At 38.6% G+C, this 144,179-nt stretch overlaps 5 protein-coding genes and 1 long non-coding RNA gene across 14 annotated transcripts in view; 2 read left to right on the top strand and 4 right to left on the bottom strand.

The window, feature by feature from the left end:
- Nucleotides 1–28,691: 28,691 nt before the first annotated feature.
- Nucleotides 28,692–71,767, top strand: sema3c (sema domain, immunoglobulin domain (Ig), short basic domain, secreted, (semaphorin) 3C). The gene is made up of 18 exons (XM_043236998.1): nucleotides 28,692–28,866; nucleotides 33,846–34,009; nucleotides 48,180–48,340; nucleotides 48,918–48,980; nucleotides 51,539–51,658; nucleotides 54,348–54,438; nucleotides 56,283–56,402; nucleotides 56,940–57,082; nucleotides 57,452–57,566; nucleotides 58,798–58,867; nucleotides 60,531–60,675; nucleotides 61,676–61,898; nucleotides 63,682–63,770; nucleotides 64,722–64,763; nucleotides 64,938–65,095; nucleotides 65,970–66,037; nucleotides 67,464–67,594; nucleotides 68,919–71,767. The coding sequence occupies exons 2-18, from the start codon at nucleotides 33,877–33,879 to the stop codon at nucleotides 69,315–69,317; spliced, it is 2,271 nt and encodes a 756-aa protein (XP_043092933.1). The 5' UTR covers nucleotides 28,692–28,866; nucleotides 33,846–33,876; the 3' UTR covers nucleotides 69,318–71,767.
- A 1,538-nt stretch (nucleotides 71,768–73,305) lies between these two features.
- On the bottom strand, nucleotides 73,306–80,880 carry cd36 (CD36 molecule (thrombospondin receptor)). Its single transcript, XM_043236999.1, has 12 exons — nucleotides 80,525–80,880; nucleotides 79,720–79,880; nucleotides 78,988–79,132; nucleotides 78,223–78,369; nucleotides 77,244–77,335; nucleotides 76,998–77,047; nucleotides 76,731–76,800; nucleotides 75,362–75,546; nucleotides 75,161–75,279; nucleotides 74,997–75,070; nucleotides 74,854–74,908; nucleotides 73,306–73,804 (listed from the first exon to the last, which is right to left on the bottom strand). Exons 1-12 carry the CDS (start codon nucleotides 80,645–80,647, stop codon nucleotides 73,616–73,618), a joined length of 1,410 nt encoding a protein of 469 aa, XP_043092934.1. The 5' UTR covers nucleotides 80,648–80,880; the 3' UTR covers nucleotides 73,306–73,615.
- Nucleotides 80,881–82,242: 1,362 nt separating this feature from the next.
- LOC122342677 lies at nucleotides 82,243–108,257 on the bottom strand. Its single transcript, XR_006250628.1, has 3 exons — nucleotides 108,130–108,257; nucleotides 105,318–105,447; nucleotides 82,243–83,112 (listed from the first exon to the last, which is right to left on the bottom strand). It is a non-coding gene; the product is annotated as an uncharacterized LOC122342677 (long non-coding RNA).
- Nucleotides 84,942–103,265, top strand: gnai1 (guanine nucleotide binding protein (G protein), alpha inhibiting activity polypeptide 1). The gene is made up of 9 exons (XM_043236689.1): nucleotides 84,942–85,368; nucleotides 94,814–94,856; nucleotides 94,941–95,082; nucleotides 95,721–95,878; nucleotides 99,095–99,223; nucleotides 100,264–100,393; nucleotides 100,805–100,958; nucleotides 101,719–101,926; nucleotides 102,127–103,265. Exons 1-8 carry the CDS (start codon nucleotides 85,251–85,253, stop codon nucleotides 101,907–101,909), a joined length of 1,065 nt encoding a protein of 354 aa, XP_043092624.1. The 5' UTR covers nucleotides 84,942–85,250; the 3' UTR covers nucleotides 101,910–101,926; nucleotides 102,127–103,265.
- A 10,459-nt stretch (nucleotides 108,258–118,716) lies between the features above and the next one.
- nup107 (nucleoporin 107) lies at nucleotides 118,717–128,012 on the bottom strand. Its single transcript, XM_043237927.1, has 26 exons — nucleotides 127,896–128,012; nucleotides 127,311–127,396; nucleotides 126,941–127,033; nucleotides 126,588–126,697; nucleotides 126,362–126,491; nucleotides 126,168–126,271; nucleotides 125,920–126,047; nucleotides 125,644–125,692; nucleotides 124,527–124,598; nucleotides 124,349–124,437; nucleotides 124,065–124,257; nucleotides 123,701–123,791; nucleotides 122,329–122,408; nucleotides 121,977–122,036; nucleotides 121,748–121,893; nucleotides 121,612–121,660; nucleotides 121,466–121,535; nucleotides 121,262–121,377; nucleotides 120,979–121,168; nucleotides 120,763–120,875; nucleotides 120,581–120,683; nucleotides 120,109–120,269; nucleotides 119,895–120,020; nucleotides 119,685–119,798; nucleotides 119,390–119,557; nucleotides 118,717–118,907 (listed from the first exon to the last, which is right to left on the bottom strand). Exons 1-26 carry the CDS (start codon nucleotides 127,901–127,903, stop codon nucleotides 118,800–118,802), a joined length of 2,757 nt encoding a protein of 918 aa, XP_043093862.1. The 5' UTR covers nucleotides 127,904–128,012; the 3' UTR covers nucleotides 118,717–118,799.
- Nucleotides 128,013–129,924: 1,912 nt separating this feature from the next.
- The window catches only part of magi2a (membrane associated guanylate kinase, WW and PDZ domain containing 2a), a 154,675-nt gene continuing 140,420 nt past the window's right edge, over nucleotides 129,925–144,179 (bottom strand). For 6 of the 9 annotated variants that reach the window (XM_043236844.1, XM_043236845.1, XM_043236846.1 and 3 more), the window contains 5 exons: nucleotides 143,316–143,601; nucleotides 142,289–142,505; nucleotides 141,984–142,127; nucleotides 139,173–139,311; nucleotides 129,925–134,694 (listed from right to left, as the gene is read on the bottom strand). In XM_043236844.1, coding sequence (XP_043092779.1) covers nucleotides 133,994–134,694; nucleotides 139,173–139,311; nucleotides 141,984–142,127; nucleotides 142,289–142,505; nucleotides 143,316–143,601 — 1,487 coding nt within the window. In that variant the 3' untranslated portion in view covers nucleotides 129,925–133,993. Of the gene's footprint in view, nucleotides 134,695–137,335; nucleotides 137,447–139,172; nucleotides 139,312–141,983; nucleotides 142,128–142,288; nucleotides 142,506–143,315; nucleotides 143,602–144,179 lie in introns of all 9 variants that reach the window. The other 3 variants (XM_043236849.1, XM_043236850.1, XM_043236853.1) reach the window with 2 other exon arrangements.

The raw sequence follows: 144,179 nt of genomic DNA on the forward strand, positions 1-144,179 counted from the left end.
AAGAACTGCTTGATTAGCAAAATAACACCCGGTTTATATATCGTAAGTCATATATATATATATATATATATATATATATATATATATATATATATATATAAAAAAAAAAAGGGTTAAGAAAATCACTCTGGACCCTCACATCCCGCACACTCCATATTCGAACTGTTGCCGTCTGGTCGCCGCTACAGAGCACTGAGTACCAGGACAGCCAGACACAGGAACAGTTTCTTCCCCGATGCAGTCCATGTCCTGAACACTTGAGGACACTTATTTATTTAACATACAGATTTGCACACAACACTGCACAAAAATAATTCCTGTTACACTTGAATGTTTATAGTATATATTTTTATTTTCTTCTATATTTTTTATATTTGCTGTGTTGCACATTTTATTTTATTTTTTTGTATGTTGTACATAATTCTCTTTATATCTGTCTTGTCTTGTTATCGTGTTGCACTGTAGAGTTTTTGTCACTAAAACAAATTCCTCGTATGTGCAAACATACCTGGCAATAAAGTGATTCTGATTCTGATTCTGATATATCATATTAATACGCAACAGGTTCAGGGGACGAGGAGGGTCGAGGTGACACAGATCCTGTGGAGAGACACTGAGGACCTGCATGCAGTCTATAATGCAGCAGTTACAATCCTAAAACTGTGCATGTGCTCACTTAGGTCCTTGTGATTTACTAATATCTGCATTTAGCGGCACTGAAAGCGCTGTTCTCTCGGTGACCACTAGATGTCGCTAGGACCGTGTTCTGGTTTTGTGTCGTTTGTAATTGGGAATTGTTTTTTCGCTCGTTTTACATTCTTGCCCAGATTGTCCACACTGTCCCGTGTCTCTTTGTCCAGTTTAGCTTGTGGACGTGCCTTTTATTCATTTATCAGGTTTTAAAGTAAACTGCTGGATGCATTTGAACGTTGATTTGTTCTGGTCTCTGGCGTCTGTTTACCCTTCAGTTTTACTTCATGCATTTGTAACAGAAATAGATCGCACATTCAGCATGCCGTTTTATATTTTTTGAATTCATTATATCCTTTCCATAGAGTAAATGTATATTCACACAAGGACACCCTGCTAAAAAAAACAGCATATGCTAGTTATGTTTTGAGGCTAGGATGCTGGTTTATGCTAGTCCTTTGCAAACGCATTTTTGCCCCCCTGAACTGTCTGCCATTTCTATTTTCAATCCAAACACATTCTTTTCGCCGCAGATGATTCACATATTCACCAGAGTGAGGCTGAGAAACACACAAAACATTAGTTTGGAGTGCTACGGACGCTGCTAAAGAAATGAGCACACTTCCACACCTGACACTGACTGAAAGATTATTAGCCAGAAAAAAATCGATACTTAACGGCTAAAATAATGCATTACATGACATTTTGCAATTATTTGATTATAATTAATTTTAATAAGAGGGGAAAACATGCCTATGAGACATACATTTGGACCTCCATACCCATTTAGTGGCCTCTTTAATATCACAATCTGCACTGAAACCAATGCTGCAAGCTTTTCTTGAAATTGCAATAAAATGGCGGTGAAAAAATAAATAAATAAAAGGTCCGGTTTGTGCATTTAGACACTAATTTGTGCACCTCATGCTTCTCACAGTGCTCGTATCCTGAACCTTTCCTGGACGAGTGCAAACACAAGACACGTTGCTAGATTTAAGTAGAAAAGCATGCCTCTAATACGTTAGCGTGTTGCAATGACAAATGCTTGATTTGCTTCGTGGTTGCTAGGTGGCCCAGGAACAAATATCCCACCGCCACCGAGTCAAGATAAATATGGCTCAGGACCCTCGCTCAAATGTATATCCAAGATTTTTATTTTCTTTTGTACGTGTGAGCAACAGTAGCTAACACCACTGACTGCATACAATAAATCATTTTACTCAGACGTATAGGCTACTGTAATTTACCAATCATTTTCAAATAGGCTACATCTTAAACACTCTGAAGGCAAGTTAAACACTCTTCCATTACATCACAGATAGGTCTATCTATAGACGTGCTGACAGGCCATATCCCATGACTCCACCTTGAAGTGTTTCTGTTCACTAGATACGGTCCTTCAGCACTCATTAAAGACTCACATATCCATAATTAGCAAATATGCGTAGATTAGCTTCTCATACATCTTGTATCTTCTTTCATAGCCTCACATATAAAACACTTAATAAAACATATTTGACCCCATTTCCTCTTCTGATGTATATAAGAACACGAGTCCTATATCCCTGCAGGTAAGCGGTGTGTATCAACACATTACTTGCAGATAAGAGCTGTATTTCTCCTCTCTGATGGCTCGCTATCTCTATCTATATGGGTCTCTGTGGACAAGTGCACATATTTATCTCACCAAAAGTGGCGTGTTCCTGTGAGAGTTTCCCTGACCCCAATATTACTTCTTCACTCATTATATTTTAGGTATGATGTTTCCTCATATGCCACATTTATATGATTATACAAACATAAATCTAATGTACGCATATTGTAAGAGAAGAGCTTTTGCCCTACTCTAAAAGTAGCGTAATGGCATAAGATTGTTAAAATAGTAGTATATATATATATATATATATATATATAAATATACACACAAAATGATATCTTTTTGGGGACATGATATTTGTAATAAAATATATAACAAACCTTTTTTGAAATTATTAATGTAAACTCACTTGTATTCAATGTGCAAAAAATGTATAAAATGTATTTTTTTTTACTAGTGTGCATTTCTAAGAAAAAAATGTGTTTTAATATATAGCTTGTGATATAATTTTTTCACTCTCATTGCGGATGCTCTTTTTTTTGTCACTGATCATCTAAAAAGGCCATTTTAAGTCCAGACGAAGCTGTAAAGTAAAGCAGACTTTGCCGACAGTCAAACGTCTGGCTCTGAAATACTAAAGTTCGTCTGGCTAATAGTTTACAGACCGGAGCGTTAACTTTTCTGACAGACAGGGGGAGGTGTGTGGCTATGGCGGAGGTCCAGACGCGCGGCGATGCATGCTGCTCTCTCGGTAATAACTCCTCTGCTGACACTACTGTTATCAGTGCTAATGTTGCGGTGTGATTGTTTTCTCCATCTTGAGCTCAGTGAGCGGTGTATCACTTATACAATGACAACAGGAGCATGGGGCCGGGAAGCACAAGAAAAAATATGTCAAGAATGAAGTAATTGCAATGCGTTCCAGATGACTACGAAGTACTGTGTGTGTGTGTGTGCCGCGCCTGAGGCCTCTAAAGTGAGGTCTTGAGCGAGTCTTGGTTGACTCATTGAAATAGCTGTTGTTGTAAACCCTTGGCCTGTTGATTAAATAAGTTACGCAGCAGACAAAAGGTCCTCAGACCCACAATCACTAAGGTCTAGGGTTGAACCGACGTCACCGACAATTAACAGAGCGGGAAAAATGACCACCGAGCCACATCCTCGTCTGCTACACATATTCAGGATACAGTATGCTTTGTAGACGTGTTAAATTATTGAAAATGTTAGATCAACGCGTGACGTGTCAACATGCTCTTGCACATAGATATATAGTAGATCCAGTCACTAATGAGGCATCTATGTATATAATCTTTGTTTGAGTTCTACTGAAGTCACCTATATCTCGGAAGCCCTGGGGGTAAGCAGATAAACAACAGATTTTCACTTTTGGGTGAACTATCCCTTTAAGTATTATTCATTTTCGTTTTAAATGAAAATTTTGTATGCAAAACTGCACAACTGCAGGCAAGCTGTGGTCTTTATACCCACACGAAGCACGCATACAGCTTCGTAAGACTTCAAATACAAGTTATGTAGACTAGTTTTACAGTGTTGTTCGGAGCTGGACAGTCCCTTGCTGAGGATTTAGCTAAATATACCCAGTTTTCCACAGAAGGAAGCAACGGTTTGGAACAAGGCAACAAGAGTAAATGGTGATTTTTGGGTGAACCGTTCTTTAAGGCTGTGAAGAGGGAAACCTACTTTGTGAATCCACACTGGCGATGGACTTCCAGTGCAGGTTTGGTAATTGTGGCTTTCCATTAAAATGTAAGCGGCTCTCTGGAGTCCAAGGGGTTTGGAGTCAACGCTGTGGGCTAGTCTTCGGTGATTCACGCACAGAGGGTGGCACGTGGCCACTCGGTTATGAATGAATACCCTCTGTGTCGAAAGGTTGGCTGATCTCCATTACAATCTTTGCTTTGTTTACATTATAATTAATCATTAACAAACTCACCGGCCAACAGTCAACGGGCTCAGTTTTTTTTCTTGTTTCTCTGACCGCTACGTCTCATGTTAAACGCGCTTTGTGTGCCCATATAAACACGCACAGCGAAGCGAGAACATCGTAGAGGAAGTATCGGGGGACGGTGTTAGAGAAGAGAGTTTGTTTTAGGAAAAGTGTTAGAATCAGCGTCCGAGACTGTGTGTATGCAGAGTGAGGAAAAAATGAAAGGAAACCGGAAGATTGTTCAGGGGTGTGAAAAAGCGATCCTAACAGACATACATCTGTGTGAATAAAAATAAGTGGCTAATTATGAAACACTACATAAACAGCGGCTGTGTATGGAAGTACGCTTCCGCCTCAGATTAAAAAAGGATAACTGTGAGACAAAGTATAAAAGTCAGGGTCTGAAGTGTTTATGACCCAAAATGATAAATGCTTCAGCATCCCTGCTATCAGCTTTGATTGAATTTGATTGACAGGCCATCTGACCAATCATAACGGTTGAGCAATATACAAGAGCAATAAACACGTTTTTTTTCTCTATTCTGTGTGACGGATGGGGTTTTGGTTCCTTGCTGCTCTGGCCTCTGGCTTACTTAGTTTAGGACGCTGAATTTCTAGCGATTATCATCGATTTGATTACACAGACCCGAGTTTAATCTCGTCGTCATACATTACTATCACTCTGTTCTACTTGATACTGTTCAGTGCTTTGACACAAAACGTACTGGTAAAAAGCTATATAAGTAAAAATTGCTCTCCACCTGATCATGACATGTCAGAATATACATATATTTCTTATATACACACACACACACACACACACATTTCCTTGTTTTAGTTAAACTGTCTCTATGTTACACCAAATAGTGTATTTAGTAAGATACGTTATTCATTCTCTTGTTTTATTTAAATAGTGTCCACGATTGAACTGAAGCTCTGATTGAACCCTATCACCATGAATACATACATAGATATATAGACCTCTAGCCCTCTATCTTGACTGAATGAACTGAAGCACTACAGAAACTTAAGGTCTTACTAGGTTTACTTGAATCTTCTAGTCAGGTGTGTTGAGGAAAGTTGGAGCTAAACTCTTCAGGACACCGGCCCTCCAGGAACAAGTCTGACGACACCCGTCATAAAAAAAACGGTTTAAATGAAAACAGACAAGGATTTTCTATGAATACTTCATTAATTTGGATAAATGACTGGCTATTGTTATCCATGAAATGATGTTATCAAAACCTGTATACATTTAAACTATATATAATTGAATAATCGTTACAAGATTCTTATAAAATTTATGTTATGTTCCAAAGTGGTGGAAAAAAAGGAAATACTTTTAGATGGGAAAGATAAAACCGTCAACTGGTGTTCATGAACGAGTTCTTCAAGTGATTCTTTCAAAATGGCTGAATCCTTCAAGAGAGAATCAAATGGCTGTTTTTACGGATGACTTGGACGTTTATTTGACACCTTTTTTTACACTTTGTTTATATGAATGAGCCAAAACATGTACACACACACACACACACACACACATATATATATATATATATATATATATATATATATATATATTAGATATAGATATAGATATCCTCAGAGACAGTTTCTATGGGCCATATTGTAGAGGTCTGATTTGACGTCACTATAGTAACCAATAAATATTCAAAAGATGCCACATCTGTTTGTCTATGTGCCAAAGCACCTCTAAAACCAAACGAAACCAGTCTAACTGTAAAATTGAGTATGAAGCATAACATAATAAACAAATATATGAATATAATGATAAATGTTTAATTAATATCCAAACTGCCATGTGACTACCCTTATAATTTAGAATTCTTTATTAAAAGTGATAAGGGTGTTTTTTTTGTTCTATTATCTGTTAATTTTCAGGCACAGGAGGAGAGTCAGTGTCTAATATGGTGCTTAACACTTCATAGTATTTACTGCTTCTCTGCTGAGTTCAGAGTTCTCAGAGTTCCGTCACTGTTGTGACATCATAATGGAAGCAGCACTAAACTGCTGTCCTGACTGATTGTCTTCTGTTGGTGTGTTAGGAGTGAAAGGATCAAAAGCTGCTTTTGTGACTTTCTGCAAAAACTTACAAATTACAAATTACAAATACTAAATTCACTTGCACCGTTCAGTGTCCACAATGGCGCTGTTCAGCAGTGTTTTTAGTCAACTTTTTGAGCGTTTTGCTCACATCTTGCGCAGAAGGGAAGCCCCTTTGAGAGCACAGCAGTGTGCAGCGCAAGAACGAGCGGCGATAGAGAAAATTCCTGAGGCTTCGTTGACGAAGGCGGGCGAGAATGAGGCCTTCGACTTGACTGCCAAAAACAAGAAGCGCAGGAGGAGACGCCGCCAGGTAACTTACCTGAAAAAATGCTGTAGAATCATTTCACTCGGACACTTCTAGTAAATTTCACAATCAATTACAAAAAAACATCAACACACTGAAATGGTATCGTCTTATATAATGTACTCTTTATTCACATACTTTTGAAGGTGAAGAGAAAGAAGGAGAGAGAGAGCAAGGCTGACAAAGAAGGAGAGCTTTGCAAGGAAAAGATAGCGGATGGAGGACATGGGCACCAGAAAAAAGGAGAGTCTGCCGCTGAGCCACTTCATGCGGAGGTCAAACCTCTGCAGATTCTGGTTAGGCCTCCAGAGAGATCTTCCTTCCTTCTGAAGACCCTAGAAGGAGATCTTCTGGAATTTCCTACCATCTGTGAAAAACGTCCTCCACCTCGCTTCAGGCCCCTGCCGCTGGTGACTGAACCACCCATGGATCCTCGAAAGCCAGGTCCTGCACCAGAGGAGGTGTCTCTGCCACGTTCTCCTCCTGACGTGAGTCCTCCCAAACAGCTGGCGGTCGCTCCGGCGTCTAATGAAGACTCAACTCAAGTGAGTCCTCCCAGCCCCGTGGACTCTCTCACTCTCGTCGACATCGAAGATGAGGAGACCGAGTACGTGGAGTACACAGGAAAGACCTATCAGGCCTGTGACTTCCCCAACTCTGAAAGCCCCCGACTGCTTCAGGCTGACATGAAACCAAGACGGATGAATGCTTGGTTGGAGAGTGACAGCGAGGAGCTGGATCTAGTGTGGTCATGTGAAGTGGTGGAGATCATGGGGTGTAAGGAAGTGGATGATAACCGTGATGAAATGGGAGACGCCAAGGCAATGGAAGGGCATCTGGATGATGCCTCTCACAAAAAGGAGGAGCCAAAAAGCAAAGGAAAAGTGGCATCTTTTCTGTTCAGCTGGGCAGAATGGAAGGCCAAGAGAAAGGAGAAGAAAATCCAGAAGGAGAAGGAGAGACGAGAAAAAGAGTTGCTGCTTGTGGATCAACAAGCACAGCCGCCACAACTGCTCCTCTGAATAAAGATCATTGTCCCTTCCCCAAACATCCTCTTCCCCTTTACCCTGCCGTACAATCCGGTGTACAAATAAAACTGAGCAAACTAAAAGTTGAAAGATCTGTGCATATTTCCTGACATTTAAAACATAAAAACACGAGTAAAAAAGGATAACTGTGAGACAAAGTTTAAAAGTCAGGGTCTGAAGTGTTTATGACCCAAAATGATAAATGCTTCAGCATCCCTGCTATCAGCTTTGATTGAATTTGATTGACAGGCCATCTGACCAATCATAACGGTTGAGCAATATACAAGAGCAATATACACGTTTTTTTTCTCTCTATTCTGTGTGACGGATGGGGTTTTGGTTCCTTGCTGCTCTGGCCTCTGGCTTACTTAGTTTAGGACGCTGAATTTCTAGCGATTATCATCGATTTGATTACACAGACCCGAGTTTAATCTCGTCGTCATACATTACTATCACTCTGTTCTACTTGATACTGTTCAGTGCTTTGACACAAAACGTACTGGTAAAAAGCTATACAAGTAAAAATTTCTCTCCACCTGATCATGACATGTCAGAATATACATATATTTCTTATATACACACACACACACACACACATTTCCTTGTTTTAGTTAAACTGTCTCTATGTTACACCAAATAGTGTATTTAGTAAGATACGTTATTCATTCTCTTGTTTTATTTAAATAGTGTCCACGATTGAACTGAAGCTCTGATTGAACCCTATCACCATGAATACATACATAGATATATAGACCTCTAGCCCCTCTATCTTGACTGAATGAACTGAAGCACTACAGAAACTTAAGGTCTTACTAGGTTTACTTGAATCTTCTAGTCAGGTGTGTTGAGGAAAGTTGGAGCTAAACTCTTCAGGACACCGGCCCTCCAGGAACAAGTCTGACAACGCCCGTCATAAAAAAAACGGTTTAAATGAAAACAGACAAGGATTTTCTATGAATACTTCATTAATTTGGATAAATGACTGGCTATTGTTATCCATGAAATGATGTTATCAAAACCTGTATACATTTAAACTATATATAATTGAATAATCGTTACAAGATTGTTATAAAACTTATGTTATGTTCCAAAGTGGTGGAAAAAAAGGAAATCCTTTTAGATGGGAAAGATAAAACCGTCAACTGGTGTTCATGAACGAGTTCTTCAAGTGATTCTTTCAAAATGGCTGAATCCTTCAAGAGAGAATCAAATGGCTGTTTTTACGGATGACTTGGACGTTTATTTGACACTTTTTTTACACTTTGTTTGTATGAATGAGCCAAAACATGTATACACACACACACACACACACACACACACACACATATATATATATATATATATATATATATATATATATTAGATATAGATATAGATATCCTCAGAGACAGGTTCTATGGGCCATATTGTAGAGGTCTGATTTGACGTCACTATAGTAACCAATAAATATTCAAAAGATGCCACATCTGTTTGTCTATGTGACAAAGCACCTCTAAAACCAACCGAAACCAGTCTAACTGTAAAATTGAGTATGAAGCATAACATAATAAACAAATATATGAATATAATGATAAATGTTTAATTAATATCCAAACTGCCATGTGACTACCCTTATAATTTAGAATTCTTTATTAAAAGTGATAAGGGTGTTTTTTTTGTTCTATTATCTGTTCATTTTCAGGCACAGGAGGAGAGTCAGTGTCTAATATGGTGCTTAACACTTCATAGTATTTACTGCTTCTCTGCTGAGTTCAGAGTTCTCAGAGTTCCGTCACTGTTGTGACATCATAATGGAAGCAGCACTAAACTGCTGTCCTGACTGATTGTCTTCTGTTGGTGTGTTAGGAGTGAAAGGATCAAAAGCTGCTTTTGTGACTTTCTGCAAAAACTTACAAATTACAAAATTACAAATACTAAATTCACTTGCACCGTTCAGTGTCCACAATGGCGCTGTTCAGCAGTGTTTTTAGACAACTTTTTGAGCGTTTTGCTCACATCTTGCGCAGAAGGGAAGCCCCTTTGAGAGCACAGCAGTGTGCAGCGCAAGAACGGGCGGCGATGGAGAAAATTCCTGAGGCTTCGTTGACGAAGGCGGGCGAGAATGAGGCGTCCGACTTCACTGCCAAAAACAAGAAGCGCAGGAGGAGACGCCGCCAGGTAACTTACCTGAAAAAATGCTGTAGAATCATTTTCACTCGGACACTTCTAGTAAATTTCACAATCAATTACAAAAAACATCAACACACTGAAATGGTATTGTCTTATATAATGTACTCTTTATTCACATACTTTTGAAGGTGAAGAGAAAGAAGGAGAGAGAGAGCAAGGCTGACAAAGAAAGAGAGCTTTGCAAGGAAAAGATAGCGAATGGAGGACATGGGCACCAGAAAAAGGAGAGTCTGCCGCTGAGCCACTTCATGCGGAGGTCAAACCTCTGCAGATTCTGGTTAGGCCTCCAGAGAGATCTTCCTTCCTTCTGAAGACCCTAGAAGGAGATCTTCTGGAGTTTCCCACCATCTGTGAAAAACGTCCTCCACCTCGCTTCAGGCCCCTGCCGCTGGTGACCAAACCACCCATGGATCCTCGAAAGCCAGGTCCTGCACCAGAGGAGGTGTCTCTGCCACGTTCTCCTCCTTACGTGAGTCCTCCCAAACAGCTGGCGGTCGCTCCGAGCCCCGCTCCGGCGTCTAATGAAGACTCAACTCAAGTGAGTCCTCCCAGCCCCGTGGACTCTCTCACTCTCGTCGACATCGAAGATGAGGAGACCGAGTACGTGGAGTACACAGGGAAGACCTATCAGGCCTGTGACTTCCCCAACTCTGAAAGCCCCCGACTGCTTCAGGCTGACATGAAACCAAGACGGATGAATGCTTGGTTGGAGAGTGACAGCGAGGAGCTGGAACTAGTGTGGTCATGTGAAGTGGTGGAGATCATGGGGTGTAATGAAGGGGATGATAACCGTGATGAAATGGGAGAGGCCAAGGCAATGGAAGAGCATCTGAATGACGCCTCTCACAAAAAGGAGGAGCCAAAAAGCAAAGGAAAAGTGGCATCTTTTCTGTTCAGCTGGGCAGAATGGAAGGCCAAGAGAAAGGAGAAGAAAATCCAGAAGGAGAAGGAGAGACGAGAAAAGAGTTGCTGCTTGTGGCTCAACAAGCACAGCCGCCACAACTGCTCCTCTGAATAAAGATCATTGTCCCTTCCCCGACAATCCTCTTCCTCTTTACCCTGCTGTACTATCCAGTGTACAAATAAAACTGAGCAAACTAAAAGTTGAAAGATCTGTGCACATTTCCTGACATTTAAAACATAAAAACATGAGTAAAAAAGGATAACTGTGAGACAAAGTTTAAAAGTCAGGGTCTGAAGTGTTTATGACCCAAAATGATAAATGCTTCAGCATCCCTGCTATCAGCTTTGATTGAATTTGATTGACAGGCCATCTGACCAATCATAACGGTTGAGCAATATACAAGAGCAATATACACGTTTTTTTTCTCTCTATTCTGTGTGACGGATGGGGTTTTGGTTTCTTGCTGCTCTGGCCTCTGGCTTACTTAGTTTGGGACGCTTAATTTCTAGCGATTATCATCGATTTGATTACACAGACCCGAGTTTAATCTCGTCGTCATACATTACTATCACTCTGTTCTACTTGATACTGTTCAGTGCTTTGACACAAAACGTACTGGTAAAAAGCTATATAAGTAAAAATTGCTCTCCACCTGATCATGACATGTCAGAATATACATATATTTCTTATACACACACACACATTTCCTTGTTTTAGTTAAACTGTCTCTATGTTACACCAAATAGTGTATTTAGTAAGATACGTTATTCATTCTCTTGTTTCATTTAAATAGTGTCCACGATTGAACTGAAGCTCTGATTGAACCCTATCACCATGAATACATACATAGATATATAGACCTCTAGCCCCTCTATCTTGACTGAATGAACTGAAGCACTACAGAAACTTAAGGTCTTACTAGGTTTACTTGAATCTTCTAGTCAGGTGTGTTGAGGAAAGTTGGAGCTAAACTCTTCAGGACACCGGCCCTCCAGGAACAAGTCTGACGACGCCTGTCATAAAAAAAAACGGTTTAAATGAAAACAGACAAGGATTTTCTATGAATACTTCATTAATTTGGATAAATGACTGGCTATTGTTATCCATGAAATGATGTTATCAAAACCTGTATACATTTAAACTATATATAATTGAATAATCGTTACAAGATTGTTATAAAACTTATGTTATGTTCCAAAGTGGTGGAAAAAAAGGAAATCCTTTTAGATGGGAAAGATAAAACCGTCAACTGGTGTTCATGAACGAGTTCTTCAAGTGATTCTTTCAAAATGGCTGAATCCTTCAAGAGAGAATCAAATGGCTGTTTTTACGGATGACTTGAACGTTTATTTGACACTTTTTTACACTTTGTTTGTATGAATGTGCAAAACATGTATACACACACACACACACACACACACACATATATATATATATATATATATATATATATATATATATATATATATATATATATCCTCAGGGACAGTTTCTATGGGCCATATTGTAGAGGTCTGATTTGACGTCACTATAGTAACCAATAAATATTCAAAAGATGCCACATCTGTTTGTCTATGTGACAAAGCACCTCTAAAACCAACCGAAACCAGTCTAACTGTAAAATTGAGTATGAAGCATAACATAATAAACAAATATATGAATATAATGATAAATGTTTAATTAATATCCAAACTGCCATGTGACTACCCTTATAATTTAGAATTCTTTATTAAAAGTGATAAGGGTGTTTTTTTGTTCTATTATCTGTTCATTTTCAGGCACAGGAGGAGAGTCAGTGTCTAATATGGTGCTTAACACTTCATAGTATTTACTGCTTCTCTGCTGAGTTCAGAGTTCTCAGAGTTCCGTCACTGTTGTGACATCATAATGGAAGCAGCACTAAACTGCTGTCCTGACTGATTGTCTTCTGTTGGTGTGTTAGGAGTGAAAGGATCAAAAGCTGCTTTTGTGACTTTCTGCAAAAACTTACAAATTACAAAATTACAAATACTAAATTCACTTGCACCGTTCAGTGTCCACAATGGCGCTGTTCAGCAGTGTTTTTAGACAACTTTTGAGCGTTTTGCTCACATCTTGCATGCAGAAGGAAGCCCCTTTGAGAGCACAGCAGTGTGCAGCGCAAGAACGGGCGGCGATGGAGAAAATTCCTGAGGCTTCGTTGACGAAGGCGGGCGAGAATGAGGCTTTCGACTTGACTGCCAAAAACAAGAAGCGCAGGAGGAGACGCCGCCAGGTAACTTACCTGAAAAAATGCTGTAGAATCATTTTTCACTCGGACACTTCTAGTAAATTTCACAATCAATTACAAAAAACATCAACACACTGAAATGGTATTGTGTTATATAATGTACTCTTTATTCACATACTTTTGAAGGTGAAGAGAAAGAAGGAGAGAGAGAGCAAGGCTGACAAAGAAAGAGAGCTTTGCAAGGAAAAGATAACGGATGGAGGACATGGGCACCAGGAAAAAGGAGAGTCTGCCGCTGAGCCACTTCATGCGGAGGTCAAACCTCTGCAGATTCTGGTTAGGCCTCCAGAGAGATCTTCCTTCCTTCTGAAGACCCTAGAAGGAGATCTTCTGGAATTTCCTACCATCTGTGAAAAACGTCCTCCACCTCGCTTCAGGCCCCTGCCGCTGGTGACCAAACCACCCATGGATCCTCGAAAGCCAGGTCCTGCACCAGAGGAGGTGTCTCTGCCACGTTCTCCTCCTTACGTGAGTCCTCCCAAACAGCTGGCGGTCGCTCCGAGCCCCGCTCCGGCGTCTAATGAAGACTCAACTCAAGTGAGTCCTCCCAGCCCCGTGGACTCTCTCACTCTCGTCGACATCGAAGATGAGGAGACCGAGTACGTGGAGTACACAGGGAAGACCTATCAGGCCTGTGACTTCCCCAACTCTGAAAGCCCCCGACTGCTTCAGGCTGACATGAAACCAAGACGGATGAATGCTTGGTTGGAGAGTGACAGCGAGGAGCTGGATCTAGTGTGGTCATGTGAAGTGGTGGAGATCATGGGGTGTAAGGAAGAGGATGATAACCGTGACGAAATGGGAGACGCCAAGGCAATGGAAGGGCATCTGGATGATGCCTCTCACAAAAAGGAGGAGCCAAAAAGCAAAGGAAAAGTGGCATCTTTTCTGTTCAGCTGCTGGGCAGAATGGAAGGCCAAGAGAAAGGAGAAGAAAATCCAGAAGGAGAAGGAGAGAAGAGAAGAGAAAAAGAGTTGCTGCTTGTGGATCAACAAGCACAGCCGCCACAACTGCTCCTCTGAATAAAGATCATTGTCCCTTCCCCGACAATCCTCTTCCCCTTTACCCTGCTGTACTATCCAGTGTACAAATAAAACTGAGCAAACTAAAAGTTGAAAGATCTGTGCACATTTCCTGACATTTAAAACATAAAAACATGTTTTTACCTCAGGCAAGTCATTAGTGTCCACACATAAAATGCGATTGGACTATTTTTGAATAGCGTTTTCTTTACGCAAGAAACACAATGTCTGTAAAGGCTCATATTTTATGCAGCTGATGTCTGAGACAGGTGGGACCCAAAAGAGAGGACTAGCATTTGCCATCCAATATTCATAGTCAGCCTAGCGTTACACTCAAGTGATCCTTATCACCTATTATTTAGGTAAAATATATTTCTGATAAATGTCGTCTTTGATTTAAGATTGCTGATACATTAGAACCTATTTTACCACAAGAATCTTTGGTAAAACAGAAAGGTTCTTGAGATGTTAAAGGGTATTCATGCCACAATTTAAACAAAAAAATGTCAGTGTGAAGCCCCTATATCCTTAAGAGTGTATATGTTTAATTAATATCATCATGCCATTTCTGATTATTGCAATGGATTCTGGAATTTATCCACTGCATACAAGTTGTCATTTGGGCCAAAAGAAGCTATTTTAGCATAATGACAGAGTCACATACAATATTAGTTTTGGAACAGTGCTATTGTCTGTGATTTCTATTCACTGCAAGGGCAGGCAATACTCAAACCTGCCATACAAACAGCCTTAGAGTGGCAGGTCACCACAGGCCGTGCCATTATGTATTTAGTGCTAAACTGGCTGTGAAAGGTTGGATTGGGCCCCAGGGAGCCCTGCTGGCTCTACAGGCTGCAGAGCACAACCGTGCTTACCCAGCATGCCACTGAACACCCACATCAAGTGCCTCCAATGATTTACCATATGATCAATGGATATGCATACAACGATCTCATCTCTAATTGACATCCCATCGCCAATCTTCTCTCTGCCACAGTGATGCTGACATCAAAATGAATATAAATTAGAGTTTGAATTCTTGTGGATGCCAAAAACAGACTTTAATGCGTCATATATCTCTCATGTGCACTATAACCAGCCAGTACTACATACTAACAAGCATCTTTTTTTCTACTGATATGATTTATACAGCCAGGAAAGTGCATCTGTATAGTAAATATCCATTAACATGCTGCTATGCGCATTAAGGGTCGTAAGTCAGCAAAATGCTGATGCTGTAAAAGACTCATTTTATGATCTGCTGTGCATGTGTTGATGGGTCAATCTGCATATAGAGAACACAAGCTGATGCCTTTTTGTATGATATATGCTGGTAGCCCAAGTGTGTGTGGTTCAGTCAAGCGGAGCAGCAAATCACAGTCTTAATGAATTCAGTCATGGTTAAATGAGAGAGATCATACTGTAGACAACAGCTGTCAAACGCACCAGACGCTAAAACAGCATTATGTTAACATGGTCTGTTGGTTAATGAGCCATTCAGTGGTAATCCTGTCAAGAAAATTACTGATGAAAATGTTTGCTGATGAGGGATTTTGTGATTTCATCGACGATAATGAAGACAAAATATATGCATTACGGTGATAATTAAATTATTTTAATTAAATATATACTGCAGGATTAATAATGCGTTAACAACGAAGGAAACTGCAGGGGGGAAACTGAAGACAGAGTGGAAATAACCCAAGTAAAATATGTTGATCTGCAAACAAAGAACTAGTAGACTGAACTAATTTGCACACTCAAATGTTTCCTAGCAGACATTAATCAGCTATGTTTACAAAATAAGCATAATATTACATTTGCGCAGACAATACATGAACTTAAAGGCACATAGTAATAAGAAAATTACTGATATTACTAATTAATATTATTAACAGATGTTCTCTTAACAAAAACATGTTTCATGTAATGCTATATCGAAAATATTATAAATCAGTGGTCTTTTGTTGTCAAAAGTGTTCGATTTCAAGCAAATAAGATTTTTTTGAATGCAAGCTATCAATTCATCATTTGGTTTCAAACAATTTATGTGTTAAAAATGACAAGTTAATCTTAAGCAAACAACTAAATTCTCCTTCTCACAAAAAGTGTATTAAATATTACGCACAAGTGTGTACAAGTTTGTCAACTAAGCATTTAAACAAATTATGGTATAGTCATGTCAGTTTTACGAACAACACAACAATTTGCAAGAGAAGAAAGACTAAGAGAAAGAGTGAGAGTCTTCTTTTGTCCTGACGAATGATGTAATTTCCTCTTTTAATGAGAAACTCAATAACAGTGACAGTTATATAGCTCAGATCCTTTTAAGTGATTAAAACTGGTAAATGTCATGAAGACTTAATTATGTGCCTTTAACAAATTAGCTCGAAATTATCCGAGACTGAACATATTTGAAGCAGGATAGTTGACCAAAAATTCACGTTTTGCTTATGCATTCAAATGTAAAGACGTGCAATAATGGGAAGCATAATCCTGTATCGGAACATCTGAATACGCAAAAAAGGCACGGTTGTGAGTTTTGCTTTATATTTGGGAGGGGTTAATCCAATAAGATTAAACATGGACTGGGATTATGGAAATTCCATATTCGTGCCCATAGATAATACCCCTTTTTCAGCTCAGGTTTGGACCGGTCACATATGTTTGTAATTGTGTGTGGTTGATTGGCCAGCCTGTTTTGCCGTAATGAACCCATTTCCCGGGATTCTCGAAGTGGCCTCGAACACTGTTTGAACCTTTCATCAGCAAATGAGGTAATGGCACAATGAGGTTTTCCAGTAAAGAACCAAACCCCTAATGTAAATGAATGCATGATGCAGTCCATCTGTCTTATCTTACCAGGTCTTACCTGGAACTCTTAAAAGGTGGTATTTCAGTGAATATCTCGGATTACAACTGATATTCCCTTGCATTCAAAGCACAAAATGCAATCATTTCTGAATTAGCATACAGGACGGTTTTAGTTTTAGTAGAGCTGTCAAACATAGCGAAACGGTTCACGTTAAGCATCTCGTGCGTGAAATAACTGTGAAGTGCAAAATATTAATAGTAAAATGTTTCTCCCCCTATGATTTTCATAAATATGAACTCTCTCTTGGCATGCATTAAGTAGGGAAAGTGCGCAGGCATTTTCAACTTTTATGAAGCCTGTTGTATCATATTTGGTAAATAATTTTCTAAGGTCTCTAAATTATCAATATCAAAATGCATGCCTTACATGCTTTCTGTCATCTGATTTAAATATCATCTTAGACATAATTTAAGAGAGTGACAAGTGATATTTATACACATTTCATGTAAGGAGTCAGCTGTACTAAGATATATATTGAATAGCATAAGGTTTATATATATAATTTGAGTTATCATAATTCCTGTCTATATCACAAATTTTACAGAATGATTATTGTGTGAGCTATTCTCCAATGTTTAATATTTAGAGTTAGGGGTTTGTTAATATTACTAATTGTACTTCTAATAATGCATATTTATCTTTGAGTGTTAGTACACAGTGTATGCTACATTTTGCAATTGTGTACATATTGAATCAAGATTCGTTTATAATATATACTTATATACTTAAACAAAGACAAACTTATACTGGCGCTGGAATGTGGCTGCTTATTTAATTTAAACACACATTTAGTTTTTTTCAAATCTGGAGATCGTGTTGTTAACCTTGTCCATAAAAAATGCAATTCGTCAACTGAAGTCAACATGCATCCTTCTTCAGTAAATTAAACGTAATTGAATTGCACTGTGTGGATGACAGGCCCCGCTTAGATCCAGATTTACATGATGATTGGTCATGCCTGTCTGCAGTGACCTCTGGCCCCAGGAAGCATATAAAACAGCAGGATGTTTGGACAGGGCGGATTCATAACAGCTCTCCAAATGTTTAGCCAATGCTCTTTCATTCCAGCCAACCAGACTAATCAGAGAAATGTGACATTGTCCCATGTTAATTTACCCAGTGTGCAAAGGAATAATGCATGCCGCTCTATTCTTGTAAAAACATAGTCACGATTTGAGTGCATTGTTATTGATTGTGCAGCCTTAGCGGGTCTAGGATGGAAGAAATTTATAGCTGCAATACAATTCAATTTTCAGATGAAGCTATCATATGATTAGTTAAACGTTAGAGCACTTTCAGTAGGAGTCACTTCCTGAAGCGTCGACTTACAGTCAGATGTTCTTCGGGGAGTGTTTATTGAATAATGATAGAGGAAACTGAAACCATAATGACTCAGAGAGTGGAAAATAAGTCTAAAATATTTGTAAGCAGAGCATCTGGCAACATTGTCCAGAGGCAGAATTTGCTCTGCTCAGCCGCTACTTGTAAAATTAGCATCATAGAGCCTTGCATGACAATCTGAAATAATAAAATGTCTTGCTTTCTGTGAAATACATAATCCGAAAGAACATGCTACTTATTATACAGCAAAAATAGTAGAAAACTAAAGTTTTGCGAGGTCTGAGAATATTTGTATGCATTCTATTGCTTTGCATTAACGGAATAGTTCATGAACTTGTTGAGCACTAAAGAAGATATTTTGAAGAATTTGAAAAACCAAATAGTTTTTGGTCCCCACTGGCTTCCATAGTAGGAAAATAAATTCTTCTAAGAAAAGAATTCTTCAAAATAATACTTTTTTCCCATCTTTTAACAGTATTACAGTATAACTAAATATTTGTAAAATTTTATCTAACAGTTTAAACATTTAATTTATTGCTAGAAAATAACCATAATTGTGATTTAACATTGAAAACCAAGAAATACAATTTTTCAATTTGGTTAAAAAAAAAAAATGATGAGTAATAATTTATTAAAAATTTCCTAAAAAACCTTAAAATTAATTCCTTATTTGTAAATACATTTATATGCTAATTAAGTATTAACATAAGGAAGGAAGGGAAAAACATTTAATAATATGAAAAATAACATGGACGCATTTTAGGTGATATTTAAACAAATTATTAAAACAGTTCCTTAATTGCAGAGAACTAATAGCAGAAATTAATCCTATCTTGATCAACATCTTGGCTAATGAAGTATAAATTAAATGATCTACATCTAAGTGCTTTTACATTTGAGTTGTGACAAATAAATGGATCTAATTCCATAATCTCAAGGCGATTTGTACATATTTTACAAAGTAGCAAATTTTTTACAACTTCACATGATATTAGGTTGTACAATTAGCCACCTCTTAAAAATGTCCATTCATTCATTTTGTGAATGTTGTGATGATTTCAAATGTGCTATCGATCCAACATCACATATGTTGATTATTTTATTCTGAATGAATGAATAAAAAAATTTACAAAATTAAACACTTAAAAAATTATACATTGATCTATTTTGTGAGAGATGAGTCGATTATACAATTTAGTATCGTCATTCAAAAAACATTTGTCCATAGGATGTAACAGTTGAATCAGATCACAACGACAATATGGCTAGATCAGAATCAAGCATTCCATATGGTATCTAACAATGCATCTGCTTTTCATCTGTACATCCGTCTGTGCATTTCCCAGTGAAACGAATACACAGCTGGACTAGGTGAACTTCAGGCCACCGTACAATGCTGCCTTGACCTGGTCGTCCCTCAGGAGAACCTGAAACAGCCGACATCCTGCACTGGATTCTTAACCACAGGTGAGTGAACTTGGTAGGTGTCAAGGGGATGTTGGGACAGGTTTTAGTGGCTATCTGGGTATAGAAAGTTTCATTAAGGTCAAAAAGGGTAGCTGCACGAATACAGAATGTGGGTTCTGAGGTATATCGATTATTCCACAAGGGACGGTTCTCCCTCCTTCAGAGCCACGCAAGGTCCCAAGGACTGAATAATGTCACATCATGCATCTGCATTCAATGGCTGGAGAGGTAACTGATATGCCTTGTCCTTTGACCTCAACAGAAAGGCCAACATTCGTCATGCGGGAATGGACTCCTGAAACATCTGTCAGAAGTCAGGTAGTCACTAGGGCAAACTGGGTCGGCTCTCCCGCCCATGATGAATGGATGCTAATGGAAACTGACTCAAGAGCCATGAGACGGCTTGACCCGTGGTTAGCCTACATCTCTGAATTTACTATGAATGTCAAAAGCCTCTCACATGTTCTGAATTCTTGGTTAAATAGAATCTCAACTGTGTTTTGAAACATGATTTTGACTTTCAGTCAGCTTTGGAGACCATGTAGTGGTATCTATGTCTTAACTGATTTTCTTTTACAATCTGCTGATTCATGCACAGTTGATTTCAGACTTTCAAACTTTAAAATTATGGCAATGACGCTCATTTGGGTGGTGAGAGTTTGAATCAATATTTTTTTATGGAGCTAACGTCCCAAAAAGCACTCAAAAGTAACATTTAAACCAGCACTATATAGCTTTATTTCAAAGAAATAAGAAACAATTAATCTGGTTCACTATACTTGTTTTGTTTGCTTAAGCTAAACTGAAATATCTATTACAAATGAAAGTTGGATCAGATGTTTGAAGATCAATTTGCTGATAGCTGCCAACTGAGTCACAGCTACCAAATTTTTTGGAAGTGATGATTTGGAGCTTTGCAGCTTTGGTTGCTACCCATTTTTATTGTGTAAACTGTATCTAAATGAAGTTCTTCAAAATAATTTTGGTTCTCAAACAAAAGTGTGAGAGCGGCATTGTTTGTCAGTCATGGCAACAGTAATCAAGAAGGTGGGGACTTTGAGAAGGGTCAGTTGGGTAGTTTTGACCCAGCAGTTCGGTTAAATATTTAAACCAACCTTCTGGATAGTAACCAAATGCTGGGCTAAAACAACCCAATCACTGGTTCTGTCCATATTCTACCCAGCGCTGTGTTGTATTCAACCTAGCATTTTTAGAGCACATTCATTTAACACAAAGCATTTCCAGGTTTAAAGATTTTTGTAAGGGACACAACTGGTTGCGTTTCAAGTTTTGCTTGATTAGTATTATTCGACCTCTGTTCTGACATCACCAATTTAAATCTATTTGTTACTGTGAATGAGTAGGCTACTCAGTTACCTTATTTCCCTTGAGATCGAGAAGGTCACCCTTGAGATTATCACTCCAGTTGAGATGGACAGCTGACCTATGACCTTTCTAAAGACTCAATAGGAGAATCATGACCATTCACAACGGTAAACTCTGATGTGATTTTCTAAAAGAGAAAGACTACAAGATCTATAGACACCAGCTGCATAACTGACTATTGACCCTCTCTCATTTAAAAAGCTGGCCACAATAGCATTCAATAGGTTTTCAATTAACAGCAGCAAATTAAAATACCTCTAGTGTGTCCTTTTGAGCTTTTCAAGATGCTATATTCCTGCAATGGCAATTAAATGAAAACACTGTACTTATAAAAAGGACACTGTTTAAAGAGATTACATTACATTTCCATGTCATTTATCATGGATAGTATTATATGTCATTGACCTGAGAATGTAGCTGAAGCCTCAACATTCAAATCTGACTGTTTGACAGGAATGCTGTTCAACAATGTGAATCCAAAACATGTCCTGCTTGGCAAAACCACGATAGGCCTGTCCAACTGAATAGAAAAAGAGGAGTAGATTTGATGGATGAATCTTTGAAGGGAATGTTGAACCTGGTGCACAGTGTTACTAACAGGTCTAATTTATCAAGCTTGTTTCAGAGCTATCTTGACTGAAGGAGGTCCGTCATCAGAATGTATAGAGACTAAGCCGTGACCCCTTCAAAAAAGGTCAAGCAAGTTGGTGAAAACCTGATTTTGAGGGTATCCCTCAACAGCATTGTTTTTCATTTTTACTGTCCAACAATATTTACTTTGCCTGTCCACATACACACATTCTTTCAAAGGTGTTTGCATGGTATGTTCATCTGTTTTCACTTGCTTTTGGTTCCACCTGTCTACCAGCGAGTCAAACAATATCGTGTCGATAGACCGACCCCTCTTTTTTCTGTCCAGTCTGATTTCCTTTCAGGTGAGGTTGTTGGATCTGGTCCAAGAGATACTCAGAGAGCAGACAGACCATGAAGAAGGTGATTGTTTACAGGCGTTCTGGAGGCACCAGGGCAAAGAGCATGCTCTGCAGTATTTCACATTGATTAGCACACGGTGCTGCGCCTTGTAAAGTTATATACCCCCAATTCATCCTCAAGCACCAGTTCAGATACAGTGGGTGTAAGTTAGGGACTAATGAAAATTGGTAATTGGTCAAGTTCACCATTCTCTGTATAATCATTTGCTCACCCTCATGTCGTTCTAAATCAGCACATACTTCTTAAGGACATGAAAGAAGACTATGATGGAATTATTTTCCATATAATGCAAATGCTCAAATAGCAAAAAAAAAAAAATAATAATAATAATAATATATATATAGAATTAATTATACTTAGAATATAGTGCAGTTGTTTAGGATTTCGCTGAAGAAAATCAATCACATGGCTGACGGTGAGCAAATAATGACAAAATTTTAATTTGTAGGCGAACTCCTCTTTTAGCGACAAAATGCAAATGTGAATCTGTATACATGAAATATCTCTTTTGTATATGAATTGCATAATGATCCATGTCCAATAAAGATTCAAAACTCGTTAATTTGTTGACAGAAAGAGAGAGATATGCTCTTCCTTCTCTGTCACTCACTCCAGTGGATCTTCCTGTTCCTAATTTGCATAAGTCTTTTAATAGATAATTATATCTAGCGATTTCCCACAGATGTGTCTGCTGTGAATGGGGCTTCTTTAGAGCGAGAGGAAGAGGAAAAGTGCCAATGACTATTAAAAAAAATCTGAAGGGAGACTATTGTCCCCTACATGTTCACATGTTGAGTTGTGTTATGTAGGTCTTCAGTTGGCATTGGCTTTGAGCAGTCCAACAAATGCTAAACTATTAATTTAGCATTTTTTGTTTGATGTTTATAGTGCTTACAGGATTGCAATCGAAACAAGTGTTATATAAATGTAAATCTTGGCAACTAATTCAGTGATATCAGTGATATACAGACATTTTATGACTGAAATTCCAAAACAAAAAGGAAAAAAAAATGCATTTGAAGGCATTAAATTAACACATTATAGTAAAAATCCTAGTAGAAACCCTAGTAAAACTAAAATATTTAGATGTTTATATAAATTGAATTCATGCCAAAGAACAAAAGACATACAGAAAAACTTCTCCAAGACTTACACCCACGCTGTCTTGCAGCCCAAATCAAGCCATGAATCAAAATAGCGGGGCTCTTTAAAGTGCAGGAAATGTGATCTGTCCAGGGGATCTTTTCCATGAGCGTATTCTTTATTAGGGTAAAGTACCGAAATGCAAGGGATATTAACTTTAATGCAAGTCTGAATTGATTTAAAATCCAGTGATTATTTAATCATGAGAGCAAGTCTTTAGCTGTCAGCTTTATGAAATATGTCAGTATTAAAATTAGCTGTAGGGGCCAAAATTAATTTATCCATATTCATACCACATTTTTTCCCCCAAATATCCGCTCACACTGAGCACTAGGGGAATGGAAGTAGGGGAATATATATATATATATATATATATATATATATATATATATATATATATATATATATATATATATATATATATATATATATACACACAGTATTTTACTGAAATAGGTGGGATTTGTGTTTTATTGGTAAAATGATCCAAGAAGGATTCACTTCAGAATGCTTCGGTTCTGCTACAATCAGACTGGATTACTGTGTAGAGAGAAAACAAGATATAACGGCTTAGCCGATGTACATGTTTGACAGATTTGGTTAATGTTAGATGTGCTCTGCTCTTGAAACCTCATAACAAGCTGTTTTAAGTTAGTAGTAAAATGATTGCATCAGTAAAACAGTTGTATGTTTAGTCAAGCGTGAATTGTTTGGTTTACTGTTTTGTTTTTGTTTTTTTTACATTTAAACATATTTTAAATGTCAAATTTATTATAAGTTTAAATTGTTTTAATAATCTTTTTTCATGCTTTAAAGCAAACGTTTGTATGCTGACAAGCACTAAAGCACATGTAAAGTACTTGATTATAATTTTAAGCATAGTGTGTTTTTCAATACTGCATGTAGAATTTGTGACCCTGGTATATGTGCAGCAATAGCATAAATATATTGTATGAACCAAAATAATTTTACTTTTTTGCCAAAAACCATTAGGATATCAAGTAAAGATCATGCTCCATGAAGATATTTAGTAAATTGTTTAATAATATGCATTGCTATGAAAGTAATTTGGACAACTTTAAAGGTGATTTTTTTTAAAACTGTTCCCAATATATGATTTTTTTTCAAATAGTTTTATCTCAGCCAAATACTGTCCTATCCTAAACAACCAAAAACCAACGGAAAGCTTATTTATTCAGCTTTAAGATAATGTATAATCCTTAATTTAAAAAAAAAAAAAAATGACCCTTAGGTTTTGTGTCCAGGGTCATATTTAAGTTACTATATTTTAAACATAATACAATAGAATGATTGCTACAGGAAACTAAATTTGAAATTTAAACATAGTAACATAAACGGGTTCAATTCTCATTTGTGCAAAGTTAATGATTTCTCCACAATCTGATGCTCTCACCACTTGCTCCACTTCTATTTTGAGGTACCGTATGGGAAAGAAACCGACCGATTTTGACACAACGACATGCACTCAGAGAGACATGGTTGCTGAGTGAGTCAGGATGAGCTAATCTTGTTAGATCAAGATCACGCAGCTCTGGTATAAAGCTGACTTTTGTCCGTTTTCCTCATCGTCGCTCACTTACAAACTTTCCCCGTCCCTTTGGTTCAATCCCGAAATCATGCGCTGTCGATATCGCTTATATACGAAAGTACTCTCAGTCTCTCTCCTGAAAGCAAAGTCAGTTTCCATCAAACAACACACAAGCCTGAACGTCCAGCATCATTCTTCGAGAAACTAATGTCGGTGGAAATCTCACTCAAGCTCAATGCAGCTAGACCTACAGGTCTGTGTGTTCTCCAGGGTATTCGAAACTTGATTTAGCATGACTTCCAGAGAACAGGAACTCTCAGTGCTTGAAGCATGTCTAGCATCCCTCACAGCCATGAATACCACTGTTGTCTCCTTGGTGGCCAACCGAAGTCCAGTTCTGTCATTTCTTTGACAGTGATCCAAATTTTAAGCCCACTGACAAAATCTTTCAGTAGCTTAACACTTTATACTCTGCCCTGCTGCTTATTAGCGCTCTCATTATTCACCTTTTCTCCTTTGTTTATCCAAGCTTTGCTTCCCAGGTTCCAGTCCCGGCCGCAGCTACGTTAGATATGCTAAAGCTAGGTCCCTTGGCCTTTTAGGGAACAATGTGTTTCTATTCAGAGTCATCGCCTAACACGCAAAGGCTATCAATCAGTAGATCTGGCGCTCAGAAGTGACTTGATCATCAAAGAACCTCATTAGAACCGAAGGACTTGTAGCGAGGAGAGCTACAAAGGGCCGTGCTGGGTGACTGGAGGTGAAGCTGGTGGATTTCCCTGGAGCATGCTGGGTGAAAAGGCAATATCTAATGCGTTTCAGCTAAAGCTTTGAATATAAGAGTAATAAAGTGCAGATTAACCTAAATAGTGATATATTTAAGGGCTATTCAATGCTGGATTCAAGCTTTTTTGAAAAGTGCCTGCGGGATTTTGAAAATTTTAATTTTGGCTTAACCAAAGCACAGTCAAGGTCGCAACGTAAAGCTTGTATTTTAGTTAATTCACCCATTTATAAATGTCTCCACAAAATGTTTTATTTGAGCAGTAAAGTTGTTTGAGTCATCTCTTTAGTGGTGAAACCACAGTTGTAGGTGGATGGACTGTATGCGTGACCAATGTAATTTTAACCAGTGGATTTTTAATCAGGATTTTTTTCATTTGAATCATTTTAATAACTTGACAGCACATTCACATTTCTAAGATCCCTGTAAATGGTCACATGCTCTGCAGGTAAACAAATAAAAAGCTTAATTTTTAGGAAGTACGTTTTTAATTTTTATGACTCATCAACTCACAAATACATGTGCAAACCTCTCAGTGTCTTTATATGCCTCTCAAATATAGTTTTAGTAAACGCCGTGGTCTGTGTGTCTTCACTGAGTGTCTGTTTGTGATGACCATTCCTAATGCAGAGTTTAAGCCACCTCTGACCCCAGATTATGTATGAGCCACTTAACATCAGTGTGACAAATGCTAAACATCTGCAAAGACCTCAAGAAGCACACGCACATCAGTAAAAGTGGACTGCAGCGAATGCAGCACTTCTCTGCTGTGTGACTCAGATTTTATCTCCATTTACTGTGTATTATTTTCCTTTCATTAAAATAATCGCCTTAATATTCCAGAAACATTTCCTTCAGGCAAAGTAGAGTTTTGGCAGCCAAACCCAACCAATTTAAGCAAACGTTATATAGTTGTCTGCGAGTAATGCTTCCCAAAGCAGATTGAGTTATCAAACCAAAGTCTTTATAATTACAAGCCAAGAATTTAATATTAAACATTTCAGCAAGTCATATTTGCGTGTTTTTGTTGATTTAGGCTTGAAGACAATATAATTTACGGTTTCTGATGCGTGTTGTTGTTTCTTTACTCAAATAAGTAATGCAACATGGGGTGTGTGTGTGTGTGTGTGTGTGTGCTTTTTACAGCCCACCGAACAACGCTTCGCTCTGACCATTTCACTGGAAAGCTGTAAATCACTTCAAGAGTCAAAGAAGAGCTAATTATTTCCCGCTGTCCCAACACACACACACTCATACACTTACACACAAACGGTTTCGGCTAGCCTTATTGTCCAGGCATTGCAAGCCAGGCAGACTGCTTACGTATTAAAACCGAAGCTATAAAGTGGCAGCAACCTGAGAAATGTTGAGAGTATTTAACTTGAGACTGTAATTACAACAGAGGAATATAGTAACCTCTAATTACAACTCACAACCACAGGAAACCCTTTCACACATCAGTGACCTCACAACAGCTGAACAATGCAGATATTTTACAATCGCGGTTTGCTTTGCAATTTAACCTTTTCCCTACAAAATAAACTAAAAATAAAAATTGGGCTATACTATAAAATATTACTGTGATTTTAACAGTAAAAGACTGTAAAAATGGTACAGTAAAACCCATTATATGGTTAAGTTCCCCTATATGGTAAAAATATAGAAAATAATGTATAATTTACAGAAAACAAGAAAAAAAAAAAGAAAATTGACATTACATTTTACATTTGATGTTTTTTCTTTGAATTAACTGTTTCTTTTTAGTTTCTATTCTTTTGTGTACATTATATTAATAAAATGTGTTTTTTAAATGTAAATATAAGTTTAATCCGTAAAACCTATGGTTGCTACTATGTTTTTTTTTACTGAAAAACCAATGCTGTCAGTTTTTTACAGTCAATTTACCAGAATTTCTTATTGTTTATATGAAATATAGAACAAAAACAAAACAAGAGAAACATTTTTGACAGTAGCTAAATATTTTTAAAATATAACCAAATAATAGAAAATTCTCTATTCAATTGGCACCCAGTGCCGTGTGCTTTATTTTCAGACAAATGCAGCATTGTTTTTTTTTCCAGTGCATGCACCATATTTGCTTTTATATCTACTAAAGTTTGACTGTATGAGTTCTTGAACATTAAGTCGTCCAAAAATGCATGAAGGTCACTGCATTAGACACACAATTAGAAATCAAGTGGCATTTGGAAGCCAAACAAGGCACAATATCAAGAGACCAGATACATTTGGGGCTACTGTAACTGTCATGCGTTTCATTTAGAGTACTGTATATGCACTCTTTGTAATTCTGTTGAACATTTGGCCATCATTCACATGATACAGATCCAGCTTTCACCATCTGTAATTAATAACTTGGCGGTGGGATTGCGGTAGAGAGGACAATTCCGACTTTCCTTGCTGAAGTCTACACAATGTGGTTAGCAAAATTGGCTCCAGAGTGTCCTGCACTCCCTTTGCAACTGGAATCTTGGACAGTTAATCAGGGACGTGGATGTGTGCATGGAGACATTTTACTGTTGATTAATAGTGCTTTATATTAATAGCAGGATGATAGTTTAAGCCGGTGGTTACGAACAAGGGGTGCTGTTCCTCAAATTGTCCGCAGGGTTATTTGCACATAGCAAAGGGATGTTAACTGCAAATAATAAAAATCTACTAACCATATAATTGCGTATCCAGAAAGGATCGCAAAATAATAGGCTTCCTGACCCTGATCGCCCTGCTGGGGTTCATTTTATGATCGCTTGTAAATTGTTTTGAATACTATATTATATACATCCCAAAACAGTAATTACATTTTAAAATATATTTAACTGTTGAAATATACAAAATTAAAGTATTTATTTTTTAATTTCACCTACCGAGATGTCCTTTTATGTAAATAAGGTAAATTGACTGTATCTATATCTAAAGGGGCCTCAGTAAGCTGAATGTGACTCTGGAGCTCTGGCCCCGTCTCTCTGGACTGCCGCTGCTGCTGACAAAGTCAGACTCGGAGGTCTGGAATATCTGTTCACTGACTTGTACAGAGAGAGAGAGAGAGAGAGAGAGAGAGGGAGGAGGGGGAAAGAAAAGAAGAGGGGGGCTCAAGAGGAGAGGAGTGTAATAGGAAACCAGTCCACCCTTCTCTCTCTCTCTCTCGTTTACCTCTCTCAATCTTCTCAAGCTCTCTCTTCCCTGTCCCGCAGTCAGCCGGTTGGAATAACACCTCTTTCAGTCTCACTGGGAAAGTCCACGCAGCCCTGTATTTCTACAGCACTCACCCACTCTCCGCTCAGCGAGGACAGCGCGGCTGGGAAGCCTCAGAAGGTGAGTCCCGTTAGGGGCAGATGGGCTCCCGTGTGGACCGAACGGGACGGATTTAGGGGAGGGGAGGGGGCTCCAGGCTCAGGCTAACAGGTGCAGACGCCCACCAGAGACGGGAAATCATAAGACCTCATGCTTCAGCTACTGAGAGATGAGTCTATATTAAAAAAAAAAAAAAAGTTGTTTCTTGTAGAAAGAGACACTCATATATATTGCTATTTCCGATCCGATACTGTTTGCTGTTAAATGTACTTAATATTTTTTATGAATTGACTTGGCTTGATTTTAGTGAAGTGCTGTATTTAAACGTGTATGTGTACATTTTTGTTTTCTGCCACATTTTATAAATGTGTTTTTGAACAAAATCTGATTTCTATTCCTATGTATTACTTCTTTATTATTAGATACCGTGAAAAAGAGCTATTGTCTAGTTGTCTCAATTTGATCACTGGTATGTATTTTGTCCTGAGAGGTGGTTTTTTTGAGACATTGGGGAATGTGTGCTGTGCGTCTCACAGACAAGACAGCGGTGAGTGTGAATGAGTCTAGGGAGTTTGAGACTTAAGACAGTGATGTTATTATTTTATAAGAGTGCCCTAAAGATAGTATCTGGGATTTGGTCCAATACAAAATGCAATATTGAACGGGGACTTTTACTGCTGTCACATCGCGGTAGTGTGGAATGACAGGGTGTGGTGAAGTCATGGGCATCTCTCTCTCTCTCTCTTTTTTAATTTCAAACATTAAAAGTCGGCACATTGCTTCTCCAGTACTTTGTGACACAGACATAATTTGGCTTTTTTTAGGTGAAGGTTTGCAAAAGGTGCGATCACAATCGTATTTTTCCAAGCAATATTTCTACAGTCGATAGCATAGCTATGTGTGAAGCCGCAGAAGTCATTTTCAAACTAACCAGCTTTCTGTTTGTCAGCGTGGTAAAACTGTATAACAGACTTGAACGAGTTGCTAAATATTTTGGGCTCACTCAAAACTCATGGATTCTTATTGAAATGACTGGAGTTTTCACTGATTGAAGGTCAATGCGAGTTAATTTCACATGATGGATAATAGTTTATATATTGACATACTGTGTTTGTACTGTGTATATTTATTATGTCTACATAAATACACATATATTAAGATAAAATATGGTAGATTTATGTACATGTAAATGTAATATGTATATATATTTATATACAAATACATATAATAGGGCTGCCCTTGACTAAAAACTTCTGGATGACTAGTTAATTTTAAGTATTAGTCAACTAATCGCACATTTAATAATGAACCAAATCATTATAATGAGTCTTTAATTCCCTATAGCCTGATAAGAGCTCACGTACATAGAGAAAGCTCGCCGCAGCGCACCGGCAGATTATGAATATGTCAATGAAAAACGGACTGCATTAACATTTTTATATTTCGCTAAACTAATGCTTTGAAGGCAGCGCTCATTCGTCATCTCGCGAGTAGCGATTCATCTGTATGCATGTTTCATACGGATTACGCAAACGTTTTCCATTTGAATTGGTTTATCTGAAAGTAGGCACTTCACTCTCTATAGATAGTAGTAAAGATACACACAGTGGTCCACGCTCAAGTTCACAGACCAAGATGACAGAAAACACACCCCGTTTGCTTTCATTATTTCACAAAAGTGCAGTTTGTTTCTTATTTTGAGTGCACACAAATAGACGTACAGTCTTTACAGATTAGAAAGACGCGTTACTGCATCACTCTTATCTGTGTGACCAAAATGAGAAGTATTTTAAGAGCAGGTGAGCACTCCAGCGCCTCCATCTGTCCTGCAGTGAGCTACTCTTCATAATGCGTATTTCTAATGATATCTGAGGTTAATGAATGATAGGCGAGAGTTTAGATCTCCTACCCGATGTACTGTATTACCATAGACTATCTACGATCTGCGTGACTTCGTCTGTGGATTTTATTTCTGTGACTAATAAAATTTAGTTTGACCAAGCCAACTATTAGTGGGCAGCCCTGTACAAAAGAAATAATTAAAAAAAAATATATATATATATATATACACAGATGTATATTCAGGAAATATATGCTAAATAAATAATATAAAATTTAATGAATATAAATATATACATGAAAATATTTTTGAAATGTATACTGTAAGTGTGTGTATTTATAGAAGCAATAAAATGTACATACGTTATTTAAACAAACACTTATTTTGTATGCGATTAATCATGATGAATCATTTTACAACACTAGTATATTTATATATACACACTACACGCATAAGTAAACAAACTTTTTTGAATCAATTAACGGCGACTAAGATTTTTACAGCCCTAATAAAATTGACAAACAAAACCTGACACATATACAAAGACCTAGCAAGCACTCTGCAATGCTCTGGCAACCAACAAGAACACCTTCACGGCAAAAATCAACTTACTTTACAACGGAATTTCCACAGAATTGTTTTAGAGCATCACAAAAGACACTTCATTTCCTTCCATCTGTTTAACCTATTTTAGATGAGCCGGTCCTCGGTTGAAGGTGGCTGTAATATTCCTAGTAAGCAATAATCAGTTTTGACTGACACTTTCATAAGGAGAAAGATGGAAAACTCATTACGCAGATAGCCATGACAAACACAAGACGATAAGCTTGAAGATAAACCGCTCGTAATACGTTTCCAGGCTGTTGTGCTCCGAGCTGAAGCGGTATAAACGCGCATTATGACAGCTTTGATAGACGTTTGAGTTTCTCAGATGACACTGAGATCCATGGATTGTGTTGTGGTTAAAAGCCAGTCAGAAATCACCTCGTGACAAAATGCATTAGGAATCAGGAAATGTCAGTGAAAAAGTTTTAAACAATTCAGACAGATGTCCTGGACTTTACATTTCCTCTAGAAAAGTGAGAGGTTTAATAGGACTGCTTGTCCTAACCAGCCTATTTGCAATAAAGCAAAAACTTCCTGTTATTTATTTAAAATGAAGTTCAATAAAGTGTTATTTCATTTAGTTAGTTGGTTAATACTAACCAGCCGCAATGTAACGAGCAATGACTACACCAAAATCTTACCTGTAAGTAAATTATTAACAATAAATAATACCCCATTACAATATACTGTATTACATTATGTATTATTACATAATATTTAAATATTATTTTTATTAATAATCATTTACTAGTAGTAGTAGTACTAGTAGTAGTAATAATAAGAAGAATAATTACTATTATTATTTTATTATCAGTCTTATGATTATATATTATTTTATGTTATTATTATTATTATTATTATTATTATATGCAATAAAGTTAATTTCTCGGTAAACTAGTTATCAACTAAGTATGTGATTTTTGTTTTGCTTTAACCGGAGACTATATTCTACACAGATGAACTAGAAAGATGAATTCTACATCCATCAAATGTTTTATGCTCATCATAGTTTTGGCTCAATTATGTCTCCATGTTGGCCCATGATGACTTTCACAGATGTATATACGTCTGGCAGGCCCTGACCGGCACTAGAAAGCCGTTACTGTCCAGAGAGCAGTAGCCTCCACCCTGCTTAAGAGCTTCTCTCCAAAACATGCTGCCAAAGGCATTTCGGCTCGCCTCAGTTTATCATACGTTCAAACAAACACACACGTACACACATACGCACCCTTGTAAACATGCACTAACTCGTGCAAAACACCAATGAGGCTTATTTATACTCCTCATCACAAACACTGTCACTTATAAACATTCCACATAAGCATAAAAATTGTGGACGATAAAGTTACCGCACGTCCTGATTAACTGGAGTAAATAACGGGGGTCATTTACTCCTTTAAAGGGGTCGTGTGATGCTATTTTGAATGGTGCAAACGGCACCCTAAGTAGCGAGTTCCTGCATGTGAACACACCCTATGCAGTGCGCATCATACCTCAGTGAATCAGACACGGACTGTAGATGTACCTATCAATCTTTCACATGATTCATGTATAAGACATGAGCATCGAGACCGTGCTATTCTTACTCTGTTCTTTGTCCTTCTGCACTCTCTCCGCTACAAAACAAACATATTATTAATATATAATTATGAACAGCACGTATTCTTATTTTCCGAGAGTGTCCTGGTCGGAGAAGGCTGTCTGTTCTCCCTGGAGCAACGGAGCAAGAGCTCTTCCACAGGAAATCAAACTTCTCCCCATGTATTATTGAACTTTTGTTGTCCCGTAACAGAATAGAGAGGAAAGAAACACAGGGGAGTTTCCATTCATTATTTTGCTAGAAGTAAAAGCATCCATTTCTTCGAGCTCCCCCTACACTGACTTTCCTTTCACACTGTACAAGTATTTCTCGTGTAAAGCTAAAATATTGATTCGGGCTGGACAGGAGCCGTCGTTCGTACAGCATTGGCTGATATCATGAGTGAATGCATTAACTAAATGACAATTTCTCAGGGCTAATTAATTAAAAGACCCACAGCGCCGGGGCCTTTAAGGAGAATGCTTTCATGGATATCAAGGCATAACTGTTATGATGTAAGTGCGGAAAGAAGCATTTCAACTGGCTGCTTCTGACGCACTGTTGATTTAGCGCCATATCAAAGCACAGAGAAAGTGACTAATGCCTCAAACGCGAAAATGGTTGAGCTTTTAATGGAATGCTGTGGGTTCGATAAAAGATAAAACCTGCAGCATGGTGCACTGTTTCTTAGTTTGTAAAAACGCATGTGCCATAATGCATTTATAATGAAAGTCTATGGGGCAAGAAATTGAAGCTAAATGAAGCTTGCGTAGTACATAAGTGATTGTTTTTTTTTTCTTTTACAACATATTTACATTTAAATATTTCACTGATAAATCAATCATACTTATTATTGTGATTTTTTTTAGTGTCTTATTGCTTTATGTAATCCACCTCTATGCTCTCCATGTACTTTCAACGTTCTGAAGACCTGTTTTTCTCCTCTCTATTACTCCTGTGTCCTTACCTTTGCAGGTGGGCCGGTCTGAGTGTCTCCTCAGCAGTCATGGGGAGGTCAGGAGCGCTCTGGGTTTGGTGGCTTGGGACGAGCATGCAGTTGTTTCTTTCCCTCGTCCTCTGTGTCACCTGCACCCATGGTCTTTTTCCACCACAGCCACGGGTCTTCCTGTCGTTTCAAGGTAAGAATGGTTAATGTCAGACTCCAATCAAAGCATTTCCTTTTAGATAAGGGTTATGTAATTACAAGACATCATGGCCTCTGAACCAGACTGAGGGGTCTGTTTGTCATGAGCTCTGGGTGTGGAAGTTTTGCCTTTGATAATGTGTTAAAAACTGCTAAGATACTAAGGATTGGTTGTCACTATTGCCGACAGTTTAATGGACTGCAGTGATAAACTCGCTTTAATAGGAAGTGCTAAATATCACACTGACATTGAATACACGTTTTTGTTGTTGTTAATATATCCACAGAATGCCATTAAGCTTATATTATGTGCTTGAACATTATCTCTGGGTGCCAACTCAAGAATAATGTTTCCATGACTTTGATCATTCTAATGGAAATGGCTGAGCTGGTCTCATATCAGATGTCAGATCTTTCCTCTTATCTGATGCAGCAAACATTTAATATAGTTGAGCAAGGGAACAGGCGGTGTGTCGGTGCATACGGCATCTAGATGGTCAGGTGTAGGATACCAGTGGCTCTGCTTTCTGGAAAAACATGGTCACTTTAAGATCATTTTCCATCTTTTATAGCTTACTTCCTATCTTATTTTGATTTTCTTAGTAATTTACTTAGTAATTGATGACAGAATTTTTAGATCAACTTTCCCTTTTAAACATATACTCTATACAAAGTTCTTAAAATCATTATTGTTGGTTATACATTCTGAAAAAAGCTTTGGAACGTTTAACCATTAAGTATTACAATTCCTTTTTGAATACACAATTGTTTTTTTAAAAACTTAAAAATAGATAACCCATTTGACTTGAATATTTTTTAATAAAATACATAATATTTAAAAAAATTAAATATATAAAAATATAATGTAAATATTTTTCTTTTATATAAATAAATAAATATATACACGTTTGAGTAAACTGCATTTTTAGGTGTTACTTATTTAAAAATGAGATAAATCTGGACTAAGTATTAAACAATGTCACTGACTCAAATATAAGAGTCCAATTTATGCTATGTTCTTCGGTATTTGACATTATCTGTATTTATTAGTGGTGGACATTTGTTTCTTGCTCTCACAATGACGCACCGTTTTTACATTCTTCCCAGCCGTCTTATTCCTTTCAATCCATGTTTTGGGCCTAATTTGTCATTCTCTCTCCTTGTCTTTCCAGCACATTCCCTAGTGTAGTCATCCGTCTATGTCTTATGTGCTGAAAAGAAGCAGCGGGAAGCTTTGGTAATAATGTCAGAGCAGATCGTGCCATGGAAAAACTCCGCTCAGGCTCAAAGCATTCTGGAACGTTTTTGCGTCCTTCTGAAGAACGCCACGTAACGCACTCTGTTTGACATTAACAAGAACATCCCAAACAGCTGGCTGTCACTACTCCGCAAACAAATTAAATCCAGATTAGTTAAAGCGAATCAAGCTAGCTTCATCTTAGACATAGCGTCTTCACAGCAGGTGTGGATTTGAGTAATGTCTTTGCGAGGTTGTGACGGGCTTTGGAGAAGTCATTCAGACCCCGAGACCTCTGCAAATTGTTTTTGTTTGAGAAAAGATTTCGCTAGGTAAATGACGAAGGCATCCCGTGCATTGAAAAATCAGATGTGTTTGTAATTTTGTAGAGCGTTTCACAGTAAATGAACAGTGTAATGTATAGTTTGGGAATGTATCAACAGAAACGATTTATGAGGTCCTGGTTTGTCATCTACATGATTTAGACGTCCCTTTAGTCCCTTAGACCTTCTGGATCATTTTCATCTTTCTGAGAGTTTAAGACGAAGACAGATGTACAGGTTAAAAAACGTGAGTATTATAGCGAGCAGGGTCTGAATATGTCAGCTGGATTGGACTAGAGGAACGCTCCAGATGTTCTGGGGTGTTTGAGGAGCTCCAGTAAAGTCACATTTGAAAGCATCTTTATGGAGAGAGCTGGGAGCTTTGGGTGTCTCTTAGCATCCATGACTAGAGAAGAAAGAAGGAAGAAAAAAAGAAGAGTGGAAAAAGAAAAAAACTCAATATTCCAGTTGAAGTTATTCCATAGTGAAGAGCAGAACAAAAGCTAACTGAGCAAATTAAGAAAAGCTAAATATAAAAATGCTCACTGATGTCAATTCATAAACACTTTCTATTAAAAACTGTGTGTAAATCCCCAATTCATTTGTATGGGACGGGCTGTAAAGCGCGTCTTTGCCAACAGTAACAGCAGAACATAGCAAAGGGTCAGTTACTCTATGTGATTTGAACCAAACACCTTGTGAAAAAATAAACCCGGGAGATGAAGTTGGCGTCAGAATGTTTAACTGTTTGCCGGTCAGTCTGCCATGAGCTCTTTTGAAACTCGAGTCTGAGGATGTGTTTGCAAAAGGCAAGAGCTCGTGTCATGTCGCGAGGGGAGCTTTTGTCTCTGAAGCTCTTCCTATCTCTGCCTAATAATCTGTTTATCCAAACTCAATAATAAAGCATGATGAACCTGAACCATGCCCGACGAATAATAATAAACATATTTAACATACTGCAATAAATAAGGGATAATGCGTGATAATAAATATCCCCTAAATAATCAGGAAATTGTTCAACAAACATGTCCCAGTCATATTTAAAAAAAAAAAATTAGATTTGTTTTTTTTACTCCTCCCACACAATGCATTACTGTTTTGGGAGGAGACAACCAGACATTTGCCAATTTCATGAAGTCATCCTGATTAATAATGAATTGACTTCAATTAGGACACAAGCACAAACAGTTGGGTGTTAACTTGGCTCAGCCCCTTTGTAAGGATATGTCTGTTTATCAGTTACTGACCGGAATCCACCCAATCCAAAATACTTGGTTTAAGCCACACGTGTGAACTTGAGCCAGGTAACACAAGGCAACACCCTTTGCAAATAAAAGAGATCATGCATGCTTTAATTGATACCCTTGTTGATTCCTCCATGGGTGGGTTGTTGTGGTTTTCACATTTCTGGAATCCGTTATTCTACAAAGGTATTCGTTCCTATCATGAGACGAATGCAGATGCTCAGAATCAATATTTGCCCTTTAACACAGTTTTTTCACGTGACTCCCAACACGAGTCTGACCTTCACGTTGTTTTACAAGCTATGTCAAGCACTGTTTATATCAGCTGACAGTTCTGTTTTTTGTTATTTATAAACTGATATCAACTGAGGCAAGTAATGCATTTCATAATATAATCCACGCTTTTAAAAAAACAGAAGATGGAGAAAGCAGCTGTTTTGCACGGCATAGCCGGGTTTCCATGTCGGGACGCAAGTCCTCTATGACAAATTCATGCCAGTTTGCGTGCATGCACAAATTTATTCTTTCCACAAAAACATGCGCCACACATTTTTGTCCTTGGATTGTTTTGGTCACATGCAATTATGCAGTATTAAAACATTTTTATCCTCCACGACACAGCATTTAAGAGCGCATGTGTGCCATATGCTAGCACTGATGCCATAATTTGAGACCGTTAAGCCTTCAAACATTTTTGAAAATGCACACAAGAACTTTAAAAAGTTCTGATTTTTATCTTAATTATAGTCCTTTTACAGCAGAAAATCAAGACTAACGTTTGCTCAAACCCAGCCATGGCCTGGGTAAAACATTCTCTGAATTTTCTACCCCAGATATCACTTTGAGGATTAAACAATGTTGACCTCAGCCAATATCACATTCATCGGCTATAAGGTAACGTCTTAGGCATAAATCACTGAAGTAGTGGCTGAAGCCCAGAAGTGTGATGTTGAACAATCTACTCAAAAGACTAAAACTCTGGTTTGACCATAATGATGATGTTCCTGCCCTGATACGTGTGAAATCTCACATGACGTAATTGATGCAAACTCCCACCCTCCTTGTTTTTACGTCCGACAAGCTACGGTGCTCTTATGACACACATTGTGTTCTCAAGAAGTGAAAAATACATAGTGAACCAAAGTGGACACTGACAATACGCTGACAAACAGAACAGAGCAGGTTGCATTTGGTATGAAACAAAGTCTCAGCTTTTGCATTTTGGTCATTTTATAAGAAATTCAAACCATATACTCCATTTTGTGGCTCTTTAGTGTGTTGCGACAGATCGCTTTAATGCCTCAGGTCAAGTGGCATTTGAACCGATCATCTCTTCATCTTTACTACTTATTATAGCACAGAACAAACATCTAGTGAACATCATAATGTGTTTTGCTTCAATGGTGGGACAGAAAAACACCAATACACGCTAGATGAAGTCCACTAACAATAATCTACTCTCCTGTCTGCTTTGATTGTCACTTTTACGATTGGTCAGATCGCCTGTCAATCAAACTACTGGGGAGTAATTGTAATAAAAATTGAACCTTTTTCAGTTGCTTATTTACAAGTTTCACATACATGTGACAGCCTTCCCCATTCACATAGATATGCAAAAATGACTAAAAACTCTGTATTATAAATATAAGGCCAGTAGTTGGTAATGTGGCTTTGTATTCACTTAGATAGAGCATGTTATATGTACCAGCATAGTGTCACCAGTTTCATAAATTCCTTTTTTTATTTTACATAGAGACAATAACTTAAAAAATGTCAAAGTTAGCATTTTGCGGCTCGCAAAACCCGTTTTGTGTTTTCTAACTAGTCAAGGGTTTCTAAGGTGTTACTTTCTGAAAGAAAAGAAAAAACTAAACAAAACAATTTTTTTTTAAATTACGTCCAATCAGCTGAAAAAGCAATCGCTAGGCAAGTTACAAACAGAAGTTGAATACAGTCAATGCTAGGTGAAAGAAATTTAGTTATAACTTGCCTCATGGTTGCGTCTGAGGTTAAGAGGTCATGGTTAGGTCAGGACGGGGTTAGAATGAGGTCAGATCAACTATATATGGAGCATCAGGCTGTTTGAAGTTGAGAGCTACAAACCACATTCTTTGAAGTTGTAAAACTGATTATTTTGGCCAAGGATAATAGCTATGAACATTGAACACATGTAAAATATTAAGCAATGAACACACACAAACAGTGCACAATGGCTGGGGAATTCCATTCTACACAAACCGTGGCTTGTCGAAGCTGTCAGCAGTGGCATACTAAGGCCAACAAATGTGTTTATCTGCAGGCTACGTCTAGGTTAACAGTACAGATCGAGTTAGAGCTTAGACAGCAGTAGTGCTCGAGGCAGACAATATCGTCCTCTTTCTCGCCCCCCATTTCACCTCTGCCTCTTGCCTGAAAGTCTTCTGCTCACCTTTTTAACCTGGGTAAATATCACTGTTTATTCTGTTTGCCTGCAGATCCCATGATCAATCCATGTCTGTCGATACTGAAAGCGGTGGAGCTAACATGTGTTTTCTGCTCTATTGATTCATGCTAATACATTCAAGAATTTTTCCATGTTTGCGACCTTCTAGACTTTCTAAGCCTTTTATGCCATCTCTTTGCTCGAACTGTGCAAGTCTACGGCTTTCGAAAGGAATGTTTAAAGCCAAATATGGTTTTAAAGGTTTTCCAGCTGAGTGGCCAGAACTCTAAATTGTAAAAGGAAAGAGGTTGGTTAAAAAGGGAAAGAAAGGAATCATTGGGGTAATGAAGTAGACCGGTCCTTCCTGTGTTCTTTTATATCCAAAAAATTTGAACGTCATTTTCCAAATGAGACTTACTTTAGTCGACATGTTTGTGTTCACTTGGATGCCTCCAAATGACTTTTTGCTTTGGCCTTTCAACATTATTGTAAGTTTAGGTGAATATCATGAAAAACCCTAAAAATTCAGCCCAGTCTTTTCATTTTCACCGTTTTAGGTAAATCAGCACGCAACACTCTGTGTATGCATGTTTATGTATAAGCGAGTGGTGCCTCGTGTTAAGGTGAAAGGTCACGGGAGGCCCGAGGGGATCGGTGACAGGTGAAGATGTGGCCATGTGCTAATTGGGGCAAAGCAGCCATTAGCGTGATGGGTAGGTTAACGTGTAAAGTTACAGCTCCTGTGGGGAACCCTGTGCGGTGCCAGAGAAATACAGCACTGTAACCCAGCCTGATCTGACGCAGAGAGATAGGGAGGATCTAAGACTGCTGATAAACTTCAGTGCTGCCAAGAGAGCTACCCCATCTGAACTCTGTGCTAATATTATGCTATCTGAAGCAGAAATATGACAGAACTGTAAAACAATCAATAAATGAGAATTAAAGCCCAATCATTTCTAATCATATTTAAACAGGAAGCATTTAGTTTCCTTGTAGACTTTCTAAATGACCTGCCCTGTCCTCTATTGACATCAACGATTTCATTTGTATAGCTGAATTATTCATTTTTTGTGCAGACCAAAAATATTAAGCTATTTTTTTCATTACATGCTTTGTGAATGTTTGTGAGGATTCATACTCAGTTCAAAAGCATTATTATTTGTGACCCTCGACCACAAAACCAGTCAGAAGTAGCACTGGTATATTTCTAGCAATAGGCAACAATACATTGTATGAGTCAAAATTATTGATTTTTCTTCTATGCAAAAGATTATTTTCCATGAAGATATTTTGTAAATTTATTACCATAAACCTACGTTTTGATTAGTAATATGCATTGCTAAGAACTTTATCTGGACAAATTTAAAGGTTTTAAACCCTCAGATTTTTTTTTTTTTTTTTTTTTAATGGTTTCATTTATTTAGTTAGTTAAATCTATATTTTTAACATTTTATTAATTGAGAGTAAAATAATTTATATTAATGCTACACAATTCTTATAAAATAAGACTTCGATAAGTTTTTATATTCCATTTTGTTTTTGAGAATCTTGCTTTAAAAGGTACGTTATTATTATTATTATTATAAGGAAATTAATTTAGTTAGAGTCTAACATTCAAAATATGCCACAAACAAGTGTTGTATGATACATTTTATGACACTTATGCCCACCACAAATATGCAAATTGAGACTACACATGATTTTTTTCTTCCACCGTGTACAAGAGAACCATTGTAACAGCGTTGCAGAAGAAGCTCTTCTCAGACTGGTGACCCCAGAGGACAGATGTGTTGAAGGATTTAAGGGCAAAGTGGCAGCCCAGCTAATGCTAATCGACGCAGTCAGTTGCTAACAGTGCTGTCAGTGTGAAATGCAATGCATGCAGGTCTTCTTCCCCTCTGCCAGTATTTATAAATGCTTACTGAATGAGAGTGCTAGTGTATTTGTGTATGTGTGAGACTGTATGTGTGCATTCTAGAGGCTGGAGGAATGTGGCTAATGTCAAGAGGACAGACTGTCTGACTGCTCTGTCGCATGTTACCCTACAGTCTGGGTGGTCCAGGTTTGTCGAGCGCATCCCAACCTGCCTCCTCCGTTCACCTTATCATCCTCACAAAGAGAAATAAAAGCCATAATGGTCGCCAGGGTGTTTTGGGTGATTTCTGTTATTTTATTTATACTGTTATTATTTAGACAGTATTTAGCTTTTATTTTATATTTTCAGTTTTTATTTTTTAGCATTTTTACGTGATCTTACTCATTTTTATTTTTTATATGATGTCTACAGGCAGATATCCGCAGTTATTGCTGATTATAAAACTAATAAGCTTTCTCAATGTGAAAATTATTTACCTTTTATTATAAAACTTTCAGTTTTTATTTAAAATCTATTTCTTTTAACATTTTATGCGTTTTCGTCAATTTCATTTGCTTTTTTTTGTTTTTCTTCCTGTTTTTATTATTATAAACTGTAGTATTAGACTGCATTTTTATTTTAAATTTATATTAACAAATTCAGTACTTGATAGGTTGTTTTTTTTTTTTTAACAAGTCCAAGTCTCTATGTTATGATATCTCCAGGATTTTTCATCATCAGCGAGTTAAAAATCCATAATACTGCTTATAAAACTAATAAAAGAGCTTTTTAATGTGAATGCATAATCTCACAGGATTGAAAAACTGAAAGTACCGATCATTTCAGATTTCATGACAGATCATGCCACTGAAACAGGGCCAACGATATTGTGGGTTTTAATGGGGATGACGTGTACGGTTGCCCGGACAGAGGCTTTGAATCTACAAGTATGTGTGAAATCACTTACAAATCACATTATGTGAGTTTAACCATGCAGAACCAAACCAAAGAACCACGTTATTGTCCACACAGCGGCAGCTTTTGAAAGGGGTTTAAAGTCATGTCTTGAAGGCCAGAGGCACTCCATCTTCATGAAGAACATGAGTTCTGGGTACTCCAGCAACACTGGCACCAGTAGCGTTCTGAATGAATGGGAGATTGCCTTTATATTTGCATACAGTTAATTTATGCACACCGGCTTTTAGCTTTCAGGCAATGAGGAGAAAGTTAACAAAAGCCGAGGCTGTAATTGGAGCTTAAGCCGGTAAAGCAAAGTCAATGGAGCCTGGAAAACTTTGGCTCCAGTTTTGAACTGCAATTAGTGCATCTCAGCAGGTTCATGCAATCGTTTGTCCACATGGTGCTGGATGTGTTACAGACCTGATGAGAGTATGCTTACATATGCAGATTTACATCAGAGTTGTCCCAAAATGCACTAGGTTTACATAACATAGTATTCTTAATGACAATTTTTATGTGTTTTAATTTTTACCGTCAACATGCAGACAACCACCATAAAAATGGTGTTAAAGAGAAAGTCACATGAAGAATCAGAGCTCACCACAAGTATCTTCAGCACACTCAGAAGTATATACTAATATATAGATGGTGAACAGAGTCATTAAAATAGCATCATGGCAACACACAACACTTTTTTCCATTAAAGACTCGTATTCACTTTCTAACTCAAGGAATAATGTCATGACCCTTTTAATACAGAAACGATGTAATTCAAAATAATTTTAGGCATACAGACCGGTTAAATACGCAAGAGCTGCCAGTTTGACTGCTTTGTTTTACTTTCAAATTACATGGAAAATCTGAAATCAGTTGTAGCGATCGTAATCTGAAAGCAGGCTGATTTTTGCCGGGACAGAGGCGCACGCAGCGCTTCAGAGTGACATTAGTGGGCAACCTAAACCAGACATTTGGCATCATGAATATAAAACCAATCCAGCTTCTCTCGTAAAAGAGCTCAGCTGATAAGTATCTGTTTTTATGATCTCTCCAAGAGCAAACACGTTCCCTGTAAGGCTGACAGACTGATGGTATTCAGTTAGCTGATGATATTCTCACCAGGCCAATTCACATTCCAGTCAATGCATTTGACAGATGAGAGCATCGGATTAAGATTTACTCGCATTCACTGGCGTTTAAGAGTTCGCTTGTTTCGGCTTTTTGTTTTCAACTGAAATAGTATCCAAAATCATGCAACTCGAGAAGAGATGTGCTACTAAAGAGCTCAGATTTTTTAGTGAAACATCATGTTTACAGCTGGTATTTTTACTTATTTACTTAATTTTGTCTCGGTTTAAGCATCCATCAATTTTTGTCATTATAGTATTGTGGATTCATAAACAAAGCGAAGCCAGTATCGACAACAGGTCTGGTAATGGGCTTAGCAAAAAAATATGGATTATTTGATCCGTGTCAAGGTGAATGTGTACTCATTAAACTCTTAAACCTACCGGCGTTTCTCTAATCTTGTAACCTTGTGCCCCGTACATCCAGTATGGATTTCTCTGGAAGCTTCTGTTTTCTGATCATGCGGTCTTGCATGTCTTGATGGTCTCCTCTGAGCAGATCGAGACCTCTCGTGCCGTTTAATAATGGATGGTTAAGAAGTTTCTTAGCACAAAAGGGCTTTGTTCCAGTTCTGCTCCACTGCGCTGTATAAATGAAAACAAAAAGGTTGTGAGTGGAATGAGGAAGAGGAGATTTATCTAGAACCAGCTAGCATGGTCGAGGTTCGTAGTTCATCTCTTGGTTGGCCGCTCAAAGCTTGCTCATTTTAAAGAAAGCCTGAAAAAGATCATCTTGTTCACATTGCTAATGGAGTAACCTTCTTTCTGGGTTACTGTACTGGGTTTATTATAAGTTCTGATGCCAGTGGCTTTTAATTTAAAATAGTTTGTTGTCATATTATAAAATATTATCACATTGTTTTCCATTTGACATATTTTCAAAATGAATTTTTTTTCTGATGGTCATTACTCCAGACTTATGTATTCAAAAATTTCATTCTAAAATGATTGTCAAAAGGAAAACAAAAAAACATGACCCAAATTGTTTAAATAGTAGTGTATTATAAAATAAAGACACAATCTGAAATATTTTAAAAAGTGTTCTTAAACACACAATAAATAAATGTAAAAAAAATGGTGCTGTCAAATGACTAATCACAATTTTGGATTTTTTTTTTAAGGGATCCCACAGAGTCTCTACTATATACATACTATATGTTATACAGTAGATCACGAGGTGTTGTTGCAACTTGCTTTCAGCAATGGAAGAGCCTGCTCCTTTCACAGCTAATGTAAAAGGAAGCAAACTGTAGTATAATGAGAATCAACTTTCCGGTTTTGACTACACAAGCTCATAAACGACTTTTATCCACATATATCAAGTATCAATCCACTGAAGAGCTCAGGAAAAGGCCTAGACATAACACTTCTGCGGAAAACGTTCCCAGCAACCCTTCCAGAAAAGCACACCAACGCCAGTTTAAAGAGCACCCTGCTGGGTAAACAACACTAGCCATGTCGTGGTCAACCGTATCTACAGAGCAACGCCCAGAATGTCTCCTGCAGGACCGATCCTACTAGGACGTGAGGCGAACATCTTCGTGTTGATCTTCCTGATTTAACCACGCAGGAATGTGGTCAAGCCCATGACTAATACAGCATGCATGTTGGGGAATATCACAAACAAAATGTATTTATTATCAAAAGCCCTCTTGACGTGATTTAGCCTGGGGTTTAATGTTACATACTGAACTTTAAATATGGAATATGGTTTTGATTTGCTTGACGGTGATTCATATTCATCATGCGTGCCGCTTTTGACTGTTGACAGTGAGTTTGATTGCTGGAAGCAGTCGAACTCGGAGTTTCTCAGAAGTTTTCGTCTGGGTTGACGTCTGCCAACTTTCAATGATGTAGCATAACTGCACATTCTTCGTCTTTTATCCACACTGAGATCAGGACTCTCGTCGATAGTCCCTTGACACTAGTCATGATTGGACTAAGTTATGTTTTTTAAATTAATATTATGCTTTAAATTGTGGTTTAAAAATTCTTATGTGGTTTGTAATTCCCTTTCACTGATGACTGGGTTCTCCAGACATTTGCTTGAATTGCGTGTAGATGGTCACATTTTTTGCGTCTAGAGTCTGGACCCATTAGTTTAATCACAAAAAAATAACGAACACTCAATTTTATGAGTTTTCAAATCTTTGTCAACAGTAAAGCTTTTTAAAAAGACAGAATTGAAAATTAACAGCAGCATTTAACTATCAAAAAAAAACATAGAATGGTGAAAAATATCCAATGGAATTTCCATCCAAACAAACCACTTTCCAAACACATGAGAGAAAGGACAGTATAGTGAGTAACGTCACTATGTTTAGTCAGTATACAAAATACAGAATCTGTATTTTGTACAGAATTGATGCTAACCTAAATGCTTTTTACAAGAAAACAATGTTGGGACAAGAATGATGGCCATCATTTTCCTTTTTTTTTTTATTATTGCGCACATTCTTATTAGTCACTCACCCAAATACATTATGTAATCGTATTTGTCATACTGCAATATCAAATGGCATATAAAATGGAACATGCCTTTTCAAAAGCATCCAGACCCTAATTAAGTCTCATTCTGATGAAGCTGTCAAGCTTCTTTGAGGTATGATGCAATCAGCGTTGCTCTGCGAGATCGTTGCACCCTTCGGTTCACGATTCCGAACACAAGGCCAAATTAACACTGCAACAAAAAGATGAATGTTCTCCATTGATGCAGTGTCGCAGTCAAAGCCTTGATCCCAGTCCAACGGGCCTGGCACGATTTAAAAACTGCATTGCATAAGCGCCGATGCGCCATCCGAATAACTCACGCTACCTGGAGCGAATCTGCTTAGAAAAATGTGTAATGTAGAAGTAATAAAATGCGACTTCCCCCTATCTGCCTTCACTAAAAAACGCGCTAAGTGACCTTTGAACTTAAGTCAAATATTATTTCACTTTTAGCGTAAATTAGATAATCGTTCTGTTGCATCTCCTCGTGGAAACCCAAATACGAAATAAACCGCATAATGTTTCCTAATCGCATTTTTAGCAGGTGTGATAGCACCTGTCAGTAGGGAATGTTGACTTAGATGTGTGTCTAAGTAACTCTAAGTATGATTCATGTTTTCAGGGCTCAGGGGTCAGGACAGGCCGGACATAAAACACCACAGAATCCTCCTGAGAGCGGGAACGTGCGTCCGTTTATCTGTGGGGTGGGGAAGGTCTTGTGAACGTTTCCCACTGTGCCGTCTCTTACTTTCCCACACACACTGCCTCAAATTCGCATTAGGAATTCTTTTAGAAACACAGAAAATATGACGGAAAATTCAACACAATGGCATGAAAATAAATAGTTTGAGGTTAATCATTGTAACTTGCTCAAACTAAACCTTACTGTTTCAAATCTGGCAAGTAAAAATGCATCATTTTACTCTCTAGTAAGATAGGATGCATAAAAAGTCAATGATCAAAAATGGGAGTAAAGACATGTATAATGTTTGAAAAGATGCCGTTATAAAGAGTTTAACATCTGGGGATATTTTGTGCCACACACACGTCAAGAAAGACAGTTAACCTTAACTAACTTTTGAGCAACGCAGCATTTTTATATTAGACAGAACCTGAAACAGAAGCTGAAATGAAAGGCTCACCTAACAACGCAATTTTCCAAAAAGGAAATCTTATGAAAGCCTTATGCACGAGTCTGCTGAATGGGGTGAAATGGGATTTTGTGATTTCTGTCTGAGGTTACAGAAGCTGCATGTTTCTAATTAGTCTCCTGAAACCTATCCAGAAGTGGGATTTCTGCCTTTTGCTCCCACATTTGAGGTATTTTATTTAATACTGACTTCCTCACATATGCTTCCCCGACCATTTCTTCTGCTACGTTATGCCTTCATTCCCCTTCGTCTACCTCTCATGCACTTACTTCAGTCTTGCCCTGATGAGTTCTTTGAGCAGTAATAATGCCACTCTTATCTTACTGAGATGCTATCGGTGGTACTTTGAAGCCTGGCTGATGTAATCTGTTGCCCTCTGAACATCTCTTTATTAAAGCTTCGGTGAAACTACGAGTTTGACAAGACCCTCTCCACCAATATAATCCCATAATAGTCTGGTGAGACATGCTGTCTAATGTTGTTCAGAGAACCTACGGTGATCTTTAACTTGTCTTCTGAGCTGTAGTCCCCTATAGAAGAATTAGAATGTATCTAAATTCTTGGATTTAAATTAAATTTGAAATGTAAAATTTTAAAATTGAAATATACTGTTTGTTTTTGTATTTATATATACACGTGAAACATACAGTACACAGAGATATATTATGTAAGCAAAAATTTATTTTGGATGTGATTAATCACAATTAATCATTTGACAGCACTAAAATGCACATTATTAGTATTAATTGTATTAAGTATATATGCTAATATATGTTAAACTGTAATGTTTTTAAATGTGTCTTAGAAAGTTTTTATTATTATAATTTCTTGCATATAATTATAAACCCTGCTTTGCATGGGAAGCAAGGGATGGTGTTATTTGTCTTAGGATCTATTAAGAAAGGTTTTTAGTCAGCTTTGTGAATATACAACCTATTTGGCAGGTACTTTATTCAGAAGTCTCTTTATTTGAGGATGAGAAGGAGAACCGTGAAAAGAAAGTGGCTGTAGATAAGAGAAATGTGACTTTCATGGGGACCAAATGGAGTTGAAGAGAAAAATAAGAAGGCATGGTTTTAGAATGAGTGTTAAAGGATAAAGAGAAAGAGGAGGGTATCAGTGTGGCCTCTACTTCTCTATACATTAGTGAATGACTAATGAGAAACAACAATGAATATTCATGAGTTTGGGCTTCATTAGAGATACTTTGATGGTATAGTGAAGGGCCTTACGCCTTTGTATACGTATGAGAGAATGTGTCCGTGTATGTGTGTGTTTTCAAATAAGAGTGGCGATCAGCAAGTAAACACCAAAACCTTATATACAAATGCAAAGAACAAGTTTGTCTTTGCCTTACAGAATTACAGAAAACCCAGTCCTTTGAGCACTACACTTTGTCTGAGAAAGCCATGGACTATAGGATCCTCTTCATGGACGAAGATCAAGACCGTATGTACGTGGGCTGCAAAGACCATGTTCTCTCAATGGACATCAACAACATCAGCGAGACCCTGCTGAAGGTAAGAGGGCAGTTTAAACCTCTGTATATCCAATGGAAGAAACCAATGGTGACCACAATTCTTTCCTTCGAATTTGACAAATGCTTTAGAGTTGAAGTTTGGTTAAACAGTGTTGGCTTTTGAGGAGACAGCTTGAACACAACTGGCAAAAATTATGGAAGTTTATCTTTCCTCTTCCAGCTAAGGCTGGCAAAACTTCAGAGATTCATTGCATTCCAGTGCATTTTGCTGGTCTGTGCTGCCCATATATCCTGGTGGGCTCAACCCCAATCACGAGTTCACCAGTAAAAAAAGACTCACCCAAAACAGCATGATTTGTGTCTATTAGGAGCTTGTGATAGCTAAATAACTACTAGGCTTTAAAGTAGTTATTTATTGTAAAAGGAAGAATTTTATACAATGTTCTTGCATGTGTTGTAATGAAAGGTGATGACAGAAAAAATTACTTTGCTCAATTTATTGCATCCTTGCTGAATAAGTATTACTTTAAAGCCTATATATGTCAAAACATTACAACATTTTGTTCTTTTGTCCACATATTGCAATTTTCTCATTGCTCTCCTTTATGTTTTCTTAGATCTTTTGGCCGGCGTCTACTAGTAAAGTCGAGGAGTGTCAGATGGCTGGCAAAGACCCCACAGTAAGAACATTAACACTTTTAAACTCCTGGCATGTTATGGTTGGCCAGATCTTTTATGCCTTTGTTTCACAGTGAAAGCAGTGGCATTCTTGATTCGACTCCTGGTTGTCTGTTGCTTGGTGAAGTGATCATCCAGTGAGCTGTTTTCACATGCATTATCCTCTCTACAATCGCAGCAATTAATTAAACTTGTCCCAAATCAATCAGAGCGCCAAGCATGAGCTGATTTTAAATCAGTGTTTAGTCCTTAAATTTTAACCGTCATGGCTGGATCAGGAACAGATGCATGAGTTTATTCAAAATAAAGTTTTATTATTATAATTTCTAACAGTCATGGCTGGATCAGAAACAGATGGCTCTTGCCCCAGTGCCCATGAGCAAAAGATGTCTAAAGCGCAGTGGGAGGTCACACCTTCTCTTTGTCATCAACTACATGTGTTAAAACAAAGTAAATGCAGGACGGACCAAAGTTCTCAACCGGCCAAAGAAAAATATTGTACTCCACACCAATACCACAAATAATAATAATATATCAAGGCAAATCTTATGAAAAATCTTTCTAGATAGATTAGATAGATAGATAGATAGATAGATTTTATAAATGCAAATCTATTTAAAAAGCAGACAACACTTTACAATAAGGGATAATTTACATCCAGCAGGTACTGATACCGATATCTTGTGTTCGATATCGTTTCCTAAACGATATCTTTTTCTCTTCTATTCAGAGGAAATAATTTTAATTTTTTTAAGCAATACTATGTGTCCAAAACTGTAAGTTCGCTTTGTGATGAGGCCAAAGTTCGCACCAGTCTCCCAGGCCGGCCTCTTTGGTGTCACTGTTGAGGACACCTAAATCAGTGGGTTTAGGCTTGCAGCAGCATTCCTGAGGGATCCATAAGCCTTCTGCCCTTCTTGTTCTGCCCTTGGGAGTACTGGGTCCTCCATTGCCTCGCAGTTCAGACTAGTCTGAGAGGTTTGAACTGTGCCCGAAGGGGAACTCCACCCTCTATGTCTCTATGTTTCTGCCTAACCATTTTTCCCTTCCTATACTTCATATTCCACATGATTTTATATCATTGTGCTCCACCCCCCAACAATTGCACTGTCACCCCTGGTGAGCCTGCTACTCTGGATTGCAGGGCGTTGGGATGGTTACGTATTGAACTTTCATTTGTCCTGACATGCTTGTCTGTCAGCATTTGTGCCTTCTCAGTGAGAGAGTTCATTTAAATTTGTGCTGTCAAATGATTAATCGTGATAAATTGCATTCAAAATAAATGTTTTTACCTAATATATGTGTGTGACGTGTACTTAAACACAAATATACAGTAAATATGTGAAAAAAATATTTAAATGCATTTACTTAAATACACATGCATATAATATGCTTATTATTATTTTCAATGGGATTAATCATGTTTAATCATTTCTTATTTTAGGGTGAAAATGCTACGGCCCTTGAAAGCTTTCATAAAATTCACCCAAGCCCTAAATTGCAGGACTACAGTGGTTTAATAACTTTACCAGCAGGGGTACAGAGCAACTTGTCAAATAGTGATATATGCAGACTTTGCAGATCAGTCTTCCTGCGCTGCTTCTGACAAATATTTGTGTTTGAGTCCTTCCTACGGTCTGTTTTCCACTGTGTTTAAACTATAGGGTTTGTGCCACAGATTTCTTGACACGTTATTTGTATCTATGGATCTGTAGCGCTGCCCCTTGTCAGGCTGTCAGGTTTCCTCCTCTCACGGGGATACTCCCCATCCCTCTCCCCTGACAGGACCTGTAGTCACAGGGGTACCGGCGCGTGACCTCACATCATCCGAATCCATCTGCATCATTTGGGAAACACTGAGGGGTTTATTTAAGATGTGTTTATGGAGCTCTTTCTTGTTAATTCTGCCTGATCTGTACATGAACCGTAAACTGTCAAGACGTCTTTCTGACTTTGTGGAAGAAAAAGGTTCCATTCCATAAATCTAGTAGTGAATACAAGCCAGAAGAGGATAATGTTGATATGTGCCACAGAACTATTAATGACAAACATGTGAAAGATATCAAGGGGAGGAGTGGACGGTTGGGTGTGTGCTTTTGGAAGCGCTGTTATTTTTCTGGAGTTCCTCTTGAAGGACCTGTGTGTGCGAGCATGCTAACCGAGAGCTCATGCAGCTGCTGTTTTGACACACTTCGCCAAGTTCCTAAATGCTCCCCTGGCGCTTCTTTTCTTTCTCTGCTCATCCCTCTCTCTCTCTTTCTTTGGGCTGGATCATGTGCAGTTGGTTTGGCATCTACTTTAGTTTGGGATTCCTGTATTCTAAGATAAGCCATAAATTCCTGACCTATATACACTTTAATTTCCTCAATTACAGGTTTGGATCTAAATAAATTGTCTTAATTATTACTGGCTTTGCCTTTTTCTGAAATAAAACAACGGAGCGTATCAGCTTGCTAATAGAATTATGTAGCACTAAATGACTTTAAAATTACATTAAAGAGATTTTAGTATAACTTTTAGGAATGAAAATGATTATTGCCGTCTCTTTTGTTCTCCCCAGCATGGATGTGGAAACTTCTTAAGAGTGATTCAGCCTTATAACAGGACTCATCTGTTCATCTGCGGCAGCGGAGCCTACAGCCCAGTTTGTGCATATGTTAACCGTGGCAGGCGTCCTGAGGTCAGTTTACACTCACTAATGAAAAGCAGTCAGACCGTCTGATTTAGTTCAGTTTCACCTTTATTTTACTACATTTTTTTCAGAATTCTAAAATGCTGGATTGTAAAAAAAGGACAGTAGGCCCATATTCCCCAGATTTTCCCGTAAAAAATGTGTTTGACCTACCGTTGAGTAGATACATCCTTTGAAAAGCTCATGACAATTTAAACTAGCATGAGAATGGGCGCAGTGAGAGGTTAAAAGAAAGAGAAAAAAGATCTGAAAAATACATCTAGATAAGCAAGACATGTCAATTGAGAGGTGAGCAAAAAAGTGCAAATTGTACTCAAATTCTGTCAACTGAATAGTACTCATTGTAAGCTTGCTTATTTTATATGTGTAGGTCACACACATGCAATAATCAATTGTTCCACGAGGTGGCAACACCAACCCCAGGCTGTTGTTTCACAGCAGAAAAAAATAACTAAAGAGACGAGACAGAACAACAGACTGCAACAACAAATGCTATATCGTCCCAACTTTAGTTTAAATGAGTGTAAGTTACCATACATATACAAAAATGCATACTTTTTGCAGTCTCCGCATACGAGACAAAACGTGACGCAGATGAGATGAGAGAAGACAAGATGAGACAAGATGTGACACAATGTGAATACACAGTTAAAGGTTAGATAAGATAATAAGAAGGGAAGAGTAAACTGGGACAAAATGAGACATGATGTAACACAAAGACTCAAGGTGAAGACAGGCGAGATCAGATGAGACGAACCAATAATTAAAGCCAGATGAGATGAGATGAGACTAGTCGTGACATGAGATGTGAATAAATATTAAGAAATTAAAGCAGAATTAGATAAATGAGATAAGAGAATTAACAAAACGAGACGACTGCATGAAAGGAGAATGCATGACACAAGAAGAGAAGACATAAGTGAAGAAAATAAATACAGCAAGATCAAACAAAACAAGGCAAGACGAGACGAGATAAGGACAGGCAAGATGAGAGGAGACAAAAAAAATGAGGACCAGATGGGATAGGATGAGAGCTGACAAGCTGTCACAGGAGATGGGAATACAAAGTTTAAAAAGAAGAAATTTAGAAGAGATAAATAAAGATTAAATTAAATAAGAGTTAAAATGAGGCAATAAAAGAAAATTGAGATGAGACGAGATGAGACATAAGACAAAGCATTTAGATGAGACATGACAAAACTAAATGCAATAAGACAAATCTAGATCAAATGAGACAATACAGGACAAGGCAAAATTAGATGAGATGAGACAAGACTAAACAATTATATAAACAAATTATATGACAAAACTAGATGAGATTAAACAAATGTAGATGAAATGAGAACACGAGATAAGACAAAAAAATGGAGACGAGACCAGACAAAACGTTTAGATAAGACATGGAGATGAGACAAATCTAGATAAAATGAGACAATATGAGACAAGATAAAACTAGATGAGATAAGACTAGACAAAACTGGATGAGGAGACAAAACAAGATGACATGAGACAAAGCAAAAAAAGATGAGACTGGATGAGACAAGACTAGACAAAGCAAGACAAAACTAGAAGAGATGAGATGAGACAAAGCAAAACTGGATGAGGTGAGATAAAATAAGACTATAGAAGACAACGCTGGATGAGATGAGATGATACGAGATCCGATTAGAAGATAAAACTAAAATAAACTAAAACAAAAAACACTAGAGAAGAGACAAGGCGAGACCAGACGAGATGAGAAGCAGTCCTGCTAGCCAGCTTGTTTTCTATCATTCTTTTTTTGTTTGAAAAGCATTTTCCTCTCTCAACCCTCCGTCTGTGTCCATCTCTCTTGGCTACACACCAGCTGGACTATTACAGAAGAAGAAAACTCCGCAGTAGGGTGACCTGTAACCTTTAAAAGTGTGCGGAGTAGCTTTGTGATATAACAATGACGGGCCACCCCGGAGTCACCGTGTGATTGACATCTGTGCCTATAGCTGTGCTTGATGTGAAGTGCCAACGTATTACTTAATGAATACATGCACCCCGTGACGAATTAGAACAACTACCACCAACGGCTGCATGTCCTGACGGAGGCTCTCTACGTGTCTGGTTTCTCTCACTTCACGTAACTGGCCAACATCATGACACCAAAGAGAGGACAGGCTGGCCTGATAGTCGGAAACCTGGAAGCCTTCGGGCGAGTCTGTCCAACCAATCAGAACAAGGCCGGAACCACTGCACTAAGGAGTGCTAGGAAATTACTAGAAATCTTTTTGTATAGATTGGCTGTGAAACATTCCAGATTAAGCTGAAAGTTGAAAAATAGATGGTAAATAATGGTAGATACAATTTTTATATATGGGTCAAAGATGTCCATAGCAAAAGAACTTCACAAAACATGAAATTCAAGCGTCTACTTTTAAAGCTTTGGAAAATTTGGTTGAAATAACACTCAGCGTAACAATATTTATGTAAAAATTCAAACAATTTAAACCAGAATTTCACTGTTTTTGTGGTTAAACCCTTTTTCGTCTTTGATATATTAAAAAAAATATATAATTTGATTATTCGACTTAAAAGGCCAACTCTGCAGCTTATTTTAGGCTCTTATTCGAGGGAAAGATCAATAGTTGGTTTCACAGTAACTGTTTGAATCAGATGAGAGATTTTGTGTTTTTGGTGTCATTGGCAGGAGCAAGTCTTCCAAATCTCTTCCCGAGCAGAATCAGGGAAAGGAAGATGCTCGTTTAACCCACAAGTCAACACCGTCTCGGTCATGCTCAGTAAGTGCTTCTGTCTTTTGTGTTTTTACCCACAGGTGCCGTTTTGTCTCGGACTCGTACTATAACACATTCTCTATGTTCTCTTTGTTCATGACCCCATAGTGTCATAAAAACACCCACGCTTTGTGGCCGTCTGCCCCCTTCCGATGTGACAACTCAGGGTCACTCAGTGCCGCTTCCTCAATCCTTTGATCTGTAATTGGCTAGTTGGTGTAGGGTTGCTGTTGACACAGTCAATGGGCTAAATTACACGCACATTCATGCTTTCTCACCAGAGAGTCATTACAACCGCAACATAACCATAACAGTGTTACTTTAGTATCATTGAAACCCTATTATAGTTTAAAAAAAAAAAAATGTTTTCACATTATTTATTATGTTATTTTTAGTAATTTCTGTGTTTTGTCAGTTTTTTAAATCTTTTTTAAAAATATTTTTAGTTTTTTTTTTTACTTTTTATTTATATATTTTTATTGACATTTTTTTTCAATCATTCTTTATAAAATTTGTAACTTTTTTTAGCAGTTGGGTTAAATAATAATAACCCTGAAGCACAGTTACACATACTGCACTGCCTACAAAAATCACACACGCACACCTAAATATAATACGTTATAGGTCATCGCTGAGCCATCTGTATATGAGAGAAAGTTTTAAGTGGTTATTCCATTAGGTAGAACAGTTCCTAACCGTCTAGACGGCATCAAAGACTGACGGCCCTTGACATGACAGCCTACAGCTTTCTCGGTCTGACGTCCGTCTGACAATTTCCATCATACACTTGGCCCTTAGCCACGCATGTCGACCACAGGGCCCGGCAATATAAAGTGATGAAGTGATAGAGCAGTGCACTGATGAAAGGAAGGAGAGGTTTGGGGAACGGAGACTTGAGCAGGTCGTTTGTAAAGTGCACCGCAGAGAAATGTTCAGCTGCAATAAATCCACAGGTCTCGTATTTAACGGATAAATGTGTTCAGCCAGTAGCAAAAAAAGCACTTTTTTATGTGTTATATGCAGTGGGTTTAGAAAATAAATGTGTTTTAAATAGGGCTGTCGAAGTTAAAGTGTACTTAATTTGAGTAAGCGCGAGTACATTTTTAATAATACTTCTGTTATCTGTTCTGAGAGATTATTATTAAAACAACAGATGTGTGAACACGAACGCAAAAGGTCCTATAGCTAAAGAATTGCTCAATCTGTTGGTGGGAAATTTATTTATAACTCAATAATTTAACATAAGCAAGATTTATTGAATTACAATATTACTCAAGCCCCAAATTCAGAAATGTTTGACCAAAAAAGTGCCGAAAAAGTTTCATTTTTTTTATTATTACTTATGCAATTGCCATTCACATCAATGCATTTAAAATTAGGACCTGAATTAATAAAAAAAATATTTTAAGGAGAAATATGTAGCATTAATTAGAGCTAATCGTGATAGGTTTTCTGTGTATATTTATTATGCATAAATACACACATACTTTGAAAATGTTTCGATGTATTCACACGTCCATATTTATATTAATGTGATTTATATTTATGTGTAAACAACATTTTCTCTGAAATATATACATGCAAGCTTTTATTTCGGATGCGATTAATTGTGATTAATTAATTGACAGCACTAGTATTATTACAAAACTCAAAGTCAAAGCCTGATAAATTTCCTTTCCTAGCTTAATTCGCCAACCTCACTATTCACCCGAGAAGATAAAATCCCATTCTACCACAATACAAAATGACTGAATGTAACGCAATGTAAAAAAAAATATGTGAAAAGACTTTCCCTGAACATGTAACGTCTGTAAACTGTGAGACGCGTTTCTGTTTCTGTCTGTGGTTAGATCAGGAGCTGTTCTCTGGCATGTACATTGACTTCATGGGGACAGACGCAGCGATCTTCAGGAGCCTGACCACAAGGAACGCGGTTAGAACGGACCAACATAACTCCAAATGGCTGAGCGGTACGAACCCAACACATTATTTGATCCATCTACATTTATGACGACCGTTCCGTCGGAAAATTGCGCGTGATGTTTTCTTGAAGCTACAAATAATTATTTATGTGAAGCGTTAAAATTACATGTTCACGTTCCATGCCATTTCGGTAAAATAATACACAAACCACAAAGTAAAAACCATCGCGTCAAAGGAAATAGCTGAAGACAGGATAGACTCGGTATCTGTTTACAATGATTCCAGCGGGAAAACGAAAACATATTGTACATGCGCAACGGTTTTCTCAAGAGGTCGCATTATCTTTTGTGCGATTCGATCCAAATATACACAATGAAGCGCACAGTGGGTCTGGAACCCAGATATATTTTCTTCGCTCCCAGCAGCTGTATTGCGTTTCGTATAAGCTCAGGCATTAGCACCATGTGGAGATGTTTGATTCTTTAGGCAAGAAATGATACAGTACGATCTACTTATTCCTCTTTCGTGGTTGATGTAGAGCAAATTGGGTGTTTAAAGTCTAGTTATTCTTCTGTTTTGCCTAGAGCCGGTGTTCATCGATGCCCATTTGATTCCTGATGGCTCGGACCCGAACGACGCTAAGCTTTACTTCTTCCTGCGTGAGAGACTGACAGACAGTAGTGGAAACACTAAGAACATCCATGCTATGGTGGCTCGAGTCTGCCCTGTAAGTGTGTGTGTGTGTGCACTGGCATTTGTGGTTTATGAGGACACTTTATGTTTCCTGTAAAACATAAGGCTTAAGCCCCCTCAAAAAAACATTGGTTTAGGAAATTCAGTAGTTTCCTGTAAAGGTGTAGGGCAATAGAAAATATGGTTTGTACAGTATAAAACCATTACGTCTATAGAGAGTCCCCCTAAACCACAAATGCAAGTAAGTGTGTGTGTGTGTGTGTGTGTGTGTTTTTAAGTATCATGTCAATTAAAAGTTATGTAATCAACTTCAGGGAAAGCGCGATCTCAAACATATTTGAATTATTAATACGAACCGTACACTAAATTAATGTATTAATAATTTATTGTCAATTCTATTTAGAATGACATTGGTGGTCAACGCAGTCTGGTGAACAAGTGGACCACATTTCTGAAGGCTCGGCTGGTGTGTTCGGTTCTAGAGGAAGATGGTACAGAGACCCACTTTGATGAGCTCGGTGAGACTACACACACACACACACACACACACACACACACACACGCGTTTGTTTCTGTGAAAAGTGGAGACATTCCATAGGCGTGATGGTTTTTATAACTCTATGTGATGTTGCCCTTCACCTAACCAACCCTTTACATAAGGCTGGCCATTGACTTTTTAGGTACTGAGAGAACTGCTTCTATACCATCTTAAAAAAAAGTCTTATCGGTATCCATATCAAACTTTTTTGAATGATGGGGTCGTAATGTCTTCAAGTCACACTCTCCTTGTAATATCTGTGTCAAACCCATGTACAAACTGTATTTTCTATCCGCCCTAAATCTACACTTCACGCAAAACGTTCAGCTGTTTTCTAGATTTGTTTAGAAATATAATATTCTATAGTATTTAGAAGCTGTTTCCTCATGGGGACTATACTATCTAGTTACAAATACTATAATCTAGATCTAACCCAAACTCTAACAGTAAACCTTCTGCGTTTATTTTGTCTAAAACATAATGTCAAGTACGTACAGATGACACACACACACACACACACACACACACACACACATGCTGTTGTTGTAAATTGTGGGGACGTTTTAAAAAATTTTTAGAAGCAAACAAAAAGGAGGTTCGCTTTAAAAAAATTCTAAAATGTAATTAAAAAAATTTAAATATCTTAGATATTTACATTTTTTTAAATATTTTTACAATGTTTGCTATTAAAATCAAAAGTCCCCTGGCTATCGAAATAATTTCTTTGAAACAAATGTCTATTTTAGGCTAAGTACTACTTATATTCAGTAACAAGATATTAATTTGACAGAAAAAAAAAAAACAACCCAGGGGGCATTTAACCCCAGTGTCCCCTAATTAGATAAGGTGTTGTAGTTCTTAAACTGTATTTAACCCAAAACACTCCTTCAAAAGCCTTGCAAAATTTCATTCACCTTATAGTTAAACAGCTTTCTATAATTACCGGTCATTAACCATAAACCAGCCGTTTTGGTGTTTGTCAGTATCCAACAAGGGCCCTAAAGGTCATTTGTAAAGCTTTTCACCTCATTAAAATCCTTTTACGCTCATAAAACACTCAGCAAAGACTGTTTACGCTGGAAGGTCAATGCCTGTGATGGATTTGCAAGCTTTCACCTGTTTTCTTCTTGTTAGGCCAAACTAGAAACGTGTGACAATGTTGCGGGACAGATGTTCAGCTATTGAGTGAGTGTTTGTCTCTTTCCTTCCAGAGAATGTGTTTTTATTGGAGACGGACCACCCAAAGGGTCTTCTCGTCTTTGGAGTTTTCACCTCCACGAGGTAAAGCCAATAGCAATATTGAGCTTGCCGCTAATGTGTGTGTATATATGCGTGTGCATGTTTTGTGTGTGTGTGTTTGTGTTCGCCAAATATAGGTCAGGCGGGGTTGGAGCTGAGGGGATGACGGGGTTTCTGGGAAAATCTGATCACACCTTGAAGGCGGTAAAGGAAGGGAACGGTCACTCCTTTGCAAACAAATATCTATCTAATCTTAGTTCTAGACAGCTTTTCACTGTGATGAAACGCAGATGTCGGTGTGATCTTGCTGAATATTTTAAAAATTCTGTCACACGGAAAGGGAGGGAGAGAGTGTGTGTGTGCAATATGCAGCGTCATGTCACTGAGTCAGTATAATGTTTTATTCTTTTTGGTGTTTTGTTTAAACGAGTAAGTGTAAACTCTCAGAAGCAAGCATACATTACTTGGACTATGTGCATAAATAGACACAAAGGTGACTATAAAGATAGTGAATTCCTGATTTTTAAAAGTATTATTACAAAATTAAAATACTACATTTAATCACATTTAAAAATCAAAAAATCAAAATATATATACTTAAAAATATATACTGATATACATTTTATTTTGGATGTGATAAATCATTTCATAGCATTTCATTTCATTCTTTCTATATACTACGGCCTATTATTTGTGTATATTTGTATATTTATGTTGACCTATTATTATGAGTCTAAAAATATATTATACTCTTACATAATACATATCAGTAATTTATTTCATATATTCTTTGTATATAAGATATTATTATTTATGTTTGTAAATATAGTAAACATTAATTCCAAAACATATATAATTCGTTTCCAATTACGAATTCCAATCTCATAAATTTATATAAAATTAATGATATTTTACTTTATTAAAAATACATTCTACACTCTACAGTAAATATGGCAGGCAGCGTTTCTATAAAGTTAGGGAAAAATATAGAATAGTCAAAAGTGCCCCTGCAAATCAATTCCAGGAAGCAAATGTCCCTTTAAAAAAAATATTAAAGTAAAAGCACCTTTTGATATTGCCAACAAGCACAACTCCAATCATTTAAGTTTTGAAGTACTGGATAAAAAAACGTTCACTTGATTGTAGCACAGTTTAAGTCGTTGAAATGTCTCTTCGAGATCCGAGAAGCCAGCGGTCTTCATTTACTATCTCATTGTTTAGGCGAAACGGTTCAGATACGACTTCTCATTTGCTCTGGGTCGGTTGACTGTGTTTGTTATGGTAGGTTTGAATGAGCTGTGGTTTAATGAGGTGACACGTGGGTCGAGGTCCATTCTCTGACCACGTCATCGGCGCGGTTTTCCTAATAAAGCCAATCCAAACAGCGACAGCTCCTCAGTCCGTGCCCGGCTCTGTTATTTATCATCATATTTTGTCTCTTTCCCTTTGTTTTGCCATCAAACAAAGAAATGCTTTGTCTCGCCGTCTGATCAAAATGTAGGAACGTCCAGCCAAACCACACTTTATCCCAGAGTGTAACCAAAGCGGTGTCCCCTTTCCTCGATGAGGCATTTTTCCCTCTCTGTGGACCGAGTTCCATGACCCCTTCCGTCTAAACGCATGGGAAGGATGCTCAAGAGCGTCTTTTACCGTCCGGCTTGCTTCGTGTTAAATAGCTCTGCGTGTTTTGTGTTATTCCTTCCAGTTCTGTGTTCAGAGGTTCTGCCGTCTGCGTGTATAACATGGCCGACATCCTGACGGTTTTCAACGGACCGTTTGCGCACAGGGAAGGACCCAACTTCCAGTGGGTGGCTTTCCAGGGCCGGATCCCCTACCCGCGACCGGGAACTGTGAGTCACACGCACTCGTGTCCTGCTTTAGTACAGTCACTCTGTTTAGAACTCCATTAAACAGAGGTAATGTCTGTCAGTTTCTTTCAAAAAGGCAAATGTTTGCCGAAATCATCATCGTAATCTTATTTTTACTTTAGCATATACATGAAATTAGGAGGTTTGATTTCTGGTCTATTCTCTGTGAGCATAGAATTATTTTTGTGATACATTTTAATAATATTTATAGAATGGTGCTGTTTTAATAATATGATCCAGTTTAGTTATAGATGAAGTATGCACGCTTGATTTCTGCTCCGTCCTCTTTCACAGACGATTATCGTATTATTTTTATGCTTATGTGATCATTTTTTGAATATATATTTTTTTATAATTTTACAATTTACGATCCAAAAATATTAGTGCTGTCAAATGATTAATCCATTTTTTTTTTACATAATATGTGTGTACTGGGTACATATAGCGTAAATTATGAAAATATTAACACACATACACATATATATATATATATATATATATATATATATATATATATATATATATATATATATATATATATATATATTTGATTTTTTTGTATTACTTTTGTATGTTTTACATTATACATTTATATTATATTATAAAAATGATTAATATTATTTAAAAATTCATATCTATTAGACAAATACATATATGACAAATACAATATTATTTTTTTAATGTACATAAAATTTGTAGGTTTGATTTCTGGTCTATCCTCTGTTTGAAAGGGCCTATATTGTATGGTAATGTATTTGTCAAATAAACAATATTTTTTCTATAAACCTATAACGTAAAACATAATAATAATAACAGTAATAATAATTTACTATTACTTTTATGTAAGCGTTTGTTCCTCCCTTATATTAATAATGTTTGGGGCTTTTAACACTCGCTAATATTAGTTTGAGTCCACAAACTGACCCAATTAAAGTGATAAAACCGTCTAATCTTCAAATTGTTTTTATTCTCTTCCTGTCAGTGTCCTGGTGGAGCGTTCACCCCTCATATCCAGAGCACTAAAGAGCTTCCAGATGATGTGGTGACGTTCGCGAGGAATCACCCCGTCATGTTTAACCCCATCTACCCGGTCGGCAGGAAACCTCTGGTGGTGCGGACACATGCCGATTATAAATACACCTCTGTAGCTGTGGACCAGGTCACCGCTGCGGACGGACACTACCAGGTTCTCTTCCTGGGCACAGGTAAAACCTCAAGAAAAATAAATGACTGTTCTACGACACTGGCCTACTCCCAGTTACAACCACCGGACGAAAAACACTTCAAATGTTCCACGATACATTTCAACAACTACCTCATGTAATCCGTTTCTGGAAGGAGCTAGCTGGCACACTTAACTACAACGGACTGCTTTTTAACACACTAAATGGCTTTTTCCACCTAAAAACGAGACGAGTTGGAATGTGCTTTCCTGACTGATAGCGTTTTACTGAAAGCCATTTGTCAGTTTAATTTAAAATGATACTGTACTTAAAGTAAGTGCGGGCACCACACCGCTTCATGTTATACCATACTGTACAAAACATACTTTCATATACAATTCTATATAAATGCAATCTTATGTTAATCTGTGAGCATTTTAGAAGACATCAGTTGGCATACATGCTCATGAAACACTGAGCTTTAGTGGGTGATGCAGGCTTGAATCTGGCTTGCATCATGTCCCATTTTTCCCATTTTTCTCTTGCTAAAATTCGGAATTATATTTTAAAGCAGTGATTCTCAACCAGAGCACCAGGACCTCAACAAACTTCCAGGGGGGCACAGGAATATTACTTAATATTTTGATTTGAATATTCAGTACAATTCTATGGAAGCCCAATTTTGCCACTCAATAAAAACTAAAAAAGATAATTGCTTTTTATTAGAGAAAAGGTCAATATTATATTTTTTATTCAGTGGCTTAAAAGAGCTTCCATACAATTCACATTTAAATCAATATTATAAAAAAAATGGCTAATTTGCCTAATTTCATTCCTTATAGAAATACACCATAACAACACATCCAGAGAACAGACGGGCACGAATCTGACCACCACTAGGGGGCAGAGAGTCTACACAAGCTGCACAAACATTATCATCTAATATTTTTTAACGTAAACATTCATCTCTGTTCGGTATCAGTTAAATGGAAAATATTACGATTCCCGCTGTGTCACATGTATTAACTTTTGCGATGGCAACGGAAGAATGAAAGAAAGCGTGTGTGAGCGTGTTTATCTGAGCACAGAATCAGAGACACGACAGCAGACAGGCTCAGCGGTTACTAGGGAACGGGGATAGGGACATTTGGAGAGAATTCAAAATCACAGCTGTTTGTATTTGCCTATCAAAATTCCTGATGGAAAGCCAGGAGCATTGTGCGGAGCGGCCTGCCTGCTCCCTTGGCAGGGTTTCGTCTAGAAACGTTGGCTATTTCGAATGGGAATTTCCAGGGTTTTGAGCTCAATTCTGTGAGGACCTAGAGCAAAATGCGCACACCTATCATGACCTCACAGAACGGTCGAGCTTGACATTTAATGTTCATAAGATGCTAATAGCATCAAACTAATCACTCAAAATGTCAATAAATAATTTCCACCAGGCAGATGGCAAAATAACCCCAAAATGCTTAGACTTACATTGAAGTAGGGCCACGGGCCATATCTAGGGACTAGAGGGAGGGCTTTTTTGACGTGAAAATCACCTAGCAACCACCCAGAACACCTTGGCAACCACACATTTTCCTCTGAAGTCTAGTTTGCCGATCTGTTTCTCAGAACAGATGCTCAACAACATCATAAACCAACCCAGATACACAGACACACACACACACACACACACACACACACACACAAGATTTCAAAGACCAAATCCGAGAACAATGGAAAGTTCATAAGCGGTTGAAACCCAGAGCGCATTATCAAGGTTGTTTTTGCGTTCCAGACCGTCCAATACTCTCCTGATGTTCTGATATTCTGCTCGCAGATAAAGGCACGGTACAGAAGGTCGTGGTTCTGCCGTCAAACGGCTCCCTGGATGAGGATCTAATCCTGGAGGAGCTGGAAGTGTTTAAGGTCTGACTTCTTGCCACGCATCACACATCAAAGTATCTAGAGGACCAGAGCTGGCAGTGCCACAAAGCGTTTATTAAAACTCTGTGTTGTTCTAAGGGCAGGCCGATTTTTTAATGGGAAAAAAAGACTGGGCATAAGGTGAGGAAAAGGTTAGTCTGTGAGGTTTCTTATGATCTGCTTTGAGTGGTTCGAAATCGACAAAATAGGTTTAGGCGTAATGAATCAAACCATGGACCATGAAATGCCACACACACAGTGCAGCGGGATGTTTAATTTGGCATCTGAACACACACTTATAAACTTGCACATAAAAACTCAAAACCACCCTAAATAGGCGATTTCTCTTTAAAAATTGTGGTTTCGTTTGATTGATTCAAATAGGCTAAGGATGTCCATTATAATGAATAGCTGAATCGTTCTAAAAATGTAATTTAAAACATATGTCCAGCTTTCGTATGTAAACCTGTCAAATGGTGTAACCATCAAGTGACGAGAGCTAAAATTTTCTCCTTCAAGTGTTAACTTTTTTTCCTCCCCTTTTACAAACATTATGCATTTTTGAATCATGAATACCGTGAAATTTTCTTGGGGTTATACCATTTGACGTGGCCATTTTTGGAGTTCCAAACAAACATGATGCTATCTATAGACGTTCAATTAGCATTTTGTGCACGTTTAAAGCACAAATTACATTGGCGTGCACATGTGAAAATAGGAATATTTAACTATCAATAATGTACTACTAATAATATTTAACCAGCTCACAAATATTTAAACCTAAACCATAACATCAGTCACACAGAGTGTTATTGCGACTGAAAAAAAAAGCAAGAAAAAAAAAAGCAAGAAACTTGCTACCAACAGACACATAAGGAAATAAAATCCATTTTGGTTGTACCACAACAAAAAAACATTTAATTTCATTCATCCTATTTCTCTTTGGATTTTCAGAAGCAGTCTCCCATCACCAACCTAAGAATCTCATCTAAAAAGGTAACTACGTTTAGGAGCTCCTTCATCTAGCTCCATTTTGTGATTAAGTGCTACATATAGTAAGTGGGGGTGGCGGGGGAAATGTTGTTGCTTTAATTCCGGTTAATTATCTTGTCGCCAGTCCTGTGGGTTAAAGGAACGGCTTTTGAGATATCTGGTTTGTGTGCGTTACAGCAACAGCTGTATGTTAGCTCGGAGCATGGAGTTTCCCAGGTGTCTTTGCACCGCTGCATGGCGTACGGCTCTGCCTGCGCAGACTGCTGTTTAGCGCGGGACCCGTACTGCGCCTGGGACGGGCTCAGCTGTTCTCGATTCTACCCTACTGGCAAGAGGTGCAAACACACACACACACACACACACACACACACACACACGCACTCTCTCACACTCAGGGTGGCACAACTGCAGCAGCAGTGGGGCAGAAATAAATGATGAGACACAGCTTTGGTTTCATTTAGTCATAAAGCAGAGACACGCAGTCTGGGTTTGAAAGATTATTCGTGGAATTTGTGCAAACCCCTAACCCTGCATATTAAAATTCGTTTTGTCACTATTACATTTTAAAAGAGTTCTGGCATAAGATTTTCCTGGCAGGCTATAAAACAGATTTAAAAAGACGCATTCGGGGACTAGAATATCAGACACTTGAGGGTGGGCATTTCAGACCTGGGCCAATAAGCAGCTACCATAAAACAATCTAGCAACTGCGTAGCACTGCAGTAAAAAGTAGAACACATGGGCAACTGCGTGGCAATACTTCAGAAACCATCGGGTCTTCGGAAACCAGACCGCACACATACAGGCTGTCACTCAAACAGAACAGCCCACATATTACATATTCATAAGCATTTACACTGTGGCTCGTTTCAGAATGTGGCATGTTAATCCGATACCTTAGCCAAACAGTTTTTCTTGATGCCAGATGTATTGAGTGCGGAAAATATTGACGGAAGGCACGGCCATCAAAACATCCATCCCCGGAGTATTGAAGTGGAAAAACAGACATTTTATTTCACTGCATTTGTGATAGCTGAATCATGTCAATTACGAGAAATCAAGCTAGAATTTCACTTTCATGACATGAAATGGGTTTCATAAAAAAAACAAACTGTGCAAACATTCAGTCAGTGAGAGAATGTAAGAGTGAAAGGAAAGAACGCATATATGAAAATCTGTTGGATTAATCCTATGTAAATGTTTTTCCAGGAGAAGCAGAAGGCAGGATATTATGCATGGGAATCCACTGACTCAGTGCAGAGGGTTCAATCTGAAAGGTAATGACCACCTGCACGTCAACACTTGGCCTAGTGTGCACGTTTTCAGTAAGCAGTGCTTCCATTTATTTGACACAACATCATTCTGGCTCTATATATCATAACTAGACACACCTGCGCCTGTTTCTTGCAGTTGCAACTTTTTCTCGTTCATTTTTTTCCCTCTGTATTTCAAAACTGCATCCATTTCAGACAATTTTGTTAAACTCATAATTGAAATTGAGTTGAAAAGTTCCCCTAAAAATGAAAATTATTTGATTAATTATAACCCAAGCCCTTCAAAAGTGAAGAAGTTATTTATCAAGTTACGGTTGTAGCACAGATGGACTAATTTTAAAGTTGTCCTGAATACTTTTCTGAGCCTTCAATATGTCAGTTAAACTTGAAAAGCAAAAACAGTCCATTGTCCACAGTGAATCAGCACAAAATGTCACAGTTAGCACAGCGAATCTGTCAGATCAACTTAAACCAGTTTGCGGAATCTGCAGAGGGAAATCTTTTCGTTTCGTCCTCATCGCATGAATTCCTAATGAAATTCCACATCATGCTGTATTTTAGCTTTTAGTTGTATTGTGTGCTGCTAGGAACTAAGTCACTTCTAATTTGGACACCATTTGCAAGACCATGTAGAGCCTGAATCAGCGTAGTGACTAAGTATTTTACTCATCAACAACACAGCCCCAAATGGATCCATTTCGGCGTTATGAACGTTGCCATAGAAACGAATCATTTCCAAGCGCTCAGAGTAGAATCGCCGAGTTGTCATCTTGTAATTATGCTAATTCTAATACGAACGGCGCCAATGCTAATGCTAAAATGCTCACGCTTCAAAGTCACGTTGGCGTAGTTTTTCAATGCTAGCATGCTATTATACATCCAATGTATATTTCCGATGCTTCGTTGCTAATTGACATGCAGCCTCACGCATATCCCTATCTCTTTCTTCTTCCACCATCCGTTTCCTTCTTTCTCTCGTGTTTGTCTGATTCGCTCTCTCTCCTCGCGAAAGAATCTGTCATGAGACCAGAGCACCTGTTAATTTGAATACAATTGGCACGGATGCTGTCAGCGATCCAGATGACTCAGTTCAACGCTTCGGATGCATCAGAATTATTAAACAGCAATCCTAACGACGAGTGGAAGCGTTATCCCAGCTGTATGCACTAAACAAAAGCAGCATAATGTCAAAACAGATGTTGAATGTATGACATCATTGGCCGGTGTACCGGGTCACTTATCAAATTACGCACTAATGTGGCCCGCTACTCTTCAGAGTATATTTCAACGCACACTCCTAGAACTCAAACCCCCGTGGTGACCCTCACAGTCAGATGTTAGCGTGTCAGCTGAATTATGGCAGTGCAATTGCAATTAGTATGCGCTACGTGTCCGAGAGCTTTGGCTAACGCTTCACGTCTCGTTTCAGCTTACAGGAATGCAGTGGAGATGACTCAGTATGGAGTCAAAAACAACACCACCTTCCTGGAGTGCCAGCCCAAATCTCCACAGGCCTCAGTTAAATGGCTCATTCAGAGAGACAACGATCGCAGGAAAGAGGTTAGCCGACTCTAAATCTCATTTAAACCCTCATCCTCAAAAGCCGACGCACAGTACATTGCTCCGGGCCGTTTCAATAAAATATCACCGTGTCTGTAATCATCAAACAGACTAAACTGTCAATGGTGAAAAATAAGAAAATAATAGACGTAGGGGGATGTTTTTCGCCATGCTTGGTCTTGCAAAGGTAAAAATAATAATTAATAAAATAAACAATTTTCTCTCTTTTGTTGTTTGATTGACACGAATGACAAGCGGCAGGGATATTAAACTGCTGTCACTTTAAGAGCCGCCTGGATCCACTACACCGTTCGCACCAAGCACGATGAAGAAAACTATAAAGATATAGTTCTAAAAAGTGTTAAAGAATAGCCCACCATAGCTATAATGATATAAAGGATAACAAATCATTTTCGGAATGATTTATTCCAGCTGATGAACGATAGAAACACTGACAGATCAGAATGAATCCTGCTATCACGCACTCGAGGATTTAAAGCGGCAGGCGCGCTTGAGCTTATAATGAACAGATGATATCTTTGACCACTGGTGTGGGCCCTGATAGTTATCGTGCCTTTAGAGATGTTTACTTTTGTATCTGTTTGCACTTGACGCATACAAGTGTGTGCACCTAACAGTTCAAAGCGAATTTATTTCACAGTATATATCAGTACACAATTTATTTTACAATACGGTTATTTTTGCTTTAAGTAAGGTTGTTATGATGTCATGTTTCTGATACCGTATATATTTCCTAATTCTCGTCACCAGTGTCAACATCAAAATAATTACTAGCCTGAATTAAAAAAAAAAATAATAATAATAATAAAATCTCTCAGGCTCACTGAAGACAAATAAAGAATCAGGGATGAAATAAAATTAATAAACTAATTAAATGCAATAGGAATGCTACATTGCATACAGAAATCAAATGTATAAAACACTGCATATACTGTGTAAATGAAATATATTTTTTTCTTATTGTTAAAGTTATAATACGATTGTTTGATTAACGTGAATGACAAACAGCAGAATTATTAGACTGCTGTCACTTTAAGAGCTGCCCGAATTCAAAATAATGTTATACATGCGTTTTCTTGCACTTAAGTCTTAAATGATTCCAGGATACAGATCCAAAATCTCTACCAGTTGACACAGTCCTACCTTTTTTTTTTAAATATATAAACATTTACCATTTGTAATTTGTGAGTTCATTACACTGCAAAAACAAACTACCCAAAAACAGCGATGAAAGCCGTATTTTTGTATCCAATACGCATTTTAAAGTTACACATTCGCCGCTCATTCTTTTCTCTGTGTGCAGGTGAAGCTGAGCGAGCGTGTGGTGTCCACCAATCACGGTTTGCTCATCCGTTCGGTGCACTCTTCGGATCAGGGGGTGTACTACTGCCTGGCCACGGAGAACGGCTTCAAGCGCACCCTTGCTAAAATTCGTCTCCAGATTCTGAGTGAAGCTCTGGTCAGCGCTCTGAGCAATAAACATTCTCCTTGGGGCTGGGCAGCCTCCCTGCACCCCAAAGCCCTGGTGTCGGCCTTCAGCCCGGCTGAGACGCTGGCCATGCACCAATACTGCAAGGAACGCAAACAGATGCAGAGTCTGCAGAACATACAGAGCCCCAAGAGAGGCGATCTGGGCAAACTCAAACCCTTGCTGGACCACAGGAAGAGCAGGAACCGCCGGAACCACTTGCAAGTGGAATAGGGCCGACAGACGGATGGAGAGGTACGAATAAAGACATGCATCAGGACAGAAGTGGAATATAAAGGAGGAGAGGCGCTGGAGAGGATTCTTCCGTTTTGAATCGCAATCGTGCTTGTTCTTCGAGCTCAAAGCATCTCGGCGCGCTTCCTGTACAGCAGTCTTACGCACACGAACGCCAAGAGCAGAAGACTCCGAGACATCCTCGCACACAGGCACCAATTTGTGTTTAAAGCAGCATAATACAAAATGCCATACGTCATACTGTTATCATTTTAGCGTGGCAGAACAAACCACGAAGTAATACATTGAAATGGCTCGATGGGGACAGTTTTTTTGTTTCTGTGTTGATGTACGTCCTATTGAAACATTGGAAAGCTTGGCATTTTGGGGTGGGACAGAGCTCGTCCATTTTTAACAGCCTTTAGTTTACATTACAGCCACGAACATTTATTTCTGCTCGCTAACGCTAGTGAAGTGTTACCAAATGGGACAATATCAATATCTAGAGCGCATTTCAACAGACAAGTTTAGCCATCGGTATTTTGGGTTGCTTGCTGCGAATTGCAAATGTACATATAAAGGTTTTCGAATTTTAGGACTACTGTACATACGCATTAGCCTTAGCCTCAAAGCTAACAGACGCAGACAGAAACCCACAGAAACTGTTTTGTTTTATAGTACACATCGGATGAAATGTATATGGATATGGATCTTGAGAGTGTTCTGTTAACTTATAGATGTAAAGCTGAATTAGCTTCTAAACTATTGATTTCTTCTACATTGTTTTTAATATCCCTGCAGAACATTGCGATCAGAAGTATATTCTAGAGATCTGAGTTTGATATGACGTGACACGTTTAGGGAAAGAAACTGCTATAAAACGGAAACAATTTGTCCATTTTACTACCTACAACTCTTCATTACCCCTGACTGAATCACAGTGCTATTTTAAGTATCGGTAGCAGCCTTAAAAAAGTCAAATCAATGTACACCGAGCTGATCATTTGCGAATTAGAGCTCATCTCCAGCTTGTAAAAAGCTAGTTTTCTAGCAAATGAGAATACTTCTTGGAGATAAAAACATGACGCGCCGACCAAAGTACATCATCCCAGCTGCGCCACAGATGTTTATATGGGAAGTGAGAGGGAGAGAAGATGGTTTGGAGACGTTTCAAACTGTACCAGACAAGTGGCTCTCTCAGCCTGTGATACTGTAAAGAGTGTTGTGTTTTTGCCAAGTTCTGCGCTTCGGGAATCGTCCTCAATCCAAAAATGACCGGTTCGTCATCGTTTACTCACCCCCACGACCTTCCGAGAGCGCCAAGACCTTGAACGTAGCGCGCACGTCGCATGGACCGCTTCTATGAAACGTCTTCGTCCTTTGACGGTCATGTTTTCAGCGTATTGGAAAAGAGCAGCACGGTCATCCTGCAAAACATCTCCTTTTGTATTCCTGAAAGAAAGAACGACACGAGGGTAGATTTTCGGATTAAAAATGTTTATCGTATGTGCATGTTTTATTCTTTTGCTAACATGGTATCCGCAATATTTTTCAACACTGCATTTAGCCGTTTCGGCGAACTTTCGATCCATAAGACTGATCGGAAAATAACTCCAACAAAAAAACGCAGTAAACGGTAAAACTCTGCGCTACTGGTGTGTTTATACAATACTTCGATATGTTACGATGAGAAATGCCAGCATAACGGACAGCTGAAAGCATGTAACAATGGACGCCATCCATATTCAAATTACAAATGGTTGCGTCCAATCTTAAATAAGGTAAAAATGGAGTCAGCTTCGAGCAGACGCTTTGTAAAGTAGACTCACTTAAGCCCCAGGAATACCACAGTGTTTAAATCGCATACGGATAGGCCCAAAAAGGCATGCGATCGTGCATATCGTATCACTGTTATACATGTTTGATGTTGGAAATGAACGTCATGTTAATGTTTGGTGGTTTGCTCAGTGTGCACAGCTGTAATGTGATTGTCCCTCACTTTAGAGGACGCATAGCATCGCGCGGCCTCCAATTTTGCATTACTCCATGTCTGTGTAACTTATCTCTTTTTGTATTTTGATCATCTGTAAATAGTGAAAGGTTGAGCTCTAAAACCAGGTGAGGAATTCAGTCACACTTTGCAATAGATTTAGAAATGCCCAAGTTTCATTTTTGTCTGATGCCAAATTTCAGATGTTTTTGACTGAATCTGCATTCTGCGGACGTTTTATGTCTTTTTTTTTTTTTTTTTTCCAGTGGCATTTTGAGCCCTCTCCAAAGGGCTTTTGGAGTAACAATATGTTTTAATGTAATAGGCTACTATAGCGAATATGCTGTATTCCCTGTGAATGTTGGTGATAATTTTATTTGATTAAATGTCTTGATTTGTGTATTCCTATTTATTAATGATATAAGCCTGAACAACTGCATTAAACAACTTTAATCTGTTACAGACTTTACAGAAAACCTGATTATTGATTCATATCGGTAGCAGGCCACCATACGTGTTGTGTTAACGGAAGCAATTAGTGTCTATCACTGTGTGTTTTGCGTTGGTTTCGTCGGTTAACTTACAGAGAAGCAGAAACTATATTTGTCGTTTCGGATCCAGACTTCCAAAAGAGTTTGAGTCAGTTTTTTTGGTCAGCTTCTAACTGTTATAAAAGCCGCTGTCGGTTAACGAACGTGCGCGTAACGAACGAATTCTCAGTTATCGCGAGAATATAGACTTGTCGTTTAAAAAAAATGCAGTGGGTTTCGTCGCTAACCCATGAATATAAGGACGTCTGTGGTTTAACTGTAGTTTTACAAAGCTGTTAAAATAGGTTTTGAGTGCGAAGGAAAATAAATAAAATAACAGTAGGAACGTTCGTGCAAATCCTCTGCGCGTGAACGACGCGTGCGCGTGATGCTGCTGAAGCGCACGTGCACCGGAAAAGCAATGCGCATGCGTCGCGATACTCTCCTTGATGCAAGTTAATGATGAAGAGTCGTTATTTTTTGTTTTCTTCGTGAACAAAAACTATTCTCGTATCTTCATAAAAAATACAATTGAACCACTGATGGAGTATTTTAACAATGGTTTCCTTACTACGTTTCTGGGCCAGGAGACATTTCATTTACGTTGCCGGCTGGGTCAGAGAGCTCTCGGATTTCATCAAAAATATCTTCATTTGTGTTCCGAGGATGAACAAAGGTCTTGAAACGACATGAAAGTGAGTAATTAATGACAAAATGAAATTTTTGCGGTGAGCTACGCCTTTAAGACTATTAAATAATTCGTGTTATATTGTTTATAAATATGTATATGATGGCGGAGCTGATATATTGTGTCCCTATGTTTATATATATATATATATATTATATATATATGTATATATATATGTATATATATATAAACATAGGGACACATGAAAGGAGCATGCAAAATTCTCCAATATCAACCAATTATCAATATGCACCCTTTTTAAAAATGCATTATTCATCTTATATACAGTATAGTCTTGCATTGCTCAATGAGATGTCTTTTAAACAAACATTATGAAATGTCTGGTTTAACAAACGATTGTGCATATTTTTGTTTTGGTAGCCTTAACATCCGGCAAGCTTTTATTCCAAAGCATGCGGTTTCGCTCTGGCCCTTATTAGCTTAAAAGCTGTCAAACCAGACAAAGAAAAGCAGCAGTCGCAGATGACCAGTTGCGTTTTATAATTCATAAAGCAAGAAAGAGGAGGTAGCTGCCAGGCCTACTTTCACATTAAACAAACCTCAACCTCAAGCCTCTCGTTCTACAAAAACTCCCGTAATGACTTTAGAGAATGGAAAGTAATTTACAGAGTATAAATCTGTTGCAGAATTTCTTCTGTGTCTGTCTTGTTTCTGTTTTTAGGCACGAAAAGGCAAAACTTGACATGTGTGGATGACAAAAACTACGCGAAGAGCACGAAAAACTAAAGAAACGAAAGAAAACACAAAGCACAGCGAGGCCAAGTTTCACAGTTCTTCGTTTTACTGAAATTGTGCCGACATACAAAACTATTTTATATTTAAATGAATCACAGTACGACCACAAAATGGCAGAACCTTTGCCCTCGATAACCATTTAAAAGTATAACTTGATACGATAATCAAGCCGAATACAGAAGGAAATCATTTCGCGACGCAAAAATGCAGAGCTTATAAATTATATAAATAGAATCGCGGTACTCCGAGCGCAGATAACAATTACAATATACAATTCTCACAAAGTGCGCCATCAAAAAAAAAAAAGAAATCGAACACGCAAAGCTCCCTCGCTTTATTTAACGATCAGAGAAAGTTTGTTATTGCTCGGTTTCGTGCACGCCACGATCAATCCGATCAAACAGCTGGCGAATAAGACTAAGCCGGCCACTATGAGTCCGATCTGAACCCCCTCCAGCAGCTCCATCCGAGAAATCAGCTCTTTCTTGAACATGTCGGCCGTCTCGTCGTCCAGAACCGCCGTCTAAATCAGAGAGAAGATCTTACAGTCAGTCAGCGGAGAGGCCCCTAATCCTGCTCTGATGAAGCTATCAGATGGTCCAGGGGTCAGACATGTGTGAGATTAGCCGTTTATGGGCCGTGATAATTCCGAGATTTCAGAAATGTCCCAATGGGTCTAAAGTACCAAATTAAAGTGGAGATAACGATCTAGAGTCTTATTTTATCTAAATGCTTCAGTTGGACCAATCACAAACCCACAGCATAATCATACACCCGTATCTGAGTGTATTATTTAATATATGTTGTATTAAACAATGAATACATATGATTTTAAATGAGTGAGTTAATTCAGTGGATCTTAATGCTTTGTTTTGACCACTTTCCTTAAATGGACCTTAATAAATATTTTATTTGGACTAGAATGCTGTATTTGACCTAAATATTTTAATTAAATTTGATGAACATAAATGCTTTGATCTGTATCTGTTTTTGGACCTATTGGCATTAAGTGGACTTACACATTTTAGTTGGACCTAAATGCTCTATATGAACTTAAAATACTTTATTAACCTAATTATTCTTTGTATAGACATAGCTAGATAAATAGCTTATATATATATATATATATATATATATATATATATATATATATATATATATATATATATATATATATATATAAAATCACATCTAAAATAAAAGGTTTTTGTTTACATACATTGTATATATATATATATATATATATATATATATATATAATAACAAAGAAAAATACAAACATATAAATATATATGCATCTATACATAATAAATATACACAGTACACTCACATATGTTATTTAAACAATTTGTAATTTTTTTTGTAATTAATCGTTTGACAATTATATATATATATATATATATATATGTATGCCAAACAATTAATTAAATTACAAACATTCATGGCCTCAAAATGACATATTTGCTCTTTTATAAATAAAAATACTAAGGTTATTATAGGTGCTTTGCTCGACCTGTATTCTTTAGCTGGACCTAACTGCTTTAATGAAACTGATGCTTCGTTAACACTTACCTCGTTTACCCATAAAATAGGGAAAACCGTGTAGTCCTTGATTTTGTTCAAAATTCTGTGACAAAGAAAGACACAGGAAGTCATGTTAGGCCATGCATGGATGAATTTAGCTCAGTGACGATACGTGATGTCCGTGTACATACACAATACTTTCCGACGGGCCGTACAGCATGTTGACCTGAAGTCTTTTTGCAAATCTCAGAGTGAAGCCTGTAATCTAGAAACGACGCAAAAAGCGTCGCCGTTAGCTTAAAGTTTCTTGCTTTGAATGAAAGAAAACGGGCGCAAGCTGAAACAGGTTCCTCACCGGTTCGACGTCCAGAAATATGGAGTGCTCATCGAAATTTGGGTTGAGTCCGATCACGCCTTGATGGAGATCATTGCTGCCATAGAGGAAGTGGGGCAGAGAGAGGAATACCGGGGTCCCTGGGAAAACACATTTGGTCAAAATAGTGCGTTCGGTCCACTACGGTCTCAGCTGAATTCACACGAGGCCCCGAGCGCTGACCTCTACAGGGCGTGAGGTCCAGAAGTCCTGCCGTAGTGCAGTTCCTGGTGATCACGGGGTCCGTACAGTAGCACTGGTTATCTGGGTTGACCGCTGGAGAGGCCAGAGCTTCAGGAGGCAGCATGTACCGGTACACGTCGATTCCCTTCAGGTCAACGGTTTCCTCGTACACGGCAGATATTGCCCTAGAGGACAAGTGTGACATTTATCACAGATGTATAAAAGGAGCGTTTCATCACAATAAATATTAATATGTAGCCACTAACTTAGGACTACCCAAAAGTGTCTTCATACTGAACAAGAAATCAATTGTTTTATAATTAATATAATTGATATAATACACTACCTTTCAAAGGTCTGTAAGATTGTTTATATAATATACATGTGTGTAAAGACAAGAAGATATTTCAATGTATTTATATGCATGTTTTTAAATTCATAAAGTTTGTAATATATGTATTGAATATATATGTGCATGCGTTTGTATTTAATCACACACACGTATATTGTGTGCACAAATACATTATTTTGGACGTGAATAATCATGATTAACCGTTGCCCAGCATTAAATAATATATTACATGTTTGTGAAATATTGGCTTTGATTGAAAAGCATCCTTAGATTTTAAAATGATTCAATTTAAATGTATACTTTGCATGTAATACAGCAACGCTCGTACATTTTAAGTGTGTTTTAAGCGCCTGGACACTTTTTAGCCATCGCGTATGCATGAGCGAAAACACGAGGAAAAAACATTTCAAAAGCCTCAAGGCATGCTCGCAGTTATACATTTTTAACACTTGTCATGTGACTAAATTAAAAAAAAAGACTGCCTAGCTTTGATCTCCTGCAGTTATAGCTTTACAGCCACACATAATTGCATTAGGCTGAAAGTGAAGAACTGCTAGCATTACTAGAGTTTTTTTTTCTGACATCCGTGACCCTTCAGAATGAGTGGCCTGACCTCTGGTGGTAATGACAAACCAAAACCGGACACATAAAAGCATGATATTGGACACATAAAAGCATTATGCTTGTAAATATCGGGATACTAGATCAGATCTAATCAAACGCCTGAAGATAAAAGTCCATGAACCCTCACGAAGAAGATGAGACGTTAATCAACAGATTATGAGAACACTGCCGATATGAGAGAAACTGCAATATATAACGTATCTGGAGATTTATAACTCCAATAAAATGAATAACAAATACAATTTATTAAAAAGAGAGATAAGCATAAGAAACCTCGAGACCGGCTAACTAAAAACGACTTTGTACCTGGCTCAAGTTTTGTTGCTGAAAAAGTAATCTTTTGCATTTTATTGACTTTTCGTACTGAATATCCGGGGAAGGCGCTGAAAATACCTGCAGATATCGGATGAGAAGAAGTACAGGGGTTCTTTCTTGTCCAGGAAAGGACGGAAGGAGGAACCGTCTGTTGGACATAAGAACAGAAAAGTGATTAACGTGTGAAATATCACGTTTGCTGTTTACACCAGATATCACAGAACGCAGGATGTCCTTGTAGAAAAGCTCAAAATCTAAAGATGATTAATAATTAAATCGGATGAAGTTTTAGGCCAGATGTCATATGGACTCAATATCAGTGTAGTATGTTAGAGGTAAACTTGCCTGTTCCGTTTATCTTGTTGCAATAAGGGTCATTCCAGTAACTCAGCGATCTGTACAACATTACATTTTTTGATGAGAGTGTTAGCATGAGGATGGCTAATGTTGCGTTCATTGGTTTGTTAAGATTCCCTGGTTGCTTAAAATCATAAACAAAGTTCTGTATTTAGTGTATCTGCATTTAGTTTTTAGAGAACAAATCCGTCTGCAACCCAAGGAACCAAAGGTTACGTGAATTCTTCTACTCACGGTTCCCCTTGCCAGCGCTCAATGGTGGCTACCTTCTTAATGTCATCTTTGCCTGTGAATACAGTGTACGGTCCGTCGATGGTGTCGTTGTACTGAAAGAAAAACAGGTATGATTTTTCCTGGACCTCAACAAATTGGTCAGTAAAAACTAAAAACATAGGCATTTTTAAATTATGAGGTGAAACTTTGTGGATTATCTTCAAGGCTTATCTATGACCAGCTTTCATTAAATCAGCCATGGTGTCTTTAAAGGAACAGTACGCTCAAAAAGATATTTTGAGGGAAAAGGTAACCTCAGGCCTTCCAGGATGTTAATGAGTTTGGAGAAACCCCAATAGATCCCCTGCAGTGAATGGGTGCCGTCGGAACGAGAGTCCAAACAACAGTTTTAAAAAAATCTACACGACTCTTATTGTCGCATGACGCAAGAAATACACGTTTAAAAACAGTTCGTGATTGAGATGTTTCATATCTGGCTGAAATTTGAGTCCTCTGTCTATAACTATGCTTCTTCTTCCGGTAAAAAAAATCCACGTTTCGTGAATCGGGAGAGAAATATGCTCGGAGGAAGCACCGTTTACAAGTGAAAACAGTTCGAAACATAAGTGGTTTTCGATTTTTGTATGTTTGCTGAAGAAAGCGTGTTTATGGATTACGGGCTCATATTTAGTACGAACATGCAGCTTTCACTTCATGGATGCTTTCATCAGATGTTCGGACGCTCATTCAAGCGCAGAGGATCTATCGGTGAGCAAGTGACGCTACATTTCTCCAAATGTGTTCAGATGAAGAAACAAACCCATGCTTGCTTACTACGGGTGAGCAAATACTCCATTTTCTGGAGAACTATTCCTTTTCGAAGTATTTTTACGTTCTTCTTACGCATATCTGCACGCGTTACAGCAATAAAAAAGGTCTGCTTGCATCCGTACATACGTGAATACAGTTTAGTTCACAAGCGAACGCCACAAAGCCTTACTGGATAAAAAACTCCAAGCGTGCTGCTCAGCATCGGGTCTTTGTAGCCCCACAGCAATTCCCTAACGGTCCTGTTCTGGAAAAGTGTGGAGTTGGAGCGCTGGATGAGCAAGTTCGCAAGACCGTGGTCTAGTAAGCTGTAAACGCCCTGGAAGAGAAGAAAAGAAAGCTCTAGCTGATCACAGCGCACACACACGGAAACAGAGCCCGTCGTAAATAAATAAAAAGAAAACTCGCAATCGACAACACTTGTAAAAATTTATTTGCATTTATCGTCTCTAAAGGGCCCTTATCTGACTGAACGTCGCCTGCAATTATGAATATTATCTACGAAAACGAATGATCGTGCTGCATTGTTGGTTACATTTTAACACGGGCGCTGTGCTGACTCTCGATAATCACAGATATCAACATTTAATCAATGATCTGACAAACTTTAGCTGACTTGCTTCACAGCCGGGCGACAAATGCTGAAGCGGTTTTTCTCAATATCAGGGGGTCAGCGACCTCGCGCCACTGCCATATGTTATTTGGAAACCATAATGCTGCGAAATATCACTACGATGCACAATGAATGTTTTCTATTTTTACACTTTAACGCGTCGGTTACCCCGGCATGTGTTTAACCAAGAGCTGAATTTTCGGTCTTGAGGAACATGCATCGCATTAGCTTGACGTGGAGGACAAGGGAGAAGAAAAAGAAACGGATGAAGAGAAGGACAGAAGGGCGAGAAAGATGGCAAGAGACGGTTGTCGAAATACATACTGCTACAGCTAGATTGATCGATGTGAATACGTCCTCCTCTGTGCCTACTGACATTCCTGGCTCAAAGATGGCTCCCGCCGGCAGCACGAAGGACACAGTGTAGTTGTCGTTGAAGGTGATATTTCTTTTGGGGATATAACGTGTTCTAGAGGACAACAGAGAACATGAGAGCATGTTTGACCACAAAGAAATACATTATGAGCATTTAGTGCCTTGAAACAAAGAGTTAGGGGCTATTTACTGGTCATATAACTATATAGCAGAGAAAGGCTATATTTAACAGAATGGCATAAGTAGATATATATATATATATATATATATATATATATATATATATATATATATATATATATATATATATATATATATATCATTTTTTTATTAAACTGCTCGTTATATTACTTCAGAACAAGACAGACATAAGGATGGAGCGCAACATTTGCCTTAATTTGATAAGAATCATCCCATCAGATAATTTCTGGCTTATCAAAATGCAGCAATTAAACGACAGCAGCGTGATAAAACTCTTGAACAAGCTCGAAGCGCTCATGTTGATACTGCTGTCTGTTTTAAGTCTCAGAAGTAGTTAAAAATGGCCTACACTTTGGGGAACTATCGACGCAGATCCTATATGGTGGTTTCAGAGCAGCTCAAAAGACTTTAAGAGATAAAGACATATAGTTTGTTTTGCATGAGTATTGATTGGATATCTATTAATACGGCACGTTTTACCTGTATGTGTAGGGCCCTTTCTGCACCACCACAGGTTTGGCCCCTTGACTCAAAACCTCGTCAGGGTTCTGGACGTTAAACAGCCAAAACTGTCTGTATATCGCCGTGTCTACAGACGTCCAGGTGTCGAACGCTAAAGTCCCGTTCTCCAACACGGTTTCCTTCAGGGACACAAAACGTACTCGGCGTCAGACACACTTTTTAAACGACACTGTGTACTTCTGTACACTTCAAAATGGGGTAGGCTGGGGCATGTTGTCACATCCCAGGGAATATTTCTAAATACGGTGTTTGCTTCACTCAGTTTCTGCACAGGCGCACACCTTTAAGTCTACAATAATGCTACAGAACATTTCCAACCTTTTTTGTTTTGTTTTTGTGTGCCTAAATATAGAAATTGAGCTCATTTAACACGCTGTCATTGACCTTGACACCAAGAGATAAGTACATTAAATATCTCTATGACTATCTCACATACACAACTTATCTCTGCGCGATGCATTAGATGCTATTTAACGAGTTTATTAAAACGCAAAACACGTGAAACTCCAATTAATAAATTGCATGTATAATACGCGCGACAACTATACGTTTATTTATTTATTTTCTAAACGCCCTTGACCCATAAACCTCGTTTTATTTCATCTCATAGTCCGTTGTAGCCCGCCGTTCCTAAATTATTCAGAATATTTTCCCCACAGCAACTTCATCGTTGCACCGTCTCTTTCTGGAAGATCTGCAAACGCATGTGCGCCGAATATCGATATTACAAAAAAAAAATTTTTTAAAAAGGACGACGGCTTACCGTGCGCACGGTGTTTTCAATGAACATGTTGCCCACGGGGATGAGGATCCCGCCCAGCAAGGCGATCAGGGCGCCCAGCACGGTCCCCGCGGTGAGCCCGCATTTCAGATCGCAGCAGGTCATGATGGCGAGCGGCAGCCTGGACCAACACTGACCGGCGGCGCGTCAGGTGCGAGCATGAGGTCGTCCTGGGAATTATGTAAGTTCCAGGGATCGAAGGTTGCAGAGGAGGAGATTTGGGACCGGATTGCTGCGCATCACGCCCGGAGACCCTCTTGTTAAGACGGAGTTATCTGCGCGCGATAACGCGCCGCTGGGCGGGGAGCGGGCGCGTAACGCACGGCATTCAGAAGCCAAGGCCAGTGTCGCTATCAGAAGAGGGCTGAGCTTTAGCACGGGATAAGAGTCTAAAGTGAACTCCGAAAAGACTCGAGAGAAGGAAAAGCGCAAAGTGTTGGAGTTGGTGATAAATGTCAGTGTGGTAGATATTATTATTATTATTAATAAACGCTGGTTTTGATTTACCTTTACCATTCCGTAATAGCTATCTAACAGCGTCGTTTCCCACAAAATAGAAAAGTATCAGAAGTAAGGAATATTGCGAAAGCTGCAATTAACCAATCAGAATCGAGCTCTTCGGGGCACGTGCCCGTGCGACGTACGGTTCGGATGTATGCGAACGCTGACCAATCAGGATCGAGCAATGCGGGCAACCGCGAGAGGGGAAAACGTCGGGAAAGAAAACGTTCTATTTGGAATAGAGGACGGAACGTCCGAGCGCCGCGCGGCCCAGACGGCCAATCAGAATCGAGCTCTGCACATTGCGCAATAAACATGGCGCTAACGTTAATTTCCTGACATGTAAAATGACATCGTGCTTATAAGCAGCTGTGTAAGCATAGCTTAGATAACGGGCGTATCAAATAGTAAACCAATAAAAAAAGTTCAAGGGTTGTTTTTATTAGTTATTGCTACGCTGCATCAGGGGAATACGTTTCATATCTAATATCGTATTTCCCTCTCACACGTGCTCTCGCTCTGTGTGTGTGTGTGTGTGTGTGTGTGTGTGTTATAAAGAGAGAATTGTATTTAAATGTTTTCTGAGTAATGTTATTAGAGTGTAAAGTTTTAGCTTGTACTGTCCCCTAGTGTTCATGGGTTTCAGTTTGTCTGCAGGTCTGCAAGTGTGCTGGTGTTTCTTGAGACGTAATTAAACTTGAAAAAGTAATTTAAGACAACGTAGCTAACTGTAGTTGCACGTGGAGGATCTCGGGGTCCTTTCAGGGACTACATATAAAAGCAGCTTGACGTTACTTAGTGGCTTTAGAGAAGTAATACGTACATCTAAATACGAATATAAACGAATGTACATATCTAATTTTTTTTATAAAGTAAATTTGGATGAACTGACGTAAAACCATTTTATACGAGCTTCATGCAATTAGGTCTGTTAATTAAGTCAACGCAAGCTTATATATATATATATATATATATATATATATATATATATATATATATATATATATATATATACACACACAAGGCACTAGAGGGCAGTGTTCAACTGCTGCTGTCAATTTAGTGCTTGTTGGTAAGTTGCATAAAATGTAGCTTAACTTTTCCTAGTTACTGTTGCCATAAAACAGCAGGTCTACACAGTATAATAGTCTAATAACTATATTAGTGTCCGCATAACTATTATCGCTAGCATAGCGGCCTGAATGATTTATTTGTAACATAAAGAAACATTTGTTATCCGTCACCACTGTTGAGATACGCTCTGTGCGCATTATTATGTTTGACCTTTTTATGAACGATTATTCATGATTACTTTTACAAATGCTTTAAATGACACTTCAAAACGAGGTCTCATTAGCTAATATTATCAATTCGTGTTACAATAATATACATTACAATTAGCTATTTTTTTTATGTTAGTTCAAGGCGCACTGATGTAAATATTTAAAAAAAAAGCAGCTTATTGGTAAACGCTGAAATTTGCATGGCGTAGATTGACAAACGCTTCAGACATACTGTTCCTTGTTAGTTTATGTTAATGAATATAAATGGCGATAAATGCATTTTAAAGTGCATTATTTCGGTAAAACAAGTCAGTGTCGATAATGACAGACGTATTAGCTGAACTGACAAACGTGCATCTCTAAATAGCACGTTGTGTTCAGCTTAATCGTGTCGACAAACGCGTGATTGTTGCCGTCCCACCACCTAGCTCGTGTCCTCACCGGACCGTAGAACCGCGGCAGACAGTAACAGACTTTGCATGCAAGCTGTAATAGCCTCATGTGCCATGTAAATGTGTGCCCGCGGTGTGGTAACCCCTGAAGACCCGATGCAAATGCTCAGTCAAAGCAGCTGTGCTTTCCCAGCAGCTCTCCAAGCAACTGTAAGGTCTGAGGTCGCCGGCCTAATTTATCGGCTTTAACTTTACAGTCGCGCTCGCATATTAAAAGGCTGAGGAGTGATGGCGTAATGATTTTCGAGGCTCTTTCTGCAAGCCATGCGGGATCGTCAGCAGTGAGGTGTGGCCACGGTTCGTTTGACCTTGGGACATATGGTCTGTTGTCACACTAGCATCGAGAAGAGAAGAGAAGAGAAGAGAAGAGAAGAGAAGAGAAGAGAAGAGAAGAGAAGAGAAGAGAAGAGAAGAGAAGAGAAGAGAAGAGAAGAGAAGAGAAGAGAAGAGAAATACATGAGCATGCATAAAAACGCATTCAACAATATGGGAAAAAAATACCTCATTCATAAATTCACTTAATTCATTTAAAAAGTCACTTATGTTACCATATTTAAACAGTTTACCGCAACAGCTGCCAATATCCTCTTTTCGAATGAATCAACGATATATCGACTAACGTTATGCTGAATAAGGCATGTCCCTAAAGCAGAAATCTGCTTCCTGAGAAAACACAACAACAGAAGACTACATAGAAACCAACTGACCCCAAAAAGGGAAGAGTTGCCTAGCAAATGATTTTTAGATTATTTATAAAATAAATATGTAAAATAAACAAATTCAAACGATATAATCTGTAATATGATTATTTTAAGTGTGTGGTTACTACTTAATTATACAAAAAAAAAAAAAATCAACAACTGTATATATATATATATATATATATATATATATATATATATATATATATATATATACTACTGTACTGTTCTATTATTTAAAGCATATCTACTCATTTGCAGATATACTATAATCTTTAAAGAAGAGCAGGTAAGTTTTCATGTTCTAGCTCAAAGAGGCCTACAAAAAGGGTTTAATGATTTGGTCCCATGTACCTTCTTCCCAGCATGCACTGGAGCATGAATAATTAATATGGCTGCATTGTTTGACCACTTGCCTCATTTATGTACTCTGTTGTTGATTTAGTGGCCGTGTTTGGTGTACGTTCCCTTGTCAGTTTGCTTACGGTCACCCTTGTTGTGTTTCACAAACTTGAGGCCTGATTGTAGCAGAGTTGAGTTATTGTTTTGTTGTTTTTGCGTCCGTGTGTGTTTATTAAACCTTTGCATGTTTATTGAAAGTTTCCATATGCGTGTTTTGTTTTGCATCATATTGATATATCAGGCTTTTACGCTCAAAATAAACTAATTAACCCATTAATCCAATCATTTTTTTAAAAGGCTCACTTTTTAATTGCTAGGAAACTGTAAACTATCCATTAATATCCATCATGCTGATAAATTAGAGGTCAGAAACTAATTAGCAAAAGGCTTAAGACATGAAGCTTAACTCAGAGAAAACACAGATGAAGCACAAAAATACTGGATCATCTAAAACCATGTAACTGTTTGGCCAGAAACAAGAAATATTTTAATCTAAACAAGTAACTGTTAAGGCAGGTTCGTTTAAGTCATTAAGACAACTTAACTCCAGCCGAGATCTTTACCGCAGTAATATATCAGAAATAAAGTAAGCTCACATACAGTGGACTACCAGTAAAAGTGAAAAAAAAAATAATAATTGGGACCAAAAATTATTCAGAAACTCACTTTTGCTTAGTGTTTTATTCTATATTGCTAATGCAATCTTTTTAAACTTTCAAAACTAATGCATTTTATTTTACAATAAAATGAATTATTGCTCAGTAAATAGTCAGCCTTAACTGGAATTATATGGCCGTGAACTTAAATTTAACTTAAAACAATTTGATAGAAATGGACTTTCTAATCAAAGTAATCCGACATTATCAAGATGAATGTCAAAAATCAGTTCTCGTCCTATTTAATGATCATTTGCTGAAGGTTTCTGAATTAATTTAGAGTAGAGTAAACCCCCCGAAAACGAAAAGTGCACGTGCGCCAAGAGATGCTCGCCCGCATCGTTCATGATGCTGAGGCCAAGCGCGCACCCCCCGCCCAGGCACGCGGACGCGCCCGCACGCTCGCGAACAGGAAGCGGCGCGTGCCCGTGAACACTGACGCGCTGGGGAACGGATCGCGACGCGTTTACGGATCTTTTTTCATCCCCTTGAAGACGTTTACGGCGGAAACAACACAAAACCCCGGCGCAGTCTCGAACCACCGAGGCGAGAGCCAGACCGTACCGGCGACCTTTCGATCCTCGAGAGCCTCTTTTTTCGCGCTCGCTCCTTGGTTTTTCTTTTCTAAAGAAGGGCGTGTGGTTTTCCGGAGAGAGGGCTGGTGCATGTTGAATACTGCGCGTGAGGTTTAAACGGTTCGGATCGTCGCGAGGATGGGCTGCACGTTAAGCACCGAGGATAAGGCGGCGGTGGAGAGGAGTAAGATGATCGACAGAAACCTGAGAGACGACGGAGAGAAAGCGGCCAGAGAGGTCAAACTCCTGCTGCTCGGTAAGAAACAATCCAACATACATCTACGAGAGGCCTAAAGTGTCCCGTTTCTTTGTTTCTAACGGCATTGCGCGCTCGCCCAAACTCTATTACGCCGTATTCGCCGTTAAAAAAAAAGTCACGGAAAGTTTGGTTGCGCGGTAACGTTAGGCTGCCCTTTTGACGTCCACCCTTCGGGGCTGCTCAACCCGTCAGCCTCACGGTGTTTATATCGTTTACAGAACTGGCGAGATAGCCGGCGTTTCACTCCGTTCAGAACGAGTATCAATTATTAATGACAGGAGATCTGGACCGAGGGAATTATCGATCGTCCCCAGCGGGCGAGACGGCCGCGAAGTAACGGGGAGCCGTCACGGAGGACCGTCGCAGTGCACTCAAAACAAACCCGTGCGCCGACGCTGGAAGGGGCTTTAAACGGGCGGAAGCGCATTTTTTGAAGGCTCCTTTGGCGGCGGGGACGGGTTCGCGTGTGGGAGGGGTCTGACAATGGCGACCTGTTGCTTCATTCGGCCCCTGTTGCGAAACGACGGTGGATGCGATCATCGCGTGTCTCGCAACCGAGCGTCTGCGCGTTTCCTGACGTGTCACACGCTCGTGATTCATTAAACGCACATCTGGGACTAAGAGGAGCGCGTCCTGGTTCGTGAGTTTAAATTGTGATGGGTGGGGGACTTCTGGACTAATCCGTACCCAGAACTAACCAGTCCCCTTAAAGGTAGCCCTCTATCCCGACTAATCCTAAACTCTACCCATAACTAACCCCTGCCTGTGAATCAACAGTAAGGACCGTGGGAGACTTTTAAGCCACCTTGGGCCAGAATTTGGATCAGATAAATTACAAGATCAGCTAACACCAATGAAAATAAAGGAGACGCCTGAGGAGATGTACAGAGAGACGATTTTGGGGTCTTTACGGCATCGAATGAATGTAAAACCGAAGAGGTTCGCATGCCAAAACACGGTTCATTGGGAAATGTTAATATATTTAAAATAATTAGGATGTAAATAAATGTTAAACAAAAATCTAAATATAGTTGTCACTGGAAAAAAACAAGGACAGATACATTAAAACATAACTGTATAAAATGATTAATAAGTAATTGTACAAAGTGCCAATTAATCGTTTAAAGTCCATTCATTCTGTGTGCTTAAGATGTGTGTTTTTTTTTTTATTTCTACAGGTTATCTTTAGTATAACATTACAATACCATTCATAGTTTTGCTTTTTAATTTAAATAATATACTTACAATTTTAATGGAATAATCCTAATGCACACACACACACACACACACACACACACACACACACACACATATATATATATATATATATATATATATATATATATATGAGCAATTTATTTTTCCTGCTATAAAACAGGGCTAAAATATCAATACTGGTTTACGGCAGTCAGGCTAGCATAATAGGACCGGCCGAATTAAAAGAAACATTTATCCGTTTTCATCTCTTAGCACAACACGCGTAACTCAGCGATGCATTCAGGGGCCACAGGATAAGAGCGAGTGTGAAAAGGCAAGAAAAAGATGACTAGATACACCGACGCCAGGCAACAGATACATCATTTGCGTCTCTCGCAGCGCGTCTGCTGCATTAATCGCTAATTTTATGTTCAAGCCGCGCTGTCTGGAGTCATCCTGACCTCGGCGCACGCCGCTTCCACCGAGATGTTAGAGAGATGCTATCGCAAACGCTGCCGCTCGTCTCCAGGCAACACAGGCAGACGCACACACACACACACACACACACACACACACACACACACACACACACACAAACTCAATGCGTTCAAATTACCCAGAACACTGGCACCGATGGAGTCTGGTGAAAGGAAGGAAGCCACACACACACACACACTCTCTCTCTCTCAGAGCATTAAATATGGAGAGCCTCTTTGGTTTGCTGAAATGACCAGCACATGGAGGTGACTTCGTGTGTTTGTCTAAAACACAGCCGTAGTGCCAGGCTAGGGTTCGTTGACACCTGACGTGGTTTAGCATTCCCGACACTCGCGCCACGAAGCTATCGCTCAGCGTTGCTAAAATGAGCGTTTCAATAGGCGCTTCAACTGCGATAAGATCCAACAATGTTTCAAATCTGATCCATTAGAGAAAAAGAGCCGTGTCGTAATTTTCCGAAGCAAGATGTGAGATCGTATGTGGCCAATAATCTTGTAGATTTATATGAAAGTGATCCGTCATGAGTACAAGATCTGGGGTGAAGCGAATACAGCTGTTTGTGTCTTATTCTCATATCTAAATGAGACGGTCAGGGGTGGATATGTTGTTGATGACGTAGCTCTTTGGAATATTTGACTCTGATTGGTCAGTGAAGTATTTTTAATCTCACATCATAATAATAAACAGCTAAAAAACTGGTATCACTTTAGTATGTGGGACCTATTATCACTATTGACTGGCTGCTTATTAGCATGAATATTATTAACATATTGGCTGTTTATTAGTACTTATAAAGCACATATACTGCATGATCGTATTCTGCTTCTCTAATCCTACCCGTACCTAAACTTAACAATATTTAAATGTTATTGAATATTATGATATTCAATAATAATATAACTAATGAGCAGGGTAACACATTTTCAGTTGGTTATCACAAAAAAAGGAAATAAAATGTTTTGCTATATTGACGATATACTGACTATTTATTATAGTTTATATGTAGGTAAAATTTTATAACCTGGTAATGATCAGTTTGAGACGGTATTTTCTTAAAATATTTAAAAACAAAAACAAAGGTTAGCCTATTAACAGCCCTGGATGATTACAGAAAATTAAAATAACTGTTCAGAAGCCAAACGAGTACAGCTTTTGGCAGAAAATATCTAATTTGCTAAATGCTGACCGATAGATTTTTTTATTTATTTATTTTTGGCTGACATGCATCGGTCTAATCTCCAGTGATTTGTTTTTTTTTTCCCAGTTGGTGTTTGGGCTGATTTTCACTAGACGTTGTTTTAGCAGCTTTTGGCAGGAAATGACTAGTGTTTGTGCACCACGGAGATCGGGGTGTGGCGTGTTGCGGATCATAACCTGAAGCTCACGCCTGATAACCCAGCTGATTGCCGGACAGCTGGTCTCAGCGGAGGTGTGTGTGTGTGTGTGTGGCGTTTGGAGCCACGGGGGTGAAAACAAACTGACTGGGCCTAATGTTGCAGCACTAATGTCTGCAAACCATGTAAACCTCAGACCATCTTTCTCTTGATCGCTTACACACACATGCACTGCAGTGATGCATCACCCTACCCTTAAATATCCCCTTTAATGAAAAACGCAAGGAATCAAGAAGTGCCTTTAGGGCAGATTGTATCAGTCATGAAAAAGCTTTTTCAACTTGGTAATTTTGCAAAGTTAGTTATAGAGTAGTATGTGTGGGTGAGTGAAAGCACAGATCGGTTTTGGGCTCGTTGTGGTTCGAGGGATTTTAAGAGGCTTTGACGTGCATACCGTTCAAATTCCAATGATGTCATCGGAGGGAAAGTTCACAGGTCAGTTCAATAAATTAACATCGGCGCTACAACATATGAGCGTTTTGCACTTGCCCGCTACTGTAATGCTTTTTAAAATCAGCACCGAGTTTGACCTGATGTTTCCATCAAACACAGAAGGAATTTTACAGTAGGGAGTTTTAAACAAACGTCAGTGATGGACATATATACATATATACTGTATGAGCATATTTATAAACATGATAAATTACAGAAACAGATTAATTACATCAAAGTTTTAATTGATTGTCGTCACTTTTAGGCATTCTGGGTTACTGTAACGCAGTCTTTTTAAAATGTCCTTAATTTATTCCTGACCTAATCAAGGTCTTTCTCTTTAAAAATCCAGTTCAGCGCAGAAATCCATCGCATTTTGACTTTAAAGTGAACCCGACCCCAACAAGTTTCTAATTGAAAGAATTCCTGCGAGCGTCCTGTGATGAGTCGGTGTGTTTCGAGAGCTGAGAATTCAGCAGAAGATGTTTTGGGAATACCAGATGAGATTGTTAATCCTCGTTAGGTGTTTACGTGCTCAAATTAGTGTGCGCGTCATGATTTTATTGGGCTCCGAAAGAACAGACTGTTCATCTGGGGTCATCTAAGAAACTCTTTGTCTCAGAAATGCATGCGTCTGAGAGGCTCTGTCTTTGTCGTCGTCGTTCCCCTGGATGGGTGCACTGATAAGTCCCTCTGGGCTACAGGCCTCTGTGGTGAGACATAATTAAAATAATGTGTCCTTTCTATTGCTCTTCTCTTGCTTCTGAAGGAGTCTCTCCAATTACAGGTGTCTACTCACCTAGCTCCCTGCCAGGTCAATGTTTACATTAAGCCCTTACTGAAAGTAATAGAGTAGCTGCAGTAGAGTGCGCTTTGGGATTTAAAGGAGAAGTGTCATTTTTTTCCCATTTAGTCAGCTGTTAGTAAACACCATGGCTCTGGGGTGCTTTCCAAATATCGCTGTGTTTAAGCAATAAACTAACTTGACCGATGATAAGGTTTTTTTTTTTTAATGTTTTTCATGTTTATTATTTTTACATGGAAGTATTTTAAAATGGCATTTTTTTAACTATTGTCCATTAAATGTTACGTTTTCTTTACAAAAAAATAGTTATAATAAACATTTTAACTGATGCTACCAAGATTGTGAGATCGTTTATGCAATTTTAATGAAACCTGTGTCAGCCGGTAAAATAGTTTTGCTCACACTTTGATCCAATTTTCGCAATGAACAAACCAGTAACTATGACGTTTGCCTCGATAAACTCCAAATCTGCTGCTTAATACTAGTTAAAATGGTAGTTTTTAGGTATCGGGAGAAGCAGAATATGGTAATGTAGACTGTGTTCTGCATTTATCAGTTTTAATAAACAGTGAAAGTGTTAATAATAGGCATATTAAGAAGCAACTAGACAATAGTGAAAATTGCTCCCTATTCTAAAGCGCTACCATAATTTTACTTGGCTAACTAGAAAATTGTCACAGACACTTTTTTTTTTAAGATCTAGCACTGACCCAATAGGGCAAGGGCCGGTTCTACCTAAATAAACCTTGTTTACTCTAGCAATTCTGTTTCATTACAAGATCATATTTACAAAAGATGGCTTAGCAGATCCCACCTGCAAAAACAAGATGTGAAAATGCATCTGCATGTAGGTTCATTAGAAGTGTGTAATGCGATACGGAGCGTGTGTTTGCTGTAATCTAATAAGACCGGGCAGTGTGACAAAGCATTGCATTAGAGTTGTCACATGGTGTCAGTGCATTGAGACACGTTGGAGTTGTGTTTCACAGATAGGGCAGTGATGCAAGCCGGTTATCGATTGCTAACTACAAAAAGGGGGAGAGGGATCCTCAGAGGTTCAGAAAGTCTAAGTGTGTGTGTGTGTGTGTGTGTGTTCAACGTAGGACGTTTATACGGGTTTGGAAAACGTGAAGGTTGCTAGAATTTCTATTTGATGAAAGTTTGCAGAGATGGTGTTTGTGAAACGTGACGAACTTTAATCCCGCTACTGCTATCAGTTATTAAAATGACGCTATTCATAAACCGTTTCATAGTAGGATAATCAAAGGAAAAATACTCGTGATTTATCTCGACGCTGAGTGGCTTACATAATCGCATGAAAAGACCAGATGTACTTTAATGATGCCTGAGGTGAAATGAATTGTATGCATAATAAAGAAAGAGGAGAAAAGATCGTGTTTTTTTTTTTTTCCTTTACGCAAAAGAAAGCAAACAAGCATAACCAAAAAAAAAAAAGAAAACTACAACACTAAATCGAGTCTTAATTATTACCTGCACATGTTTTATTTGAAATAATTTACATACACAGAACAAAAGAAAAAAGTGAATGAATGCGCATTTTCTACAGTATATGGCGTAAAAAAAAAAAAAAATGCAAATTAAGTTAAAGCAAATTTATCCAGTTCTAAAAACACATAGCTAGTTTACATTAACCAGTGTTAATAATACAAACAGGCCTGTTATTAACATATTGGCTGTTTATTAGTAATAATCTCCATCCCTAATTCTTGACTTAACGACCACCTTACTATTAATAAGCAGAAATGGTTTAGTAATGGTACAGTTAATGGTTTGTTGGTGTAGCGAGAATTGGATCGTAAAAGAAAATATTTATACATTGGAAGATCACTTATTTTAACGTTACAACTAATGGTATTTGAATGCTTTTTACCACACAAGAGGTGTCCGAGGCAATGTAAAATGTATTCATTTTTTGTAATACTTTTTTTTTACTGCAAAATTAAAAACGCTTCTTCATTTTGGGGTGAAATACAAGCTAAAAAAAAAACACCGAAGAAGGAAACGGTAATTCCAGAATGTGTCGACATTTGTTTATCACACCTCAGCAGGCTCGCTCACAGCGTCCCAACATTTTTACCTCATTTGTAAGCTTACAAGGTGTTCAAGTGTGTCATGATGGGTGTTTGCATGCGAGGAACCGCTTGATTCGTTCAGTCCACCGAAGGAAGCCATGAATTACCAGCCAGGTGTAGATTAATAAATCGATATTTGCCAATGTTGATATTTATTTAGTACTGTAGTCATTTTTTTAGCACCATGCAGATAAACGCCTAACCAAGAGACGCTTTGATCTCAAAATGCACAGCTAAAATCTTCTGTTATAAGTAAACGACTGATTTTTGATGATTTCATGTCAACAAATTATTACAGTTCTATTTAAACTGCGTATATTTACAACCGGACCCTTGACCGCACAACACGGGCCGCCAGGAACTACGATCAAACCGAAGAGGTTTATCGGCCACGATGAAATGACACGCGCTTCATGCGCACGATCAGCAGGAAGCCGAGAGCAAGTTACTATGACAAACCCGGGATTATCATGCATTACTGGAAACGCATGCATATGAGCGATACGCTCTTTTCTCTGACACGCTGCCCATCAGGTATCCGAGCCCTCTTTGGCAGCGTGTCCTCAGAAACAGGGCCGGTTGCTATGGCAGTGTTCGGACTGGAGCATGCGCGTGTGCAGATGCATGTGTTCGCATGTGTCAAAGGGACAAAAGCTAGATGAGTGTAATTGTGCCACGGCTCACAGCTCCTCCACAGTTCATTTTCACCAATAGAAACTGGCTTGCACCTTGTTTCTCCGGTGGCACGTTTCTCGGTGTTTTGTGGTTGCTTTATTAAGATCTCTCCCAGGCTGCTTTAGCCCTGGAGGGCTGTTTCTAGCGCTGCTCATAACACAGTTTCTTGTTAGAAAAACACACGCCTCTATTTTCCGACTCGGTGGTTTAATATTCCACCGCAGCCTGTCGGAATTCTTCCGTTACAGGTGTAATAATGTTTTAGCTTTTAAAAACATTTGGATAGAAATTAAATGTTTTGTTTTCCATGGCAGGAGCTGATTTTACACACAGATAACAGGGATTAAAACACACAAGGGTGTGTTTTAACCCACTTTTTTTATCTTAATTTATTCAAAGATCCAGTCAAATTGTATTTCAGAAATGTAATTAAATGAATTGTTGTTGAATTGTTACAGTATGCTAAAAGTATTAAAAATCAAGTTTATGTAATTGAAATAAAACTAAAAATCTAATGTTTTCTTGACTGAACTGACTATTTTCAATTGATGTATTAAAAGAAAATGTTATATAACGAAACAAAAGCTATATAGAATTATTTACAAATTATGTACATTTTAAATATTAAATATTAGACAACTACTACATAACTGGATATAATTTGATTAAAAACTGAAAATATGACAGATAAAATGTAAACATTTTAAAAAGGGAAAAGTACTATAAATAGTAAATATAGTATAAATAATAACTTAAAATGTATTACTGTGTCCAAGAAATCAGATTCTTTTTCTATTTGATTTCTTTATTTTGTTTTATTTGTATATATAAAACCCTGTATTCATCAATATTATGTGAATTGTGTTGTACTAGAACTATTTCTGTCCACGACGTGAAGGTCTATTATTTGATTCTATTGTGCTGAAAAGGGCGAATCATTTTTCCACACTCTTGAGCCCTTACAAGTTGATCGGTCACCATCCACTTACTTACGGTTTCCATTGTAACCCATAATAAGCTTATCAGATGCCGGTCTTTGATCAAGCCCTAAGCCTCTGGCAAAGAGCTGTACACACTTAAATACACATGACTGTGTGCTCTAAGCACATATTTGCGTGCATATTAATGGAATGTTCAAAAGCCTCTTTTGAAAGCACCTTGACCATTTCAAATTGGTAACATTTGCATAATACAAGCAAGAATATCAGAAAGGAATGCGGTGGTGTGGTGAATTTCCTCTGCTTAAAAGTGTAGACAAACCATTAAAAGTCAGTTCTGACGAATAAAATGTACATTTTTTGTACCGAAGAACAAATTTTCCATTAGCTGTTGGTTGAACAGATTGTAGCCCTGTACCAAAATGCGATTCTTTATTGGCATCTGTGATTGCAAAGAACCTTTAAGTTTACGCTAAATGTTCTTCACACAGAAGAAAACTGGTTCTTTTAAGAACAGTTCACTCAGAAGTTTGAGAGACGGTTGCTCCTGTGCGATATCAATGCAAAAACACCTTTTTGAACTAAAGTACACAAAATCTGTTTTACAAGTGCATTTAACCCTGTGGAGCTTTTTCTGCTCGCATCGAGACGGCGCGCGCAAACAGCGGTAGAGTTTTCTGTCTCAGTGCCAGGGAACGACGTCCCAGTAGATAAGCTGGTTGGTTAAATTGGATTCTATAAGTGGAGCCATTATTGAATAAATCAATGTCGCAGTAGGAGCTGACAGAGTTTACCAGCAGTGCACATTTGTGAACATGCAAGGGACTGGACCAGTAGGTGTGCTCCAATGATTTTATCTACTCAGCTTTTTATTTATTCACCCTTATGTCAAGCGCATGGCCTTCTTTCTACACAAACGGAGATGTTTAGCACAATGTTCGTGCTGCTCTCTTCCGTCTAATTAAAATAGATGGGTGCAGCTACTGTTTGACTCCATAAAGATTCTTTAAAAACTACTTCATGGAAGATAGAAAGCCATATGTGCTGGGAGTAAATGTGGGAAAATTTACATTTTTGGATGAACTATTCCTTCAGCCTCCACTCTGAGAAGTTAATGAAATATTCATAGGCAATAATGAAAGAGTTAGAACGCATTTTCAGTATCTTGTCTACATCGCTCTGCAGGGTTTTAAAAATTCACGCGGGGGCTTCTCAGAAACAAAGCACCAAACAGAAACTTTCAAAGGCTTTTGAATTTTTTTATTTTATTTTCATTTTAATTTTCCGCCTTGTGGGGCTCGTACATGAACTCATTTTGTTATTCTTGAAATGTATTATGTCTAGACGCTTGCGCTACTTGTTTTGTTTGTAGACAGATAAGCTAACTCTTACTCAACTGCTCTTTGACAGGTGCTGGGGAGTCTGGGAAAAGCACAATAGTCAAACAAATGAAGTAAGTGACTTGTTTTCACTTTCTACTTCGCTTCATGTTTTATGCTCAATATTATTTATTGGTTGCTCGTTTCTCTTTATAAAGAATCATCCATGAGGCAGGCTACTCGGAGGAGGAGTGCAAACAGTACAAAGCTGTTGTCTACAGCAACACTATTCAGTCTATCATCGCCATCATTCGTGCCATGGGGCGACTCAAGATCGATTTTGGAGATGCAGCGCGAGCGGTGAGTCACAGGATTGGTGGCCTTCATGTCGCCTTCAGCCCACTTCACAGACACTATACGAATGTGAATGAACGGGACAAACTGTAATCGTCCATATGGCGCGTAAAAGTTCAATGAAATTAATTGGCTTCAAATGTGCAATGACTGAAATACTCATATAAAGATGCTAATTTAACGTATGCACAAAATTTGGAATATCGCATTAAAAAAAAAAAAAAAAGCAAATAAAGCACAGTTTCCATTAAAACGAGTAACAAAACTGTTACTTTCTGATGAACTGGCACTAAATATTTGAATATCCACTGAACAATATAATTTTTTATATACAATAAATGACTGACACCTCAGAGCGAGCAGACAAAACAAAATAAACACAGTCATTGCTTTCAGAGATGGCTGCCTGATGTTTAGGAAAGCAGTCATGAAAGACATTTATACAGAAATACTTTAATAACAGAGAGTGTTTCTATCACAGTCTATGCACATATTTTTTTGTCGGACAAACAGTTTATCCTTCTCAATTGTGCGCAATTTTAGAATTGATGTGCATCCATCCAACATAGGCAGATGGAAACACGGCTAATGATAACTGAATGCATGGGAAAATTAAAATCTGCTGTTGTCTCTTTGTGTCTCAGGATGATGCGAGGCAGTTGTTTGTGTTGGCGGGTAGTGCTGAGGAGGGTTTCATGACAGCCGAGCTGGCTGGAGTGATAAAGCGTTTGTGGAAAGACGGAGGAGTGCAGGCCTGTTTCAGTCGATCCAGAGAGTACCAGCTCAATGATTCTGCAGCATAGTGGGTATCTTTGTCTTGCTCTAACCATTTAAGCCTCCGTTCTGTTTTCCTGTCTCTCGCATATGTCCTCCGTTTCACCTTACACCACATCCTAACCAAGTGTGAAGTGTAAAGCACTAAGCAATGAATCACCCCACAGGAAAAAGAAAAATCACAACCGAGATCTCTTTTAATATTTCAACTGGAGAGCAGCAGAAACTTCAGCATCTCTGATAATGACCCCAGTAATCTGCGTCTCTCCTAGAGTTTAAGAATGCATTGTTTAAGTTGGACATGTCTTAAAAAATTCTTAAAAAAAGCGAATTATAAGCTATACTTATATGCATAATTTAACTCTTACAATATGTGACGATTGTCTCATCTTGTTTACACTGTCTACAACAGATTTAAAGTGGATATTCTGATATTCTTTATATTGAAAAAACCTTCTTGTTGGAGATTATCTGTGTGATTTTTTTTTTGTCCAAGGTCACAAAGTCAGGTTCTACTTGTAGGAATCCCATTAATTTTCTCTTATGTTAACTTATGAACTACAGTGGGCTATAAGATAATGCTTCTTTTGTATTTTGTATATAAAGCTGTATACAGTTTTTACATAACACAATTCAATAATTCCAGCTCAACTCAATTACTGTAACTCTTTCCTTCAGTGAAGCTGTGAAGTACAGTCTTTTGCCCTTTGTCTGATTTTTTTGTAATATGATTTTTTTTTAATTGCTTCGCCCAAATCAAAATCTCATTGGTCGAAAATTCTGCTCAACACAGCTGCCTATTATACATCAAATATGTAACATATCATGCCTTGAAGTCCTCATTAGCTGTGTGGTTTTTTTTATCACGCCACACAGTATTTTGCTCTCTGCTGAGCTGTTTCACGTTTCACCTAGTTGGGACGGAGATGAATCACCTCTTTTTGTTTTTGTCCTCCACAGCCATTCTTTATTTATCTTTCTTTATCTGTCTACCTCACATACCATCCTCCCTTCCTATCTCTCTCAGCCCGTTCACCTTTTTGGGCGCTCATCCGTTCATTCCCCCCTTCTGTTTTCTAGTGCCCTCCCCTTCTGTTTTTCTCGGTTACTGAACATCAGCCTCTGCCAAAACAGCAAGTTCAAACAGCTTTATCCGGTACGCCGAGATCTCCCGTCTTACCCTATCCAGACTCTCACAGTTTGAGCCTTGAACGAGCTTGTCAATATTTGCCCCGTTGTAGCTGCCTGCTTACTAGAACATGCCGCTACACTCGACTCGGAAAACCCGCCTGTCCGAGACTAGGCCACGCGTTTACTACGTTGAGAAAAATACACAGAAGAAAGTGTGTCACATGCTACAGTTGAAGCATGCAAATATATGTGGGTGCGTGGTAAAGTTTCATGTTGCATCAAACCGTTGCTAAAGATAAAGGAGTTAAAGATAGCAATTACCGATAACAATTATGTAGTGTACTCAAAAATTCCTGTTTCCCTTAATCAGATAGTAATGCAACTGCTGTTCTCGTACAACTGTGCGTTGTGTGTCTGAGTAACCATCTACTGTCTACTATTAGACACAGTTGACTTGCTATGCGTGAACGCCCCCCCTCCCCTCTGCATCGCATTCACATCGCACTTGAACAGGCCTCAGCACGCTTACGTCATTACGATGCAAGTGCAAAAAAAACAGGAAGAAAAGCATTCTCACTCTGCACAATGGAGTCTGTCGCAAGGTTAACGTTGTAGCTTATTATTTTTGGTGGTTTGGAGGGTGCTGAGACACGTCGTCCTCTCACATGAGTAAAATGTTAAGTAACCTATGGCTTATAGCGTACAGAAAGACTTTCGAGATCTGTGGTTGGAGTTTGTTCCAGCATTCACAATAGTCAATCAAACAGGCTCTGTACACTGAATAGAACATCATGACCATCTGATCTGAAAAGCTCCATCTTGTTTTTTGGGAAAATACTTACAAGTAGAACCAATTTTGTATTATTTCTTTTTCCGTTCATTTATGTTTTAAGCACTTGTCCTACGCTAGGTACAGAATCTCAGGTATAAAGAGTCATTTTATTAGGAGGCACTTTTATATATATTTAATAAAATATATATAATAACTAGGATGAAATATGTATGTAAAAAAATAAGGATTATGAATATTTATTATTATTATGGTAACAATTTAGTTTAAGATCCGATTCTTGCTACTCCGTATGATCTCCATCTCCATCCATTTCATCCCGAATAGATTTAAAATGGTCAAAACACAATCTACATGCATGATCTTTATATATTAATCTATATTGTCTCTGATCCTTCCATTTATGATGACTGTCGTTTTTTCAAGCCTGTTACAGCCAGGAAGTCCCGTAAGTTTCCATACCGTAATACACAGGCTTTAGCGGAAAAGCGTTGTAACCTAAAACCTTTTATTATTTTAGTACTTTGTTAGACATAATACTAAAATAATAAAAATCTCTATTCATTACAATTTTTCTTAATGAATAAAAGGCAAAAGCATAATATTTAATCATTGGTAACACTTTCAACTCTCACTATTAACTAGTTTGGCTATCAATAAAACTATGGTATCAGCTGTACTTTCCAGTAACGAATGGCTCATTTGAGTATTAAAAATATCTATATCTGCTGTTCTGTTCTCTCCTTTTTGTTTTTGTGGAGGGATATTCCGGGATTGCTTTTTATTTTTTTTTTTAAATATATTTGACAATCTAAAATGAAATGCTTTTTTTAGAAAGGCATTTGCGTCAGAAACGCGGCTGTTGGTAAGTGGGCAGATCGCTGGGTTGTGGAACAGAGCTTCTATGTAAATTTATGCGTTTGTGGTAATGTCTCCATTGTTTATTCGCGAGTGCGTAAAGGGGTTTTGCTTTTGTTTACGCCGTTACTAAGCATTACCAAATCGCGTGCTAAACTGTGGCCTCTGTCACACCATTTTAGTCAGGGCCGTGAACATCATATAAAGCGGGCAGACGTTACGGCACATTGTTTGTGTTTCAGGAAACGGCCCTGCTGACTGTTGTGTAATTGTTTAAGCGGCCTTGTATGTGTATGTGTGTGTGTGTAAAAAATCTGTTTTAGCAGGGGATCATCTCCACCCAGGGATTGCCGGTCTACCCCTGTTCCAGTCTCGTGAGAAACCCTGGCAGGCTGAGAGATTTACTTAAACCACAAAACTCATTTCATCTGAACTAACCCCTTCCTTCCTGTTGTATCTCCACAGCTACCTGAACGATTTAGACAGAATATCGCAGGCCACCTACATACCCACTCAGCAGGATGTGTTGAGGACCCGAGTCAAAACCACAGGCATTGTCGAGACACACTTCACTTTCAAAGACCTCCACTTCAAGTGAGAACTTCAGGTTGCTTTATTTCAAAACTGCCAAGAATATATTCTTATTTCGAGTCGCAAGAAAAATAAAATATATTTTGGACAAAAAACAAGCTTATTTATTTAAGAAACTATTTCTAGGAATGTAGAATAAGGCATTAATATGTCCTTAATTACTACTAATAAATGGGCAATATTCTAGTAATATGCATGCTAATAAACAACTAAAATAAGTTGTTACCAAAAATAAACTTTAAAGGAACAGATCACCCAAACTTCACTCTCATGTCGTTCCAAACCTATTTGAGTTTCTTTCTTTTGTTTAACATAAAATAATATATTTTGCAGAATGCTGGTAATCAAACAGTGGATGGTCCACATTGACTTCCATATAGTATTTCTTTCTCTACTATGTAAGTCAATGTGGTTCTTTGTAATTCTTTTGTGTTCAACGTAACAGAGTAGGACATAAGGGTGAGTAAATGATGACAGCATTTTCATTCTTGGGTGAACTATTCCTTTAATAATATATATATGACACCACAATGAAGTATGCTTATTATACATAGTTGGTTATGCATTTGCATATCTACAGATTGAACCATTAGGAGCTACTTCTTAATATTTGTATTGAGTTTTGTTGTCAAAGTATACTGTGTGACTGCAATCATGTGCAAGAATGATAAAAAAGAGAAGCGGAAAAAGACAAATAGAGAAGTGTCACCATGTAACATTTTTGCACTCTGATTCAAACAGGAAGAAGTAGTACATATTGTCAGTTTTTTGCCCATTTTTAGCAATGGAGTTAAAGTATGATTGTCCAACTCAGTATTTGTGTACATGCTCTGTATGTGTATGCTTATTAGTGAATCACAGCAAGCTAACAACAAACTCTTACAGTAATTGTGAGTTGAAGCTACACTGTTTTTTGCAGGGCACAGTCTATGTATCAATCATTTCATTTCAGCTCGAATGCTCCTTTAATAACGTAGCAAGGCTAAAGTTACGAACGGAGTTACAGAAACTTGCTAACCATTTTAAAATGTCATGTATTTCAGGATGTTTGACGTCGGTGGTCAAAGATCGGAGAGGAAAAAGTGGATCCACTGTTTTGAAGGTGTAACCGCCATCATCTTTTGTGTGGCGCTGAGCGATTACGACCTGGTGCTGGCCGAAGATGAAGAGATGGTACAAAAATACTTTGTTATTAAAAAAAAATACACAATTGAGTGTGTATAGGGTGAGTGTGGGGTAAATTAAGCCTGACTCCTACATTTATCATATAATCCATGTCAACGTGATATTGATTCGGTTAGAGTCCTACTTTATTAAGGGTTTGCAAGCGGGTATTGATTTATTTAATGGTAAATGGCAGAGGGCTGAAGCGCATCTCCACCCCCAGTCTATATTCCAGAAATCAAGCTTTTGAGCTGGGTTAAAGGGAAACTCGATACAAAGCTCGGCATGCAGTCATTAAATGGTCACCGAGTAGACTGTGCATGTTATTGTGTAATATGGCATGGCGTTTAAAGATACTTCCAAGCCAAGGTGCCGAGTCCTAATTTCTTACGTTCCATCAACTTGTTGCTTTTTCTCCAGAACCGAATGCATGAGAGCATGAAGCTGTTTGACAGCATCTGCAACAACAAGTGGTTCACGGACACCTCCATCATTCTGTTCCTCAATAAAAAGGATCTGTTTGAGGAGAAAATCAAGAAGAGCCCGCTCACCATCTGCTACCCAGAATACGCAGGTCAGCAGACCTCAATACTGGATTTTACACACACACACACACACAGATTTATACGTCATCTGAAATCTGAAGAAAATACTCTCTTCATGTATAGTTTGTTAGAATAGGACCGTATTTGTTTGAGATACAATTATGTGACAATTTGGAATCTGAGGGTGAAAAAGATATAAATATTGCGAAAATTGCCTTTAAAGCTGTTCTCAGCAATGCATATTATTAATGAAAAATTAAGTTTTCATATATCTACAGAATGCAATTTACTAAATATATTCATGGAACATGATCTTTACTTAATATCCTAATGATTTTTGGCATAAAAACATATTTTTGACTATGCTACAAATATACCCATACTACTTATGATACCATTCCAAAAAAATTTGCAACCCAGTTATCGGTTAACTCTTGCAGTGTTATTTTGAACCATTAAATATTATTACTAAACATGCCGGGTTGTTTTATATCATCTACTGTTTAAAAAAATATAATATTGTTGGCTTAAAAAGACCCAGCAGCTTAGTTACAGAAAACCTACCCAGCACCTGGGTAAAAAAATATTAAATACAAACAAATAAAATAACCAAGCTGTCTGGGCTTAAAAAAATAACTAGGGTCACATATAATAAAAATAATAATAATAATAATAACCTTAAAAATTACGTTCTGTGATCCTTTATATATATTACGCTTGTTATTGCATGTCACAGGAACTAGTGACATGATTTCCTCATACTGAAAATATGTCCCGTTCATCTCACAGGGTCAAATACATACGAAGAGGCTGCCGCATACATTCAGTGTCAGTTTGAAGATCTGAATAAGCGGAAAGATACCAAGGAAATCTACACTCACTTCACCTGCGCCACCGACACCAAGAACGTGCAGTTTGTCTTTGACGCGGTGACCGATGTCATCATCAAGAACAACCTGAAGGACTGCGGACTCTTCTAGAAGCTGGCATGTATCTGGTGAGAATCAGCTAGGTGCCACGTGTGTTTACATGCAAAACAATCGACGTTCATTATGCAGATGAAGTCACATACTAGCCCTGGAGCAATAATGAAATATACACTACAGAACAAACGCGTATATCTGAATATTGTAAATTCATACACCTAGCAATCCCCTTAAAAAAATATATATATGAAATTTTTTTTTTTCTTTTTAGGTGCAATTGAAGCCAGCTTTGATGTGCATTTTGTTGGAGAAAGATTGCAAGACCAAGTACGGAGAAAACTGGTCTTGGACAAGTGCTGTACATTACGCCACTTTGTCAGCTTTATTTATGGTTTTCGTCTCTGGAAATTTTAAACCGTAGCATTTAAAAATGAATTGTGTCGAATGTTCGTACAGTCGTTGCTGTTGCAGCCATGCTGTTTACTTTCACCCTGACAAAAGTTTGTTTATTTTAAACGAGGGATTTCTTTTTATTTTGCTTTCTTGCATCACAGGAGTTCCCCTTTACTTGTAAAATGTTACATTATTTTTTTGGGGAGGGGGTTTGCCTTTGCGGTTGTTGCTATGGGGAGAGAGGAAGATTGTGCTTCTCCATCCGGTTTGTTGGTTCTCGTGCCTTCGCATGCGTTTCTGCGGTCTTTGTCCATTTGCTTGGGTTTGCCTGCCGAATATCTCTCCAACGTCAAAAAAATTTCATACTGGATATTACCAATCTGAGAGCACAAATCCTCATATGCATCGAATGTGAGCATGTGTGTGAGAGAGAGAGAGAGAGAGAGAGAGCGAGAGAGTGAGAGTGTGTGTGTATCTGTTTTGTGTGTGTATGTTTGTATATATATATATATATATATATATATATATATATATATATATATATATATATATATATATATATATATATACGCTGATGTATTGAAAGCTAATGGTTAACAGTGAGCGGTGGTCCAAACCTTCTGGGTCTCCATGGCAACAAGAGTAGACCAAACAGCCACTTCAGATGGAGATGAGTCCTGTTCAGCTGTCAAGCGCTGAGACGCTCCACATACAGGACTTGAAATCGGTCTCTCAAGCACCTGTCATCAGACACTGGCCGCCATTTTAATGGCTTACCGCTCGGAGAATTATGCGCCATCGAGAGATGAAGAGACTGAGAAGGGGTTGGGATTTCATTGAAAAAAAAAAAAACAAAAAACAATATGATAATGTCTGCAAACAGACATTTGAGGCAAGCGATACTGTTGATTGATTTTGAAAAAAAACTGCCACCTTTGTCTGTGTGTTCTCCATATTGGGGGAACATTTGTACACTCATTTCCCTTATTTTGCTAATAAAAGGCATTTACTTCCTGAGTTATACATGTTTTGTAGACTTTGTCATCCTCACTGGCTTGAGAAAGAAACTCATGTATGATATGTGGAGAAAGCAATGACAAAATGTCCTGCGGCAAGCTCAAATCCGAATGGCTGACAGAATATAAATGTGCATTTTGTTCAGTGCCAAAAAGTATCGTGGATGGTAATAGTTTAGAGTATTTCAAAATTATTTTACCCAATATAGTTTGCGTTATGCAATTTTGCTCATTTGAATATCGCACTGTTCGCTTGGCCTCACTGTGAAACAGATCATCTCAGTGAAAAGCAAAAAGTGTTTTTCCAAAAGTCCAAATTTGGGATGCTCTCGTTTAAAAGCAATTACGTTTTTTTTAGGACACATTCCAGGATTTCACTCCTTACAGCCTAATGGACTTTAATGGACAATATCACGTTGACATGGACTTTAAAGGTACAAATTATAGTTTTATACATGCATATGATACACAATTTGTTGGTGTGCATATAATAAGCAGTTTGCATATAATACAGAATTGGTTGCCGTTTATATGCTGCATCTAACCCATAACCCGATGTCGGGGGAAGTACCAACCCAGTGTTTACAAAGCTAATTTGCAAATAAATCAAACACGCTTTTTGAAGTTGGAGGAGAAACTGAAATTAGTTTTTTTGCCCGTCCCTACTTAAGTAAACAGATGAAAAACCAACCAAGTGTGATATTTTCTGATTAGCATTTGTGATTAGAAAGTATATACATTTTTTATTTAAAAATTGATGAAAAGTCGTTTAGCTTTATGAGACCCTTGTTCCTAGGCTGGGATCATATAAAGCCCTTTGAAGCTGCATTAAAACTGCAATTTGGGTCCAGTGACTCCCAATGATTTTTTTGAGAAAAATCCTCAAAAACCTAAACTTTTTCAACTGAAGAAAGAAAGAACATCCTGGATGAATTTAGTGTGAGTTGTGTGTGTCTTTCAGGAGTCTTCTGCCAATATAGTAGGCAAAGAGACACATCACTTGGTTTTGGAACAGATCTAGTTCTGCTAATAGTTTTTGGAGTCTCTGGGATGTTTATATAATCAGATATCAGAGTGTAGATATACAAAGACAGTTCAGTTCTAGTACTTATGAATGGGAGAAGTGGAAAGACAAAATGTCACAACTTCTAAGTGAAACAGCTACTTGCTGATTGGTCATCACTTTGATTATATGTGTGTTTGTATATATATATGTACTTAGCACACAAAAAATTTATTGTACAATTTATTGTACTGCGTGAAGTGTCTTTCCAAATGAAACGGGGAATATAAATGTACAATGGAGCTTTGTTTATCCACCAGGAACTGACTGGATCATAAAAAAATGGGAGTTCCAAATAAACACGGAGCCAGACTTGAATGAGAGTTTGCTAAAACGTTGGCTAACTTTATGACTGGCTCACCGACTGCCAAGAAAAAAAAAAAGTAATGAAATCAGTGTGCTAATATAAGCTTCAGACAATTATAGCCCCCGGTTGCCTCAGATAAGACTCGGGGTGGTATTTTCCTAACCTGTTTATAGTAAAAGCACGCTATCAAGTGTAGTTGCTGGATCCGTAGCTGAGCAAATGGAAACATTGAAGATTACAAGCTACTCCAGGGAATCATCCAGAAAACCTGGCATGAACAAAGGTCACGAGCCAGGGGGCCAGTAGAGGAAGATATAGAAAATTACCTGCAGCTTTTTGGTGCTTATGGTTTTGTTAAACTGGGGAAATCCATAGTACACTTCTGGGGTTTTTTTCATGACAAGAAAGGGATGTACATTTCTAGGAGATTGAAACTAAAACGCGGAATACAATGTGTGTTTTAAATGTCGGTGTCATTAAACCAAATGTGTTTTATATAGTTGTCTACAGAAAAAGATAAAATTAAATAAAATAAAATTATATATATATATATATATATTATATAAGCCAGTTAAGCTATTAGGCCAAGCAGCATGTATAAATCAAAAACTTGGCTAATCTAATACGTTATGTTTTGTAACTAGAAGGTGCTCAATTACATTTTTTGAGGTATTTGTGCTCACCTGAATATTTTCCTGGCTGCACGTCATCTTCAAATCCCCTTCAAACCACAGAGCAGGTCCAACTCTCTCATTCCTTCAGCTTCAGGTCAGGGATGACGTTCCGAGGGCTATTTGTGTGAGGATTTGCTGCCTGTGGAGGAAGAACAAGACAAGAAAAGATGAAAAGATTATGGCGTATTTTTAGCTGAAAAAAAAAAAATGATGTCTTGAGGGGGACTGCTGCATTGCTGACAAACATAAATGAGCCGAACTGCTGTTGTGCAGAGAACAGGCAGAACGAACATTGTTGTAGTGCTCCGTTCTACATATATTAGTGCGTGTGTGTTTGTGAATATCAGTTAGCGGCGCAGCGATAAAGAGTCTTATCAGTGTTGTTCCAGCCCTGTACACAATGAGTGTCAGGCACCTTATTTAGCACAAGATGAATGCCACTTGTCTTTCCTCGGGTTTAAAGACAAATACAATAATCAATTTAAACGGAAATATCAACTACACCTTTCTTTTTAAAACCAACGTTAAATAACATTATTGTTTTTAAATATACTTTTATATTGCAAAAAAATATTAAGATAAGATTAAATGGCATCTTTTTTTATGAGGGAACACACTCTTTGCTGATACCAATACTACTGATGTCTAACCATTAAATACAACCGTTCAACATTACAGCATAACTGAGAGCCATCAATTTTCATTGATTAAAAAAAAAATAGCAACTTAAAAGTGAACTTAAAACAATCTCCACATAAACCCAAGCCATTATCGTATTTGTGCGTGCAACTGAAGAGCACAGGCTACAAAACAGGACAGGAAAAATGTTTTTTATCCCATCTGACCGCAGTTCACTGATGTTTTACTGAAACCCGTATCATGTAAATGAAATATGCAAATGCGGGCAGGACAGCCTATCGCAACATTCAGACCGAACTTTTTGATTGGACGAACATTTTCGGGCCTACACTTTCCAAAGACCACACAAATACACAGATGTACATTAAGTATATCGACTTAGCGACCGTTAAGAGAGTTTGTTTTAAACCAGATCACTTTATAAAGCTATATCAAACGGCTTCAGAAGGCATTTGTGTACCGCGGCAGCTCTTAGTCTGCGTCAACCTTCACTTTTTTAGAAAGGAACGGTTCTCCAAAACAGCTTTTTTGGTGTGCGTTTCTGAATTTCGATGGCAAATCGTTTGACTGAATGTATCTGCTTATTTTCATTCCGACGATCCCTTTAAAGCTACGCGCGTCACATGACCCCTTTCCGGTGGATCCCCTACTGTAAACTGAATGATGGCAATGTCTTTGGCGCACGAGTGTGTCTAATTGTTGCACTCGGTGCTCTCCGTTAAGCGTGGGAGACGAGAAGCGTTAGCTTTTCCATTAGTGACCTCCTCGTGCAACGTTGTGAAGCATTAATTTGATTAATAGATGGCACTTCTACCGAAGCAAGGCGCGTTAATGGCACATCCAAACAGACAGGTTAGGGTTTTGGCTTACATACCAAAAGCTCTGGTAATCTAAACTTGATATAATTCGCACAAACCTAAAAAAAAAGAAAAAAAGCCACATTTATGTCAGCCGCGTTTGATGCACGTGCACGATACCCCCCTCTTCCTCAGTAACCAGCAGCCTTTCTTTCATAGTAACGCATGCCCCGTGATGTCATCAACTCTGGACTCCATGGCAACAGAGATATTCCTTTGGTCTGGCGGTGCCTTCAGCGGGCTGTTATTAATAGCGCCTGATGTTTTCACCGTGACATCGGACAACGCGTAAAGACGCAAAAATCAAACGTCCATCGGCACGGTGAAAACAGCCCGTTGTCGTTTTCCACAGGCTGACGGCAAACGGTTAAAGTGGGTCGCGAAACGATTTTGTCGCCCACTCGGCAGTCGGTTCGCTTTTTTTCTCTCTCTCTCTCTTTCCACCTCGCTCTCCCTTTGTGCTCTCCGTTGCTAATTTCTCACGTTAAGCATACATTCATCCCACATCTTGCCGCTTTAGTGTATAGCAGAGAGACGCCGTTCACATCAATATCACTTCAAAGAGAGGCGTGCTCGTTTTTGTAAACATCACTGATGATTTCATCTGTCAATATCATTTTAGACTATATCCAAAATTGAAAACATCAGACTACAGGGTATCTACGCCATTTTTATTTTCTTATTTTTTCGTTTTTAATAGTTGTGAAACGTTATTTTTGAAACGCAGATAACGGTTTTCCGTTTAAATACACGCTAACTGAATTTATTCCTCTAACGTTTTCCGTTGTCACGTGACTCTTCAGGTTTGCTGCTCCGGAAACAGTTTTTATTAATAAAAATGATCAAAACAGTCGTGCTGCTTGACATTGTTGTGGAAAGTGCGATGCATTTACTTTAACTTACTGTTGACACTAAGTTCAAACAGCCCGCCTTGTTGGCAGAGGCTATTCACACACACGTGTGTGTGTTTATGATTTTTAAATTTTATATCATGTCCGGACGGCATTTATTTTCTAAAATAAATGTATGTAAAAAATCGAAAAGATGAAAATTAGGGTTAAGCCTACATCCTAACGACATAAACATTTTATCGCGTGTTGCGGCGGCGTGGCGTCGCGCGATAAAATGTTTATTTCACATATTAATCTGAGTTTACTTTCTAATTCGGAAACAACAACATGCAAACTATGGCAGTAGACAATAATTCAAAGTTAAACGTGTCTAACGCGAGTCTGAAAGTCGCCTTATAACCGCACTAAAAACATAGCTAGCCTCAGATCTTGAAAACTACTTGAACCAAAGATACGTTCAAACTACGAACTCACCGCGAAACGACGAGTGTGTTCCTTAACAGAGATGGCATCGGTCACTCGGCAAGCGCGCTTAATAATGTTAAAATGTTTAATATTTGTAAATTAGTTTATGAATTTATGTGTTTTGTTGCGCGCGCTGCACGTTCACAGAGAGCCCGCCCCCGGACGCTTTTGATTGGCTGCGGTATTTGATTGACTCGTAACGTCGCTTGTATTTTGCCGCGTTGAATGCAGTTAGAATGCGGCGCTACTGGAGGCGTAGAGAGGGCTTTATTGTCCCATGCATTTAATAATCTGAATTAAAATGTACACTCAATTAGTTATTATTGCATACAGTTATTATATAATCTGTAGGTAGCTGCACTGTCTAAACAGCATTAATTCAGCTATTTTTACAATAGTGAATAACATCCAGTGCAAACAGCCACTGTCTAAATCGTTTGTTACAATAAAAAGTCTCCCTGTCACTTTTAATTCAGCATCCTTTATGAATAAAAGCAAGCCACTTTAAATAATTTAGGTAATAAGTTTAGGTAATTCATTTTTTAAGAATTTAATCATTTTAAACCTTACTGACCCCAAATGCCTGAAGAGTAACGGTATAAAAATAAAGGTGACATTTACTGCAGGAACACACACACGCACATTTTTTACACTTACTGAATGCGTCTTTAGGCTTTCAGCACGGATATGAAAACAAACAGTGAATATCTGTTATATTTATGCATTGTATCAGAGGACGATGACTGTCTGGATGTAGCGGCATGTGTTCGTTGGGGCAGATGTTTATGTTGTTCTACCGAATCGGAGAGATCCTGTGGGCAGAGCGCTGAGAGATCTTGCATGAATCATCTAAAGCATGGCCTACATTTCTGAGTCTGAGTTCCTGCTGTGACACGAAGACACAATTCATATGCAGAGCGGCCGCCTACAAGCGCCCCTGCGTCTGTAAACAAGGAAAAAGAAAACACAATGCTGTTACACAAACACAAGTGCTCACCGTGCCGTCATTCAGGTCGTTTCGGGTACTCAGAGAAGCCTTGGTCGCGCCGTTTTAACCTGAAACGACAGTATGGATGTGATCAGATGCATATTGAGCAGGTCGGTTCTCCTATAGCGTAATGGCATGTGTCCTCCAGTCATTAAAATGTGTTGTTTTTAGCCCCCCGCACGCTCAGGCTCTTAACGGATGATGGTGAGCAGCGCTGGAGCTCAGACATGTATATTTAATCAGTTAATTAGTCATTTAGATGTGCCTCTTTCAGAAACTCTTCAGCTAATTTATAAGGATGAGAAATGCACACGCATGCTATATGTGTGGACGTTTTTTTTTTTGCATTCCAGTTAATCTCTCAAGTCAAACTAGTTTCATTAGGCTAAAAATACCTTCTTTGAACAAAAAAAAAAAAACTCTTTTGCTCACCAGGCCTGCATTCATTTGATCCAAAATAGAGGCCATAATATTGTAAAACATTTTTAATATTTAAAATAACTGCTTTTCTATATATATATATATATATATATATATATATATATATATATATATATATATATATATATATATATATATATATATAACTGCTGAAATTATTTTAATGTGTAATTTATTCCTCTGATCAAATCTCAGTTTTCATCATTACTCCAGTCTTGACATGATTTTTAAATTTTTTTGATGTTCCTTAAACATTTGTTCTTCTCATTATTATTAATAATAATAATATTAAAAACAGCTATTGTAGTATAGTTTTAAAAAACAGAAATAAAAAAGCTTTTGTAACATTACAACATTATAACATTCAAGGATACAGAATTATCATTTAAGGGTAAATTAATTACAAATTAATAGTAAATCTTAATGTTCATAAACGTCTGACTGCTGCAAATCCATGTGATAAAATTATCACGTTCATGTTATTAATTTATACACTCGCTATCTTATTTTTACCCCCTGAAATTTGAACATTTTGGCAAATAAATTTAGCCATAGGACACGATGTTCCCTAAACGCACACAACTGTGTTAAAAAAAAAAAGTCCAATTGCGCAATCGGAAAAGACTTACAGCAGGTCGAGTCAAAGCAATCAGCGATTTCACACCCTCTCAATTTCGAAATAAAGGGACAAACCCCAAGCTGTTCCATTCCTCATCCTGATTCACCGAGTGGTCCATGTATCCTGTATCACAGCACCACCAGAAGGACGCAGGAGGAACGACTTGTCTTCACACACTCTTTATGAGGTTGTTTTTTTTAATGCACATGCCTAATATACATCAGACATCAAACGTCTAATTTAAATACTTTAGGTTAAGTAACAAAGTCATCAGATGACTAATGGTTAAATACGTATTTTCTCTGGCAGAGCGTGCCCCAATGAAAGAGTCGTATAGCACGTGTTATGGGATTCATTAATTCTCAAAGGCTCTGCAGTTTCCTGTGTGGGAAAGCAAAGCTCTTTAATGGGAGTCATGGAGTCAGTAATCAGCGCATTAGGCTGAATGCACACTCATCCAGAGCCGAGTGGGAGCAATCAAACGACATGACGCTGTCGCTGGAAAATATCCAGAGAGCCATTTATCATTTCAAACCGTATTATAGATCCGCAGTCTAGATGGGAAGGAAATCATTCCACCACGAAACGGACTGATAAATCAACCCCCGTGACGGCAAAGCTGAAGTTTTAGCATCACCACTTCAGAAATCCTTCTAGCGTGATGATATTACAGGTGTTGGGCTGCTTAGCTTTTTCTAAACAGCTGTAATATATTTTGTCTGGATTCCTTGATGAATACGAAGATCAGCGTTTATTTAAAACACACCGATAAATAAGCAAAGATCTTTTTATGATGGAGCATCACATGTCATTTCCAGTCAAGGCGGTCTTCTGTTTCAATGTTCCTCTCTCTGTTCTGGCTCATTGCACTCAAATATGGCGTTTTAAAAGACCTATCCGCTTTCTTTTTTTTTCACGCACCCTAAATTAACGGTTTTAAATGAGCAGTCTTCACTAATTAGGCCGCTCAAACACACAGGACGTTCTTTAACACTTCCTGTGGTGAGATCAAACACGTCTATCTGTTCAGCCGAGAAGCAGCACGACCCTTATTAACACCGAATGAAGAGCGCTCGAGCAACCCCCTGGGAAACAGCCTTCTAAAGAGCCCTAACAAACTTGTCAAACCTCCGCTGATTTGGAGAGCGGGAGAATCGGCTCGATTAAGAAACGCCCCCGAACGGCTGACACACCAGGGGTTCACTGTACTCTTACTTCCTGGCAAGCAATCGGCCTTCTGTCAGAGTGAGTGATTTGGGCTTAGATGGGTTTCTCAGCTTACACAGACAACAATCCACAGGACAGGCTGTGGATAGCTATCAGGAAGATGGGCTTTAATCTTGTGCCCTGCGCATCTGGCACAGTCCTGTGACAGTAATGAACGGTCGTCCTCCAAGGCCGTTTCAGTAATTGATTGTACTCTTATTTATTTGGTCGTGTCATGGCCAGCGCTGAACTTGAGTTTACAAGCATGTCATATGAGTGATGTACGGCTTTTATTGTTTCGCACGGTCACGTTATTGCACCTGAACTGAACTCTCTAGGTACTTTGATAAAATGAAATTAATTCATTCATTAATCACTTCAAATGAGATTTTCTATTAAACATGTTTGGTTTTTTATGTTTTAAATGTCAGGAAATGTGCACAGATCTTTCAACTTTTAGTTTGCTCAGTTTTATTTGTACACTGGATAGTACAGCAGGGTAAAGGGGAAGAGGATGTTTGGGGAAGGGACAATGATCTTTATTCAGAGGAGCAGTTGTGGCGGCTGTGCTTGTTGATCCACAAGCAGCAACTCTTTTTCTCTTCTCTCCTTCTCCTTCTGGATTTTCTTCTCCTTTCTCTTGGCCTTCCATTCTGCCCAGCTGAACAGAAAAGATGCCACTTTTCCTTTGCTTTTTGGCTCCTCCTTTTTGTGAGAGGCATCATCCAGATGCCCTTCCATTGCCTTGGCGTCTCCCATTTCATCACGGTTATCATCCTCTTCATTACACCCCATGATCTCCACCACTTCACATGACCACACTAGATCCAGCTCCTCGCTGTCACTCTCCAACCAAGCATTCATCCGTCTTGGTTTCATGTCAGCCTGAAGCAGTCGGGGGCTTTCAGAGTTGGGGAAGTCACAGGCCTGATAGGTCTTTCCTGTGTACTCCACGTACTCGGTCTCCTCATCTTCGATGTCGACGAGAGTGAGAGAGTCCACGGGGCTGGGAGGACTCACTTGAGTTGAGTCTTCATTAGACGCCGGAGCGGGGCTCGGAGCGACCGCCAGCTGTTTGGGAGGACTCACGTAAGGAGGAGAACGTGGCAGAGACACCTCCTCTGGTGCAGGACCTGGCTTTCGAGGATCCATGGGTGGTTCGGTCACCAGCGGCAGGGGCCTGAAGCGAGGTGGAGGACGTTTTTCACAGATGGTGGGAAACTCCAGAAGATCTCCTTCTAAGGTCTTCAGAAGGAAGGAAGCTCTCTCTGGAGGCCTAACCAGAATCTGCAGAGGTTTGACCTCCGCAAGAAGTGGCTCAGCGGCAGACTCTCCTTTTTCCTGGTGCCCATGTCCTCCATCCGTTATCTTTTCCTTGCAAAGCTCTCTTTCTTTGTCAGCCTTGCTCTCTCTCTCCTTCTTTCTCTTCACCTTCAAAAGTATGTGAATAAAGAGTACATTATATAAGACAATACCATTTCAGTGTGTTGATGTTTTTTGTAATTGATTGTGAAATTTACTAGAAGTGTCCGAGTGAAAAATGATTCTACAGCATTTTTTCAGGTAAGTTACCTGGCGGCGTCTCCTCCTGCGCTTCTTGTTTTTGGCAGTCAAGTCGAAGGCCTTATTCTCGCCCGCCTTCGTCAACGAAGCCTCAGGAATTTTCTCCATCGCCGCCCGTTCTTGCGCTGCACACTGCTGTGCTCTCAAAGGGGTTTCCCTTCTGCGCAAGATGTGAGCAAAACGCTCAAAAAGTTGTCTAAAAACACTGCCGAACAGCGCCATTGTGGACACTGAACGGTGCAAGTGAATTTAGTATTTGTAATTTTGTAATTTGTAAGTTTTTGCAGAAAGTCACAAAAGCAGCTTTTGATCCTTTCACTCCTAACACACCAACAGAAGACAATCAGTCAGGACAGCAGTTTAGTGCTGCTTCCATTATGATGTCACAACAGTGACGGAACTCTGAGAACTCTGAACTCAGCAGAGAAGCAGTAAATACTATGAAGTGTTAAGCACCATATTAGACACTGACTCTCCTCCTGTGCCTGAAAATTAACAGATAATAGAACAAAAAAAACACCCTTATCACTTTTAATAAAGAATTCTAAATTATAAGGGTAGTCACATGGCAGTTTGGATATTAATTAAACATTTATTATTATATTCATATATTTATTATGTTATGCTTCATACTCAATTTTACAGTTAGACTGGTTTCGGTTGGTTTTAGAGGTGCTTTGGCACATAGACAAACATATGTGGCATCTTTTGAATATTTATTGGTTACTATAGTGACGTCAAATCAGACCTCTACAATATGGCCCATAGAAACTGTCTCTAAGGATATCTATATCTATATCTAATTATATATATATATATATATATATATATATATATATATATATATATATATATATATATATATATATATATATATGTATATGTGTGTGTGTGTGTGTGTGTGTATATATACATGTTTTGGCACATTCATACAAACAAAGTGTAAAAAAAGTGTCAAATAAACGTCCAAGTCATCCGTAAAAACAGCCATTTGATTCTCTCTTGAAGGATTCAGCCATTTTGAAAGAATCACTCGTTCATGAACACCAGTTGACGGTTTTATCTTTCCCATCTAAAAGTATTTCCTTTTTTTCCACCACTTTGGAACATAACATAAATTTTATAAGAATCTTGTAACGATTATTCAATTATATATAGTTTAAATGTATACAGGTTTTGATAACATCATTTCATGGATAACAATAGCCAGTCATTTATCCAAATTAATGAAGTATTCATAGAAAATCCTTGTCTGTTTTCATTTAAACCGTTTTTTTTTATGACGGGTGTCGTCAGACTTGTTCCTGGAGGGCCGGTGTCCTGAAGAGTTTAGCTCCAACTTTCCTCAACACACCTGACTAGAAGATTCAAGTAAACCTAGTAAGACCTTAAGTTTCTGTAGTGCTTCAGTTCATTCAGTCAAGATAGAGGGGCTAGAGGTCTATATATCTATGTATGTATTCATGGTGATAGGGTTCAATCAGAGCTTCAGTTCAATCGTGGACACTATTTAAATGAAACAAGAGAATGAATAACGTATCTTACTAAACACACTATTTGGTGTAACATAGAGACAGTTTAACTAAAACAAGGACATGTGTGTGTGTGTGTGTGTGTGTATATAAGAAATATGTGTATATTCTGACATGTCATGATCAGGTGGAGAGCAATTTTTACTTATATAGCTTTTTACCAGTACGTTTTGTGTCAAAGCACTGAACAGTATCAAGTAGAACAGAGTGATAGTAATGTATGACGACGAGATTAAACTCGGGTCTGTGTAATCAAATCGATGATAATCGCTAGAAATTAAGCGTCCCAAACTAAGTAAGCCAGAGGCCAGAGCAGCAAGGAACCAAAACCCCATCCGTCAAACAGAATAGAGAGAAAAAACGTGTTTATTGCTCTTGTATATTGCTCAACCGTTATGATTGGTCAGATGGCCTGTCAATCAAATTCAATCAAAGCTGATAGCAGGGATGCTGAAGCATTTATCATTTTGGGTCATAAACACTTCAGACCCTGACTTTTAAACTTTGTCTCACAGTTATCCTTTTTTACTCGTGTTTTTATGTTTTAAATGTCAGGAAATATGCACAGATCTTTCAACTTTTAGTTTGCTCAGTTTTATTTGTACACTGGATAGTACAGCAGGGTAAAGGGGAAGAGGATGTTTGGGGAAGGGACAATGATCTTTATTCAGAGGAGCAGTTGTGGCGGCTGTGCTTGTTGAGCCACAAGCAGCAACTCTTTTCTCTTCTCTCCTTCTCCTTCTGGATTTTCTTCTCCTTTCTCTTGGCCTTCCATTCTGCCCAGCTGAAGAGAAAAGATGCCACTTTTCCTTTGCTTTTTGGCTCCTCCTTTTTGTGAGAGGCGTCATTCAGATGCCCTTCCATTGCCTTGGCGTCTCCCATTTCATCACGGTTATCATCCTCTTCATTACACCCCATGATCTCCACCACTTCACATGACCACACTAGATCCAGCTCCTCGCTGTCACTCTCCAACCAAGCATTCATCCGTCTTGGTTTCATGTCAGCCTGAAGCAGTCGGGGCTTTCAGAGTTGGGGAAGTCACAGGCCTGATAGGTCTTCCTGTGTACTCCATGTACTCGGTCTCCTCGTCTTCGATGTCGACGAGAGTGAGAGAGTCCACGGGGCTGGGAGGACTCACTTGAGTTGAGTCTTCATTAGACGCCGGAGCGGGGCTCGGAGCGACCGCCAGCTGTTTGGGAGGACTCACGTAAGGAGGAGAACGTGGCAGAGACACCTCCTCTGGTGCAGGACCTGGCTTTCGAGGATCCATGGGTGGTTTGGTCACCAGCGGCAGGGGCCTGATGCGAGGTGGAGGCGTTTTTCACAGATGGTGGGAAACTCCAGAAGATCTCCTTCTAGGGTCTTCAGAAGGAAGGAAGATCTCTCTGGAGGCCTAACCAGAATCTGCAGAGGTTTGACCTCCGCAAGAAGTGGCTCAGCGGCAGACTCTCCTTTTTCCTGGTGCCCATGTCCTCCATCCGTTATCTTTTCCTTGCAAAGCTCTCTTTCTTTGTCAGCCTTGCTCTCTCTCTCCTTCTTTCTCTTCACCTTCAAAAGTATGTGAATAAAGAGTACATTATATAAGACAATACCATTTCAGTGTGTTGATGTTTTTTGTAATTGATTGTGAAATTTACTAGAAGTGTCCGAGTGAAAAATGATTCTACAGCATTTTTTCAGGTAAGTTACCTGGCGGCGTGTCCTCCTGTGCTTCTTGTTTTTGGCAGTCAAGTCGAAGGCCTCATTCTCGCCCGCCTTCGTCAACGAAGCCTCAGGAATTTTCTCCATCGCCGCCCGTTCTTGCGCTGCACACTGCTGTGCACTCAAAGGGGTTTCCTTTCTGCGCAAGATGTGAGCAAAACGCTCAAAAAGTTGTCTAAAAACACTGCCGAACAGCGCCATTGTGGACACTGAACGGTGCAAGTGAATTTAGTATTTGTAATTTTGTAATTTGTAAGTTTTTGCAGAAAGTCACAAAAGCAGCTTTTGATCCTTTCACTCCTAACACACCAACAGAAGACAATCAGTCAGGACAGCAGTTTAGTGCTGCTTCCATTATGATGTCACAACAGTGACGGAACTCTGAGAACTCTGAACTCAGCAGAGAAGCAGTAAATACTATGAAGTGTTAAGCACCATATTAGACACTGACTCTCCTCCTGTGCCTGAAAATTAACAGATAATAGAACAAAAAAAACACCCTTATCACTTTTAATAAAGAATTCTAAATTATAAGGGTAGTCACATGGCAGTTTGGATATTAAACATTATTATATTCATATATTTGTTATAAAATTTCATTTTATCAAAGTACCTAGAGAGTTTAGTTCAGGTGCAATAACGTGACCGTGCGAAACAATAAAAGCCGTACATCACTCATATGACATGCTTGTAAACTCAAGTTCAGCGCTGGCCATGACACGACCAAATAAATAAGAGTACAATCAATTACTGAAACAGATGTGCAGGGCACAAGATTAAAGTCGACAGGTTTTGTACCTTTTTTTCTGAGTGTTGTGTAAGTTAAATTTGGTATTTGATTTATTCTTGTGTCATAAAAGCGCTATAATATATTTATATATAAAATCATCACGTATTTGGTGTAACATTCAAGACTCTCACTCCGCATGTCATGGATTTTTTACATCGTTATTGTGAGACTTGAGATTTTGTTCGGTTGTTACAAAAATAGAGAAAGCACATTACAGTAAGCTGCTCAATAACTTCAGAACAAACAGCACTCTTCCTTGGGAAACCGATAATTGAGTTTACTGATCATTACGATTAATTTTCGAAAACATGAACCTATTTTCGTAAATTAATCTGTAAAGTTATCAAGCGGCCTCCTTGGAAATTTGAATTATAATTATGCTGCTAAAATCCATATCAACATGTGTGTGTGTGTGTGTGTGTGTGTGTGTGTGTGTGTGTGTGTGTGTGTGTGTGTGTGTGTGTGTTTTAAAAAGCAAAACCAAAAAAAACAACAACACATGACCAGTGAACCAGAGCAAATTTTACGACAAGAATCTAACAAGGTCAAAGCAGCCATTTATTTCAATTTGGCGCGACTGCACCATATTGACTGGGTCAACACCGTCAAAGAATTCAAAGCACTTGCATAATTCATGCTGTGCAAATAAATACAGTGGGCTAAATCAAATACAGCCGACACAAGCCAGTCTGAGTGAACACAATCACAGCCCCGTGTTTGTAAAATGTGTTTGTGTAGTCAGCGCGAAGGTCAGTGAAAACCTTACCGAGGCGGAGGTGCTCCGCGAGATGTGTGCCATCTTCAGGTTTTGGTGTCCTCCATCGCTTTAGTGTCTTCTCACGACTCGAACGCTTTCTTCTCACGGAGCTTGTGTCATTTAATTAAGATTTGACGGATGAACTCGCTTCCATTGGAGAAGTGCGATAAGACTTTCCAATAATACGGGCGTCGGCGGCCTTTGTATTTACTTCACTGTCTGTACTATGATTGGAAAAGTTCACTAAAAGCGGCGGTGAAGTCGTGTGACTAGAGTTTTCTGCCAGCTGTGTATAATGGGAACTAACGATGCCCCGTTGTCTCGATTAAAAAAAAAAGAGAACGAATCATTCTTTTCAATCGGTTCTTTTGAGCGAATCGATTTGAGATTCAGTCCGGACAGGTTCGGGGCCATTTCCTATTTAGAAAACCTCTAACGTGCACGTCTACGCAAGAAAAGGTTATTTAAGAAACAAAACTAAATATGAACTGAATTGCTGTAAAAAGCGTTTGCCTGGGATACAATGTGCATAAAATAGACTCAAACTGATGGCAAATAACTAACAGAAAACGCACTCTTACGCCTAGAAAGTAGACGTGACCTTTTTCTACATATACTTACCCTAAAATATATTAATTGGAGTAAAAAAGTGTGAAAATCAATCCAATAAAGCACATTCACAAACCTAATGTTGGTGTATTTTCCCTTTGCATGAAAAATGTACTTGGTTTGAATTTCTTGGATGAGTATGATGTAAAAAAAACCTTAGTACATGCTTCTTAAATGGTATTGTTTTTGCAGTCACTTTATTTTAAGGTAAAATTATCATTATCAACTAACCATTAACTATGGCTTTTATTAGCTAATAAAGTAGTTGGCTAAGTTTAGGTATTGGGTAGGATGAAGGATGTAGAATACGCTCGTGCAAGTTATTAAATATAAGAAGAAATTGTAGAAGAAAGACGAAAGATCAGTGTGACTCATAAAACAAGCCTCTCCAAAACAGTTAATCTTTATTGAAATACAAAATTACAAAGCTTTTTTTTTTCTTCGTGAACAGAATGAGAAACAAACGGTGTCTAGGGCTGAATCTCATATCCAAGTGGATCCAGGCCTTTGTCCAACAGGAGTAAAGAGGATTCCCTCATCTTCTGTAGAAACTTCTGCAGCTCGTCTTTAGAGAAAACCTGAGAAAAACAGGTCAGACGAATGAACATTAAAACAAGACAGCATCATATTTAACATGAGCAGTCGAGGCCCGTACACACACCGGGACGAATACAAAGGGCGCCAAAGGGCCTCCTTTCTTTTTTAGACAATTTTGTCAATACAGTCTTACTGATATGCGATAAACATGTCTATCCGTGACCCACACAAAACAAAACCTTTTTTTTTTTAGATTTATGCATCACCCGAAAGCTAAATAAACAAGCTTTTGATGTATGTTTTGGTAGCCGACATTTTGGCCGAGATACAACTATTTGACAATCTGGAATCTGAAGGAGCTAAAAATACAAATCCTAACGATTTTTTGCACTGAAAAAAAGACATTTTCACTCGGCGCATCGCAACGTATTGCTGGCTACTGCCACAAATATACCCACGCTACTTTTGCGCTCCGGGGTCACATATTTACGATCGCTCTCTCTATACAACTCAGACGTCGCACCTCATAGAGTCGGTGTTGGTCCGACGCGACGATGTCGGCCAGGCGCAGGCTCTCCTGGTGGCGCTCGGTGCGCTGCAGTACGGTTAACAGGAGGAAACACATCATGGGCAGACACAAGCGCCGCAGCAGAGCCATCTGGTGAGCTCGCTCAGAGTCTTCCTCGGTGTCCTGCCGAAAACACACGCAGACGCAAGCACACAGTGAATCCAGGACGCATTCAAAAATGCATTTGTTCGCCGTAATTGTTCAATTATAGCGCCTGACAAAGCATTAAATGAACGAAGAGCATATTCACCTCTTTCACGTCCACCATCCAGCCCCCGTCTACGAACAGCAGCACATTATAGATCCTCTCCTTCACGTCCTCGGTGAGCGCTCCCAGACGGCCCTGCCAGTTCTCATGCTCTATCTGGAGGAAGCGACAAAGAAAAGCCATTAAAGATAAAAGCCAGAGGCGTTCGCCGCGGAGCAGTCGTCTGAGCTTTCGAGGACGGCCTGTTCTGACCTTGTACTCCGCTTCTTTCATCTCATGGGCCACCTTCTCTGTAAACTTGGCTTGAGCGGGGGCCGTGGGTTTCACTGGAGGACAGTTCATGTGCTTGAACCACTCATTAAACGCTTCGTGAGCTTCCTGCGGGGGGCACACAGAGTAAGAACGCTCCGCTTTTAACGACAGTCGGTACAGCGACTGAATTCAGCGCCGCGCAAACAATCCTCACCAGATAGGCACGGATGCAAAGATGCTCGCGAATAGCATTCGAGGCTTCTGCGGGAAGGGGCGTGTCCATGCCCTGCTCGTCCCACTGGCGGTAGATCTCCCGCATGGAGTCTTCAGGGACTTTGTTGAAGACCATCTTAGCGGCGTCATGCTTCTTAGATGCTACAGCGAAAGAGGAACACTAGATAACGAAAGAGCAATGCTGCTAGTCTAAGCTAACTGACTTCACTTAGGCCTAAGGATAAACTAAACTATAAAGTTTGAATGGTATAAATGACTGTAGTTACTGGAAAATGCACTTTATTACTACATTCAGAAAAATTTAAAACCATTAATAAAGACTACAGATTACGCGTAAATGTAACTCGTATATAAACTTTTTTTTTAATAGTGCATGCATTTATATAAATATTCAGAGCACTCATATATATTATGTAAACAAAAACGTTTCTTTTGGATGCGATTAATCTCACCTAAGAACTTCCTCATGATGGCATTGCTCTGTTTAAGGGCCTCGGCTCGCTGGGCGGGATCAAACACCAGCCAGTCAATGACATCGATCTTCTGCTGATCCTCCTGTGTGAATACATGAAAACTCTGCTGCTAACTGGATGTAGACGTGTAAATGAGCACAGTTCGGATTTATTTTACTTACCGCTGTAGTTGCTGTATCCAGTGAAGGGGTCAGATCGTGATGGGCAAACTCATCCGTGTCTCTCTCTCTGATGGTCTCTACTACGGTTTTTGTGATTGCTGCTACGTCCAAACCTGTAATAAGTGCGTAATAACAACGTGATAAACATTTCACGCTCGCTCTGTCATAATTGCAAAATAAACTCTTCCGTCGTTATGCAAGACCGTTCGGCCTCACCTGCTTGCGTTGCCAGCTCCAGACAGTGTTTGCGCTGCTCGGTCTCGGTGACTTCCTCCAGGAACTGAGCGTATTCTGACACGGCCATGTCAGCAGGAAGGTGACTGACGTAAAAAGCAATAAGATCCACCTGCTTTTCCTTTACTAAAAGCGAGATGTAGGCCTTCAGGACATCCACACACACCTCCTCCTGAAAAACACAGACCACGATGTGTCAAATTTTATGTATTTATCTGTACAAGCAATAAGATAAACAGAAATGTGAGGCATATAACCTACATACCTTAAGTTGCATGCCCAAACTGCGATAAAACAACACTAAATGCGACATGAAGCGCAAAAGATGAGCCGGCAAAGCTGTACTTCTTCCCAACCAATCATTGAAGTCCTCCAGAAGACCTTTCAACACAGGTTAAACTTTAACTTAAGAACAACCTTTCAAATAGAATAGGTGAGATTTTTCCAAATATCTATTCTTGAAGAGTACCGTCAAGATCTCCAAGAATAACGAACTTCTGAATCAAATGGTAATGTTCCTTGGTTGCATCCAGAACTCTCTGTCAACATAACGTGTGAAAAGATCAGAGTCCACAAGTTTAGTCTTTTACAAAGGAAACCTTCATTCACTCTTACTTTGGATTCTGTAGCTTGAAGCTCTTCAAAGACTTTCTCCAACGTCCAACTAAAAAAAAAAAGCCACATGATGGAATTGATCACTTATAAGTAGACCACATATAAGATGGAAAACAGAGGATGTTTGTAGTCGTACTTGGCCTCTAGGAACTCTCTGGGCAACTCCTCCAGCTCTTCACTGCCCAGACCAGAAGAACAGATTTCCTGCTCTACCAGAGTGTCCACCATCACCCGGAAATACGCCCACACGGTGTCCTCCCACGACTCGCACACGGGTAACAGCTGCAGGAGAGGAGGACATATTCAAATGATGACTAAAAACAAGAGGAAAGAAAACGGCGTACAAACAGCCAACGACCATATACCTGTTTGAGGTTTCCACTCAGTGCGGCATAGATGGCTCTTTCGTATTTGTTGAGCTGCTCCTGAAACAGCAAAACAAGGCAGAATCGTTCAGAATGACAAACAAAATGACTCACACATTCGCAGAAGCTGTGTGTTAAGCACGGACATTTTTAATTTCAAGACTTGATGTTACCGAGCACAAGGTGTATTTATAAAGCTTATATTTTCTCATGTATAAAATGCGCATGAAAACTGTATTATAAAAGACAACATGTTTTTGCTATGGCAGAGCACTTAAAGACAAGGAGAAAAAAAAGAGACATTTTTAATTCCAATTACTGTCAGCGTTGCCCTAAATCGGTGTTTCCTCACCTCCTCTGCCATTCTCCAGCAGCAAACCTTCCACACGCTTCGATGAGGGTTCCCCTCCACCGCTTGAAGCTCTCCACCTCCTAAACACACACACACACACACACACACACACACACACACACACAGTTCACTCCAACTGACCAATGAATGACCACGACTTTCAGTCAAATGTGATGCCTGGATTTTAAGAGACTGCACTCACAAAAGAACACATTGTTACCAATTCAATATTGATAACTAGAAATAAAATGTATTTACTCTAGTTACATTTTTAACATGCCAGGTTAAAAATAACTGCTTTCAAAACATTAAAATTGCTAAACAAGGTGTTTGACCATGTAAATTATGAATCACTAAAGTTATGGAGAGATGGAGAGAGTGTCTTATTTATATAGTCATATTTTATAATCAATGGGAGAGTTCTGCCATGATTCATTTATTCTCGTCATTCTTAACAAATACAAACCTTCTTGGTTTTCACGCATGAAAATAGTATTATTAACTGCTGGAGGAGCCAACGACAGACACAGTGGGCGTGGCGTCAGGCCTCGGAAGGCTTTTTTTTAACATTAAAAATACAAAATAAGTGTTTGAGTGTCCAAATAAAAATCTGCTATGAAAGGTTGAAAGTTAGTGCCTTATTTATATAGTCATATTTTATAATCAATGGGAGAGTTCTGCCATGATTCATTTATTCTTCGTCATTCTTAACAAATACAAACCTTCTTGGTTTTCACGCATGAAAATAGTATTATTGAGCTTGATACATATATACAGCCGATATATGTCAGGCGGTACGCATATACCTTATATATATCGGAGTATGAATTCTGTCTACCGGGACAGAGAAACCGGAAAGGAATGCTCAACCAGCCACCTAATGACAGTAAACGCAAGCGCCACTTACCCTTCCTGGTGGCTGGGAGCGAGTCATTGTTCCTCCGTCCCGCATGGGTACCAGCGTAGATGGGATGACGCCATCAGATATTATTATTAACAGTGGGCGCCAATTATCATAATTAGTCACGTTCCGAGCAATCCAGGTAATGTAGCATTATTCACAGCCTATGTTGACGCGCTCTCGTTGATGTAAGTCGCATTTACACATCCAAACGAGCAATATTAATGTAGCGGTGACAAGGCTAAATCCCCCTCAGGTGTGTGCTACCACGCCCCTCACACGAACACACCCACTCTCGCCGTGAGCCATAAAGGACGGGTGACACACACACAATATATATGTATGAATTAAAGTCTAATGAAAAGGAGAGTGACTAAATCATAACAGAATTTTACATTTTCAACTATCCCCTTAAGTCACATTTAACATAAACGAGCAATATTAATGTAGTTAGTATGCGAGCGTGTTGACCTCCGTTGATGTTGGGGTCATGATACAGTTTCCAGCCTTCCAGAGTGGCAGCACGCCAGGCCTGACCACAGCGCTTACACAGCCTCTGAGCCTACACACACACACACACACACACACACACACACACACACACACACACAAACAGAGAAGCAAAGATACATAGGGACATTTTCAGTATTCAGTTCATTGCTTCTAAAGAAAAAATGATCAAAGTGCTCAGATTTGTCAACACCGAACCTGGAGCAAAACGATATACAAAAATGATTCTTGTTCTGGTTTGGTCACAAACATTACATGCGATCAAATATTTGTTTTCGACTCTAAATCCCCCATCCCTCACAAGAGTCCCTTTCAGAAAACCCACCTCATCAGTCATGCCGGCTCGTATGAGGTTAAAGAGGTTTTTGAGCAGGCGGGTGTCGTCCTCTCTGTCCAGGTCTGCCAGCGGTCTCTTCTGTCTGATAGGAGCATCGGGATCCAGTTCTGTGACCAGCGGCCTGCTGAAACCACCGCTGGACTGATTCCTCCTCAGCTTTAGGGTGTGCAGTGTGTTCTCCCTAAACACAAACAATGCTCCATAAAAGATCTTGTATTCAAACCTGATTTCTGAAATGTTCAAAAATATCGATAAGCAGTGATATTACTCACCAGTATACTGATTTGGCGTAGTATTCAATGTTATCAGAGAAGTCTCCAACTTCATCTTTGGCGATACTCTCCAACCAATCCACCACCAGCTTAACACACACACACACACACGATACTGAGCAAAGTGGTTTTCCCATGCAGAAACGAGCCGGATGAGTGTAAATGGATGCATGTGTACCTGGCTCTGTCGCACCATATTGCCCTTCTGGAAGAACTGCTCCATTACTACCTTCTCACTCTCAGTGGGCATCTCCAGAGAAAATACAACCACATGAATGTCACGGCAATGAACACAAAATATCTCACCAAGTGGCACTGGAACGATGTAACCTTGTGATGTTGAGCGTTTGAGGACTGTTTGTTTACTGTGGACTGTGTATCTACCATTTAATCATAAATCTGATGATTTTTACTGCTTGACTAATGTTGCGTTTAGGGGAGAGTAATATTAAGAAATAGAATCTCCTTATATTTTATAGGATTTTGCTGTGTGTTACTGTGCTCCTATAGTTTTAGATATTCTTAATATTCCGTGTTGTGGTCAGTTCACGCTGATAAAAAAATTACTAAATAAAAAGTGAATAGATTTTTAACCTTTACGGGCATTTTACCTTTATAAAGTGTGCATTATTTGCATCTAACCAGTGAATTAGAATAAGGCATTTAAGCTGTTAGCAAGCAAATGACATCAATAACAACGAAATCCATCTTTGCAATGCAGAGGAAACAGAAGCTGCATCTGAAGTGGCATTTAGATTTTTATGTATTTACATAAATACATAAATATTGTATTTTAATGCAGGAAATTAATGCACTTAACCTGCAATTTCAAAAACATGAATAATGTTTTTATACATTAAACAGATACAATGTAATATTTAGATTTGAAACGATTTAAATAATAAAAGGACACTTTAAAAATGCCAAACTGAACCTACAGGTAGGTGGCAGCAAGTTACTATTAATGAGCAAGACATTGCAATTGAAATTAATAATTTAAACAACTGATTAATTCAAGTACAAAACACTGTCACAAACAGGAAATATGGTGTTTATTAACAATGTTTACTGAAATAAAAAAAAAAAAAAAAATGTATTAGCATTTGTAAGCAAGGTAATTTGATTAACTATATGAAGTTGCATAAATGCAAATTTATGATGATTCTAAATGTATTTTAATAGATTGAATCATGCAGTAAAAGAATGGTCTCTAAATGCACATCAAATACAATATTATCGCAAATTATTGCAACAACATTCCTGTTTTCAGTACGGTGTAACACAAATGCACTTACAGTTATATCCATCATGATGTCTTCCTCTAAAACGGTATGGATTCTGTCTCTGTATGAGAGAATTATAACAATATTCAAGCAAGTAAACAGCAGTTGTGTTGCTTAATATTTTCAAATAAACCGTGATACGATCTTCTTCTGGATTTAACAATGAATAGAGATTTAAAATAAAGGCCTTTATTGTCACTTTTGATCAGCGCGATGCATCCTTGCACGATAAAATGATTCATTTCTTAATTTCAAAGCGCTGCACAGCAGTGTGTGAGAGCGCCGTACCTGTACAGTGAAGTGATGAGTCTCCAGGTCACCATCTCTTGCTGCAGCAACCAGGTAATGCTGACCGTCTTGGAGGATTTCTGCTGACCAGGGGCCGACCGAAGAACCATTTTCTGCAACATACTAACCTGCAAAACAGGCCAGCGCATTACAAATCTGCCACGGCAACATTTTCGTTTAGCTACCATTCAAAACATTTAGTTGTTCTGTAATTAAGCAACGAAACTCTTAAGGTATTAGGCACGTACCTTATCTTGACAGAGAGCCTCATACTCCTCTAAAAGATCGAACACGTCTGTGGACGCGTGACGTAAATAGGACTGCAGAAAATCGGGAAACAAACTGAGAGAAGCTAGGAAAAGAAAAAGTGAGAGCGAGTTGTAGATCACGTAAACCCGTCACTTCGTTGGTGGTGGTGGTGGTGATTATTATGATCGTCTACCGGACTCTCCGGGATCGTCTTCCTTCAGCATGAGAGCGCTCATGCTGACATCCTCAGTGAAGCTGGCGTCCACCAGCCCAGACAGAGGAGACGGGTAAAGGCTGTTCGTCCAATCGCTGTCGTCCAAGTTCTGAAGTGCCAACAAACAAAAGGCCCCAGGCAAAATGGTTACAGCTGACACCAAACAAGATACGTATAGTCAGGATACTGAATTCTGGTCTCTCACCATGCTCAGACTGCCTTTAGTACGGGGTGTGTTACCAAAACGAGGAGTTCTGCTTCCTGTGCCGAGGATGGCAGACACATCTGGGTTCCTGAGGGCACTTCTCGGGGTGACTGTAAAAAATTTATCATTTGACAACACTAATTCACATAAACAAAGTTTATTGTACTTAAATTATTTACTGAAAGAGTTTGGTTTACATATTATATTTATATGTACTGTATTTATTATGTATACATAAATACATGCACACACACATTCAGTATATATATTTAAAACATTTACATGTAACATTTATATAGTTACACACATATATATATATATACATATACAGAGAGCAAAAGCTGTTTACTTACAAGTTTGTTTAAGGAGAGATCCAGGTGTTTGGCGCAGCAGTGGTCTAGCAGGAGTAGTGCTGGTGCCAGGAGTCTCATCCTGTGACAGCGGGACTGAACACACCGTAAAGGAAAAAAAAAAACATGTTTTGCCAAAAACACTGCCAGGTGAGAACTTGACTTTAACTGAGCTGGATATCAACACTAATGTGTTCTGTACAGCAGCTTTTTTTTTTAGCTTTTGAGCTAAACAGCACCATCATTACGTAGAGCTGCTTAATAGCTCAAACAGTACTCCCAAAATGCATGCATTTCGTCCCACTGACAATGCCATTTATGCTGCTTTGAAAACCACCTGCAACTAAACGTTTGATGATTTCAGGAAGGATACATGCGACTTTTTTGTGTGAACTCTTTCTGCGGGCAGCACGGGTCACCTCGGTGTCCCGAACCACTGGACTCAACCAGGTCTGACTCCTGCGAGACAGACAAGCACCACAAACACATTATCATCAACAACACAACATCAGGTTATTCATGATACATGCCCACAAACGCAGTTGAACACGGATTCTTCTGACTACTGTATATTCTCTCACACACACACACACACACACACACACACACACACACACACACACACACACACACACACACACCTATTCGCATAACAAACACAGCTATCAACTAGGTACGCGCTGTCAAAACGCAACTAAAGTACCAGCAGTCGTTTTATACAACGTAAAAGTCCCGTCAGCGCTGTATTTACATAAAACACCGCCAAAGTCACGTATGTTCAGCAATAAATAATGAATAAAAAGCTGTGTTTTATCTCCTCTCGTTGACAGCGTTAACTGCCATGCGGAGCCGTTCTTAAGATAACACAAATTAAAGCAAACCGCGCGGCAAGCAAAGTAACCAAAACAATCAGGCATCGCTCGTACGCCAATAACACTACAATAAACGTAATATTTACCAGTCCATGCCGTCTGTAACTCACTACTGCTAGCCGACGATGCTAGCACACGGGATTTTGCGCCTTTCACTCTTCTGAGGCTCGTTCTCCCGAGCAGCGCGCGTCACCAGCGCCCCCTACCGGCGCGGAGGAACGATTGATTAAAAACGACCACCTACTGTCAGCTACTGACACCTATTGGCTGTACAAGGAATCGCACGAATCTTTTTTTTATTATTATTATATCACATACAGCAACCAATTGAAAGTATTAGGATAGCATTTAATCTTGTCACGATTATATTGCATTAATTTATTTTCAGCCTAATCCGATTCAGTTTGTATCTGTTACATTAGTGGCACATGACAAATGCATGATGGGATTATTATTATTATTTTTTTTTTAATTTAGAAATAAATTGAAATGTCACGTCTCACGAGTGCTATTTAACGGCTTCTCCGTACAAATGTCACGCAGTTATGAACGTCTATACTAATGTCAAGTAATTATTTCCCATATTAGTAGCCTACTATATAAGAGCGGCGGGAATAAGTTGTCACACGCGTTTATAATCCGGTCAGTATTTCTTGAGGTAAGGGTTTATTATTTGAAAGCCTATAGGAACATTCCTTATTTCCCCTGATTAAAGATACTAAACGCAAAGATAATTAATTGACTCAATAATGAGGCTTGTCACAATCTTTTCAGAAACATTTAACCAAAAAGACAATGTCAATTGTATATATATATATATATATATATATATATATATATATATAACCAACTCTGCCAATATATATATATATATATATATGTGTGTGTGTGTATATATATATATATATATATATATATATATATATATATATATATATATATATATATATATATATATATATTATATATATATATATATATATATACAATTTTGGCAGAGTTGGCAGGGCTAAAGTTTTTAGGTTGTTCTGTGGCAGAAAAAGTTCTGTAGCAGAATGTAAGGACCTCACTTGATCTGAAACTTAAAAAGAAAGAACTCTTAGCGTGCAAAGTCCACGGTTCCACTGAACGCTTTTGTGAGATCTAAAGGACTTTCCATCAAGACGCTGACATTTACTCGTGCTTTTAAAAAGAAAATTTGCCTCAGCGCAATAATTCCAAAGTTTGGGCCGAGTGAGATTTTTTCATCTAAATGATCAATTTTTCTTCCTTTCTTCTTCTTTTTTTTTTTTTTCTTTAAGTTACAAAGTTTTATTCAGCAAGAGCGCATTCAATTATGGAAGTCCTTTCCTGTCACTGATAAAAAAAAAAAGTGACAGATTTTTTTTTTTTATCCATTGAGTTCTGACTTTTATCTCGCGTTTTATTATCTTGCGTTCTTTTTTTTCCTCCTCAGATTTGAGAGATCTTGCAATTGCAGAAATTCAAGTTTATATCTCACAGTTAACTCGATTGCAATTTTATATCCGATAATTCTGAGAAAAAGTCAGAATGGCAAAGTAGAACAGATTTCAATCAAAATTAATAATCAAATGTGATAATATCTATCTATCTATCTATATATATATATATATATATATATATATATATATAGAGAGAGAGAGAGAGAGAGAGAGAGAGAGAGAGAGAGAGAGAGATATATTAAATTATCTATGTGACATTTCTATTTCTTAAGGAACACTATAAAAGTGTAGATGGTTTCCAAAAAAAGCAGCATAGGCCTAACTGTTTTCAGCACTGATGAGAAATGTTCCTCAAGCACCAAATCTGACCTTAATATTAGACTTTAAAATGAGAATGATGGAAGGACATTGTGTTGATGAATGCTGAAATTCAGCTTTGCCATCAGAGAAATAAATTGCGTTTATCATGTAGCGCTTTGCACAGTGACCAAAGTGTTTTTTTTCTATCAATAAATGCACAATTATGTCCCTATTACCTATTATTATCTCCTTTCAAAGACCCTTTAACCACCGGTTGTGTGATCACAAGGTTAATGGTGCAGGAGGAAACTGGTGTAGACGGCAATTAAGTAAAACACTTACAAAACATGCATTTTACTTTCAATACTTTACACCATGTCAAGGTTTTATTTGACAGTATTTCAGTAAATATCATACAGTAAACAAGAGCTCTGCAAAAGTAAGTATATATCCATTGAGTTGCATTTCATAAAAATAGCTCACTTACAGTTTTTGTGACTAGGTCATAGTACATAGTGTCATATTTATAGTTTTCAGCTGTACAGGATGAACCACGCCGTTCTTTCAGTTCTACACAGTGATACAGAGCCCCTTTCGGGCGTCCACGGCTTTACCGAAAAAGCATCCCATTTGAATTCTCGTTGTTTATCAGGTCGAACCGTACAGCCAACACCCCTTTAGCATCTGACAAGCTCGAGACGAAACTGGTGGGAAGCGGCGCGAAGCGAAACGACAAAGAAAAAGAAACCCCAAGGCCAGAAACGCGGCCTGAACAATTGTACGAACGCCGCTCAAGTTGATCACCTTTTTCTTGTCGCTGCGCTGCAGAATGATATTCACAAATGCATTCTCGACGCGTTATTGGCGTAACTTTAGCATCGGTGGCCTTTTCACGAGCCAGCTCAAGATGCCTTGTTCCTTATTCGCAAAAATGTATTTTGTACTTAATCCGAGATATCATAGCGTTTATACGGATCCACCTCATTCATATGCACGCAGTCTTTGCTGGTGCTCTACGGAAAACGCGTTTGCTTCGACAACGGCATCGTCTGTCGGGGGATTTCGAAGGATGTACCGCTCAGAATGCAACAGCCACAGAGGCACACTCATTTTTGGATCGCTTCAATTAATTTGTCTCTATCAGGGAAACGTTAGCACTATCTTGTAATGACTAGATCATTGTCGGCTCTCCTTGTCATCTACAGCAGCTGTCAAAGAGCGTCAGTGGAATCCGTCAGTGCTTTATTTCTGTGGGAGATGAATACAATAGAGACAATATTATGACAATGGATAGAACGAGGTCTTGCCTGGGGTCCTTTTCACATCGAATTGACACGTATATATCAATTAAAAAAAAAAAAAAAAAAAAAAGATAAAAGATTGTACAACATTTTTGACAGTATTGCAGGATTAATACACAATGAAGCACCACCGGGGTCTTGACATGTTTGTTGTTGTTGTTTTTTTCTTCTTTTAAAAACTGAAGTGTGTAATTTCCGTGCCACTATCGTTTATAAAATCTGTATAAAATCATGAACAATTAAGACACGCCCCCTAAAAATGACGCGGTTGGTTGAGACCATGTTGTTTTGTCGGCCCAGAAATACAGCCGGATGCTACTAGTTGCGCAGAAACGACATATTTCTCCTTCTAGTGAAATGGCGCATTTATTAATGACAACTGAAGTGAATTACGAAAGATGAACGAACAAAAAAAAACCCAAAAAACTGAAGTTTTTTTCTATTACAGCTCACCATTCCAGTCGGTAACATTAATCGCATCAGTGTTCCCCAATCCATTCAATTCAATGCTGCAAAGAATCAAGCTAAGCTAATTCAATTTTTAAAGCGTGGATTCTCATTCTGGCTGTCTGTGATTTTATTTTTCATCACATGGATCCCCTGCGTCACCTTTATATCATTACTTTACTCTCATATAATTAGAATAATTATTACAACTTTAGAGATATCATCATCAACCTTGGTGTGAATGGACTTTTAGCCACCTCTTTTTTCTTTTGATAATAATTAGCCATGGTTTTATTGTAGTAAAAGTTGGTAATAAAATGTTTTTTGGTGTACTTATTACCATTTGTATAACCAGCGTTTTACTACAAATATCAGGTATGGTTAGTGTAGCAAAACTGTACATTTTCGTAAGGGGTGTGGCACAAAGACGTGACACTTAAAGTTCAAACGATTTCAACTTGTCCTCATTTACTCTGGACAATGTCTTTTCAAAGCATAACCAAATAAATGCAAAAAGAAATTACATAAGCTGTGACTTTTTAATTGGCTCTTTGTGTTTTCAGTTAGCCTTTCGATTAGCAAGCTAACATCTTAGCATACCTGCTAGCAGAGGCTGATAGACTGTGTCTATGTAGACACTTCTAAATGCAGCACAAGATGGATAATGACATTCTGAGAAAAAAACAATGCATGGCACAATAGCATACATTACCTCTTTCATGAACTTTCATAATTTGCTATTAGCAAGCATCCTATGCTTGTGTTGATTGTTGAAGTTAGAGGCTTACCAACACACAACCTTTTATATGGGGAATAGGCTAATAAACAGTTTCATAGCAGGATTTTGAGAATTAATTTATGCAGTGAATATAACGGATGCACAGCATATTCTCTTTCCAGTACTGCATTTTATATGTATACATGTCCACTTAAAGACAAAGTGCTCAACAAACATTTGAACTCCTTTCAAAGATATCATTAATAAATATCTGCACTTCTTTTAGAAGACTCTCACCTCTATTTCTATGTACGAAAATAGCTTTGAATTTTAATATTGATAGATCTATACTGTAGACATAAAATGGTCTCTCTAGACACCAATCAGCATTCAGAGACAGGGATGGTTACGGCATACTCATTCAGATCTGGCATTACTTTTGCACAGTTTCTACGGAACAAGTAGTCCAATGAATTTATAGCAGCCTATGTTGTCTTTTCTTGATGTCATTGCCTAGGATTTAGAGCTCAAATAAAGCATCACGTGTTCAGCATAAGGCAGGGGTGTCCACTCCTGCTCTTGGAGGACCAATGTCCTGCAGAGTTCATATCCAACCTGCCACAACAAACTTGCCTGGATGTCTCTAGTAATCCCGAAGACCTTGATTAGCTGGTTCAGGTATAATTAGTACTGGAGCTAAGCTCTACAGGACTGTGGCCCTCCAGGAGCAAGATTGGACACCCCTGGCATAAGGCACTCTGCCCTAATCAAACCATTTTCTCCAAACCATCTTGAACTTAGATTGCTTTGTTCATGTACTCACGTAAAGGTAGAATAGATTGAGAGTCAAGAGAAGGTCAAAGCCTACTGGCTCCCTCAGAAACTGGGTACTCACACTGACAGCGATTTGCAGCAACTGGTAGTCATAAATCATTAATGAGAGTTTGGGATTTTGAGAGATACAACTTGAGGCTGCAACTACCGATGTCAGCGCAGACAGTGAAGGTCATGTGATCTGTTTCCTGAACTGTATTGAAGTTCAGTAGGAACACTATTAGCAACCACTCAAGTTTATATCGCTGTCAGTGGAAACGCACCTTAAAGTGGAGTAGGAATGAATTCTAGATTACACTCTTCTAACTTACACTGTGTATGATATCAGTACTTCAGTATGGGCTCACAATGGTGTGTAAAGACCATATTTACAATATGTCTCACATATATGTAGTCATATAATATATCTATTTCTATATTGATTTTTCCGACCCTTATACAGACATCTGCAGGTCAGTCTTTAAGGCAGAGTTCATAGTTGAATGTCCGCTCATATAGGATCTTTTCAATCATATTCATTCTTCAAATACACAAAAACTGTATGTCAGGCAACTCCTTCAGTATTCTTCATTTTTTAATGAAAGTGTATAAAAATTGCTGTAGCCACCAGAGGTGGTTCAGACTCAGTAAGTGGTTCTCTATGCATGTACATCTCTGAGTCTTGAGTGCTTTTTCCCAACAGTTCAAACAAGTCTGGGAATCTTTTTGCACGCTACATGCATCACTCATTCTACCGTGGTTCCATTTTTGGAGTGAATGCTTCCAGTTCTTAAGGTGGTGGGTGTCGTATCTGTTAAAATAACTTAGAATAAAATATAAATAAAAATGCTCTGTCTAGAAATGCATGGAAAGTTCTTTAGTGAGGACTGTGGGAAGGTGGTACCTAGTCAAGATTAAAACCAATCTCTTTCAAGTAGAGCAAGCAGTTCTTTAGTGAGGATTGTGGCAAGGTGGTACCTAGTCAAGGTTAAAACCGATCTCTTTCAAGTAGAGCAAGCCTGTGAAAAGCAATCAAAAAGAGCCCAACCAGTCGAAAAAACAAGGCGGATCGTAGCCAATGATTGGTCCAAAATTTGGCCAAAAGTAAGGTCTAAACTTGAGACTGAGATTGTGATGAGATGTTATCTGCTGATGGTGGAGGTGGCTGAGCGCAGGGTACTGGGTAGCTTGTCCGAACCAGGGATCTTCCAGGGCCCTGGGGATACTGTGGCCTTTCTTCCTGATGCAATGCTGCTGGTCTTGGAGTTGTGGCTGGGACGACTCTCTTGGCTCAGTTGCCCTTTCTCTGGTTCCTTTGGTAGGGCTTTGAATGGCACCAGAGCTCCTTGGTGGTTGTTGCTACCATCCAGGCATCCATTTCCCCCATTCATATTGGTGTCATTTGGAGAAGTTTTAGGTGAATCTCGCTTTCGAGACGGTGTGTTGCTCCGCTCCCTCCTGTGCTCCTTGGTCTTTGCCCGGCTGCCTTTGTGGGATTTGGGCTCTCCCGCAAGTTCATCAAGGTATTGTTGCTGACTCTTCCCTCCACTGGAGCGACGGTTGGTCCTGCTACCCTCCCTCTGCTTGGTCCCACCCCCAACTCCACCTGCCAGGGCTGACCTCTTCCCCACACTGGCCTGCTCCAGAGCTCTGGTCTCTGGGCCTCTAGGACCCTGGGAACAGTCTGGACCTGCAGCTTCCAAGGACGATATATGAGGTGGGTCGGTGGGTGGGTACACATGAGAAGAAGCTAATGGATTAGATAAGCTGTCGATTGGTGGTGCTACTTCCGACAGACTTGGGGAGGCTGTAGTGTGAGCATCCCAGGGGGCGGGACTATCTGCTGAGGAAACATGGAATAGTTACATCCAAACATTTAAACCAAAACAGAAAGAAGCACAACTGGAAAGTAAGATTAGTAATTTAAAAGCTAAAGGTTCTGATATTCTTCAAACAAAGTTATTTTTCGTTCTTCATTTGAGGACAAAAATAATTTAGAAAAGGCTGAGTGACATTCATTATTATTTTTGTTAGTTTTAGTTTAGTTTTTATTTTGTGAATTTAGTTTAGTTTTACATTGTTTTTTCATCAATCGTTTTAGCTGAACTCGCAAGTAGCCCATAAGTTCGATAAAAACAAAGATTTGGACTGATTGATGTTCAAAATTACATCATTTCAGTTTGTTCTTGGATTTCATTTGAAGTATATCAGGCAAAGAATTACTGTACTACCTAACAAACATGAATCACACAGTTCCCAAACCAGTTCTGTGCAGACCCTCGCCTGTGAGCTAATTGAGCCAGCAACGCTCTCAAGAAAAATTCTGACTTCATGGATTCAGTTCAAACAATAATGAGTTCAGTGACTAACAGTAATGCTGTCTTTCAAAATACCAATGCTAAAATGAGGGTAGGTTTACAGTAAGCAGCAAAGTCTCTTCAAGGCAAGTCACATCATTCTGCGGCCATCTTTGAAATGCTTCTCGGGCATGCAAGTGCAGCTCTTTGAATGGGGAAACAAGATTACACCAAGATTACAATTAAATTTCATCTTTTTGTATCTGTTACATGACCAATGAAGTCATTAAGAATTAGCCTGAGTGGTGGAATTTGCACTGAACTTGTTTGGGGAAACCAAAAAAACAAAAAACCATACTAACAAAAAAGTACCCTGATATTACCATGGATTTTTCTATAGTGTACCATGCAAATAGTATGGGATCTGAATTATGATAATTACACAAAGTATGTTTAGAGTATGTTGGACTACCATGTAACTGCATTACCATGGTACTATACTTTGGTCCATTACCAACCATACATCATTGAAATGCCACAGTACTTTTCATAGACTATATGATACTGTTTGCACACACACCAAAACAACTTCCATTTCTGACAGGAAATGGGACAGTTTTCAGCCAGTGAGCTAGTTTCATGTGTGTCTACTGCATGTGGAATAATCAGGTTATCCCATGGGCTTGTTATGCTATCCACCCAACCTCCACACACACACACACACACACACACACACACACACATCACTTCACACCAAGATGCTTACATTGGAGTGACATTTCCGCACTTCCTCTCCTTGGATTCCCAATACACAATAGCATATTTTACCAACACACTCACAACCCAGACTGAAAGAGGGTCACCAACCTTAATATTCTCATTATACATCCCTAATCCTACCTGTCTGCTCGTATATCACAGGATACAATAAGAACTGCTCAGCTTTCTGCCAACCTACAAAGCACATATGCGCCCAGGCGGCCATTTTAATGTAAGCTAACAAGCGAACTGGCAGGGAATTAATTTCAACACAAGAAAATAAACGCTAACAACAGTATCTCTTTATCATTAAACTTAAAATACAGGGAAATATGGCAAGTGTAAACAATTATGTATCATTGTGTCTCTGCGCTAGCTTTCTTTCTCTACTGGGGTAAATTTCTCTTGTTTATATGGCCCAAGTGGAGCAAAAATCACTGGCCTGTAGAGGAAAAAGATGAATCCAAGCCCATAAAGGGTTTTTCACTGTGAAATAGAAGACAGGTATGGAATATAAAACCGTAGAGCCTGACAAAACCATCCCATGATGACTGTATTTCAGCTAGGTTTCTGTGGCGCCACTGAGGTCTCAGTGGGATACTAAACGTGTGAGAAGAGATGGCCAAGTGTGAGCAGAATTCAAAGGCAAGTGCGCATAGGGTTGTTTCAATGGCTGTTAGGAGCTCATAGAAGTTAAGTCTTCATCACAATGGAGAGTCAGTTACAAGAATGCTAAGAGTGTATGTTCGTCTAGGGGTAGATCTGCTGTTTCTCTTTCAGTGTGTGCATTTTACTAGACATAAGTCTTCACTTTATGACTTGAAAAGGAGTATGCATAGACAATATATTGAATATTCAGAATATATAAAATTTTATTAGTGGGTGATATAAAAATGCAATGATTTTAATGCATTTTTTATTAGACCATTACATTCCTAAATACTACAGCAGTAGCCAAATTTAGCTAGCAATTTGAATGTGAGAAAACTAATGCAGAGATAATTTAATAGTATCTCTGTTTTAAACTTCATTAAAATGGCAATAAAGTTGGGAAATTTGATTCATTTACGCGGATAAGTTTGCTTGTTTGCTTCAAAGAATCAGTTCAGTGATTCATTTTAATAATAAAAGAGTCATTGCTCAAAAATCTATGCCCTGTAACCTTTCTATTACAACTCTTGTGACTGTTGAATGAATAAAAATGATTGTGCTATGTGTATAGTATCTGAACACCACACGTAAGTACAGTACAAGTGAGTTACATTCACTAATACAGATCAAGATACAAAACATACAATGTTAACAGCTACTGTGCTATAATGTAAAAATATATATAACAAAATAAATAACAAAAAAACAATCCAAACCACAGCACTCCAAGAAAGAATGATGACTAGTGTGTTAGAATGCATGCACTCTATTACAAACCGTGTCTTTAGGATGGCCCATTAGGAAGAAATAGGGGGAGCCATGGTTGTCACTTTTCATGCACATGGAGAGACTGGAAGGTACCATTCCTATAAGAGGCGAAGTAACAACCTAGACCAATCATTAGGGTTAGAACAGTAGCCACAGGCTAAGACAGTATTAAGATCAGTGCAGAGATAGGATTCAGTAAGGAAAATTGAGAATGGAAGTGAGAATTATTTACTGACAGCCATAAAATCGATGAAAGAGAATTAGACTAGCTATATCTGCATTAATACAAAGAGCATGCTGTCACAGTCTTGTTAAAGAAGTGTTGTGTTAGCAGGAAAATTAAATATTAGTGTACAAGAGAATGTTTTTTCTCAATTGCTTGGCTCAGTTCTCGAATGAGATATTGCTTTTTTTCTCTCAAAACAGTAGGTTCAAATCAGGGAACACTTTGTTGCTTTTAAAACATCTGAATGGCTTATTAAGTAAAAGTCTGCCTGGCGTAAACATTCTTTGCTGCACTTTTTAGCGAGATACGAAATACGTACCAACAAGTACAACACTAGAGGCAGTAAAACCGTGATACCTCTTATTCTTTTTCACACAAACGTACAGAGTTTTAGTTTCACTCAATTATTTGAAGAATATCATGTTATGACTTTAATATGCTGGAATATTTGAATACTGATTAAGTATACTTATGAATAATAAACAGATCTACTTTGGGCTAAATTACAGGCTTATAGTCTAAATAAAATAGTTAATACTTCAGTCATCAATGAAACCTTAAGATCAGGTTTTTTTTAAGCATGACTTTCAAAAACAACCTTTACATTTCTTCTCATTGTTTTCACGATGCTCGGGCCACATGAGAAACAAAATAACTCTAACGTTTTTATATTGCATATTCAGTAGGAGATTCACGTCTCATTGTCTCATTGTCAGTTTTTACTTTCACTTTCATGCTGAAAGACATTCACCCGCATGAGTCTTGTGCATAGTTTGCACATTGTTTTTATGACACTGATATATTTTCAGTTAGTGTTTGCGTCGTTGTCCTTCTCATTCCAGCGTTAGGAAAGAGTCGATGAACTTTATTTTTAAATGAAGATCCAGATTACGCAAATTCTACTTGGGCCTTTGTTCACTTCATTTTACCGCAAATTTGTTAACAAACAAGGCCCAAAAATATTGAAACTAAAAGACGATGCTATGCTAGCCGTATTGCATCCAAGAGTAACTGTTTTAATTATGTGATCACTATTGCTTTGTCTCTTCTTACAGATCGTCCGACATGTATTGATTTATTTATGTGTTTTTGGCGTAAATCATTAAATAGCGTTTAGCTATGATGTACGCTATCAAAACTGGACAGAAAATAGCTTATTATTTCTAAATCATGTTTTTTGGTGGACCTCAGATAGCGGTACAAAATGCAAAAAAACCCAAACAAATCCAGTTAACGAACACTTTATGACTGTTTTAAAAAATGAGCTAAAGCAATTGAGAAAAACTGTAACAGAGTGAAGTTTTTGTAAAATCATCCGCTAGAGTTTCCCATTCAGAGCAGAATGTTAATATCGAATAAAACCTGTCAACTGCTCGTTTTGCCCTCCTGTTGTTTTGTAACACATCTCTAAAGGTATGCTGTGCTCTTCTGCCGATCTGCTGTAATACACATTTCTTTATTCATTACCCAATAAAACATCACCTCCTCCAAACGATCTGTCTTGTAATGAGACAAACGGATGGTTACTCCATCTCTCGAGACCCTGTAAACTAATTGAGCTAAGACTGTAGACATTTGTGAGCAGTAAGCTACGTGTTCGGACAGCCCGTGCAGACCTACCATATTCAGGGACCTGCCCTGTGCCTCTCTTAAGCAGCAGGCGAACTCTGCGGCCACCCGATTTGATGAGCTCAATGGCCCGAGCGTGGGTCATATCCCTCGTGCTCTCCCCATTTATTTCAATGATCTGATCACCAACCTGCGAAACGGACAAAAAAAAAGTGTTTTTGATGATAAATCCATTCCGAGCGAACAGCCTACCCTCCAGAATGTTTATCTAGCATTCGGATGCCCAAGATTGCGAAGACAGATGTGACAGAACAGCGGTAATTATTTTCTGACAGCTTTGAATTGCACCCTCTCTGGTTCTAATGATAAAATTAATATGACTATCATTTATTAAGGATAATTATTCAGTAGGATCAATATAGGTCCATAACTCACGTCGGCTGTTTCGGTTAAGCGCTAATCAGCATTAGCAGTCATGAATGAGATCGAGTACTAATTAATTTCAGAATTAACATAACTGGAGGAATGAATCATGGTTAAAAGGTTTCTGTGAGCTACAATACTCATGCTCTTCATCAACTGTGAGGAAGGTGTATGACTATTGAGGATAATGAGGGACTGGTTAATTGCCCTTCTTTGATACAAAGGAAGCCAGTATGATCAATATTACTACAATTAGTTGCCCACCAACTTATGTCTTTTTTGCTTTTTTGATTTCTAGCAGCAGTTTTGTCTCTGAATTCATCTTCATTAAAGCACAGCCATCAAAGAGCCACTTGTGTAGCCTTTAACAATACATTTCAAAAAAATTACTGTCACATCATTTGCTGTAAGCAATATTCCTGTTATTATGCATAATCTGTAGGTCTCATTCGTGTTTGTGGGCTAATATAGTTTTGTGTAATAAAAATGATTTTTATATCTCTCGGTTACCCTGTCGAACAAACTCATTTATTTTGTGGTTCTTTTTCTTTGTTTTTATTGCAGTAGCCTAATAATAGATAGCAATTGTAAAAGAAAATATAACATAAAAATACAAATTTTAAAAAAAAAAATAGAGAGAATATGAAAAATAATAGGAAAATATGACTATGAAAAAAAGGAAAAGCAGATCCATAATAAATACTATTATATTATCCCTTAAAACACAAACAAATAATATATATACAAAGGTCGTATAATTATGAAAATACTGGCACCACTAAAACAGGAAAAGCGTATACTGAGCAGGTAGGTGCATTGAACTCCACAGTCTTGTGTCTGTGGAGTAATTGGCCAGGGGCTGGAGAAAAAGAACGAGCCAATTATAGTAACAAATGGAGAATTCCTCTCAAATGGTCTGGATAATGTGGAAGTCGGGGCAGGTCGCTGCCAGTGATGGGCGGCAAGTTTTTTATGACTCATTAAGATCTTGTTTGAATGAGGGGCAGAGAGCAGTATGACCCTCAACTCTCTCATTACTGACAAGGAGTGTCTCGTTTTTTTGTTCCTACGCTATGTCTGGGGCCGGTTCCTCTGACCTCTGGGGTGGAGAGCGTTAGTAAAAGCATCGCAGCTAGCAACGTCAGCAAGTCTCTTGTGTTTTTGGTGTATCTAGAGGGCATGTGTGGAAATCTACATCAGCAGCAGTGTCTGCTGGGGGCTGTATGACTTCATGCTTAATGGACTTTTTAAATACCACGGGTCTGTTCCACCACAAACTAATTATAGATTCAAAAGGCATTTTGTGCTGTGGGTATATTCATGCCCAAGTAGAAGACAGGATGATGCTTATAATCAGAACTGAGCCTCTTGAATGGAAGGGAATGGCCACTGTGTGCGATCTCCCGGTGATGGACTAAATATGAAAGGCTGTAATGAGAGGTAGAATATCCTAAGGGGACTGTTTTATTCAAATTAGCTATGACAGCTTCATTACGGATATGAGCTGAACGAGCAACAGAACAGCAGCAGGACAGGATAGATGGGAAGATGGACAGATAAACAGACAGAGAAACAGACACAGACGATGGATGGATGGACGGAAGACCAGACAGACAGAAAGGCAGACAAATGATGGATGTATAGATAGATACATTGACAAACGGGAAGACAGACAGCCATAGAGATAGACAGATGTTGGATTAATTAATTGGATTAATGTTGGAAAAAAAGATGGATGAATGGACAGATGGAAGGATGGATAGATAGATTGATGAATGGGCAGACCAACAGACATAGAGATAGACACCTGGATGATGGATGGATGGACAGATGGACAGACGGAAGGACAGGTAGAAAGGCAGACAGATATAAATGGATGGATAAATGTGCAGAAGGACAGGCACACAGATGAACAGATGATGGATGGATGGACAGACAAATCGACACGGGCAGACCAACAGACATAGAGATAGACAGACAGATGACGGATGGATGGATGGATGAACAAAAAGATGGATGGATGGAAGGATGAAAGGACAGGCAGAAAGACGGACAGATGGACAGATGTATGGATGGACATATCAATAAACAGAAAGGCAGACAGAGACGGACAGCTAATGGATTAATTAATTAAAAAAACAGGCAGATGAAGGATGAAGATGACGGATAGACGGATGGAAGGACAGGAAGAAAGACAGATGATGGATGGATAGGTTGGCATACGAACAGAACAACAGACAAAGAGATAGACTGACAGCTGATCGATGGATGGACAGAAGGACAGGTAGAGAGAAAGACAGACAGATGACGGATGGATGCATGTATAGATCGACAGACAAATTATGCATGAATGGATGATGATAGATAGATAGATAGATAGATAGATAGATAGATAGATAGATAGATAGATAGATAGATAGATAGATAGATAGCGCTCACCCTCATTCTTCCATTGCGTATTGCTGGTCCGTCTTCAGCCAATCGCAGAACGAACAGATCCATCTTATACTCGCGGCCTCCGCGGATACTAAAGCCAAAACCTTTCATACCCTTTTCCAGCTCGACCGTGAAGAAATCAAAATCCTGCAAGCACACATAAACACATTATGGACATTTTAAGGACATGCATAATACATACTTCATGGAAATGAACCGTAAATGCCATATAGCCGTTTCAGTGATGAATTATGATAGCGAAACTAAAAGTGATTTAATGTCATAACGCTCTACTCCAGCAGAGCTACCTGTGGCATCCTGTAGTCCGGTAGGGGGAAGGTGCGAGGGTCAGTGGACAGCTGCCTGTAGTCCAGCAGTGGGGGGTGTCTGTAATCGAGCGTTGGCGGCTGTCGGTAATCTGCTACGGGAGGGTGGCGGTAGTCCACTGGGGGCTGGCGGTAATCAGTGAATGGCTGCCGGATATCGGGTTTTACATCCTGTCTTGCTTTTACCTCTGACCTGTAGCTGAACAATCAGAGCAGAACCAATGGCATTTGGTGCTGTTAAATATATGCAAACTTTTGGAATACACGCAATAGCAAGTGAGACTCCGACTACTTCGATAGTGTTTTTAAGACACTTTCCTGTCACACCTGTCTGCAAAAATTTGGCAATTCAGAACAGTTGCTTTCATCGGCAACAGAAGCTGTAATATATACACAGACAAGAATGAGGAGATTCTCTCATAATATTTACTCTGTTTACGTCTGTTTTCCAGCGGATGCCGCCAAAACTGACTTACCACTGACGGAGCTACCGCTCTAATGAATTTTAAAGTTTAATGCAGGATAATGTTCTGTTGAAAATGGCAAAGCCTGAGGAGCTCTAGGGTGTATACTGAAACTTGAGTGAGCATGGAGAGGAAGTGAAATCATTGGTCCCTGCAGGGTATATAAATGATTAAAAACTGTTTTAAAGAGCCATGTAGGTAAATTATTCAGTTCTGTAAGAGATAAGTGATTTTACGCAACAACCTAATAGTGAGAGAGAGAGCCTGTGAGTCAGAGAGGTTCAGATTCACTCCATAAATAGTAAACTTTTGTAGAGTTTTAACTTGATTGCAAAATGACTTTGACTTGAATTTATCCATTTAAGGCATTAGGCATGTACAATATTCCAGCTCCATTTTAATTAACAGTAATCTTCAGCCAAAAAATGTTTTATATATATATATATCACGATCATATAGCTTTATATTTAAATTACATCCCAATGGTAAAACTAGTACAACAACTTAAAACATATTTAAGTGATATCAATTATTTGGTGCCTTGCCTGCTGTCATGGCTGTAGATCTGTACTGGCACTGCGGAGGGCTGGGTGGGCGGGTTCTGTTGGGTCACTGAGCTGGGCTGATTGGCTGGGCTGGTGTGAGTGACAGGGCTCGGTTGTGCTTCTGAAGTTATGGAGCTGTATTGAGGTGCAGAGTTGGGTTGAGGGGTGGAGTTGGTTGGAGGTGCAGCACCGGTCTGGTTCACAGTGCTAGGTTGGCAAACTGGACTGGGCTGGGCCATAGGGCTCTGCTTCTCTGAGCTGCCTGCAGAAGGCGTGCTGTTCGTCTCTGAAAAGAAAGCTTTGCTTGGTAACAGGTATTTTTACTAAAGAAGTGTACCACTAAATGCACTGAAGTAATTATAAAGCAACATGTCCAAATGCATGTGAATGCAATTTGCATGGCAGAAAGTTTCTATTCTGTAGGCTGGTTCTAAACCCCAGTTCGTGAAGGATACAGCAGACCACCATAGTCTGGCATACTTTACTAAACGCCACAGCTTTACTATTTTGAAGGCAGAATCTATTATAAACCAAATTTACATACAAAGGAAGCATGCTTGCACAAAAAAGAAAGCCAATGACTGGTTAAAGTGGATATCTGTTGGCTCCTGCTAAAATACTGTCACAGCGTTTAGCGAATTTGCATTTCAAAAGGATAATAATTCACTCAAAAACGAAAATTCTGTTATCATTTACTCAACCTCATTTCATTACAAACCTGTATGTCTTTTTATTATGATTTTATGTAAATAGTTTAGCACTGACATTTCAAGCACAACGAACCCCCTCTAGTGTTATCACAAACTTCCATTCAGAAAAAAAAAACAGTTATAGCATTTAAAATTCTAAAAATACTTAAACCAC

Source organism: Puntigrus tetrazona, chromosome 4 (assembly GCF_018831695.1).
Source record: "Puntigrus tetrazona isolate hp1 chromosome 4, ASM1883169v1, whole genome shotgun sequence".
Taxonomy (NCBI): domain Eukaryota; kingdom Metazoa; phylum Chordata; class Actinopteri; order Cypriniformes; family Cyprinidae; genus Puntigrus; species Puntigrus tetrazona.

Bases quoted from the DNA above. Each gene is read 5' to 3' on its own strand.
- cd36 (XM_043236999.1), bottom strand. From the start codon at position 80,647: ATGACCTGCTGCGATCTGAAATGCGGGCTCACCGCGGGGACCGTGCTG. The intron at 75,280-75,361 runs GTCAGCGCTCGG...GTGTTTTCCCAG, and splicing joins GGACCTCACGCCCTGTAGAG to GGACCCCGGTATTCCTCTCT. The intron at 74,909-74,996 runs GTATGTACACGG...TCTTTGTCACAG, and splicing joins GGCCCGTCGGAAAGTATTGT to AATTTTGAACAAAATCAAGG.
- gnai1 (XM_043236689.1), top strand. From the start codon at position 85,251: ATGGGCTGCACGTTAAGCACCGAGGATAAGGCGGCGGTGGAGAGGAGT. The intron at 100,394-100,804 runs GTACAAAAATAC...CTTTTTCTCCAG, and splicing joins TGGCCGAAGATGAAGAGATG to AACCGAATGCATGAGAGCAT. The intron at 100,959-101,718 runs GTCAGCAGACCT...TTCATCTCACAG, and splicing joins CTGCTACCCAGAATACGCAG to GGTCAAATACATACGAAGAG.
- nup107 (XM_043237927.1), bottom strand. The intron at 121,378-121,465 runs GTACTCTTCAAG...CTGTGTTGAAAG, and splicing joins TATTCTTGGAGATCTTGACG to GTCTTCTGGAGGACTTCAAT. The intron at 121,169-121,261 runs GTATGTAGGTTA...TGTGTTTTTCAG, and splicing joins GTTTGGGCATGCAACTTAAG to GAGGAGGTGTGTGTGGATGT.
- sema3c (XM_043236998.1), top strand. From the start codon at position 33,877: ATGGGGAGGTCAGGAGCGCTCTGGGTTTGGTGGCTTGGGACGAGCATG. The intron at 58,868-60,530 runs GTAAAGCCAATA...TATTCCTTCCAG, and splicing joins GGAGTTTTCACCTCCACGAG to TTCTGTGTTCAGAGGTTCTG. The intron at 60,676-61,675 runs GTGAGTCACACG...TCTTCCTGTCAG, and splicing joins CCTACCCGCGACCGGGAACT to TGTCCTGGTGGAGCGTTCAC.